Consider the following 144,179-nt stretch of genomic DNA (forward strand, 5'->3'; position numbering starts at 1 on the left):
CAATGCTGTTGAAGCTCAGTACACCGGCAATTGCTAAGCCTGTCACAACCCTAATTAACGAATCCTTGATGTCTGGATACATACCCAAACTCTGGAAAACTGCAAGAGTAGTGCCTATTCATAAAAGTGGGGAGTTAACCTTGGTTTCTAACTATTGCCCTATATCATTGCTCCCAGTATTGTCAAAAATCTTAGAAAAATGCGTCCATATGCATTTATGCGAGTATTACCAACTTTCTAACTATCTGACCCCTGATCAATCAGGTTTTCGCCCAAATCACTCCACTACAACTGCCCGCCTAAAAGTTTGCAACGACATCCAATCTGGCATGGAACAAGGAGACCTAACTGGAGCTATTTTCCTTGATTTTGTAAAGGCCTTTGACACAGTAGACCATGACATACTACTGCTCAAACTAAAAAACTCTGGTATTGCTGATTGTCCGTTAACCTGGTTTCGATCATATGTATTGGATCGATCACAATATGTCTCCATTTCTAACAGTGACTCCCTCCCACTCCCAGTCACGTGTGGTGTTCCCCAAGGTTCCATTCTCGGCCCCATACTATTCACATTATTTATAAATGATCTGCCTAATGTCTGCAAATCCTCAACTGTACACATGTATGCAGATGACACAGTAATCTATGCAAACAATTCCGATCTGCCGCACCTTGAAGCAGTGCTCCAAGACCAGTTCACAGAGGTAGAAAAGTGGATCTCAAAAAACAAACTGTTCCTAAACACTGGCAAAACTGTCACAATGATCTTTGGAACAGGACCTTAATTACACAAATTACAAAATTCCCATCTAAAATCCAATTGCACACTGACTGCAGTCCACTCTTTCAAATACTTGGGTATGTTGTTAGACCCTAATCTATCTTTTGGCCTCCTCATAGAAAAACTTGCATCTTAACTTTATACAAAACTAGGTGCCCTGTACAGAAACAAATCTTGCCTCAGCCCTACAGTAAAGGAAAAGTTTGTACAGCAAATGTTGATGGCTATCATGGATTACGGGGACGTAGTATACGCACCTGCACCGCAAACTCACCTTAATAAACCTTACATTGCATAACTCATTCTGCCGCTTTGTGCTACAATGTAACTACAGGACCCACCATTGTGACATGCTAAAAGAACTAAACTGGCTGACGCTGGAATCCAGACGAACCCTCCATCTTTCCTGCCTTGTGTTTAAGAGCCTTTCTGGGAAGCTCCCACCCTACCTGAGCAGAATGCTCTCCCCAGCTATTCTCACCTCCTATAACCTCCGATCCAGTACCAGCACATTATTTACCTTGCCTCAATACAAAAAGAAAGCAGCTCGATCCTCCTTTTCCTACAGAGCACCACAATTATGGAACAACCTTCCACATACTTTCAAACCTTCCCCAAGCCTAATATCCTTTAAGAGATCCCTCTCTACATATCTCAAAACAGAATGCACCTGTCATGGTTGATTAAATATGTCCTACCAGTGGCATGGAGAGTCCACAAATCCATTCAATTACTAGTGGGAACCAATACCAAAGCTAGAGTCCACAGAATGGAAGGGAGGTATACACAAGAAAGGTGAACCTAAACAGAAGGCACCATTGCTTGAAGAACTTTACTCCCAAAAGAAGCCTCAGCTGAGGCAAAAACATCAAATTTGTAAAATTTGGAAAAAGTATGCAATGATGACCAAGTGGCAGCTTTGCAAATATGATCCACTGAAGCATAATTTTTAAAGGCCAAAGAGGAAGCGGCAGCCCTAGTGGAGTGAGCAGTAATTTTTTCTGGAGGCTGCTGCCAATTGAATAACACTTCTCAACCAGAAGGAGAGAGTACAAGAACTGGCCTTCTGACCCCTCCGTTTACCACAAAACAGAAGATTGCATGCACAACATCCAAACTGTGCAACAACTGCTTCTTCTTAGAGGAAGGGTTAGGACAAAAAGAAAGAACAACAATTTCTTGGTTAATATTGCGTTCTGAAACGAGCCTAGGTAGGAATCCTAATTTAGTACGGAGAACCCCCTTATCCACATGAAGAATAAGATAAGGAGAATTACATTGTAGAGCCAAAAGTTTTGAAACTCTACGGGCAGAGGACATTTCCATCAAAAATAAAAACCTTCCAGGACAATAACTTAATAACAACAGAATGCATAGGCTCAAATGGAGCCTGCTGCAGAACTTTAAGAACTAGATTAAGACTCCAAGGAGGAGCAATTGACCTAAACACAGACCTGATTCTAACCAAAATTACCAGACGCAGAAAAATCGACAGAGAAGAAATCTGACCCTTTAGGTTAATGACTGATAAACCCTTCTCCAGGCCCTCCTGAAGAAAGGACAGAATACAGGGAATTTCACCTGACTACAAGAAAAACCCCTAGATCCGCACCAATGAAGGTATTTACGCCATCCCTTATAATAAATCTTGCGAGTAACAGGCTTACAAGCATGAATCATAGTCTCAATAACCTTCACAGAAAAACCTCATCTAGACAAGACTAAGCGTTCAATCTCCAAGCAGTCAGCTTCAGAGAGACTAACTTCGAATAGAGGAAGGGACCCTGAAGTAGAAGATCCCTCCTCAGAGGGGGAAATGACGATATTTTCGCTAGGTCCGCAAACCAAGTTCTACGAGGCCACACTGGAGCTATTAGAATCATGAAGCCTGCTCCTGTTTGATATGAGCTATCACCCGAGGAAGGGGGGGAACTGGAGGAAACAGATGAATTAGACGGAAATCCCATGGCACTGCCAAGGCAACTACCAGAGGTGCCTGAGGATCTCTTGATCCTGCTCCATATCTCAAGCTTGGCTTTTAGACGAGATGCCATCAGATCCAACTCTGGAACTCCCCATTTGAGGGTTACCAAGAGAAAACTTCCGGATGGAGAGCCCATTCCCCTGGATGAACATCTACCTGCTTAGATAATCCACTTCCCAGTTGTCCACCCCTGGGATATGAATGGCAGAGAGATGACAATTGTGAGACTTTGCCTATTGACGAATGCGAGTCACCTCCTTCATAGCTAACAAGCTCCAAGTTCCTCCTTGGTGGTTGATATACTCCACCGAAGTGATGTTGTCTGATTGAAATCTGATAAACCTAACTAAACTCAGTTGAGGCCAAGCTATTAGAGCATTGTTAATTGCTCTCAATTCTAGGATATTTATAGGGAGCGCAGACTCCTCCAAAGACCCCCAAAACTGTTCCCCAGCCTAACAGGCTGGCATCAGTGGTCACAATCTCCCAAGAAGGTGTCAGGAAGCAAGTGCCCTGAGACAAGTGGACCTGGGAGATCCACCAACACAGAGAAATCCTTGTCTGAGAGTCAAAAACTATCCTCTGAGAGAGATCCAAGTGGTCTTCGTTCCATTGACTGAGCATACATAACTGTAGAGGTCTCAGATGGAAGCGAGCAAATGGAATAATGTCCATGGATGCCACCATGAGACCAATTACTTCCATGCATACTACCACTGATGGACGAACAGAGGACTGAAGAGAATGACAGGCCTCCAGAAGCTTAAATTTTCTGACCTCCGTCAAAAAAAAATCTTCATACCCTGGTATTTGGCACCAAGGAACTTTTCCCTAGAGTTAGCCTCCACCCGTGAGAGCTGAGAATGACTAAAAGAGAATCTGTTTGGGATCTTGCTAACTGAAAAGATGGCGCCTGAACCAAGATATCATCCAGGTAAGGAGGCACCTCAATCGCTAGAGACCTGGCCACAGCCAGAAGAGCCCCTAGAACCTTCATAAAGATTTGAGGACCAGTGGCGTAGCCAAAAGGAAAGGATACAAATCTGAAATGTTGATCCAAAAAAGCGAACCTCAGAAACTTGAAATGTTCCCTGTGGATAGGCACATGAAGATATGCATCCTTTAGGTCTACGGTGGTCATAAATTGACCCTCCTGAACCAGAGGGAGAATAGAACAAATAGTCTCCATTTTAACTGACATAACCTTGAGAAACTTGTATAGAGACTTGAGGTCTAGAAAGGGTCGAAAAGTTTCCTCCTCTATTTGGGAACTACCAAAAGATTTGAATAAAATCCCTGACCCTGTTCTGCTAGAGGAACTGGAATAATTACTCCCAGAAAAGGCAGATCCCTTACGTAGTTAAAGAAGTCCTCTCTCTTTACCAGGTTTACAGATTATCTTGAAAATAGAAATCTGTACCTGGGGGACAAGATTTGAATTCAATCCTGTATCCCTGGAGACTACATCCACTGCCCAAGGATCTGTAATATTGCGAATCCTAGCCTACTGAAAGAAGAAAAGCCTGCCCCCTACCTGATCCAGAACTGGATTGAGGGCGGCGTTAGCGGAAGGCTTTCTGGACTGCTTATCCTTATTCCAGGGCTGGCTAGCTCTCCAAGAAGTCTTGGCTTGCTCAGATTTAGAAAAGGAAGATTTCTGTCCCTTAAAGTTACGAATGGAACGAAAATTAGAAGTCTGATGACCCTTGGGTCTATTCTTCTTATCCTGTGGTAAAAAGACTCATTTTCCAGACCAGGACCAAATAAAGTCTTATCCTTAAAAGGTGGAGACAGAAGCTTGGACTTGGAAGTCACATCCACAGACCAAGACGTTAACCAAAGGGCTCTGCGGGCTAGTATTGCAAAACAAGAAGTCTTCCAGCCTGACAACATGCATACTGTCATCACAGATAAAGGTATTAGCCAACTTTAGAGCATTAATCCTATCTTGGATCTCCTCTATAGTATTCTCCTCTGAAATTAGAACAGACAGTGAGTCACACCAATAAGAAGCTGCACCCTCCAGTCTTTTATCCATATGGTCTCTAAAAGAGGAACTATCCTCAAGAGGAATAGTAGTTCTCTTGGCTAAGGTAAATATAGCATCCTCTACTCTAGGAACAGTGCACCAACAGATCTTGCACTGAATCAGCCACCGGAAACATCTTTAAAAACACAGGAGACTGGTTAAAAGAAACACTCGGCTTCTCCCATTCCTGAGATTTAATGTCAGACATGCGATCTGGAGCAGAAAAACATCCACAGATTTAGGATTTATTAGCCTTCTTTGGAGCCTCTGCATTTGTTTCAGAGTCATCCAAAGTAGCTAACACCTCCTTCAAAAGTAAACAGAGATGCTCCAGTTTAAATCTAAAATTAACCTCCTCAGAATCTACTGTACTAGGAACCGCAGATTCCGAATCAGAGATCTCACTCTCAGAAGCTGCAGAGGAATGATCCTCACTAGATAACTGAGAAAGACTAACAAATTCAGTCTTGGCGGAAACAGAAGCCATAGAAATGTTCTTAGATTTCCTCTTTCTTTTACCAGAACTAGTTAAAGAACTTAGGGCTGCAGAAACTGCAGAAGTCAACTATGCAGCAAAAACCTTTAGGCAAACAAACACTCCCAGAAACTGACTGAGAGGAGCCGCAGGACACTGCATGTGAATCTGTCAAAGGCTGGGACATGTTAGAGGAAGGCTGAGACAACCCCTGCCCTGAACAGCATTATCCTGAGAGAAAAAGAAGGCTAAGATAAGGAATCCTTATTCTTAGATAATAAAACCTGATTAAGGCAAGGGGAACAAAATTGCACAGGAAGAAAAACCTGGGCATCTGCACAAAAAAGACATTTATCAAATGACAGAGAAAGCTTGGGATCGGCATCCATAGTTAAAATAAAATAGCCCTTTATTTTCCTTATACTCTAAATTCTATATAGAAAATTAGAATATTATTATTATTATTATTCTTTATTTATAAAGCGCCGACAGATTCTGCAGCGCTGCCCATGGGTACAATGATAACAGTACAGTGGAGAAACAATACGATAAGACACAAAATTTTACAGACAAATACAGGGGGAATTGAGGGCCCTGTTCCCGTGGGAACTTACAATCTAGAATAAAAAAACTTTAGGCATACATGTTAAATAATTATTCAAACCGGCACCTCTACACCCCAGCCACGCTGGAGAGGATTGGATTCCGGTAACCAGGAGTTCAATCCACACCAGCAGATAAAACAATCTTGTTCAAACCACAAATCCTAGAAAGCTGCAACCATCAGAGAGAAGCGACAGGCAGAAACAAACAGCCGGCTACAAACAAACTGTTCAGCACTCAGGAAGTAACTGAGTGGTCACATGATCGCAAACTCAAAAGTAAGGTGCAGTCCAACAACTTTCTTAAAGAGATATTACCCAAACAAAATAAAATGTAACTTTGTGCATACAAATTCCCATAGCCAAAATCAAAAGCCTTCACATGACAGAACAGTGCCCTGAACTGCTGCCCAATAAATATCCAAACTTTAAAACGGATATTCAGTCCCATAAGGATCCACCTTGTTTACAAACTATCCTTTAAAAAAAACAAAAAAACAAAAAAAACAAGGAACTCCTAAGTGCTGCATTCTTCTCACCTAGAAGGTAAAAGCACTTACCTGTGCATCCGCTGTAGGGCAGGTACAGCAAACAGGTGTGACAGAATCCTCACTGACAGAGACATGTAGATAAAGAAAAAACAGAGTAACCAACCCTAGTTTTCTATATAGGGGTAGTAAAAATGTTGGAAGGTAAACAAAGACCACCTCACCGTCTTACAACTGCTAAAAGCCACCATTACTCTTACTAAAGAGAAGTACATGGACACAGCATAACCCCAATCCTTGCTTGCATGGAAAGGTACCTATCAAAGTATTAACAACTTGATTTCTTCAGACACCTTCTTCGCACATCACCTACAATGTTACGCAGGCAAAGAATGACTGGGGATTGTGGGAGGATACTTGAAGCTTTGCCTCCACCTGGTGGCCAGGAGTTAAATTCCCACTAGTAATTGAATAGATTCATGGACTCTCCATGCCATTGGAAAGAAATAATATTACAAGCACAAACAACTTTAAAGTATAATAGTAACACACCAGAAAAAATAAATAAAATGTGTACTGTTTAACCCCTTAACGACCAAGGACGTGCAGGGTACGTCCTGAAAAAAAAGGCAGTTAACGCCTGAGGACATACCCTGCACGTCCTCGGTCTGGAAAGCAGCTGGAAGCAATCCTGATCACTTCCAGCTGCTTTCCGGTTATTGCAGGATGCAATAACATTTTTCAGCCAACCGGTGCAGAGAGAGCCACTCTGTGGCCCTCTCTGCACCGGAGATCGGTGGCTCTGTTCGTTGGTGGGTGGGAGCCGGCATTGGGAGGCGGGTGGCGATGGCCCTTCTGATCTGGAGGGGGGCGGGATCGTGGGCGGGGATATCCGGGGGCGTGTGCACAGGGAGGGGGGGGCGGGCGCGTGCACAGGGAGGGAGCGGTGGGAACCGTTACACTACAGAAAAAAAGTGTTGAAAAATGAAAAAAAAGGGTAGAAAAATAAACAAATAATTAAAAAAAAAACACATCAGTTAGGTGGTGGGGGTTGGTCTGTGGGGGGGGGGGAGCTACACTACAGAAAAAACGGCCAAAAAATAAAAAAAAACCATATTTTATTACAAACTGGGTACTGGCAGACAGCTGCCAGTACCCAAGATGGCCCCCAATAAGGCAGAGGGGGAGGGTTAGAGAGCGGTTTTGGGGGGATCAGGGAGGTTGGGGGCTAAGGGGGGGATCCTACACAGTAGCATATGTAAAAAAAATTTTTTTTTTTTTAAAACCCTTTTATTTTAGTACTGGCAGACTTTCTGCCAGAACTTAAGATGGCGGGGACAATTGTGGGGTGGGGGAGGGAAGGGAGCTGTTTGGGAGGGATCAGGGGGTGGGATGTGTCAGGTGGGAGGCTGAGCTCTACACTAAAGCTAAAAGCCTAATATCCTTTAAGAGATCCCTCTCTACATATCTCAAAACAGAATGCACCTGTCATGGTTGATTAAATATGTCCTACCAGTGGCATGGAGAGTCCACAAATCCATTCAATTACTAGTGGGAACCAATACCAAAGCTAGAGTCCACAGAATGGAAGGGAGGTATACACAAGAAAGGTGAACCTAAACAGAAGGCACCATTGCTTGAAGAACTTTACTCCCAAAAGAAGCCTCAGCTGAGGCAAAAACATCAAATTTGTAAAATTTGGAAAAAGTATGCAATGATGACCAAGTGGCAGCCTTGCAAATATGATCCACTGAAGCATAATTTTTAAAGGCCAAAGAGGAAGCGGCAGCCCTAGTGGAGTGAGCAGTAATTTTTTCTGGAGGCTGCTGCCAATTGAATAACACTTCTCAACCAGAAGGAGAGAGTACAAGAACTGGCCTTCTGACCCCTCCGTTTACCACAAAACAGAAGATTGCATGCACAACATCCAAACTGTGCAACAACTGCTTCTTCTTAGAGGAAGGGTTAGGACAAAAAGAAAGAACAACAATTTCTTGGTTAATATTGCGTTCTGAAACGAGCCTAGGTAGGAATCCTAATTTAGTACGGAGAACCCCCTTATCCACATGAAGAATAAGATAAGGAGAATTACATTGTAGAGCCAAAAGTTTTGAAACTCTACGGGCAGAGGACATTTCCATCAAAAATAAAAACCTTCCAGGACAATAACTTAATAACAACAGAATGCATAGGCTCAAATGGAGCCTGCTGCAGAACTTTAAGAACTAGATTAAGACTCCAAGGAGGAGCAATTGACCTAAACACAGACCTGATTCTAACCAAAATTACCAGACGCATCTGCAGAAAAATCGACAGAGAAGAAATCTGACCCTTTAGGTTAATGACTGATAAACCCTTCTCCAGGCCCTCCTGAAGAAAGGACAGAATACAGGGAATTTCACCTGACTACAAGAAAAACCCCTAGATCCGCACCAATGAAGGTATTTACGCCATCCCTTATAATAAATCTTGCGAGTAACAGGCTTACAAGCATGAATCATAGTCTCAATAACCTTCACAGAAAAACCTCATCTAGACAAGACTAAGCGTTCAATCTCCAAGCAGTCAGCTTCAGAGAGACTAACTTCGAATAGAGGAAGGGACCCTGAAGTAGAAGATCCCTCCTCAGAGGGGGAAATGACGATATTTTCGCTAGGTCCGCAAACCAAGTTCTACGAGGCCACACTGGAGCTATTAGAATCATGAAGCCTGCTCCTGTTTGATATGAGCTATCACCCGAGGAAGGGGGGGAACTGGAGGAAACAGATGAATTAGACGGAAATCTCATGGCACTGCCAAGGCAACTACCAGAGGTGCCTGAGGATCTCTTGATCCTGCTCCATATCTCAAGCTTGGCTTTTAGACGAGATGCCATCAGATCCAACTCTGGAACTCCCCATTTGAGGGTTACCAAGAGAAAACTTCCGGATGGAGAGCCCATTCCCCTGGATGAACATCTACCTGCTTAGATAATCCACTTCCCAGTTGTCCACCCCTGGGATATGAATGGCAGAGAGATGACAATTGTGAGACTTTGCCCATTGACGAATGCGAGTCACCTCCTTCATAGCTAACAAGCTCCAAGTTCCTCCTTGGTGGTTGATATACTCCACCAAAGTGATGTTGTCTGATTGAAATCTGATAAACCTAACTAAACTCAGTTGAGGCCAAGCTATTAGAGCATTGTTAATTGCTCTCAATTCTAGGATATTTATAGGGAGCGCAGACTCCTCCAAAGACCCCCAAAACTGTTCCCCAGCCTAACAGGCTGGCATCAGTGGTCACAATCTCCCAAGAAGGTCTCAGGAAGCAAGTGCCCTGAGACAAGTGGACCTGGGAGATCCACCAACACAGAGAAATCCTTGTCTGAGAGTCAAAAACTATCCTCTGAGAGAGATCCAAGTGGTCTTCGTTCCATTGACTGAGCATACATAACTGTAGAGGTCTCAGATGGAAGCGAGCAAATGGAATAATGTCCATGGATGCCACCATGAGACCAATTACTTCCATGCATACTACCACTGATGGACGAACAGAGGACTGAAGAGAATGACAGGCCTCCAGAAGCTTAAATTTTCTGACCTCCGTCAAAAAAAAATCTTCATACCCTGGTATTTGGCACCAAGGAACTTTTCCCTAGAGTTAGCCTCCACCCGTGAGAGCTGAGAATGACTAAAAGAGAATCTGTTTGGGATCTTGCTAACTGAAAAGATGGCGCCTGAACCAAGATATCATCCAGGTAAGGAGGCACCTCAATCGCTAGAGACCTGGCCACAGCCAGAAGAGCCCCTAGAACCTTCATAAAGATTTGAGGACCAGTGGCGTAGCCAAAAGGAAAGGATACAAATCTGAAATGTTGATCCAAAAAAGCGAACCTCAGAAACTTGAAATGTTCCCTGTGGATAGGCACATGAAGATATGCATCCTTTAGGTCTACGGTGGTCATAAATTGACCCTCCTGAACCAGAGGGAGAATAGAACAAATAGTCTCCATTTTAACTGACATAACCTTGAGAAACTTGTATAGAGACTTGAGGTCTAGAAAGGGTCGAAAAGTTTCCTCCTCTATTGGGAACTACCAAAAGATTTGAATAAAATCCCTGACCCTGTTCTGCTAGAGGAACTGGAATAATTACTCCCAGAAAAGGCAGATCCCTTACGTAGTTAAAGAAGTCCTCTCTCTTTACCAGGTTTACAGATTATCTTGAAAATAGAAATCTGTACCTGGGGGACAAGATTTGAATTCAATCCTGTATCCCTGGAGACTACATCCACTGCCCAAGGATCTGTAATATTGCGAATCCTAGCCTACTGAAAGAAGAAAAGCCTGCCCCCTACCTGATCCAGAACTGGATTGAGGGCGGCGTTAGCGGAAGGCTTTCTGGACTGCTTATCCTTATTCCAGGGCTGGCTAGCTCTCCAAGAAGTCTTGGCTTGCTCAGATTTAGAAAAGGAAGATTTCTGTCCCTTAAAGTTACGAATGGAACGAAAATTAGAAGTCTGATGACCCTTGGGTCTATTCTTCTTATCCTGTGGTAAAAAGACTCATTTTCCAGACCAGGACCAAATAAAGTCTTATCCTTAAAAGGTGGAGACAGAAGCTTGGACTTGGAAGTCACATCCACAGACCAAGACGTTAACCAAAGGGCTCTGCGGGCTAGTATTGCAAAACAAGAAGTCTTCCAGCCTGACAACATGCATACTGTCATCACAGATAAAGGTATTAGCCAACTTTAGAGCATTAATCCTATCTTGGATCTCCTCTATAGTATTCTCCTCTGAAATTAGAACAGACAGTGAGTCACACCAATAAGAAGCTGCACCCTCCAGTCTTTTATCCATATGGTCTCTAAAAGAGGAACTATCCTCAAGAGGAATAGTAGTTCTCTTGGCTAAGGTAAATATAGCATCCTCTACTCTAGGAACAGTGCACCAACAGATCTTGCACTGAATCAGCCACCGGAAACATCTTTAAAAACACAGGAGACTGGTTAAAAGAAACACTCGGCTTCTCCCATTCCTGAGATTTAATGTCAGACATGCGATCTGGAGCAGAAAAACATCCACAGATTTAGGATTTATTAGCCTTCTTTGGAGCCTCTGCATTTGTTTCAGAGTCATCCAAAGTAGCTAACACCTCCTTCAAAAGTAAACAGAGATGCTCCAGTTTAAATCTAAAATTAACCTCCTCAGAATCTACTGTACTAGGAACCGCAGATTCCGAATCAGAGATCTCACTCTCAGAAGCTGCAGAGGAATGATCCTCACTAGATAACTGAGAAAGACTAACAAATTCAGTCTTGGCGGAAACAGAAGCCATAGAAATGTTCTTAGATTTCCTCTTTCTTTTACCAGAACTAGTTAAAGAACTTAGGGCTGCAGAAACTGCAGAAGTCAACTATGCAGCAAAAACCTTTAGGCAAACAAACACTCCCAGAAACTGACTGAGAGGAGCCGCAGGACACTGCATGTGAATCTGTCAAAGGCTGGGACATGTTAGAGGAAGGCTGAGACAACCCCTGCCCTGAACAGCATTATCCTGAGAGAAAAAGAAGGCTAAGATAAGGAATCCTTATTCTTAGATAATAAAACCTGATTAAGGCAAGGGGAACAAAATTGCACAGGAAGAAAAACCTGGGCATCTGCACAAAAAAGACATTTATCAAATGACAGAGAAAGCTTGGGATCGGCATCCATAGTTAAAATAAAATAGCCCTTTATTTTCCTTATACTCTAAATTCTATATAGAAAATTAGAATATTATTATTATTATTATTCTTTATTTATAAAGCGCCGACAGATTCTGCAGCGCTGCCAATGGGTACAAGGATAACAGTACAGTGGAGAAACAATACGATAAGACACAAAATTTTACAGACAAATACAGGGGGAATTGAGGGCCCTGTTCCCGTGGGAACTTACAATTTAGAATAAAAAAACTTTAGGCATACATGTTAAATAATTATTCAAACCGGCACCTCTACACCCCAGCCACGCTGGAGAGGATTGGATTCCGGTAACCAGGAGTTCAATCCACACCAGCAGATAAAACAATCTTGTTCAAACCACAAATCCTAGAAAGCTGCAACCATCAGAGAGAAGCGACAGGCAGAAACAAACAGCCGGCTACAAACAAACTGTTCAGCACTCAAGAAGTAACTGAGTGGTCACATGATCGCAAACTCAAAAGTAAGGTGCAGTCCAACAACTTTCTTAAAGAGATATTACCCAAACAAAATAAAAGGTAACTTTGTGCATACAAATTCCCATAGCCAAAATCAAAAGCCTTCACATGACAGAACAGTGCCCTGAACTGCTGCCCAATAAATATCCAAACTTTAAAACGGATATTCAGTCCCATAAGGATCCACCTTGTTTACAAACTATCCTTTAAAAAAAACAAAAAAACAAAAAAAACAAGGAACTCCTAAGTGCTGCATTCTTCTCACCTAGAAGGTAAAAGCACTTACCTGTGCATCCGCTGTAGGGCAGGTACAGCAAACAGGTGTGACAGAATCCTCACTGACAGAGACATGTAGATAAAGAAAAAACAGAGTAACCAACCCTAGTTTTCTATATAGGGGTAGTAAAAATGTTGGAAGGTAAACAAAGACCACCTCACCGTCTTACAACTGCTAAAAGCCACCATTACTCTTACTAAAGAGAAGTACATGGACACAGCATAACCCCAATCCTTGCTTGCATGGAAAGGTACCTATCAAAGTATTAACAACTTGATTTCTTCAGACACCTTCTTCGCACATCACCTACAATGTTACGCAGGCAAAGAATGACTGGGGATTGTGGGAGGATACTTGAAGCTTTGCCTCCACCTGGTGGCCAGGAGTTAAATTCCCACTAGTAATTGAATAGATTCATGGACTCTCCATGCCATTGGAAAGAAATAATATTACAAGCACAAACAACTTTAAAGTATAATAGTAACACACCAGAAAAAATAAATAAAATGTGTACTGTTTAACCCCTTAACGACCAAGGACGTGCAGGGTACGTCCTGAAAAAAAAGGCAGTTAACGCCTGAGGACATACCCTGCACGTCCTCGGTCTGGAAAGCAGCTGGAAGCAATCCTGATCACTTCCAGCTGCTTTCCGGTTATTGCAGGATGCAATAACATTTTTCAGCCAACCGGTGCAGAGAGAGCCCTCTCTGCACCGGAGATCGGTGGCTCTGTTCGTTGGTGGGTGGGAGCCGGCATTGGGAGGCGGGTGGCGGCCATCGATGGCCCTTCTGATCTGGAGGGGGGCGGGATCGTGGGCGGGGATATCCGGGGGCGCGCACGGACGTGCACACGTGCACGGGGGGGGGGGGGCGGGCGCGTGCACAGGGAGGGAGCGGTGGGAACCGTTACACTACAGAAAAAAAGTGTTGAAAAATGAAAAAAAAGGGTAGAAAAATAAACAAATAATTAAAAAAAAAACACATCAGTTAGGTGGTGGGGGTTGGTCTGTGGGGGGGGGAGCTACACTACAGAAAAAACGGCCAAAAAATAAAAAAATAACATATTTTATTACAAACTGGGTACTGGCAGACAGCTGCCAGTACCCAAGATGGCCCCCAATAAGGCAGAGGGGGAGGGTTAGAGAGCGGTTTTGGGGGGATCAGGGAGGTTGGGGGCTAAGGGGGGGATCCTACACAGTAGCATATGTAAAAAAAAATTTTTTTTTTTAAAACCCTTTTATTTTAGTACTGGCAGACTTTCTGCCAGAACTTAAGATGGCGGGGACAATTGTGGGGTGGGGGAGGGAAGGGAGCTGTTTTGGAGGGATCAGGGGGTGGGATGTGTCAGGTGGGAGGCTGAGCTCTACACTAAAGCTAAAATTAACCCTGCACGCTCCCTACAAACTCCCTAATTAACCCCTTCACTGCTAGGCATAATACACGTGTGAGGCGCAGCAGCATTTAGCTGCCTTCTAATTACCAGAAAGCAACGCCAAAGTCATATATGTCTGCTATTTCTGAACAAAGGGGATCCCAGAGAAGCATTTACAACCATTTGTGCCATAATTGCACAAGCTGTTTGTAAATGATTTCAGTGAGAAACCTAAAATTGTGAAAAATTTAACGTTTTTTTTAATTTGATCGCATTTGGCGGTGAAATGGTGGCATGAAATATACCAAAATTGGCCTAGATCAATACTTGGGGTTTTCTACTACACTACACTAAAGCTAAAATTAACCCTAAAAGCTCCCTAATTAACCCCTTCACTGCTGGGCATAAAACACGTGTGGTGCACAGTGGCATTTAGCGGCCTTCTAATTACCAAAAAGCAACGCCAAAGCCATATAAGTCTGCTATTTCTGAACAAAGGAAATCCCAGAGAAGCATTTACAACAATTTATGCCATAATTGCATACGTTGTTTGTAAATAATTTCTGTGAGAAACCTAAAGTTTGTGAAAAAGTGAACTTTTTTTTTTATTTGATCGCATTTGGCGGTGAAATGGTGGCATGAAATATACCAAAATGGGCCTAGATCAATACTTTGGGATGTCTACTAAAAAAATATATATACATGTCAAGGGATATTCAGGTATTCCTGACAGATATCAGGGTTCCAATGTAACTAGTGTTCATTTTGAAAAAAAAAAAGTGGTTTGGAAATAGCAAAGTGCTACTTGTATTTATGGCCCTATAACTTGCAAAAAAAGCAAATAACATGTGAACATTGGGTATTTCTAAACTCAGGACAAAATTTAGAAACTATTTAGCATGGTTGTTTTTTGGTGGTCGTAGATGTGTAACAAATTTTTGGGGTCAAAGTTAAAAAAAAGTGTGTTTTTTTCCATTTTTTCCTCATATTTTATAATATTTTTAATAATAAATTATATGATATGATGAAAATAATGGTATCTTTAGAAAGTCCATTTAGTGGCGAGAAAAACGGTATATAATATGTGTGGGTACAGTAAATGAGTAAGAGGAAAATTACATCTAAACACAAACACAGCAGAAATGTAAAAATAGCCTTGGTCCCAAACGAACAGAAAATGGAAAAGTGTTGTGGTCATTAAGGGGTTAAAGTCACATAAAACCCAATTTTTTTCTTTCATGATTCAGATATTGCAAATTATTTTAAACAACTTTCCAATTTACTTCTGTTATCTAATTAGTTTTGTTCTCTTGATATCCTTTGTTGAAAACGATATCTAGATACTTCTGATTGGTGGCTGCACATATATGCCTCATGTTATTGGCTCACCCTATGCACTCAGCTAGCTCCCAGTAGTGCATTGCTGCTTCTTTGACAAAGGATACCAAGAGAATAAAGCAAATTAGATAATAGAAGTATATTGGAAAGTTGTTTAAAATTGTTGTTGTTGTTTAACATAAATCAGTTTTATTCATAAAAGGTAACACATGTTCAGGAAAGTAATAACAAATATAAAATATTTGCAAGTTTATGAAAAAAAGTAAGCATGGTAGGCACCCAAAGTGTACTTTACGCAAGCAGCGAGCCAGCTTTAGTAATATTGCCCACTCCAAAAGCTTTATAGTTTTATCAGGTATTACTCCTTTCTTAAAGGGACAGTTTACCCACAAATTTTCTCCCCTTTAATTTGTTCCAAATTATAAATTTTACATTCTGGAGTGTATTATTTTTTTATTATATATATATATATATATATATATATATATATATATATATATATATATACACACACGTGTAGCTAATTTTTCTTTATTTTGGCATTTGAAACAGCTGATTTAGGCTGTGGTATCCCCACCTTTACTGAAAGTTTCTGGTATTAAGTACAGGCTTTTGTAAACACAGCCAGCAGAAAATAAAATACACTCCCGGTGGGGTGTAGAAGAGATAACTAATTAAATTATAATTTTCAATTGTTCTCTTGAAGTATTGAGCTTTGGTTTACAAACAGATATAAGATATGGAAGCAAGTGTGTGTACACAAAGTGAAAACATAATGAGATCTAATTTTACCTGCAAGCTTAACCCATTATAATAGGCTGTGGTTGCAAAGCAAAAAACCAACAATTTCATATACACAAATAAATTTCTTGTACATTTTATTCTCTGCAGCTGGTAAAATAAGACATTAGAAATAAATTAAGGGAAAAGCAATTTTACAATATACTGTCTCTTTCAATATAAAGATTGGATCATCTACCAATAGCATGTCACAGTTTCTGGGTTAAAGGAATCTTACAATCAGTAAATGTTTTGAATCCAGCATTGTAAAACGGCAGCATACATTTATCATTTATTCAGCCTGCTTTTCCTGTAATCTCCTTCAAATGATGAGGGTGATCACAGTCTTGTGCTTCAGTTTTGGATGATAACGATCTCTAAAATAAATTAGAAAGTTGCTTATAATCGCATGCTCTATCTGAATCACGAAAGAAAAAAATTTGGGTTCAGTGTCCCTTTAAACACCTAACACTAAGCACAATATGAACGCTGTCTACTCAGAATGCTTGGATATGTTGCCTAGCACTCAGCCTGTGCTTATTTGTGATCTTCCCACTATCTGGATATTTACAAGTAGGTTCAATACATACAGACCGCTTTTTTTTTAGATTTAGACCGCTATTAACACAAAACATATCAGCATATCTACAGATTGGGCTTACTTATAGGTTGAGCGTTTTTACATGTCTTAGTACGTGTCTTTTATAATTCTAGCACCTGGGGGAATCTCCTGAATTTACAACGAAGGTAGAATGTTTTGTATAACAACATTTGCTAATCAACTCAATATGATTAACTTTGCTTGACCCCCCATTTCTGAGTTCACTCCATCTTTCCTCAATAAAACAAGACCAAACATTTATGGGGAAGAAAAGGCCGCAGCCTGTTTATTAAACCAATAACATAACTTAAACTTTATCAACATTATAACCTCTCGTTTTAACAATCCACCCAGTGCTTGCTTTTAACCTCTCCATAAGCCCCCACCCCTTTTCAGGGGCGGGGCGTCCACCATCACTTTCCACTCTCTGTTACCGACAGAAGTACCAGCCACTCTCCATCAGGCGTAAGCCTCAATAGATCACAGCAAGCACCCCGCCGAAGCTGCGACAACCATCCTATCCTCTATTTCTGGGGAGGGAGGGCGGGAAAACTTCCCCCTTCCGTGCTGCTCCTAACTCTGCAACTGCCTGACTTCGGCTGGGGAGGAGTATTTAACTCCTCCCATTATCCTCCACCCCCACAGCGGAGCCTACCAACGCTCCCAAAAAGTGGGGGTCAAACAGCCCTCTCTTCATTCGGCCTCCGGGCTATTCTTGACCCCCCATTTCTGAGTTCACTCCATCTTTCCTCAATAAAACAAGACCAAACATTTATGGGGAAGAAAAGGCCGCAGCCTGTTTATTAAACCAATAACATAACTTAAACTTTATCAACATTATAACCTCTCGTTTTAACAATCCACCCAGTGCTTGCTTTTAACCTCTCCATAAGCCCCCACCCCTTTTCAGGGGCGGGGCGTCCACCATCACTTTCCACTCTCTGTTACCGACAGAAGTACCAGCCACTCTCCATCAGGCGTAAGCCTCAATAGATCACAGCAAGCACCCCGCCACCACTCGTCTTCAACGAGTACCGCCACACAGGGCTAAGGCCTTTTCAATCCCCTCCTTAATAGTGAAATTAAATAGGTGCAGACCAACTTCATTCAGGTGAACACCATCCCTCAGGTAGAAACACCTGCCCGATTCCCCTTCAAATTCCACATGTCTAAGGCTCACACCACCCAGTTTCCTCACATATGCACTGACAGTCCTATTCACCTTCCTTCTAGATGCTTCCAACTTCTTAGCGTCCCAAGCTGAACGCCACACTACCCTACTCTCGATCTCTGACCACACTAGAATCAACCCCGGGAACAATGCCAGCAACCTATCAATCCCATTTTTCATACCCCACAGTAAATCTTTCTGGGGCAGGCACCCTAAATCGTTCCCACCCGCATGAATGACCAACACCTGAGGGGGGCCGAACACCCTAGCGTACTCCGACACCTTCCCAACAACCTGAGCCCACTTCATACCACGGACCCCCAACCACCTTACTTGCACCTGTTCCCTGGAGAAACCCAACTGCAACCCATTGTCTTTAACAGCTGCCGCTTTCCTCGCCCAAAATATGTAGGAATGCCCTAAGATCCAGCAAGTCACCAGCCCTGTCAATGAAGAAAAAATTTTTCATTCGTCAATACCCCCCCGGTTGCAACACCAACTCCTGTCTCACATACCCCTTAAATATTTCAGACCTCCATCTGCCAATCCTTCTGATCACCCCCACATCCAGCCCCAATGCTGCTGCCTCCGTCGCTGCCCCGATCCTAAATGAATGCGAACTAAAATCCTCACCTTTCAACCCCAACTCCACTAATGCCTTTCTTACCACCGCCACAAACTGATATGTCGATAAAGGCGTCCCATCCCTATGCACCAACAACGGACCCGATGCCTTTTGTAATACCTCCAAAAATTCTCGGACCGCACCAACCGGGCAGCAACGGCCCCCAATCTCCCCCAACACTACCATGGTACCTTTCCCTTCCTGATCCGTCTTGGACCTCCTAACCCATAACTCAACCGACTTTGCTTTCAACACCACGTCTTGCCTAGCCAAGCCTGTTAGGTCCCGCCGATTTCTCCCCATCAGCTCTGACACCCTAAACGCTCCGAAAAAAGCCAGCACGCAAGCCACCGTAAATAACTTCTCCTCGTAACTCGAGGAACAAATATTCCTTAGCCTCTCGACCACACCCTCCAATACAGCAAATGTCAACGGGCGCCTCCCATCCGTCCGCGCCCTCCTCCTACACAAACCCTTCACCGCCATTCGTACAACAAAATTTTTAGTCAAGTCTACCTGCCCCAACAGTTTGAACAGAAAGGCTAAAGCCGCCATCCTCTTTCGTATCTCCGAGGGCGATAGCCCCTCTCTCCCCCAGCTCCTTACCCACTCCACAAGCGTTCTCACCCATTCCTCCCTAACTCCTTGTCGGTATGCCAGCTCCACCTTATATCTCCACATGTTCCACACTCGGACGTAAGCCCTCCATGTGTTAGGAGCTAACGCCCCTTGTACCAGACTCAATGCTCCTGGCAGCCAAGCTGCCACAGATCCTCCGGGCATTCCCTGCCTTCCGCCTCCGCCCCGGGAGCTGCTTCTCGAAATCGATCCCACTGAAACCGGGATAAAGAGTCAGCAATTACATTCAGGCGCCCCGGGACATGCACCGCTCTCCACGATACATTACACCTCAAGCATTCCAGCACAAATGCCCTTAATAAACGGATCACAGCCGGAGAATTCGCCGTCAGGCGATTAATCGCCCATACTACTCCCAAATTGTCTGAGTGAAAACAAACTCTCTTATCCCTGAGCTGCTCAGGCCAGATTCTCAAAGCAACCACCAGTGGAAACAGCTCCAAAAAAGTCAAATTCTTTGTTAGACCCCATTCGGCCCAGACCTCCGGCCACGCCCCGGCGCACCATTTCCCATCCAAAAATGCCCCAAAACCATGGGCACCCGACGCATCTGTGAATAAGCACAATTGGTCGTCCGACCAACCAGTCTCCTGAATTAGCAGGCGACCATTAAAATCTTCCAAGAAGATTTTCCAAATCCTCAAATCCTCCTTCACATCTGAAGATAATCGGATGTGAAATTTCGGATTGGTCGCTCCCACTGTCGCCAAGGCCAATCTGCGACAAAAAATCCGCCCGATCGGAATAATCCGGCCGGCAAAGTTTAGCTTACCCAACAACGATTGTACTTCCTTGAGTAAGACTTTTCTGCTGCTCAGGACCCCATCAATCACGCCCCGCAAATCCCGGACTTTGTCCTCCGGGAGTCTGCATTCCATTCTGCCTGAGTCAATCTCGATTCCCAGAAAACTCAAGACCGAAACCGGGCCCTCTGATTTGTCCGCTGCCACAGGAATGCCGAATTCCTGGGCCACCTTCCCAAAAACCATCACCAGCTGCTCACATATCCCGGATCCTGCCGGGCCCACAAATAGGAAATCGTCCAAGTAATGCACTACTGAGACTTTCCCCGACCTCTTCTTCACCACCCACTCCACAAATGAGCTGAACCTTTCAAAATATGAACAGGAAATTGAACAGCCCATCGGGAGACAGAGATCCACGTAAAAGTGGTCCTCAAATTTGCACCCCAATAGATGGTGGCACCTTGGGTGTACCGGCAATAACCGGAACGCGGATTCCACATCTGCTTTTGCCAACATGGCACCCCGGCCCGCCTTCCTCACCACCGAGATTGCTTTGTCAAACGAGGCGTACTTCACCGATACCAACTCGGGATCGATGCCATCATTAACTGATACACCCCGCGGATGCGACAAGTGGTGTATCATACGGAATTGCCCCGGTGCCTTCTTCGGCACCACCCCCAACGGTGATACCCTTAGGTCCGGTAATGGCGGGAGCCTAAAAGGGCCCGCCATCCGCCCCAGCTGCACCTCTTTTCCCAACTTCTCCCTCAACACGTCCGGAAATTCCCTTGCTGATTTCAAATTCCCCGCGAAGGACAACCCCTTTTGCTCCCTAAACGGGATTAAAAACCCTGAGCTAAACCCCGTTAGGAGCAATTCCGCATCCCCCGCATGCCCCCGCTCACGGGCGTATGCCTCTAGCCACGGGACCATCCTTCTTATTTTCACCGGCGTCCGCGCCCGGTAAACCCACCTCTCCTGGCCTGGACCCCAATCTGACCTTCCTGAAGCATTTTGCCCCAGAATGGACCCCTCCACATACCGAACACTCGTGCTTGTATTTGCACGAGGCTCCAAACCTACACTGGCCTTCGTTAAACTGAAAGCACAGCCCTTTACGCATGGCTGTCCCAGTTCCCGTGCCGGCTCCGGCACTGCTGCCTGCCTGTCCGAAACTCTGAAAGGAATGAGTCCCCCGCAACGGGGTCATCATCTCTAACCATATCCCCATGTCCCTATCGTCCCATCGCATCTCCGGGCGAACCGCCATTCGCTGTCTGAACCCCTCATCATACTTCCACCACGCCATCCCCCCATATGTCCCAAATGCGCAAGCTATCTCCTCATAGTAGCAGAAAAGAGATGCCCCTTGCTCGGGGAACTTTTCGCAAAACACACTGGCTAATATCCTAAAAGCCCGGGACCAATTCGCAAAGGTCTTGGGCAACTTCCTCCATCTCTTCTTCCTCTCCTCCTCTTCCTTCTTACCTTTCTCCTTCTCATCCTCCTTCACCTCCAAAACATGCTCCAAGGGCAACAGGGAGAATATCTCCACAAATTCCCTCTTCCCTATTTTTTCCCTCAGCTCGCTCGTTAAATGGATCCCCAACGGGCCCACCGAGCATAGGCAAGGCCTCCTGAGTGCCCCTTCCGGCACCCTAACCACTTCCCGTACCGCTGCAGGTGAACCACCTACTACTGTGGCATCACTATTCTGCGCTACTACTCCCGACGTGCCCGTACCCGGGGCCACCCATGCCGATGCCACCGGGACCACCGCTCCACTAGGCTTTTCCAACGTCGCCAATAGCCCCTTCAAACCTGTCACTAACGCTTCTCTCTCACCACTCCCCACCACATTCACTCCTGGTGCACCCCCAGCCGTAACCTCACCTGTAGGCTGCTGCCCCGTCATCGCCATCCGTGCTGCATCCGTCCCTTGGTCTCTCCTCTGTTCTCTCCTTTCGCTTTCCCGTCCTCTGCTGATGTCCAGCCTCCTTCGTGTTGCCTCTCGCCTGGCAGGAGAACGCCCCCTGCCGTTCCTGCTCCTGTCCCGATCCCTTTCCCCCCGTGCCCGGGGTGGCGACCCTGGCCTGCCTCCTCCCTGAGGCCGCCGTATCGGTGATCTCGATCTCCGGCGACCGCCGGACCCTGCTGCCCTGACCTCGGGCGATGAGCCCCGCTCCCTTCTACCTGCAGCACCTACAGACTGTGAAGAAGACATGATCAAAGTACCCCTCTCCCCCCTACTCTCCCCCCCTGCCCCCCGGCCTCCTTCTCCCTGCCTCACCCTTTCTGCACTCCGTTGGGGAGACAACATTTGAAGAAGCTGCACCAGTGTAGACATACCCCCTACCTGGCCAGCCGTTACTGCTCCCGACGACGTCCCCTCCAATGGATCCTCCTCCTCAAAATTCCCACTGGCCTCCAGCTCCAGTGGTGGATCCGTAGTCTCCTCCTGACATTCCCCATGTCCACTCCTCCTGGCCTCTGCAGCCTCCACACCCCTTCTGTCCGCCCCAGCGGGCCCTGTAACCAGAAGAAACAATTAATACCCCCTTTTACCCCCCAACCCCTTCAGTAGCCCCCAGGAACCCACCCCCCGGCCCCAACCTTGTGACCTCCGCCAAGCTGTATAAGCAACCCCCCTTTTCAATCCCTACGGGCAGCCCCACTGCCCTCCCAACCCTCTCTCTGATAAATTAACCCTTTACCCCTACTTGTAGAGGACCCCCCGCCATCCATTGCAACCCCCCCCAGCCGACCCCACCCCTTATTAAGATATACATCTTTCCCCCCTTTATTATTTTTTTTTTTTTTTTTATGTTTATTTTTTTTTTTTTTTTTTTTTTTTTTTGCATGCTTCCCCCTGTCTAAAACCCTTGAAAGCTCCCTCTTGCCTGTAATTACACTACCCTTCACACTCATTATTTTTGCTTCCCCTTACTGCCTACTGCGCATGCCCACCCTTCATCCTTTCCCTTCCTCTCCCATAAAACCCCATCTTGGGGCCCCCAGCCGCCTCCCTATTTCCTTGCCTACCACCTGACTCTATTATCCTGCTACAACTAAGCTACCTGCACCTCTCCCCTCCTCTCAAACTGATCTGCGCTGCACTCCTAACACTCTGATGCCGCTCCCCATACACATTGCTGCTCCCTCAGCCCCCTCCCCCCATCCTAATCTGAGCCTTATCCCGGCTCCATCCCCCCACTCTCGTTTCCATTTTCGCACCTATGCAGGCCCTGTCCTATATCCCCTACCATCCACTTGCCCCCATAGCTTCCTTTTCTTTCATCCCACAAAACCCCTATTACCTTTTAAAAAAACCCTCTCCCCCTTTCTAAACCTGTCCCCCCGACCCCGAGCCTTATCCCGGCTCCCCTCCCCCCGACAATTCCCCACATGAAATTGTTGCGGCCTCTTCTCCGTGCTCATAATGGCCCCCTCTTGCAGCCCACAACTTCGATAGCTCAGCGGCACTCACCTTCTTCCACGCCGCCGTTCCCGCTCCTCAAAGATCTTCTCCTGCCTCTTCCGGCACCCGGCTCCTCCTGACGCCGTACGACACTGACATCAGCCACCGGTGCCGTGCTAGGCCGCGACCCGGCCCCTCCAGCTCCTCGACGTCCTCGACCCGCATCCGACCTTCCAGCAACTTCCTCCGGCCGCCCAGGCCCCGCGCTTCCTCTTCTGGACCTGGCGACGTCGAGCTCCGGACTCAGCCGCTCCGGTGGCCGCGACCTCCTGGCCGGCCGTCCTCTGGTCCTGGTCACCGCCGCCTCCACGCCTGGGACACCGACCGTCACCGCACCTCCGCTCAGCCGCTCCCGGATCCAGTCTTCACCATTCTGCCTGGCGGCCGCCAGCAACTCAGACAACAGGGCTTCCATCCGATCACAGGTAAGAAAAACTTCAAAACTTCCCCCTTCCGTGCTGCTCCTAACTCTGCAACTGCCTGACTTCGGCTGGGGAGGAGTATTTAACTCCTCCCATTATCCTCCACCCCCACAGCGGAGCCTACCAACGCTCCCAAAAAGTGGGGGTCAAACAGCCCTCTCTTCATTCGGCCTCCGGGCTATTCTTTAGCTGTTTTGCTCCTAGTTATTATTTTATGCACTGGGATATCTCATACATAAAGTCTGGTTGCTTATTTTCATGCATATAATCTTTACATAGGGTATTTTCCTATAGACTTTTTTGATGCATAATTTTGTTCATGTTTGATATATAATTAGGATGGTTAACACCATGTTTTATTTCACTTTCAGTTATTCATTTATTCTGTGTACTTTGATACTGAGCACTATATGGTGGGGTGTATACATAGTTGTTTCTTTCCCATTATGTTTATGTTTGCTACTAGGCAACTATGGAGTTGCCATGACAATTTGTCTTTGGTGCAATTTTTGAATTAATTGATGGGTGGGGCTTAGAACATTTAAGTAAAACTGTTTTCATTTACACTTTGTCTGGTCTGAGGAAGGGGTCTGTGAACCCCGAAACGTCACCATTTAATAAATATTAATTTATTTTCTAAATCCAGTGAGTGCAGTCCCTGCTTGGATCTTCTACAATAATTTGATTTTGCACCCTGGTGGAAGACACTTTTGAACTGTGAGTGCAGATACACAGAGGAGGTATGTATGTGTGTATATAGATATTTTTTTATATATTTATATACACATTTTATTTTCTTGTGGATTATTTTGAAATTTATAGCGCATCTATAATAATTTTTAATAATTATTATTAATACTTTTTTACATTTTTATTTAATATTTCAACTTGTAATGCTAAAAAATTACTTCTAGCTGTGTTTACACTCAAGCGGGAGTGCTAAACTGCATGCCACTTGTAATCTAGCCCAAAATGTTTAATTATGCACAATTAAAAAGATGGATTCTACTCCTTGGAATGCAGAACCCTAGCATTCCTACATGCTGCACAGTGATTGGTTGACCATGAGATAGTTAATATCTACAAGTTAATATTTTTCTTTAATTGACTACAGCTAAGGAAGTAAGATAAAAAAACATTCTAGAGGTTTTTAAGGGGTGTGTCCTGGGCATGTAATAATAATGCATGTTTCACTAACAAAATTACAGTTTTAAATGGTTTTAAAACATTTATTTTGTAGGCAGATGTTTTGCAGTGCTGTGAATAATTTCTGATGCTTAAATTAAAAAAAAACTTTAATGTCCCTTTAAATTACAATGCTGGTGTGGCTATTGCCATAGCACATAATGCAGTGTGCAGAACTGGAATTGCATAACATCAACGCTGAAATCCTTCAATGCGATGACAAGATGGAACGTCTTACATTTAACCTGCAAATACATAGCAAAGTTAGAACAGGCTGTACCCAGCTAATCTATATACCACAGATAAGACATTTTAATACCTTACTAAACAAAAATATTAGTATTAACGTCTTATTGCACAGTATGCATTTCATATTGCCAGACAAATTGCTTGTTTAATAAATATTTGGGTAATTAAGAGCAAAATCCTTATGATTCTGTGTTAGGCCATTGCATTCAGCAGCTATGAATGATTATTAAAGTGTTTGTAGGAATGGTGGAATAGTTTTACAAACAGATATAAGATACGGAAGCAAGTGTGTGTACACAAAGTGAAAACATAATGAGATCTAATTTTACCTACATGCTTAACCCATTGTAATAGGCTGTGGTTGTAAAGCACAAAACCAGCAATTTCATATACACAAATAAACCTGAAGATGCAATTTCTCGTACATTTTATACTCTGCAGCTGGTAAAACAAGACATTAGAAATAAATTAAGGGAAAAGCAATTTTACAATATACTGTCTCTTTCAATATAAAGATTGGATCATCTACCAATAGCATGTCACAGTTTCTGTGTTAAAGGAATCTTACAATCAGTAAATGTTTTGAATCCAGCATTGTAAAACGGCAGCATACATTTATAATTTATTCAGCCTGCTTTTCCTGTAATCTCCTTCAAATGTTGAGGGTGATCACAGTCTTGTGCTTCAGTTTTGGATGATAACGATCTCTAAACCTCGGCCGGTACTGTCAGCGTGTTTTTTTTTGATAATCACCATCCCAGAATGCATCTGCCATTAATACCTCTGAAGCTTAAAATGTTAACCTCCCGAAAACAGCATGAAATTGTTATTTGTGTTATTCTACGGATTTCGTAATCGAAAAATGAGCAATTTCACGTATATATAGAGAGTAGATGACAGGATGAGTCTGTGGGGTAGATTTATCATATGTCGAGCGGACATGATTCGCTGTAGAGAATCATGTCCGCCTGACATCGCTAAATTCCGACAGCATACTCTGTCCAGCACTTATCATTGCACAAGCATTTCTTGTGAAATGCTTGTGCAATGCCGCCCCCTGCACATTCGCGGCCTAAAAGGTGTCAGACAAGTTAAGGAGCAGCGATCTTACGACCGCTGCTTCTTAACTTAGGTTTCAGGCGGACCTGAAACCTCGGGCGGACACAGCAGCATCCACTGCTTGTTTAATCCGGCCCTGTATGTTTATGGATTCCTTTCTATAGTGTACTGTGACGCTAATTAGTGACAAGTGTGCGATTAACCTGTCATTCTCTATAACCATAGAGATGTGTAAGTCTTTCTAAACAAGAGCATTATCATAATACTGGGTATGTGTGTTTGTTAGGTATTTGGTTTGGCTACTTTTTTAGTGTAAAAGTGCTTATTATTATTATTTTTTTAACTTTATTTTATCGAGCAGGAAGCGTAAAACCTGTTACATTTGAAAACATTTTGGGGTACTTGGTAATAAAGTGAAAAGTGTTGTCTGGTTTTATACAGTCTTTTTATCTGTGAATTCAATAAGGGAAAATGGCCTCACACGTGGTTTTATGGGGTTTAAGGTAAAAAGACAATTTTCCACATCCCAGACTCTTACAGGTACTTGTGCATTTATATTTTCTTTAGAGCATGTGTGGCAGATGACAACACTTATATTCTGACTACATAAGACATTACATTGGGCCAGATTGCAAGTGGCGCACTATTGTTTGTGCACGAGCGAAGGCTGACGCAAGCTAACTTCAGGACTTTGGATATTGTGACCGTATTCACTTCTACTCCTCCTAGACTTCAATGGAGCACAGAAATGGCAAAAAAAACTAACATTTATTGCTCGCACAATGATAACATTTATTGGTGCTGTAACAACTAACCATTCTTTTATTTTTAAGTACGAAGAAGTGAATCCAAAATGCTGAGAGATCCTGAGATTATTATTACTACTACTAATATCGGGCTGGATTACGAGTGGCACGCAAAATGTTTCGAGAGAGTTGTTTGGGTGCATCCGAATGAGCACTCGTATTGCAAGTTGAAAGTAAATGCAAACATGTAAACAATATCGCAATTTACACTAGAATGATTACTGGGACCTCAGAGCTCTGTTTAAATGTTACACAAGACAAAAAAGTGTTACAAAACACATCAAAAATATATTGGAAATTACAGTTACACTCATAATAACACTATCTGATAAATATACATTACACAGTACAGTTACACTCATAATAATACTATCTGATAAATATACATTAAACAGTACAGTTACACTCATAATAACACTATCTGATAAATATACATTACATAGTACAGTTACACTCATAATAACACTATCTAATAAATATACATTACACAGTACAGTTACACCCATAATAACACTATCTGATAAATATACATTACATAGTACAGTTACACTCATAATAACACTATCTAATAAATATACATTACACAGTATAGTTACACTCATAATAACACCATCTAATAAATATACATTACACAGTACAGTTACATAAATAATAACACTATCTAATAAATATACATTACACAGTACAGTTATACTCATAATAACACCATCTAATAAATATACATTACACAGTACAGTTACACTCATAATAACACCATCTAATAAATATACATTACACAGTACAGTTACATAAATAATAACACTATCTAATAAATATACATTACACAGTACAGTTACACACATAATAACACCATCTAATAAATATACATTACATAATACAGTTACACTCATAATAACACTATCTAATAAATATACATTACATAGTACAGTTACACTCATAATAACATTGTCTAATAAATATACATTACACAGTACAGTTACACTTATAATAACACTATCTAATAAATATACATTACATAGTACAGTTACACTCATAATAACACTATCTAATAAATATACATTACATAGTACAGTTACACTCATAATAACACTATCTAATAAATATACATTACATAGTACAGTTACACTCATAATAACACTATCTAATAAATATACATTACACAGTACAGTTACACACATAATAACACTATCTAATAAATATACATTGCACAGTACAGTTACACACATAATAACACTATCTAATAAATATACACTACATAGTACAGTTACACACATACTAACACTGTCTAATAAATATACATTACACAGTACAGTTACACTCATATTAACACTATCTAATAAATATACATTACATAGTACAGTTACACTCATAATAACACTATCTAATAAATATACATTACACAGTACAGTCACACACATAATAACACTATCTAATAAATATACATTACACAGTACAGTTACACTCATAATAACACTATCTAATAAATATACATTACATAATACAGTTACACTCATAATAACACTATCTAATAAATATACATTACACAGTACAGTTACACTCATAATAACACTATCTAATAAATATACATTACATAGTACAGTTACACTCATAATAACACTATCTAATAAATATACATTACATAGTACAGTTACACTCATAATACCACCATATAATAAATATACATTACACAGTAGAGTTACACTCATAATAACACCATCTAATAAATATACATTACATAGTACAGTTACACTCATAATAACACTATCTAATAAATATACATTACATAGTACAGTTACACTCATAATACCACCATATAATAAATATACATTACACAGTACAGTTACACTCATAATAACACTGTATAATAAATATACATTACATAGTACAGTTACACTCATAATAACACTATCTAATAAATATACATTACACAGTACAGTTACACTCATAATAACACCATCTAATAAATTCACATTACACAGTACAGTTACACTCATAATAACACTAATAAATATACATTACATAGTACAGTTACACTCATAATAACACTATCTAATAAATATACATTACACAGTACAGTTACACTCATAATAACACTATCAAATAAATATACATTACATAGTACAGTTACACTCATAATAACACTATCTAATAAATATACATTACATAGTACAGTGACACTCATAATAACACTATCTAATAAATATACATTACACAGTACAGTTACACTCATAATAACACTATCTAATAAATATACATTACAAAGTACAGTTACACTCATAATAAAACTATCTAATAAATATAAATTACACAGTACAGTTACACTCATAATAACACTATCTAATAAATATACATTACACAGTACAGTTACACACATAATAACACTATCTAATAAATATACATTACATAGTACAGTTACACACATACTAACACTGTCTAATAAATATACATTACACAGTACACTTACACTCATATTAACACTATCTAATAAATATACATTACATAGTACAGTTACACTCATAATAACACTATCTAATAAATATACATTACACAGTACAGTTACACTCATAATAACACTATCTAATAAATATACATTACATAGTACAGTTACACTCATAATAACACTATCTAATAAATATACATTACATAGTACAGTTACACTCATAATAACACCGTCTAATAAATATACATTACATAGTACAGTTACACTCATAATAACACTATCTAATAAATATACATTACATAGTACAGTTACACTCATAATAACACTATCTAATAAATATACATTACATAGTACAGTTACACTCATAATAACACCATATAATAAATATACATTACATAGTACAGTTACACTCATAATAACACTATCTAATAAATATACATTACATAGTACAGTTACACTCATAATAACACTATCTAATAAATATACATTACACAGTACAGTTACACTCATAATAACACCATCTAATAAATTCACATTACACAGTACAGTTACACTCATAATAACACTATCTAATAAATATACATTACACAGTACAGTTACACTCATAATAACACTATCTAATAAATATACATTACACAGTACAGTTACACTCATAATAACACTATCTAATAAATATACATTACACAGTACAGTTACACTCATAATAACACTATCTAATAAATATACATTACACAGTACAGTTACACTCATAATAACACTATCTAATAAATATACATTACACAGTACAGTTACACTCATAATAACACTATCTGATAAAATAATTTAAAAAAAATTGCACAAAAATGTTACAAGGGTTTAAAGATTTGAGGTCTCAGGTGCTAGAAAAAAGGCTACAAAGGGTTTTAACATAGTGATACATACATATACAGTACATGTCTAGATATGTATATTTGTGTGTATATATATATATATATATATATATATATACACATGTCTAGATATTTGTACATATGTATTTATATGTCTATATATTTGTACATATGTATTTATATGTCTATATATTTGTACATATGTATTTATATGTCTAGATATGTATTTTCAGACATATATACACATATAAACACAAATACATAATTATTCACATATAGACGTATATCTAAGTGCATTGGAGCCCTTTGCAGTTAAGTAGCTGAAAACATGTGCAATATTTGTATTTAATAAAGTGTTATACAGTGTATTTACTGTAAATATTTCAGATTCCAATGTTCTGCACATAGCAGAATATGTATGGTTAAATAGATATTCTTATATATATCTATATATCTATCTACTATACTATATATATATGTGGTGAGTGTGTCAGAAAGATATGCTTCTATGCACTGTTAATGTCATGACCAATTCAGGTATAATGCAGAAAGACAATAAAAAATAACTTTTATTTAATTTTAATAAAAAGACAGTAAATATTAATGTAGTTCTGCTGCCCACAATATATTAAAAACACTTCTCCTATGTATTGACTTATGTTAGTCTGTGTGTGAGAGTGTATATATGGTAGTCCAGCGCTAAGATAATCCCTATGCTGTGATCCGAATAGAGGGTCTAACCAGCCCCCAAAAAGAGAGACAATGAAAAAGAATAGTGGATACAGCGCCAAACAGGCTTAGGGGTTGGTATACACACAAAGAGTGGAAATGAAAATAAAATTTAATGAAATTAATAACAATAAAACCTTTACAAAAAGAGGATGTGATATACTAATATAGATTAAAAACGGATACATAAAATATAATTAAGACCAATGTCTAAACTGCGTGATGAATCACTTCTCCCTACATGGGAGAGTAACTGTTTATAGCGCCTTCCCCGCTATTACAGCTGGTGCATATTAGTTTATATAGAGAAACCGCTATAGGTAGTATGCTGTCTATGGCTTGAGACAAAGATATTGCCAGCCACTGTTTGTAATTAAAGGATACCAGATTATTTTTAAATTATCACATTACTAATCTATTATTATACAACGGAGAGCAACATAAAACTAAACACCCCTGACGCAGCATTTCACTAACGCTTCCTCAGAGGTCACCCCCTATAAACAGTGTATCAGTTTATTTAACCCGTTGAAAGTTCAGTATATAGCGCACAGAAGATAAATCAATGTTACAACTTTGTTAAATTGTTTTAAATGACATACGTAATTCAGTATTTAATCATCGTTTCATCTGAGTCTTAGGCCGAATAAGAGACACAGCAGGGTCAGTGTAAATAGACTTACAAGCAGCAAATTATGACTACTGTTTTGAAGCCTGACAATTATCTAGCTCGAGCCAAATATTTATACTAAATGTAAAAACTCTATCCAACTACTTGGAAAATTACAGTAAAAGTATAATTAAATCTACTTCAAATTTTCGTAAAAGCTGCCCGCTATACAGGGAATATAAGCTTACTGACAGCCACTCTCTAGTTATCACCAACGCTCTGAGTGTTATACCATACACTTTATTTGTGTCTATTTCAGCACGCTCAAATACCATTCTGCAAGCAGACATCAAACTTATACTATTTGATTAATACATCTTTATTATAAGTAGACGTCTAACGTTTTAGATAATCTCTGGTTATCGTAGCATAAAATTTAAAGGGGAAATACCTCTAAAATTGGAACAGACTAATATTAAAATTGTACTCTAATATAAATAAGCTTGATTACCAAACACAAGGTAAATAATAAGTACTAAAGTCTCTAATATCTGAAAGAGAACAGCATTTAAGTCTTTTTAGTTATAAATAAGTAACAATATACAACCAGACACTTTATACAGCAAAAAGTTGTTATATAATATGAGATCAAACTCATCAAGATACTCAAAGTAAAAGCTGCATATAACAAAAGGCACGCTAACATTCCCATATATACTGGGCACACTAACACACCGAATTAAAGCATACTGAAGGTAATACCTATGAGCCAGGGTCCCAAGAGAAACAGCCTAGGCATAGCCAAGTACATCACTGTATTCAACATAAAGAACCAACGCTATAATCTAATCTTTTAGGGATTATTAATCCAATTTATGGATAAGAATATATAATCAAAGGTCATTACTCCTGCATATTCTAGCAGACAATCTTCCAGTTGTACTTTACAAACAAACAAAAAATCAGGCTATGATTAACAATAAAGTATAACACACACATACTAATATTTACCCGCATTTGACTAATATTTGACCCCCTAGATACCTGATAACACACAGACTAACATAAGTCAATACATAGGAGAAGTGTTTTTAATATATTGTGGGCAACAGAACTACATTCATATTTGCTGATTTTTTATTAAAATTAAATAAAAGTTATTTTTTATTGTCTTTCTGCATTATACCTGAAATTCATATTCGATATCTGATGTCCATGTTGCAGAAAATGTCTGGCTATAGGCTGATCAGAACCACCTTTTTTATATGCTAGCCTTATTGCAGACTTGTGATTGGCTAGCCGCTCCCTGAAGGTGGTAATCACTTTGCTGCCATAATACATGGAACATAGGCAGATAATAATGTAGATCACATATTCTGATGTGCAAGTAAATATGTGTTCTATTGTCTACAGCTTACTCGTGTGTGGATGATGATAGAACTTCCTTCCCACAATCAAGCTGTTACAAGTAGCGCAGCTACCATGGCAGTAGCATCCAGGTTTGGTTGCTGGTATCCACGTTCGTGGCTGACAACTATGTACTGGATTAGTTTTAACAAGCCAAACCCTCAGGTTCTTTGCCCTTCTATATACCACCCTGGGGGGTGGGCCTTCCTGAAATGGTAAAGTGCTGTCTGAGGCCAATATGTGCCAATTTTTCATGATCACCTTCTTAGCCATTGGTGAAGCTGGAGTATACATGGTAATAAAATTCATCCTGGGAATCACCTGTTTGTTCCTGCGTTCCAGTATTTGGACCTGTGTCAATGTCCATCATCTATCTTGTTTATAATGTGTAATGAGAATGAGGAAGGGTATACCAGTCCAAGATAAGAGGAAAAGTTTTCCTTTTCACAGTTTGTGCTTGCATTTTTTTTTTTTATTAAATCATTTTTATTTTGTTTTTAAACAGGTGTACAGAAATAACAATCCAATAAAAGTTTCTACATACATCAAATACAGTTTAACCGAAATATAGACTGTTGCATCTTGAAACAGGGTGTACAGTGTGTGTGAATTTACCATAAGGTTCTAAACATCAATGGCCCGATCAACAAACCTCAAAACAGTGTACATAATTCTAGACATAATAATGAGTTTTTGTTTTTGCTTTGGTTTGATTTTTATTTTTACCTCTGTTCCCAAATGTATAACATATCTGCAATAAAGTCTTGCTTTCCCATAAAGGTGTAGTATACTTTTTCCAAGGCTAGTACGTGATTCACCTCTCTCTCCCACATCAAGAAATCAGGGGCTTAGTGTTTCTTTCAGAACCTTGGTATCAGACATTTAGCATAGTTGAGCATACACTGAAATATTTTTTTTTGATATATACACAGAATATTTGGTGTGTTATTCAATAAAACTATAGCAGGGGTTAGTGTGACCGATATTCCTAAAGTTGTGTTAATACATTTAGCTATATCATACCAGTAATTTTGTAAAAGAGGGCAAGACCACCAGATATGGGATAGAGTGCCCCTTCCTCCACAATGTCTCCAACACAAGGGAGAGGAGTTTGGGTATATACTGTGAAGACAATGCGGGTCAGATACCACCAAGATAGCAGCTTATAGTTCATCTCTACAATTGCTAATGATTATGATGATGCTTTGGTCTCTGAAAAAATGTGGCTCCATTGGGTGTCTGATATATTGATCTCTAATTCTTTTTTCCCATTTAGATATAAAAGACGTTTTTTTGGAGTGGAAAGAGCCTCTCAGTAGTTTATAAATTATAGAGATGTGGGATCTAGACATGGAGGGGGTAGTGCATAGAGTCTCAAAGGGGGTGAGAGGTCTAGTGAGGGCTGCTTTATGGGGGCTATCAACTATAGCATGCCTTGCTTGTAGATAAGGAAACCAGAACTGGAATGGGGGCCCCAGCAGCTGGGAGAGTTCTGCTTGGGGTGGACTAATCCTTTATTTATGACCATGTGTACTGGAACGTTAGAAGGAGAGCCTGCTACGGTCGGTGTAGGTATACTGCATGATTGCAAAAGTAGAGGATTATGTAGAAGAGGTGTAAAGGGAGATTGTTGGCTCGATATTGTTTTATCGGTGGTCAGAATTTTGTCCCATGTTCGTAGTGTAGCCACAACATAGTAGTTTGTATAAATATTGGATGGTCTAAGCTTGGGTGCAATCCAACACAGATCACCAAGAGTATGGTTTCCTGTTAGGTGAGTTTCAAGTTGTACCCAAGGTTTATTAGGTTGTGCGTGTTTCCATGCAGTGATGCGTGCAATATGTGCTGCGTGATAATAGGCAAGCAGATTTGGGCCACCCAAACCGCCATCCTCTTTGCTGAGATATAAGGTGTGTTTAGATACCCTAGTTCTTTTCTGCGTCCAGACAAAAGACTCAAACAATTTTTGTTGCTTTGTTAAAAACATAGAGGGAAGGTCTAAGGGAAGGACTTGAAATAAATATAGGAATTTAGGAAGGAGAGACATTTTCATTGCGTTAATACGCCCCAGCCAAGAGAGATGTCCCTGTTCTTGCCATGTCTATAGGGTAGTCTGGGTCTGCTCCTGGAGAGGGATATAATTAAGATCAAATAGGTCCGTGTGTTTAGGGGAAATATCTATTCCTAAGTAGCGTATTTTATTAGTAATCTGAAAAGTGGTGTGGATCGTAATGTAGCAGAAGTCATCATCTGTCAGGTTTAACGGCATTAACATGGATTTCTCCATATTAATAGAGAAGTTTGAGACTCTTTTATAGTCATCTAACTCTGTGAGGAGGGCAGGTAGGGAAATAGTCGGGGAGCGGATAGTAAATATAATATCGTCCGCATAAAGTAGACACTTCTGTTGGGCCTCGGCAAAAGTGATGCCCTGCATGCGAGTATTATTTATACTTTCCAACATTCATACAAAGAACTCCAGCATGCACCAACATAGGCTTAAATGGTTTTAAGTATCACTGTTCCTCTGTGATTCAAGCCAAGTGTGTCGCTACCTTTGCATAAGTAGTTATGTGGTACATAGGTAGAAAAGTTTGTATAATCAATATTTATGATGATAATGTATATGAATGCACCACAAACATAAATCCAATTATGTAAAGCACAGGTATAGCTGTTATTTCACTGACACGGAAACGTTACAACTCCATATACAATCAGCATACACTTGATAATTTCCACTGTTGATGTCCCACACCGGTATGTCTACATGTACATATGTCTATGTCATGCAGCCGGTCCTACTCACCGCAGGAAGGGTGGATGTTGTTTAGACCCGTGTCACTCGACTTCCGACTCCTAGTCGCTGTACACACTGGCTCTTCAGCTCGTTAATTGCATGCTGCAGAAGCAGCTATCCCTCAGAGAAAAAGTGTTAGATTGCAAATTCTTCAAGACAGCGATTCCCATACGCTGGTAAGTAGCAAAGTCATTCCAAACAAACAGGTTTGAAGAAATGCAGGCTGCACTTTATGGAGTTTTGCGTAAAAAACAAGATTTTATTTCATCCTTTAAAAAGTTACTTTCAAGCACACTTCATGGTATTCACCCAAGCACACAGGGGTTAGAACTGCTCTCAGACGCGTTTCCTGCTCACACAGAGCACTTCATCAGGGATCCCTGATGAAGTACTCTGTGTGAGCAGGAAACGCGTCGGAGAGCAGTTCTAACCCCTGTGTGCTTGGGTGAATACCATAAAGTGTGCTTGAAAGTAACTCTTTAAAGGATGAAATAAAATCTTGTTTTTTACGCAAAACTCCATAAAGTGCAGCCTGCATTTCTTCTAACCTGTTTGTTTGGAATGACTTTGCGAGGATTATTTTTGACTCTCGTTGCAAAGACCTCCACCACCAGAGCAAAAAGCAGGGGGGAGAGTGGGCATCCCTGACATGTACCATTTCTTATGGGGATTTTTTGAGATAGAGTACTATTGGCGTTAATACTAGCAGATGGGTTATTGTATAGGGCTTGTATGCGGGTGATTAGAGTGTTGGAGAATCCAAACCTCGACAGCACGGCCCAGAGAAAATCCCAATCCACCCTGTCAAAGGCCTTCTCTGCGTCTGTAGAAAGTAGGATTAAGGGGGTCTTGAGGGCATTGGCAGTAAATATGGTTTGCAGAACTCTGATGGTGTTATCCTTGACTTCTCTTTCAGGGATAAAGCCTACTTGATCGGTGTGGATGAGGGTGGGGAGAATTTTATTTAGTCTTATTGCCAGCAGCTTCGCATATAGCTTAATGTCAATGTTTATCAGGGATATTGGGCGATAGTTAGCGACCTGTTCCGCGTCTTTACCAGGTTTTGGTATGAGCAATATTGTGGCTTCTAAAAGGGATTCCAGGAAATGGCCTCCGTTATCTATGGAATTGTACATCAGTAGAAGATGGGGACTTAGTTGAGATTTAAACAGGTGATAGCATTTTGGGGTAAAGCCATTTGGGCCAGGGGCTTTGCCCTGGGGGAGACTTTTTATGGCTACAAGTAGCTCCTGCAAGGAGAACTGGGAGTCTAGGGAAGAGCTTGCCTCCTCTGATAGGGTAGGTAGGTGAGCTTGCTAGAAGTTTTTGTTCCAGTAGCATCTGATATTTTAGCAATGAAGGTCTTATATCTTTTCTTTTTAAGGGAACGGGCTAGGAGGCGGCCGGCTTTGTTGCTTTCAATAAAAAACGTACACCTAGATTACGAGTTTTGTGTTAACAGGGGTGTGGTGCTAATGAGCAGTTTATGCTCACCGCTCACTTGCAGACAGCTCTGGTATTATGGGTTTTTACAAACCCGGCGTTAACCGCAAAAAAGTGAGCGAAGAGCAAAATTTTGCTCCACATCTCACCTCATTGCCAGCGCTGCTTACGTTAGTGGTGAGCAGGTAAAATATGCTCATGCACGATTTCCCCATAGGAATCAATGGGGGAGAGCCTGCAAAAAAGCAGCGTAAAGCTCCTAACGCACCCCCATTGATTCCTATGGGGAAAATACATTTATGTCTACACCTAACACCCTAACATGAACCCCGAGTCTAAACACCCCTAATCTTACACTTATTAACCCCTAATCTGCTGCCCCCAACATCTAAATTATATTATTAACCCCTAATATGCCGCTCCGGACACCGCCACCACCTACATTATACTTATGAACCCCTAATCTGATGCCCCCAATATCGCCAAACCCTACATTATATGTATTAACCCCTAATCTGCCGCCCCCAATGTCGCCGCAACCTAACTACATTTATTAACCCCTAATCTGCCGCACGTCACCACCACTATAATAAACATATTAACCCCTAAACCTAAGTCTAACCCAAACCTAACCCCCCTAACTGAAATATAATTTTAATAAATCTAAATAAAATAACTATCATTAACTAAATTATTCCTATTTAAAACTAAATACCTGTAAAATAAACCCTAAGCTAGCTACAATATAACTAATTGTTACATTGTATCTATCTTAGGGTTTATTTTTATTTTACAGGCAACTTTGTATTTATTTTAACTAGGTACAATAGTTATTAAATAGTTATTAACTATTTAATAACTACCTAGTTAAAATAAAGTCAAATTTACCTGTAAAATAAAACCTAACCTATGTTACAATTACACCTAACACTACACTATAATGAAATTAATTACCTAAACTAAATACAATTAATTACAATTTAAATAAATTATCTAAAGTATGATAAAAAACAAACACTAAATTACAGAAAATAATAAAATAATTACAAGAATTTTAAACTAATTACACCTACTCTAATCCCCCTTACAAAATAAAAAAGCCACCCAAAATAAAAAAAGCCCTACCCTACACTAAATTACAAATAGCCCTTAAAAGGCATTGACCCAAAGTAATCAACTATTTTACCTGAAAAAAAAAGTACAAATAACCCCCCAACATTAAAACTCACCACCCACACAACCAACCCTACTCTAAAACCCACCCAATCCCCCCTTAAAAAAACCTAACACTAACCCCTTGAAGATCACCCTACCTTGAGAAGTCTTCACCCAACCGGGCCAAAGTCCTCCACGAAGCTAGCAGAAGTGATCCTCCAGACGGGCAGAAGTCCTTTAAATGACATCATCCAAGATGGCGTCCCTTCAATTCCGATTGGCTGATAGAATTCTATCAGCCAATCGGAATTAAGGTAGAAAAAATCCTATTGGCTGATGCAATCAGCCAATACGATTGAAGTTCAATCCTGTTGGCTGATCCAATCAGCCAATAGGATTGAGCTGGAATTGTATTGGCTGATTGGATCAGCCAATAGAATGCGAGCTCAATCCTATTGGCTGATTGAAGGGACGCCATCTTGGATGACGTCATTTAAAGGAACCTTCATTCTTCAGTTGGGCGTGGTTTGAAGAGGATGCTCCGTGTCGGATGTCTTGAAGATGGAGCCGCTCCACGCCGGATGGATGAAGATAGAAGATGCCGCCTGGATGAAAATTTCTGCCCGTCTGGAGGACCACTTCTGCCAGCTTCGTGGAGGACTTCGGCCCTGTTGGGTGAAGACTTCTCAAGGTAGGGTGATCTTCAAGGGGTTAGTGTTAGGTTTTTTTAAAGGGGGATTGGGTGGGTTTTAGAGTAGGGTTGGTTGTGTGGGTGGTGGGTTTTAATGTTGGGGGGTATTTGTACTTTTTTTTTACAGGTAAAAGAGCTGATTACTTTGGGGCAATGCCCCGCAAAAGGCCCTTTTAAGAGCTATTTGTAATTTAGTGTAGGGCAGGGCTTTTTTTATTTTGGGAGTTTGTTTTTTATTTTAGTGTTTGTTTTTTATCGTACTTTAGATAATTTATTTAAATTGTAATTATTTGTATTTAGTTTAGGTAATTAATTTCATTATAGTGTAGTGTTAGGTGTAATTGTAACATAGGTTCGGTTTTATTTTACAGGTAAATTTGACTTTATTTAAACTAGGTAGTTATTAAATAGTTAAAAAATATTTAATAACTATTGTACCTAGTTAAAATAAATACAAACTTGCCTGTAAAATAAAAAAAAACCCTTAGGGTTTATTTTATAGGTAAGTATTTAGTTTTAAATAGGAATAATTTAGTTAATTGTAGTATTTTTATTTAGATTTATTAAAATTATATTTCAGTTAGGGGGGTTGGGTTTAGGGTTAGACTTAGGTTTAGAGGTTAATACATTTAATATAGTGTCGGGATGTAGGTAGGTGTCGGCGATGTTAGGGCAGGCAGATTATGGGTTAATAATATTTAACTAGTGTTTGCGATGTGGGAGTGCAGCATTTTAGGGGTTAATATGTTTATTATAGTGGCGGTGATGTCCGGTTCGGCAGATTAGGGGTTAAAAATTTGATTTTAGTGTTTGCAATGTGGGGGGTCTTGGTTTAGGGGTTAATAGGTAGTTTATGGGTGTTAGTGTACTTTTTAGCACTTTAGTTAAGAGTTTTATGCTATGGCGTTTTAGTGTAAAACTCTTAACTACTGACTTTTAAATGCGGTATCAGTCTTGACAGGAGAGGGTCTACCGCTCACTTTTTGGTTAGACTCGTAATACCGGCGCTATGCAAGTCCCATTGAAAATATAGGATACGCAATTGATGTAAGTGGATTTGCGGTATTTCTGAGTCTGGCCAAAAAAGTGAGCGGTACACCTGTACCTGCAAGACTCGCGGGCATTAAAAAGCAGTGTTAGGAGGACCTCTTAAAGCTGCTTTTTTAACCCTAACGCACAACTCGTAATCTAGCCATGTGATTTTTGTGTGAGGGCCCGCAAATGTGCATTTTTAACCAGGTATTGGTTGAGAGCCTCCCTAGCCTGTTGTGATTGTGTTAATAGTTGCAGGGATTGAGGGTTTTGTTTTAGTGCTTTCTTGCTATTTTGAAAGTCTGTTGTTAATGTGCCGCTCTTTGCTTTCGCAGTTTGTGTGTGGCTCATTATCAACCCTCTTATGTAGCATTTATATGCCTCCCAATTATTAATAGCAGAGGTGGAGGAAGGATCATTGAAGGAAAAGAACTCCTCTGTTTTTTCAATGATATCAGTAATGATTAATGGGTCAGAGAAAATTTGGTTGTTAAGTTTCCAATATTGGTGGTATTGAGGTTTAGAAGACCACTTGAACTCACCATACTATGATCGGACCAAGTAGTGTGGTATATTCTGGAGTCAATTAGGGTAGTCAGTGTGTTTTGGTCACAGAAAATATAGTCTAACCAGGTGTAGGAACACTGGGGGTTAGAGAAAAGTGTGAAGTGTGAAGTCTTTTGTCGTGGGATGGGTTATTCTCCATGGCCTAGATTTGGAGTTTGGCGGTAGCCGTGAAAACCAGCGTTAGAGGCTCCTAACGCTGGTTTTAGGCTACCGCCGGTATTTGGAGTCAGTCAAAAAAGGGTCTAACGCTCACTTTTCAGCCACGACTTTTCCATACCGCAGATCCCCTTACATAAATTGCGTATCCTATCTTTTCAATGGGATCTTTCTAACTCCGGTATTTAGAGTCGTGGCTGAAGTGAGCGTTAGAAATCTAACGACAAAACTCCAGCCGCAGAAAAAAGTCAGTAGTTAAGAGCTTTCTGGGCTAACGCCGGTTCATAAAGCTCTTAACTACTGTGCTCTAAAGTACACTAACATCCATAAACTACCTATGTACCCCTAAACTGAGGTCCCCCCACATCGCCGCCACTCAATTAAATTTTTTTAACCCCTAATCTGCCGACCGCCACCTACGTTATACTTATGTACCCCTAATCTGCTGCCCGTAACACCGCCGACCCCTGTATTATATTTATTAACCCCTAATCTGCCCCCCACAACGTCGCCGCCAACTACCTACAATAATTAACCCCTAATCTGCCGACCGCAAAGCGCCGCTACTTAAATTATCCTTATGTACCCCTAATCTGCTGCCCCTAACACCGCCGACCCCTATATTATATTTATTAACCCCTAATCTGCCCCCCACAACGTCGCCTCCACCTGCCTACACTTATTAACCCCTAATCTGCCGAGCGGACCGCACCGCTACTCTATTAAATTTATTAACCCCTAAAGCTAATTCTAACCCTAACCCTAACACCCCCCTAAGTTAAATATAATTTAAATCTAACGAAATAAATTAACTCTTATTAAATAAATGAATCCTATTTAAAGCTAAATACTTACCTGTAAAATAAACCCTAATATAGCTACAATATAACGAATAATTACATTGTAGCTATTTTAGGATTAATATTTATTTTACAGGCAACTTTGTAATTATTTTAACCAGGTACAATAGCTATTAAATAGTTAAGAACTATTTAATAGTTACCTAGTTAAAATAATAACAAAATCGGTGAACCTGGTATGGTGAAGACAAGGTAGGATGAACTTCAGGGGCTTAGTGTTAGGTTTATTTAAGGGGGGTTTGGGTTAGATTAGGGGTATGTGGGTGGTGGGTTGTAATGTTGGGGGGGGGGTATTGTATGTTTTTTTTTACAGGCAAAAGAGCTGAACTTCTTGGGGCATGCCCCGCAAAGGGCCCTGTTCAGGGCTGGTAAGGTAAAAGAGCTTTGAACTTTAGTAATTTAGAATAGGGTAGGGCATTTTTTATTTTGGGGGGCTTTGTTATTTTATTAGGGGGCTTAGAGTAGGTGTAATTAGTTTAAAATTTTCTTATGTTTGTAAATATTTTTTTATTTTTTGTAACTTAGTTCTTTTTTATTTTTTGTACTTTAGTTAGTTTATTTCATTGTAGTTATTTGTAGATATTGTATTTAATTAATTTATTGATAGTGTAGTGTTAGGTTTAATTGTAGGTAATTGTAGGTATTTTATTTAATTAATTTAATGATAGTATAGTGTTAGGTTTAATTGTAACTTAGGTTAGGATTTATTTTACAGGTAAATTTGTAATTATTTTAACTATTTTAGCTATTAAATAGTGCGGGCTACGCCGCAAGACAGTGCAGGGTCAGCTGTGGACTAGGGAGGATAACTGGCTACTACGGGCTGTCAACTATATGGTGTGAGGTACCATCTGCTTAGAAACTTATAATGAGACTCTTGGATTTTCTAATATCATATGCCATTGTCAGGGATTGATTTCGTGACCCAGATCTTGATCCCTACCGTGAATGTAATTTGGGAGCACATTTTGGTCTCTAGGCGATACAAGAATATAGATGGTGGATATTAGATGTCTTGAGGCAAGACACAAAGTTTTTCGTAAGGGGTCAGGGGCCTGTTCGGGGAGGATTTATGTTTTATGGGTGGTAATAAAACATGAGAGTTGGGCAACTCAATACAAGTTTTCGCTGAGAGAAGACATTATGGGGTCGATTTATGAAACAGCGGATGCTGCTTCCGACCCACTCCGCTTCAGTTCTGTCTGAAGTGGAAGTTAAGAAGCAGCGGTCTTAAGACCACTGCTCCTTAACTCGTTGGCCACCTCTGAAGTGGCGACAGCAATCAGTCCGATCAAATACGATCGGGTTGATTGACACCCCCTGCTAGCGGCCGTCCGTGAATCTGCAGGGGGCGGTATTGCACCAGCAGTTTTCAAGTGCTTGCAGAGCAGGGTAAGTTGTGTAGTTAGAGTTGCATCTTTTAAAATGGTTTGCAGAGCAGGGTAAGTTGTGTAGTTAGAGTTGCATAGAGTTTGTTTATCAATTCTGGTTTTAGACCCTGCCAAATATAGGCCTCAATAGCCTTTTGTATCTGAAGGACATATTGGGTGGGGTTTGATAGGGGAAGAGTTTGTAGAATATACAATACTCTGGGGAGGACAGTCATCTTGACTACATTAATCCGTCCTAGCCGCAATAAGGTTTTATTTCTCCATCCTGACAAGTCTCTAATTATGTCATCTCTAATTTGGTACTTGATTTCACTATGTATAAATTTGATAGGGCAAGATTTTTGTAGCCTGGAAAGAGAACGTTGTAATTACAATTTACTCAGATTGAGATGAAATTGGATATGCAACCATAGGTTTCGAAATCTTTAAGAACCTCCGGCAAGGACTCTGTGGTGTTAGTCAGTGTTAGTCCGCCGCTCCCCGACATCGCCACCACTATAATAAAGTTATTAACCCCTAAACCTCTGGCCTCCCACATCGCCGCCACTAAATAAACCTATTAACCCATAAAATTCCGGCCTCCCACATCGTCACTACTAAATAAACCTATTAACCCCTAAACCGCCAGCCCCCCACATCGCAAAACACTATATTAAACTATTACCCCTTAACCTAACACCCCTTAACTTTAAATTAGAATTACAATATAACTATCTTAAAATAAATAAAACCTTACCTGTGAAATAAAAATAAATCTAACATTAAACTATAAATTAACCTAACAGACTGATTTGAACAGCCAATAGGATTTCAGTAGCTCTCATCCTATTGGATGTTTTGAACAGCCAATAGGATTTCAGAAGCTCTCATCCTATTGGCTGATTTGAATTTGAAGAATCAAATCAGCCAATAGGAATGCAAGGTATGCCATTTTGAAGTGGCTTCCTTGCGTTCAACTTCAGTGTGCGGCGGTGATGTATGAAAAGGACGCTCTGCGCAGGATGGGATCAGATTCCAGGATAGCTCTGCTCCACGCTGCCAGGATGAAGATAGAAGACGTCCTCGAGATGGATGAAGGTGTCACTGCCTGGATGAAGTTGGATGTCCGGACTTCAGGAACCGTGAGTAGATTTTCTGGGGTTAGAGTTAGTTTTTTTTTTTTTTTGGGTGAGTTTTATTTTTAGATTTTTATAAAAGAGCTGAATGCCCTTTTAAGGGCAGTTAAAAAGAGCTGAATGCCCTTTTAAGGGTAATGCCCATACAAATGCCCCTTTCATTTATTATTTTTTGTAAGATTAGTGTTTTTTTATTTTTCGTAATTTAGTGTTTATTAGTTTTTGTAATTTTACATTTTTTTATTTTTTTTCGTAGTGTTAGGTTTTTTTAAATTTGTAATTTAGATTTTTTTTAATTGGTAGTATTTTTTTTATTTTATTAGAATAGTAATGTTAGGTTAATTTATAGTTGAATGTTAGGTTTATTTTTATTTCACAGGTACGTTTTTATTTATTTTAAGATAGTTATATTGTAATTTTAATTTAAAGTTAGGGGGTGTTAGGTTTAGGGGTTAATAGTTTAATTTAGTGTTTTGTGATGTGGGGGGGCTAGCGGTTTAAGGGTTTATAGGTTTATTTAGTAGCGGTTATGTGGGGGGCCAGAGGTTTAGGGGTTAATAGTTTTATTTAGTGGCGGCGATGTGGGAGGCCAGAGGTTTAGGGGTTATTAACTTTATTATAGTGTCGGCGATGTAATTTTTTTTCCCCATAGACATCAATGGGGTTGCGTTACGGAGATTTTTCATTCCGCACTTCAGGTGTTAGTTTTATTTCTAGCGCTCTCTCCCCATTGATGTCTGTGGGGGAAAGCGTGCACAAGCACATCAAAGCAGCCCTTGGATTTTGTGCGGAATGGAGCTTAACGCCACCATATCACATTCACAAGGAGGCTTTTCAGTAACTCGTAATGGCAGCGCTATGAAGAGTGAAATAACGCAACTTTTTTGGGGTTAGTTTCGCACCCTGTTTAGCGCAAAACTTGTAATCTAGGTGAATGTTTTATATGGGTTAAAAGGTATATGACAAAGTGTTTGACTGGAAAGGGCAATATATATATATTTACAGTATATATATAGTGTATATATATCTTGGAGCCCTTTCCACTCAAATACATTAAAACATAATAATCATATTTAAAGGACCAGCAAATACAGTCGATTTGGATAATCAACAAATACACAATATAAAGACAACGCAATAGAACTTAGTCTGCTTTTCAAATGAATAGTAGATTTTTTTTTGTGACAAATTTCAAAATGATATCTTTTTCCAATCCTTCTGCATCACGTGACAGCCATTAGCCAATCACAAATGCATACACTTATATTCTGTGTATTCTTGCACATGCTCAGTAGGACCTCATGACTCGAAAGTGTTAGTATAAAAAGATTGCGCACATTTTGTTAATGGACGAAAATTGGAAAGTTGTTAAAATTGCTGCTCTATCTGAATCATGAAAGTTACAATTTTACTTGAGTGTCCTTTTAATAAATTTTAATATTTAATATGTTTTATCGTGTATTTACTGTAAATAGTTTACATTCCAATGTTCTTCACATAGGAGAAAATGATCTTTGCATTTTTAAATATATATTTCTATATATCCAAATTTACCTATACCTGTATATATTCCTATATATAGGTATAGATATACATTTAAAAAAAATGAATTATATATATATATATATATATATATATATATAAAAATAAAAAGAACATTTTCTTCTATGTGAAGAGCAATGGAATGTAAAATATGCATAGCTACCTTTGGGTTGAGTGCACTTGGTCTAACGAGTTGTCAGGTTAGCGTGCAAGTGATGGGAGATTGGTACTGATGGTTTGACCTATGGATGAGACCCACCTCAAACAGCTAAGACTTTTTTAACCTCTCCTCTCAGATTAAAATTGAATAAATGTAACCCATCATTGTTAAGGTCAACACCATTCCCCTGAATACACACCTTCGTGGCTTACCTTCAAACTCAACCTGCCAAATAATCAGGCTTCCCATCCTCTGAACAAACTCACCATTCTACTTAATTTCTTTCTAAAACCATTTAGACGATTAACATCACAGGATGCCTTAAATATCAATCTTGATTCAATCTCTGACCAAACTTTCACAAGCCGTGGAAAAAGCTCATGGAGCCATTCCAAATCCATTTTAATCCTGCTCACCAAGTCCTTCTGTTCCATAAAAGCTAAATTGTTACCCCCAGCATGAATAATCAATATGGAAGGTGGCTTGACCAACCTGGTATATTCCACCACCAACCCTACTACCTGATCCCATCTGAGCCCTCTAACCCTAAAAAGTCAAAAAAGGGCATTAGCTATCCTTTTAAATTTACCTGTAGCAAGCCCTAAACACAGCATTAAGCCTCAAACATTCCAGCACAAACAAATGAAGTAGGCTGACCACTAACACAGAGTTAAAAGATAACCTGTTTGTGGCACAGACCAACCCTTATGTTGTCTGAAAGAAAAGTTACCTTTTAATTCTCCAATTTGGAAGGACAAATTCCGAGAGCTTCTTCCAGAGATAATAATTCTAGAAAATGAAGCTCTTGGTAAGCCCCAGCTCAGCCCAAGTCAAAGGTTAACCCGCTGCACACCACTTACCCTGCAGGTACACTCCAAAACCATAGGCCCCTGATGCACTATAAACAAATGCATGTCAACCTCAAACAGAAGGGGATGCTGAATCATTGTGACTCCATTGAATTCTTTCAAAACCTCAGCCAAAGTCTCAAATCTTCCTTAAAAACCCAGATATATACGATTCCTTCCCACCAGCCGTTACTAGCAAAAATCTGCCTGCTTCCTCAGAAATGACTGATCATCCTTTAATTTCAGCTTCTACTTCACAATGCTTCCTGGATGGTGAAAGCTAATTCATCAATCTTGTCCCTCAGCAACCTACACTCTATCTTTACCAAGTCCAACAGGATACATAAGAAACTCAAGGACATAACTGGACTGCAGTCTTCTCAGATGCCAAAACCTTCAACCAGCTCCATAAAAGTAGAAATTAGTGGAAAAGAAATTGAGGACTCGGTTGGCCCAATGAATAAAAAATCAAGGTAGTGAACAATATAACACACGCCAGACTGCTTCTTAACCACCCATTCTTTGAAGCAGCTGAATTTTTCAAAGATGGCACAAGAAATGAAACATTCCATCGGAAAACAAAGATTGACAAAAAAGAACAACCGAGCAGATGAAGGGAAAAAGGATGAACCCAGAATCAACCTGAAAGCCGACTCAATATTGACTGTAGCCAGCAACTCCCCAGGACCTCCTTGCCATATTAATCTGACCGCCTTATCAAAAGCTGCAAAGTGCACAGATGTTGGCTTGGCATCTTTCTTGGGATAACCACCAATGGTAACATTTTCGAGTTTGGAAAGGAGGTTTAATAAAGGGATCCCCAAAGACACTTCTTTCTCCAACTATCTCCGCATCACCTCCTGCAAATCCCTAGCTGTTTTTAACTTCCAATACATTAGCAAACTTTCTTAACCCACAAAAGGAATTTGAAAAATAGAACTTAAACCGGTAAGAAGCAGCTCAGCATCACTGGACTTCCCCCTTTGCTTACTGTAGAGCTTTAACCAAAGGGGACTCTTTAAGACCTTAACTGAGGTCTTGGCCCTGAGTAACTGACTCCCCTGACATTCCTGCAACCTTACCTTTCCTGAAACACCTCCCCCTGTTCCACTATTATCCCCTACCCAAAAAGGTCTGACTCCCCCTCAATGGCATCATGATCTCCAGCCAGATTCCCATATCTCAGTAATCCCAATGCATCTCAGAGCACACTGCAATCCTCTGAAATAATTGATTGTTATATCGCCACCATGCCATGCCCCATACGTATGATAAGCACTAGCTATTTTGTCAAAAAAAGCAAAACAAGCCCCACCCCCTTTGATCCTGATATTTTTTACTATGAACACCTGCTAGAATGCAAAAGGCCTTAGACCAATTGCTGAATTTCTTGGGCAGCCTCTTCTTTCTTCTTTTTTTTCTATGTTCCCTTTTAACATCCTCCTTTAACTCCATAAACTGAACGATAGACAACAAGATCTCCAGAAATCCTTTCTTCCATATTCACTACTTAACCTTCGCTGTTAACCAAATCCCCCAATGGCCGATCAAGCATTGATTTAACGCCCGCTGGTATTACGAGTCAGGCAGGTACAGGTGTACCGCTAACTATTTTTCCGCGATTTTCGCATACCACAAATCCCCTTACGTCAATTGCGTATCTTATCTTTTTAATGGGATTTTCCTAATGCCGGTATTATTATTGCTTGAAAAAGTGAGCGGTAGACCCTCTCCTGCCCAGATTCCTACCGCATTTAAAAGTCAGTAGTTAAGAGTTTTATGGGCTAACGCCGTAACATAAAACTCTTAACTAAAGTGCTACAAAGTACACTGACACCCATAAACTACCTATTAACCCCTAAACCTAGCCCCCCCCCCCCACATCGCAAACACTTAACTAAAAAGTTTAACCCCTAATCTGCCGACCGGACATCGCCGCCACTTTAATAAATATATTAACCCCTAAACCGCTGCACTCCCGCCTCACAAACACTAGTTACATTTTATTAACCCCCAATCTGCCTGCCCTAACATCGCCAACACCTACCTACATTTATTAACTCCTAATCTGCCACCCCCAACGTCACCGCTACTATATTAAATTTATTAACCCCTAAACCTAAGTCTAACCCTAAGTCTAACCCCCCTAACTTAAATATAATTTAAATAAAACGAAATAAAATTACTATCATTAACTAAATTATTCCTATTTAAAACTAAATACTTACCTGTAAAATAAACCATAAGCTAGCTACAATATAACTAATAGTTACATTCTAGCTAGCTTAGGGTTTATATTTATTTTACAGGCAACTTTGTATTTATTTTAACTAGGTACAATAGTTAATAAATAGTTATTAACTATTTAATAACTACCTAGTTAAAATAAGTACAAATTTACCTGTAAAATAAACCCTAACCTAAGTTACAATTACACTTAACTAAATTACCTACAATTAAATACAATTAAATTAAATAAACTAAAGTACAAAAAAACCCCACACTAAATTACAGAAAAAAAAATATTACAGTTTTTTAAAACTAATTACACCTACTCTAATCTCCCTAATAAAATAAAAAATAATAAAATTCCCTACCCTATACTAAATTACAAATACAGCCAATAGAATTGAGCTTGCATTCTATTGGCTGATTGGAACAGCCAATAGAATGCAAGCTCAATCCTATTGGCTGTATTTGTAATTTAGTATAGGGTAGGGAATTTTATTATTTTGGGGGGCTTTTTTTATTTTATAAGGGGGATTAGAGCAGGTGTAATTAGTTTAAAAAATGTTTAATATTTTTTTTATTTTCTGTAATTTAGTGGGTTTTATTGTACTTTAGTTTATTTAATTTAATTGTATTTAATTGTAGGTAATTTAGTTAATTAATTTAATGATAGTGTAGTGTTAGGTGTAATTATAATTTAGGTTAGGATTTATTTTACAGGTAAATTTGTACTTATTTTAACTACTTAGCTATTAAATAGTTAATAACTATTAAATAACTATTATTCCTAGTTAAAATAAATACAAAGTTGCCTGTAAAATAAATATAAATCCTAAGCTAGCTACAATGTAACTATTAGTTATATTGTAGCTAGCTTAGGGTTTATTTTATAGGTAAGTATTTCGTTTTAAATAGGAATAATGTAGTTAATGATAGTAAATTTATTTAGATGTATTTAAATTATATTTAAGTTAGGGGGGTGTTAGGGTTAGGGTTAGACTTAGGTTTAGAGGTTAATAAATATATTATAGTGGCGGCGACGTTGGCGGCGGTAGATTAGGGTTAATAAATTTAATATAGTTGGGGCGACGTTGGGGGGGGCAGAGTAGGGGTTAATAAATAAAATGTAGGGTTTGGCAATGTTGGGGGCATCAGATTAGGGGTCAATAAGTATAATGTAGGTGGCAGCGGTGTCCGGAGCGGCAGATTAGGGGTTAATAATATAATGTAGGTGGCGACGATGTTTAGGGGTTAATAAGTGTAAGATTAGGGGTGTTTAGACTCAGGATTCATGTTAGGGTGTTAGGTGTAGACATAAAATTCCTTTCCCAATAGGAATCAATGGGGTTGTGTTAAGAGCTGAACGCTGCTTTTTTGCAGGTGTTAGTTTTTTTTTCAGCCAGCTCAGCTCCATTGTTTCCTATGGGGAAATCGTGCACAAGTATGTTTAGCCAGCTCACCGCTACTGTAAGCAGCGCTGGTATTACAGTGAGATGTGGAGCTAAATTTTGCTCAACGCTCACTTTTCTGAGGCTAACGCCGGCTTGAAGAAAACTCGTAATACCAGCGTTGTCTTAAGTGAGCGGTGAGAAAAAAAGGCTCATTAGCCCCGCACACCATTACACACAAAAACTCGTAATCTAGCCGATGGTCTCCTAAGAGCCAGGTCCAGCACCTTAAGTTCACAGACAACTGAGATATTTCCAGCCACAACACCCTGCTCAGTCCCGGCCATCTCTGTCGCTCTCTGACTAGCCACCGATTCCACAGTGCTTTTCCCTGTCAGGTAAACACAAAAATTCACTGCTTCTAAAGCTGGCTTCCCTCCCTTCTGCACACTAACATTTTTCCTGGGTTGAGTCAAGCAACAATACAAAATCCCTCAGGCCTAATTAAGTGGTGAATCCAAATAATAAGAGTATTACAATTACGGTTGTATAATAATACAAGTTGGTACCTTCCATTTAACACTGGATCCTCAAAGTTAAACACACAATTGTCAAGAGTGAATTACTCTCATAAATACAGTGAACTAACCTAATTACCAGCAGACATATATAAGTCTGTCTGATGAACGTTATTTACACACGTGATTAGTTCAGTTTTATTTTCTCACTCACAAGCAATTTTATTGACAATATAGTAACTTTGATGTTAACTCAACAAAGTATCACATATAGATACCGTAAATTCATCGATAATACCACACGTAATATCTCTTGCTACCCTTAGATATTAGTCTGTTATTCACTCCTATGCCAAGCTATATCCACTTGGAGTACTAGTAGCATTATTCTCAGGAGTTATAACTCTCCATCTCCTAGATTTACAAGTGAATTCAGATTGAACATTATATATGCTACAGATCTGTTATCTAACGGACTTTAATAATCTGACCTACTAATTAACTCTAAGTTGTGACATAAGGGAAGCTTAATAGATATACAGCTACTTACTCGCACTTTCATTCATATCTATACCTACTCATATAGTGAGTTATCACTTACATGATCATACTTGCAGTCAATTGGGGATATCCTTGCAGAGTGCCATTAATTTCAATTGATATAATCAATTATACAGCTGCCACAATATATTATTATACTACAGTCGATACTTAAGTGTGTTTTTAAATGTTTTTCCTATTTTAACGTTTGACCCCAATAAAAGTTAATTTTTAATTATATTCAAGTCTTCTTCTTTCCCAATCCATCCTTGGATTATTCAAGTGACAATTATCTGCGATATCTGTTTCGCACATTGGATCAGGGAGTGCTTTCTGTGTGTATTCTTTCTTCTTCTCGCTCAATACTTTTAACACAGCCCCCTGAATTCCCAACTGTGGTGACATAGCTAGGGGGAAGGGATTTTAAATCCGTGAGCTATGTCACCACACCAACACATTCACACCACCAGCCACACCACTCCTCACTTGCTTCAATTGATGTCTATGGTTCCCTCCACTCACTGTCTGCCATCACAGGCCCTTCAGTCTATACCACTTCACTAGCAAGGATCAATCATGCCTGTCCTGATTTGGTGACCTCCTAGCCAATGGTGATCTTGACCACTGAAAATGGCTCCTAATAGCTATATCCCTGGCCAAACATCCCCATGTAGGAAAATTGTGATCCTCTCCACATCTCCTGCTGCTGTGAGGTAAGTGAGATGGAGCCTGCCTTCCAAACCTTCTATCCCTTTCAGGCCTTCTGAGCCACTGCTCCTCTTGCTTCCCACTCGTGGACCTTGGCTGATGAGTAGAGGAGGTAAGATTGCCATGACCAGATTCAGATTCCTTATACACACTCAACCCATTTCTCCCTGACCTACATCTACTCCTACCTCTATCCTGCCCCCTCCTGCCTGACCCTCCGTTCTCCTCACCCCTGTTGGGGGACATGCATAAAAGCTGAGTCAAAGGAGCCAGAACTCTTACCTGGCTTGCCCTCCATGGTCCTGCTGAAGGCTTTTCCACCATTCCCTTATCCAGGTCCCTGTAAGATGCATCTCCTTTGGTAACCTGGCTTTGCGATCAATATATGCAAGGAGCTAGCTTCTCCTTGCACATTTGATCCAGACGGTGCCAACTTTCTAAACATAAAAATTACTCAACTGACCTATCTCTCACCTCAGATTTTCACTGGCAACAGAGGGGTCAATAACACCTCCCTCAAATACATTCCTCCGGGGTTGCCAAGATTCAATAAAGCACATTAGCAAAAATGATATCTTGCTGAAAAAAAAAAACCTCTCTGCAAATTCAATGCTCAAAAATTACAGATTTCAAAGAGAGTTGTACCCACACCTCCTTGGTGCAGCCACTGGCAACATGAGATCTATTGCTATCAATGGAGCCACTTGTATCTCACAAATCATTAAAGAGATATAAAACAGTAAAAACATTCAATGCAAAGAATAGCTGGAAAATAAAATGTTTATGTATTTTTTATAATTACATTAATTTAGTTAAAATATTAAAGACATAGGTGTAGAGGTTTAGTTTCTATAAAGTATTCTGCTTTCTATAAAGTAATGGGTGCCACCATGTTTTAAATAGTTTTCTATTTATTTGTATCTTCTGCTGAGAACATTTAGCAACAGATATAAATCAGGTAATAAAATACAGTTTGTGCAAACAAGGCTGTGTGGAAATTCTGTTAGATAATCTTATGTTCCACACAGCCTTGCTATTATTATTATTATTATTATTATTATTATTATTATTATACTCATACCACCCAACTGTCCCGATTTTCACGGGACAGTACTGATTTTAGGGGTCTGTCCCGCTGTCCCGGGTTGCTAGGCATCTGTCCCGCATTGCCCCATGCATTTAAAAAAATTAAATTCTATTGGGCACATACTCAGAAGCAGTGGAAAAGTAATGGTGTGTGGGTTAAAGGGACAGTCTAGTCAAAATTAAACTTTCATGATTCAGATAGGGCATGCAATTTTAAAAACTTTCCAATTTTCTTCTATTATCTAATTTGCTCAATTCTTTAGATATCCTTTGTTGAAGAAATAGCAATGCACATGTGTGAGCCAATCACACAAGGCCTCTAGGTGCAGCAACCAATCAGCAACTACTGAGCATATCTAGATATGCTTTTCAGCAAGTGATATCAAGAGAATGAAGCAAATTAGATAATAGAAGTAAATTAGAAAGTTGTTTAAAATGACATGCTCTTTCTAAATCATGAAAGAAAAAAATTGGCTTTCATGTCCCTTTAAGCAGGAGTAGGAAGGCTGTATACCCTCTGACCTCAGGTAATGATGACCTCTAACCCCTGGTAGTGATGACGTCTACCCCTGGTGATAATACTAGCATGCTTTCAGTTTCATTCAATGAGCAGTGCTAACACCAGGGTAATGGACAGTGGCAGCCTCAGACTGCCAGCTAATGTGCTTGCCAACCCCAGGACCCCATACAATGAGTTACAGATACCCATATATGATGTAGTGTGTGTGTCTATCTGTATCTATTAGTGTGTATGTGTGTGTATCTGCATGTATAAGTGTAAGGTGTGTAGTGTGTATCTGTGTGTATCTGCATGTATAAATGTAAGCTATGAAGTGTGTATATCTGCATTTATAAGTGTATACTATGTAGTGTGTATGTATCTGCATGTGTAAGTGTATACTGTGTAGTGTGTGTGTGTATATCTGCATGTATAAGTGTATGCTATGTAGTGTGTGTGTGTGTCTGTATGTGTAAGTTAATACTATGTAGTGTGTGTGTGTGTGTGCGTATCTGCATGTATAAGTGTATGCTATGTACTGTGTGTGTATCTGTATGTATAAGTGTATACTATGTAGTGTGTGTGTATCTGCCTGTATAAGTGTATGATATGTAGTGTGTGTCTGCATGTGTAAGTGTATGCAATGTAGTGTGTGTGTGTATGTGCATGTGTAAGTGTATTCTATGTAGTGTGTGTGTATCTGCATGGGTAAGTGTATACTATGTAGTGTGTGTGTGTGTATCTGTAAGTGTATGCTATGTAGTGTGTGTGTGCGTATCTGCATGTATAAGTGTATGCTATGTAGTGTGTGTCTGCATGTGTAAGTGTTTGCAATGCAGTGTGTGTGTATCTGCCTGTATAAGTGTATGATACATAGTGTGTGTCTCCATGTGTAAGTGTATGCAATGTAGTGTGTGTGTATCTGCATGTGTAAGTGTATGATATGTAGTGTGTGTGTATCTGCATGTGTAAGTGTATGCTATGTAGTGTGTGTGTATCTGCATGTGTAAGTATATGCTATGTAGTGTGTTACTATGCATTTTTGCTATTATTAAATGTCCAATTAAGATAAAAAGATTTAGCACTCTCTCTGCAATGGTTAATTAAATACAGATCTCACATAGCTATACCAGTGGTTTGAGCTTGTGTCTGATTTGCTGTCTAAGAGTATTAAAATATATGACTTTATTTAGAATTGTATTTATATTACTTTGGGCTTATGAATTTGTTATGCCCCGTCCCTGCTCCTGTCCACCACATTAAAATTTTTATTTTTGCTGCAGGGTGGGGGGATGGGGTGTCCCTCTTTTGAATTTTGAAATGTTGGGAGGTATGCTTTATTTATAAAGTGCCAACATATCCCGCAGCGCTGTTCATGGGTACAATTCATTTAAATAAAACAATGATACAAAACTTGTAAGAGAGAAGACAACATTTGATAAACAAATACAGGAGGAATTGAGAGTCTGAAATGACAAGGGTCCTTTGTAGCCTAACAAGTATCCATATATCTAGATAATTTACGCACTCCCCAAGCACAAAAACTAAAAGTGTTTTTTTGTTTAAATAAAACAACAAAACTATAATACATTGTAAAATGCCCTATTCAATAAAGTATTTTGTTTTAAGTGGTCAAGTCAATAAATATAATTAACAATTTCATGGAAAATAGTTGTGTCTTACCTCTGTGACACATAGGCTTTTTAGTTTTTCCTAAAATATATGAAACACAAAACACGAAAAACATACATTATTCTGTTTCCTTATGTCAAAAGTAAGGCATAGTTATTTATTATTATTATTTTAATCAACAGCACAAAATGCTAACATTTTAAAGAAGATTGTGATTAAACAGCAGTGAACCCCTTGCTACCAGCAAGGAGTAAGTTTACTGTTTAGCCCAATGTATAGACCATGTTTATACCCTCTTGGCAACCAAAATATTAAATGGGTCACTGATGAGGTGTTTAATGTGTTGTTAAATTAAGCGATAAATCTATCTAATAAATAGATCTATCTAATAAATACATCTATTAAACAATATTGGATTTATTTATAACTTATCCTATTAGATTCCAATAGGACATAATCCCCCCAAATGTATCCGAAATCAACTGCAATATACTTTCATTGAGACCATTCAGTAAAAACCTATTTTTATGTACAGTACATAAACCATCTTGATTTAAAGACTGACGTGTGGTGGGTGTGAACACCAGAGAATAATGTCCGTGTTTAAATGCTGTAACGTTTTAACAGAGGTATATTGTGTATTGTTCAATAGAATTTCTGGGGTTATGTCCCTTTTTAAAATGAATATAGATTGTGAAACAGTTATGTCAGAGTATAACATTTCTTACCAGGGTATTTTTTGGTCCTTTTGTTTCCTACATAGAAAGATAAAAAAATACCAATAAAAAATGCCATCTAAAGTCTATACCCTCTAATACAACAGTGCTAGTTACCTTATGTACAGTATAAAGACCATTTCTTTGTAATCGGTGATCTACTCTACAACCCCTACCTGAAGGGGGTAATTTACTAACTTAAAGGACCACTCAGTGCAGTAGAATTGCATAATTAACAAGTGCATAATAAAAAGACAATGATTTAACACTTACTCTGAATTTAAAATAAGCAGTAGATTTTTTTTTCTGACAAATGTATTTTTTTCTCCCATTTGCCAGCCCCCTGTATCATGTGACAGACATCAGCCAATCACAGACTAGTTTACATATAGCCTGTGAGCTTGTGCACATGCTCAGTACGATCTTGTTCCCCATAAAGTGTGAATATAAAAAGACTGCCAAATTATATAATAGAAGTAAATTGGAAAGTGTCCCTTTAAAGGAAAAAAAAAATCCTTAGCATAACAATTCAACATGAATTGAAATGGGACGTTAATATTTTTACTATAATGAAAAACTCTTAAAGGACCAGTACACACAGTAGATTTGCATAACCAACAAATGCAAGATAACAAAACAATACAATAGCATTTACTAATGAGTAGTAGATTTTTTTCTAACACATTTTAAAGTTATGTATATTTCCAGTCCCCCTGTACCATGTGATAGCAATCAGCCAATCACAAATGCATATACGTATAGTCTGAGTTCTTGCACATGTTCAGTAGGATCTGGTGACTCAAAAATTGTGTAAATATAAAAGACTGTGCACATTTTTTTTAATGGAAGTAAATTGGAAAGTTGTTTAAAATTACATGCTGTATCTGAATCATGAAAATTTAATAAAACCTTAGTGTCCCTTTAACAACTTTTTTGAAATTCTTAACTTAACTTGTTTTTTTCCAGCCATCATCGAATCAGTTTTATCACCCTCTATTTTAACCTGGTATAGCTCTGCTACATTATCATTAAAGGAGAAACTACACCGAATTGTGAGATCTGTGAAAGAAATCATTGGGGGTCAATTTATTTATCTTGAAGACATTTACTCTTTTTAAGGATAAATAAGAGAGTCTGAAATGTTTTATCTGATTCATCTTACCCTGGCTATTGTTTTTTTAATCGTCTATCTTTTTATTAAAGGCCAAGGTTGAGAGTTTAACAAATTCGGGAAAAATGTTTTCTGAATATTTTTTTCCCCAGGCTATTAAAATAGCATACTTCTCTTATTTATTATTGTTATCGGTTATTTGTAGCGTGCCAACAGATTCCGCAGCGCTAATTATTTCACTTTTGGTACGATAAATTAAACCTTAGTCACTGTTTGTGAATATATTTGATGGTTAGATTTGTACACTGCTGATTGTATTAGTTTGTTCATTGTCATCCGATACTTTTACACCATGAAATATTCCTTGTTTATTTTTCTTTTTTTGACGAATAAATGATTCTATTCTAATGTATTGTATTCTATTATAAAAGGTGGGGTGTTATATTCAGGAGAGTTGTAGCTAAGTTTGCTTCAAGATATCATTGCTACCATGAGCATGCTAGAGGGTAAGAGGAGAGGAAGTCCCGTCCCCTGGTTTGTGCACTCATCTAGAATATGATCAGGATATGCATTTGAAGAACACTAATCTTAGCCAACAAGCAACATAAAGGAGCACATGGCCCCTCAATGGATAGCGAACAGTCTCCACTTTCAACTGTCAATTGACCCTTTGGTTACCACATGGTCTGTGTAAACTTATTAGACACAAGTTTTGTAGTATAAAAATATGGGAGGGTTCTTAAACTGTTCTCAGCCAAAAACACTAATGAGGCCGTTTACCTAAAGGAACATAAAATATGCTGTGACTACCAGGTTTCAGTGTAGTGTTGCAATAAGTTAACATACAGGCCCAGTGTGAAAGTGTTTCAAATAGATTAACACCTTGTTTACTCCAATTGTTTTTCAATGGCCAAGCTCCCCCCACCACTTGCCAAATTTAAGGAACCAACCAGACTTGTTACTGAAGTAGACATGGCTTGCCACTGCCATTATCTTTGTAAAACAAGCATCTTATCTTATCACATCTGCTGAGGCCAATTATGGATAGATATGTGGCAGGGTCAGGCTTATGAAGCCTGCACTGTGTACTTCCAATTATCAGAAATGGAAAACTCACAATTGTCAGAGTTAAATTACAGGAAAAGGGGGGGGGGGGATATATAATGAAAGTGTTCTATTCTTTGCTTTTCTTCTTTTTTTTTTACTCTGCATAATTAAACATTTTGTATATATACTGTACAATAGTGAGACCCATAATGCAAAAAAAGTCTCTTCTTTTAAAAAACCCTATAGTAGTCATATGGTTGAAATATCCATGACTACTACCTATTAGCATATTTATTAGGGATATAATTAATTCACTAAAGCTGTGGTGAATGAAAAGATTGGCAAACCTGTTTGATTGTCTTTGGCATGTTAAACATTGTGCAGAAAACAATTTGTATATACATTTAATTTGCAATATTAACCTATTGGAAGATGTCTACATTTAATATACTAACAGTGAGCATTTGCCATTTTAACAACGTCATTTCAACAACTATTCATGAAGTGAGTACTTACTTTGGTACTACCAGTAAGTAAAACACTTGAGCTAAAATGTCTAAGGTTTAGAAAAACAAAATAAAGCAACACTTATAGAGCAATGAGCAGAGACGTAACTAGAAACCACAGGGCCCAGGTGCAAGAATCTAAGAAAAAGTGAATTTGATACATATCTTTTTTTTTTTTTTTTTACATTTAACACAGAAACAAATGTGAATCAGATTACATGTCTACAAAATGAGGTACCTTGTGCCCACAGTCTGTGAGATGGTCTGACCACCCATTACTGTATATACTGACACTGTTTAACCCACGAGTACTGTATATAGTGAGTCCGTGACAGAGTCTGTAATCTGCCAGTGAGATGGCTGGCCTGACCCTACCCGCCCCAGTACTTTATAAAGTGACCACAGTAGTCTGTGACATGGTCCAGCCCCCCGTACTGTATATAGTGGTACTGTATAGACTGACACTGTTTACCCCCCCATGCTTTAGTAACAAGGTCTGTAATTTGCTGGTTCCACAAACATACACACATACATGCATAAATACACACACAGTCACATACATACATACACACACACACACATAAACACCAATGGGTAAAACAGAAACACTAAACCCTGTAGTCAGAGACACTAGTGAAGCATCATGTCACACTCACATGATATGAGTGCAGGCAGTGGCAGGTCAACGTATTTTTTTGTAAAAAAAATTAATGTTTTTTTTTTTAAGCAATTGCGACCTCTGCTCCCCCTGTAGTTTCTCCCCTGGCAGTGAGAGTTGTCATGTGCTGCTCCAGACCCTGGAAGCTAAGGCTCATGTGCTCCCCCTTCTACCTGCAAGTCAGTGCAGTTATATAACACATCTGGTCGCACAGTCTATGATTTGAGGGTGCTGACATTTTAGTAATAAAAGTACTGAATCTAAGCCCAGAAGCAAAGAAATACAACTCCAGCTGAGCACAATTTATCTGTCCTAACTATCACTGGCAACTTTTTTGTGCTCACTTCCGAGTGTAAATACAAAACAATTAAGTAGAGAGCTAGGAAGAGTAGGGGGAAGCAGAAAAAGTTGAACCTAAGTTTATGTAAACTAAATATGCCTATGTTGACATCACCAGAAAATAATATAAATGAGGAGAAGCACTCAAAGCTTGAAAACATATCAGTGCTTGTTCAGTATGACATAAAAGACTGTACCCAGAGATCTGGTCTTAGTTGAGAGTTTCTCTCTTTCTTTTTCATATACAAATTAACATGGTTGTAGTTACTCTAACTCCTTGCTCACATGCTTAGGGGTATACAACAGCACCTGACTGATGAGGCCCAAAAAGTGTGAAATAATTGTTTGTGGTTTGTTCTGTTCCCTTGTTCAGAGGCTAGTGGTCTTTGGTTTCTTTTAAGGTGGGGTCATTCTAATTTACATGATTCTTATGTTCTGTAATAGGCATACAGCTAGATTACGAGTCTTGCGTTAGGCTTAAAAAGCAGCGTTGGCCGGACCCAAAGCTGCTTTTTAACGCCCGCTGGTATTACGAGTCTTGAAGGTACAGGTGTGCCGCTCACTTTTTTGGCCAGACTCGGAAATACCGCAAATCCCCTTACGTCAATTGCGTATCCTATATTTTCAATGGGACTTGCATAGTGCTGGTATTATGAGTCTGACAAAAAGTGAGTGGTGCACCCTCTCCTGTCAAGCCTGGTACCACATTTTAAAGTCAGTAGTTAAGAGTTTTACACTACAACGCCGTAGCATAAAACTCTTAACTAAAGTGCTAAAAAGTACACTAACACCCATAAACTACCTATTAACCCCTAAACCGAGGCCCCCCCACATCGCAAACACTAAAATACATTTTTTAACCCCTAATCTGCCGAACCGGACATCTCCACCACTATAATAAATATATAAAGCCCTAAACCGCTACGATTGGAATTAAGGAAGAAAAAATCCTATTGGCTGATGCAATCAGCCAATAGGATTGAAGTTCAATCCTATTGGCTGATCCAATCAGCCAATAGGATTGAGCTGGCATTCTATTGGCTGTTCCAATCAGCCAATAGAATGCCAGTTCAATCCTATTGGCTGATTGCATCAGCCAATAGGATTTTGTCTACCTTAATTCTGATTGGCTGATAGAATTCTATCAACCAATCGGAATTGAAGGGACGCCATCTTGGATGACGTCATTTAAAGGAACCTTCATTTTGTGTTTAGCCGTCAGAAGAAGAGGATGCTCCGCATCGGATGTCATGAAGATGGACCCGCTCCGCGCCGGATGGATGAAGATAGAAGATGCCGTCTGGATTAAGACTTCTGCCCGTCTGGAGGACCACTTCGTCTGGCTTGGATGAAGACTTCTCCCGGCTTCGTTGAGGACTTCAGCCAGGTTGCGTGAAGACGTCTCCCGGTAAGGTGATCTTCAGGGGATTAGTGTTTGTTTTTTTAAGGGGGGCTTGGGTGGGCTTTAGAGTAGGATTGGTTGGGTGGGTGGTGGGTTTTAATGTTGGGGGGGGGAATTGTAATTTTTTTTCAGGTAAAAGAGCTGATTAATTTGGGGCAATGCCCCCAAAAGGCCCTTTTAAGGGCTATTTGTAATTTAGTGTAGGGTAGGGCTTTTTTATTTTGGGGGGGGCTTTTTTTATTTTGTTAAGGGGATTAGATTAGGTGTAATTAGTTTTAAAATCTTGTAATTTCTTTATTATTTTCTGTAATTTAGTGGGGGGTTTTTGTACTTTAGATAATTTTATTTAATTGTAATCAATTGTATTTAATTTAGGTAATTAATTTAATTGTAGTGTAGTGTTAGGTGTAATTGTAACTTAGGTTAGGGTTTATTTTACAGGTAAATTTGTCTTTATTTTAACTAGGTAGTTATTAAATAGTTAATAACTATTTAATAACTATTGTACTTAGTTAAAATAAATACAAAGTTGCCTGTAAGATAAAAATAAACCCTGAGTTAGCTACAATGTAACTATTAGTTATATTGTAGCTAGCTTACGCCTAGATTTAGAGTTCTGCATTATCCGTCCAAACCAGCGTTAGGGGGTCCTAACGCTGGTTTTTACCTCCCGCTGGTATTTAGAGTCAGTCATTAAAGGGTCTAACGCTCACTTTCCAGTGGTGACTTTTCCATACCGCAGATCCCCTTACGCCAATTGCGTATCCTATCTTTTAAATGGGATCTTTCTAACGCCGGTATTTAGAGTCTTGGCTGAAGTGAGCATTAGAAATCTAACGACAAGACTCCAGTCGCAGAAAAAAGTCAGGAGTTAAGAGCTTTCTGGGCTAACGCCGGTTCATAAAGCTCTTAACTACTGTGCTCTAAAGTACACTAACACCCATAAACTACCTATGTACCCCTAAACCGAGGCCCCCCCACATTGCCGCCACTCTATTAAATTTTTTTAACCCCTAATCTGCCGACCACACACCCCCGCCACCTACATTATCCCTATGTACCCCTAATCTGCTGCCCCTAACACCACCGACCCCTATATTATATTTATTAACCCCTAATCTGCCGCCCCCAATGTCGCCGCCACCTACCTACAATTATTAACCCCTAATCTGCCGGCCGGACCTCACCGCTACTATAACAAATGTATTAACCCCTAAAGCTAAGTCTAACCCTAACACTAACACCCCCCTAAATTAAATATAATTTTATTCTAACGAAATAAAATAATTCTTATTAAATAAATTATTCCTATTTAAAGCTAAATACTTACCTGTAAAATAAACCCTAATATAGCTACAATATAAATAATAATTATATTGTAGCTATTTTAGGATTTATATTTATTTTGCAGGCAACTTTGTATTTATTTTAACCAGGTACAATAGCTATTAAATAGTTAATAACTATTTAATAGCTACCTAGTTAAAATAATTACAAAATTACCTGTAAAATAAATCCTAACCTAAGTTACAATTAAACCTAACACTACACTATCAATAAATTAATTAAATAAACTATCAACAATTATCTACAATTATATCAACTAAACTAAATTACAAAAAAAACAAACACTAAATTACAAAAAATAAAAAAAGCTTACAAGAATTTTAAACTAATTACACCTACTCTAAACCCCCCCAAAAAATAATAAAGCCCCCCAAAATAAAAAAATGCCCTACCCTATTCTAAAATAAAAATTCTAAAGCTCTTTTACCTTACCAGCCCTTAAAAGGGCCTTTTGCGGGGCATGCCCCAAAGAATTCTGCTCTTTTGCCTGTAAAAAAAAAAACATACAATACCCCCCCAACATTACAACCCACCACCCACATACCCCTAATCTAACCCAAACCCCCCTTAAATAAACCTAACACTAAGCCCGTGAATATCTCCCTACCTTGTCTTCACCACGCCGGGTATCACCGATCCATCCAGAAGAGGGTCCGAAGTCTTCATTCTATCCAGCAAGAAGAGCTCCTCCAAAGGGTCCAAAGTCTTCATCCTATCGGGCAAGAAGAGGACATCCGGACCGGCAAACTTCTTCATCCAGGCGTCATCTTCTATCTTCTTCCATCCGGCGCGGAGCAGGACCATCTTCAAGCAGCCGACGCGGAACCATCCTTCTTCACCGACGGACTAACGGCAAATGAAGGTTCCTTTAAGGGACGTCATCCAAGATGGCGTCCCTCGAATTCCAATTAGCTGATAGGATTCTCTCAGCCAATTGGAATTATGGTAGGAAAAATCTGATTGGCTGATTGAATCAGCCAATCAGATTCAAGTTCAATCCGATTGGCTGATCCAATCAGCCAATCAGATTGAGCTTGCATTTTATTGGCTGATCGGAACAGCCAATAGAATGCAAGCTCAATCTGATTGGCTGATTTTTCCTACCTTAATTCCGATTGGCTAATAGAATCCTATCAGCCAATCGGAATTCGAGGGACAGCATCTTGGATGACGTTCCTTAAAGGAACCTTCATTCGTTGTTAGTCCGTCGGTGAAGAAGGATGGCTCCGCGTCGGCTGCTTGAAGATGGCCCCGCTCCGCGCCGGGTGGAAGAAGATAGAAGATGCTGCCTGGATGAAGATGTTTGCCGGTCCGGATGTCCTCTTCTTGCCCGATAGGATGAAGACTTTGGACCCTCTGGAGGAGCTCTTCTTGCCGGATAGGATGAAGACTTCGGACCCTCTTCTGGACGGATCGGTGATACCCGGCGTGGTGAAGACAAGGTAGGGAGATCTTCAGGGGCTTAGTGTTAGGTTTATTTAAGGGGGGTTTGGGTTAGATTAGGGGTATGTGGGTGGTGGGTTGTAATGTTGGGGGGGGGGTATTGTATGTTTTTTTTTACAGGCAAAAGAGCAGAATTCTTTGGGGCATGCCCCGCAAAAGGCCCTTTTAAGGGCTGGTAAGGTAAAAGAGCTTTACAATTTTTATTTTAGAATAGGGTAGGACATTTTTTTATTTTGGGGGGCTTTGTTATTTTTTTAGGGGGCTTAGAGTAGGTGTAATTAGTTTAAAATTCTTGTAAGCTTTTTTTATTTTTTGTAATTTAGTGTTTTTTTGTAATTTAGTGTTTTTTTTTTGTAATTTAGTTTAGTTGATATAATTGTAGATAGTTTATTTAATTAATTTATTGAAAGTGTAGTGTTAGGTTTAATTGTAACTTAGGTTAGGATTTATTTAACAGGTAATTTTGTAATTATTTTAACTAGGTAACTATTAAATAGTTATTAACTATTTAATAGCTATTGTACCTGGTTAAAATAAATACAAAGTTGCCTGTAAAATAAATATAAATCCTAAAATAGCTACAATATAATTATTATTTATATTGTAGCTATATTAGGGTTTATTTTACAGGTAAGTATTTAGCTTTAAATAGGAATAATTTATTTAATAAGAATTATTTTATTTCGAATAAAATTATATTTAATTTAGGGGGGTGTTATTGTTAGGGTTAGACTTAGCTTTAGGGGTTAATACATTTATTATAGTAGCGGTGAGGTCCGGTCGGCAGATTAGGGGTTAATAATTGTAGGTAGGTGGCGGCGACGTTGGGGGCGGCAGATTAGGGGTTAATAAATATAATATAGGGGTCGGCGGTGTTAGGGGCAGCAGATTAGGGGTACATAGGGATAACGTAGGTTGCGGCGGTGTACGGAGCGGCAGATTAGGTGTTAAAAATAATATGCAGGGGTCAGCGATAGCGGGGTTGGCAGATTAGGAGTTAATAAGTGTAAGGTTAGGGGTGTTTAGACTCGGGGTTCATGTTAGGGTGTTAGGTGCAGACATAGGAAGTGTTTCCCCAAAGGAAACAATGGGGCTGTGTTAGGAGCTGAACGCTGCTTTTTTGCAGGTGTTAGGTTTTTTTTCAGCTCAAACTGCCCCATTGTTTCCTATGGGGGAATCGTGCACAAGCACGTTTTTTAAGCTGGCCGCGTCCGTAAGCACCGCTGGTAATGATAGTTGCAGTGGCGGTAAATTATGCTCTACGCTCCATTTTTGGAGCCTAACGCAGCCCTTCTGTGAACTCTAAATACCAGCAGTATTTAAAAGGTGTGGGGGGGAAAAAAGCACGCGTAGCTAACGCACCCCTTTGGCCGCAGAACTCTAAATCTAGCCGTTGGTGTTTATTTTATAGGTAAGTATTTAGTTTTAAATAGGAATTATTTAGTTAATTCTAGTAATTTTATTGAGATTTATTCAAATGATATTTGTTAGGGGGGGTTAGGGTTAGACTTAGGTTTAGGGGTTAATAACTTTATTATAGTGGTGGCGATGTTGGGGGCAGCAGATTAGGGGTTAATAAATGTAGTTAGGTGGGGCGACATTGGGGGCGGCAGATTAGGGGTTAATAAATATAATGTAGGTGTCGGCGATGTTGGGGGCAGCAGATTAGGGGTTCATAAGTATAATGTAGGTGGTGGCGGTGTCCGGAGCGGCAGATTAGGGGTTAATAATATAATGTAGGTGTCGGCGATGTCGGGGATGGCAGATTAGGGGTTAATAAGTGTATGATTAGGGGTGTTTAGACTCAGGGTTCATGTTAGGGTGTTAGGTGTAGACATAACTTTTATTTCCCCATAGAAATCAATGGGGTTGCATTAGGAGCTAAACGCTGCTTTTTTGCAGGTGTTAGGTTTTTTTTCAGCCGGCTCTCCCCCATTGATTCCTATGGGGAAATCGTGCACAAGCACGTTTTAGCAGCTCACCGCTAACGTAAGCAGTGCTGGTATTGAGGTGAGATGTGGAGCTAAATTTTGCTCTACGCTCACTTTTTTGAGGTTAACGCCTGGTTTGTAAAAACCCGTAATACCAGCGAAGTCTGTAAGTGAGCGGTGAGCATAAACTGCTCGTTAGCACCGCACGCCTGTTAACGCAAAACTCCTAATCTAGGCGATAGTGAGCTAATAGAGACTAAACTTTCAACTCTACTGTTCATTTGAAGTACAATTTTTGGCTTTGCTCATTCTCTTTTGAATGTATCTCTCTATTTTCCTTTTGCAATCACCAGAAAACCAGATGGGATCTTATTATGGATACAACTACTTAGTATTTGCAATCTCTGCATGACAGTTTGTTGCTTCCTTGGCCTTGATTAAAACAAATGAAAGGGACTCATTACATTCTTTCAGTCTAGATACAATGACAAGGCATACAAAGTATTAGGCTACACACCTAATATGTATATACTGTTTATTTCCTGCATCAATAAAAATCTGTGGTTTATGATGAATAGGTTTTGCATTTAAAAGTACAATATGAGTCAATGTGCTTTTATGTGATTTGTACATAAATGTATACAATTTGGTGCCCATAAATAATTATTTCTGTTTTTCTTTGGAGCTTATGGTGTTTAATGTATTCAGTTTAGTTTGATAAATATTAATAGATATTTTGTTTACATTTTTAAAAACCCACGTATATGTAAAACTATTTAAACTCACCTGTAAAATAAGCACAATTAAAATAACTGCACATTTGTCCTGTGCTTGTAAGATTATATGCATTTCCTTTGTGTGATTTTTTCTGAAATTGTTCTGTGCCTGGAATTAAAACTTCTTCCTCATTAGGATATATGGAATAGGCTGTAATATTCACCCCAAATCTTGTACTTATATTAAAGAAGGACTTTTCTCCAAATGTTTTAGCTTCATTTCTATTTAGGGAAGATGAAGTAAATCTTCCAAACCTTACAAAATTTGCCACATTAGAAGAAACTTTACTTCCCCTATATGTTTTATATATTTTGGATTTATCTTTCTGGGTCCTAAGCACTTGCAAGGCTCTTGTTAAGTAGAAATGAAATGCCTTGAAATTAAATTTTTTACGATAATTTTCAACAGATTCTCCAGCCTCTGTTAATTTATCATTTAACTGTTTGTGAAAAGGATTCTTTTCGGGATAGTTTTCTGTAAAAGTTACAACAGCTATTCCATAATTATCTTTTAACCCAGCTGGGATCTTTATATTTTTCTGCTTTTTTAACTTGTTCCAGTTTTTTTGGGAATGTTCCCAAACTTCTTTAAAATCTGAATTCTTTTTTTTCTCATCTTGTAGCAACTGATTAGCTTCTCTCTCCATCTCATCCTCACAACCTCTGTACTGGTCATCAAAATGATTGGCACGCATGTTCAGCTCGTATGCCTGACATTTCACCTATGGAAAGATGACAATGAAATGTGTGTTAAATATTTGTTACTCACTTAAAGGATTACTTTCTGTTATAATTTTTAAGCTAAACAACTAACATATTAAAGTTAATAAACATTAATTAAAACCTACTGACCTATATTTTCTCCAAAACGAAGTTTCATAACGTTCTAAAAGTTATATCTTTTATTCGCCGATGATGTCACGTTATCCTGCCCACTATTTTCAGCACTGCGTGTTCAAAATACTTAAACCAATAACTTTGTGTTTAAAGCGCCATTTTGATACCTAGGTATTGTAAACGGATTGGTACAGAGCAAAGGATACCCACAGAGTGGGTTTGGAAAACAATTAAATTTGCAGACAAGATTTCTGATATACGGTAGAGATATGTTAATGAAATGCTATTGATAAAAAGCGTATTTGGGGTAGTTAGTTAGTAACAGGCATAGAAAATATTTACTTACAGTGGCCCTTTAAGATTTGTAAAGAATAGTTGACGCTACACATTTCAAGAATTCATAAACAGAGGAACCAAAAGAGATCTATGATATAATAGTGACCCATTAAATGATGTGCCGATGTTGCCCTGCTGTAAAAAAGGAACGTTGTAGAGTAAAAATAGATCTTTTTATTTTTAAATAAATTTCTTTCATTTTCTTTATGTTTACACCCTGTAAATTGGTTAAAGTCAAAGTTGAGCTGTTGTGCCACTGAAGATGAAGATAACGGTGGTGAAAAGATAAAAAAGAAGAGAAAAGTAAGTAGCACCCTCAATCACTCTTAAATCTCACAATATTTAATCCAAAATGTAATTTTGTTTCTCTCCCCAATGAATTGAGACATATCTGAGTCTGTTCTTAAAGCACAAGTATGTTTATTAAGAATCTCTATTATTGTATTGTGATCTTGATTGTATGTAGTTATACACCTCACATCTGCATCCTGATTGTCTAATATGCCTTTCTGATCATCTTTTGCAGAGAAACCTCAGTACTTAAGTCTTGATCTAAATTCTCTGGCTCTAAGTTTAAATTGCACATGACTGGAAAAATTCCATCTTAGTCTAAGAAATTCACCTTCTGGTAGAGACCTTAATGAAATGATGACCACTACAGAAATGCAAAATGTAATTGGTTGATGTGTATTTATAATATAGATCTGTAATAAGTCTCCCATCTGTGTTTTTTTATTATTTTGACATTCAGAAAATTCACACTTACTAGATCCAAGTTATAAGTCACTCTTAAATTGATGTCATTTTGATTTAATAGATTAATACATTCAAGCAGAGTACCTTTGCCTCTATTCCAAAATATCACAACAGAATCCATGTATCTTAACCACAATAATATATTTTCTGCATACTCTCTATATTTGTCTGAAAACACTTTTTCCCTCTCCCACCACCCCAAGCAGATGTACGCATATGTTGGGGAGCATGATGACCCCACAGCAGTACCTCATATATGTAAGTAAAATGCATAATTGAAAACAAATGGTTGTGTTCCAAGATAAATCTTAATGAATACATTTATGGGTTAAAGTACATTCAACGCCATCCCCAGAAAATATTCAACTGCTAAACATACAGAGATTCAGTTTTACAAGAAACCATTAAAGTTTCTTGCTCCAAATTGACTTAGGGCAAGGTTACAAGTGGCGTGCTAAATAATTAAAATGGAAGTGGAGGGCCCTCTACTGGGCATGTAACAAAATTAAGGGATAACTGAGTTGAAGTCTGGAAGGTACTAGATGTTACATTGTTGCAAGTGGAGGGGCGGGTGTTTCTGCTTACCTTTATAGGTCCTGACTGCAGGGAATCCAGCCCTCTTTTGTTCCTGGTTCCAGACTTCAAGGAAGGATTTTTCTGTGGAGATGGAGCAGGTCAAGAGAAAGTCTGTGCCCCCAAAGCGGTACAGTGAAGTATGGTATGAGAGGAGCTGCAAGAGAAAGTGGATCAGCTTCTGAGGATGTGGTACCCCCTTCCCCAGTTTCAAAAACCAAGGCGGCCCCCAGGGTTCAGAAGAGGCCTACAACCAGGGGGGGGGCTGGGAACTGGAGCCACTGCTGTGAGCTCTGGGTCCCAGGGTCCCTCCTCAAGCACTCAACCCCCGCACCCTGATGCTATTAGGGCTGCTGAGGTTCCGGCCTCTGACTCTGTTAGGCCTGGGCCTTTATTTCTTAGGGGGGGGTCACTGCCCGGGGTTCCCTTAACTCAACCGGATTCCCCCCCTCCCCTTTACCCTAACCTTATCGATTCCCATTCTGATCCCCCTCCTGGGAATATGGGGCAAGCGGGCCATGCTGCGGCCGGGCAAGCGTCCTGGCAGCAGCTCCAGGCCCTTTCACCCGAGGCCTTGGCCTCGGTTCTCTCTATGGTGCAGGCCCTGGTGGGGAACTTTCCCCCTGGTGGTCCGGCCATTGGCTCTGGGGTGCAGGCTGAGCGGCAGGGCGCCCACGTGGTCTGGGATCTCAATGTCCCTGGGCTTGCGTCGGGCCGTAGCCACGCCCCTTCCGGCGCCGCGTCACGCGCATCCTCCCTGAGCGATGTTTCAGACAGGCAGGAGCGCGGTAGAAGCAGAGTGTGCAGCATGCCACACAGCAGCAGTTCACCGCACGGAGGAAGCCCTAGTGAGTTGGGGAGGCTCTGTGCGGATTGGTGGGCACCTGGGGTGGCGGGAGCGCGTGCGAATGTGCGGCCTGTGAGGGCGGCTGGCAAGGCACTGGGTAAAACAGAGGGGTAAAGGGGTAATCCCAGGTCGTGCTGCTCAGGCTAGATCGGGCACCGGGGTCCACAGGGGGATAACTGTGGCTAGGCAAGGGGCTTTACATGGGGATACCGAATACCTTGATGTGGCAGGGACTGCCTCAGGGGGAATATTTGCCAGGGACATTAGTAGGCAGGTAACGCCTGGTATGATTTGTGGGGCTGGCAATGAAAGTGTGAATGTGTCACAGGGACAGATTTCCAGTGGGACTGAAGAGATGATAAGGAGGGCGGTTTCTGCTGCACTGGGGGTGTGTTTGTCTGGGGAGCAGGTGGGGAACCCCTCAGGGGTCCATTCATCCGCAAGGAGTACTCCCCAAAATGTTTTGTTTCCGCAGGGTGTGTCCATGGATACGTCTGTTCCAGCTATGGCTTCTGCATCCAGGCAAGGAGCAGTACCGGTTGCATCTTCATCTCCAGCTGCTGCAGAGGACAGATACCAGCAGTCGCCGGCAGGAGCTGCGCCGCCTTTGGCCCGCAGCGGTGAGTTTCTCTTACACACATCTGCACACATAGGGCTGGGTTCATCCTCTAGTGGGTCTGGATCTGAGAGTGAGGGTGACTTAGGCTTAGTTGGAAAAGGGCAGAAGGAGATGTTTAAGATGATAAAGAAGCTGGTAGCGGCGCAGGTAAAAGGGAAGGTCACTAGAGCGGAGAGTAGTCATGCAGTCCCATTAGCTCAGGACTCTAGCATTGGTTTCCCGGCCATGGGAGCACCCCCGATGTCACGGCATGTGGCGTCGCACGGCGACACTTACTCGTGCTTGGTGCACTCCCTATATGGACACCTGAAATCGAAGGTGGTCAAAAAAGATTCAGGATGGACGCTACGTCAACATCTTTGAACTTTCACCGGAGGCATGTAGGGCTAGGGAACGCGCGGCTGACGGCACGGGGCCAAAAAAGGTCCAGCGGCCGGAGACATTCGAGGAGTGGCACAAATGCTTTAGGGTGTTAGCCACGTGTTATGTAGATAAATGGCCCACTCAGGGTCATAATCTATTTAAATATGAGGATACCATTGACGATATCCGCGCTAGGTTTAAGGAAGGTGCGTGGCGGGAGTACGACATGGCCTTCCGCAGGAAGATGGTGGGTAACCCTCTCCTGCACTTTGGAACCAAGGATATTGACCTGTGGTCCAAACTGGGGCTTGAAGGGGGTGCAGGCAGCACCACTGGGCTGCGGCTAGGAGCCAGCAAAGCGGCGCAGAGGTCAAAGCGCCGGGGCAGGGAATGCTGGAAATTCCAGGATAAACAGTGTGACAGCGGAGCTAGTTGTTCCTTTCGTCACATCTGCAAATTCTGCAATGGACCACATTCAGGGGTGGATTGCGTCAAAAGGAGGGATGCTGGCGCAGACAAGTCGGCATCCAGGGGCGGTCCTGGGTACAAGGGCCCCAACCCCACTTAGGTTGCCAGCCATGGAGCCGTGGCTGGCGCGTTACCCGGACCAGGAGGCGGCTCAACTGCTTAGGTCCGGGTTATGGGAGGGGTTTAGGATTCCGGTGGGGGGCGACGTGGTGGGTTCCGTGGTACACAGGAACCTTAAGTCAGCATATGAATTCCCTGAGGTAGTGCGGGAAAAGCTGAGTAAGGAGCTGGCTTTGGGCAGGGTGGCCGGTCCCTTCAGGGCCAGGCCGCTGCCCGATTTGGTGGTATCCCCATTAGGGGTGGTACCCAAAAAGGACACGGGCAAGTTTCGGCTTATACATCACTTGTCATTTCCGAAAGGGGGGTCGGTGAATGACGCCATCGACCCAGACATGAGCACGGTACACTACCAGTCCTTTGACGATGCTCTAGGTATCGTACGGGGCAAAGGAGCAGGGGCGCTAATGGCGAAACTGGACATAGAGTCAGCGTTTCGTTTGCTGCCCCTGCACCCGTCTGCATTTCGGCTAATGGGCATGAAGGCGGACGGGGCCTTCTATGTGGACAAATGTCTTCCCATGGGGTGCTCGCTATCATGTGCACTGTTCGAATGCTTTAGTTCCTTTCTGCATTGGGTGGTGCAGAGGGCCTCTGGGGGTGGAGCCGTGGCCCACTACCTGGATGACTTCCTGTTGGTAGGTAGGGCAGGTTCGGATGAATGCTCACGCATGATGGTTATCATGCAAGACATGATGGGTAAATTCGGCGTGCCGCTGGCAGAGGATAAGACACAGGGTCCCTGTTCTTGCCTTACTTTTCTTGGTATAGAAATAGATACTGAGGCGGCGGTCTATAGGCTGCCACGGGACAAAGTCGACCGCCTGTTGCTAGGCTGCCACGGGACAAAGTCGACCGCCTGTTGCAGGTGGTTTTGTCCGTGCGTAGTGCTAAGACGATTTCCGTTAAGGAACTTCAGTCCTTGCTGGGACTCCTGAACTTCGCAGGACGAGCTATTCCTATGGGAAGGGTATTCAACAGGAGGCTGGAGGGTCAATTGCAGGGCCCGAAAGGGAAGGCTTCCAGGGTGGAAGTGTCAGCGGAGATGAGGGAGGATCTCTGGGTATGGGAGGAATTTCTAAAGAAATTCAACGGAGTATGCATTTAGCGAGAGGGCCCCATGACCAGTCATTCGCTTCATCTATTCACAGATGCGGTGGGTGGCTTTGGTTATGGGGCTTACTTCGATGGCGAGTGGTGTGCTGCTCCGTGGCCAAGGGATTGGGTTCTGGCGGGTTTAACCAGGAACCTAACGCTCCTGGAACTTTTCCCAATCATTGTGGCGGTCGAGCTCTGGGGATTGAGACTGGCCAATCGGGCGGTGTTTTTTTGGTGCGACAACATGAGTGTTGTCTATGCCATCAACCGGCTTTCCGCATCGTCACCCAGGGTGGTTACGTACCTGCGCCACCTAGTGTTGCGTTGCTTACAGTGGAACGTGCGTTTCATGGCTCGGCACGTGCCGGGGGTTAGGAATGTCATAGCGGATGCTCTGTCCAGATTTCAATGAGATCAGTTTAGGAGGGTGGCGCCAGGGGCCGCGAGAAACGGTCTAAATTGCCCTCCTTTTCTTTGACAGATGGCGGGGGCTGGGAGAGCGTCATCCCCCTAATCAGAGCGTCCTTGGCTCCCAAGACTTGGTGTGCTTATGAGAAACACTGGAGATCGTGGGTTTGCTTCGCCGGGCAACAAGGGTTTGCCGTACATACAGAGACACAGGTACAGGTGCTTGACTGGCTTGCATGGTTACATAGTCAGGGCGTATCCAGACTGTCTGCTCAGAGCAGGCTTTCGGCCGTCGCGTTTTTCAATAAGACGTTCGGCATTGCAGATTATTCCCGGGCATTTCTTGTGAAGCAAGTAATGAAGGGTTGGGGGCGGATGTCCCCGCGCGAAAAAGACCGTAGGGAACCTATTACACCTCTTAGATTGCATGACATGGTGGGTACACTGCAGTCAGTGTGCTCGTCAAGGTTTGAGGCAGCACTGTTTAGGGCGGCCTTCTCGTTTGCCTTGGCTGGGGCTCTGAGGGTCGGTGAAATTGTGGCTTCATCTAAGACGGATAAAATGGGTGGGATCCAATGGGAGCACGTGCGGCCATCGGATGATGGGCTGCTGCTTCTTGTGCCTAGGTCCAAGACGGACCCCGATGGCAAGGGAGCTTGGCTTCTGCTGGGAAAGCATGAATTCCCGGAATGTTGCCCAATTAGGAGTTTCCACGATTATTGCCAGATTAGGCCACAGGGCTTGCGTCAGTTATTTATTCATGAAGACGGATCGGCGTTGTCGTTGTTTCAATTTAAAAGGGTCTTAGCAAAGGCGGCGGCTGCCGTCGGGCTGGATCCTGTGAAAATCACGTCCCATTCCTTTCGGATAGGGGCGGCCACGAGCGCGGCGACTAGCGGTGTATCGGAGTCCGGTATCAAGAAATTAGGGCGCTGGAAGTCGGGTCGTTTTAAATCATATATTCGTCCTTTGGGGGACGAACCCCATTAGGCCGGGTTCCGCTAGTTGAATAGGAAGGGGGCTAAACGGTTGGGGGATGTGTGGTGTATGGAAATATGTAACTGTAGGTCATGCTTGGCTCAGTTTGTATCCTATGTTTTCAGGCAAGAATGCTCCCACGAAACGGGTGTGGATAGTGGGGCATTCCTTCGTGCACTGGGCGTCCATCAGGGCGTCGCAGAGGCCGGACGGGCAGCAATTGGGATTTGCAGCATCCAGAGCTAATGTACGGTGGCTAGGGCGCAGGGGGTTAACTTGGGATGAGTTACCCACCTTGCTTCAGGACGCTCACAGGAGGTGGGGGAAACCTCACATTATTGTGCTGCATTTGGGAGGGAACGACATGGGGTCCGTTCCTGTTTTGGATTTGATTTGGAGGATGGCTTCTGACATACGCTGGCTGGCTGCTTGGCTTCCTGATGTCCAGATTGGTTGGTCCAACGTAGTTGCACAACTGCGTTGGCGGCATATCGTAAATCAGAGGGCAGCGTATAATGTGAGAAAGAAGCTTAATAGGGAGATGGGGCGGACGGTCACGGCGTTAGGTGGTTTTGCCATTAGGCATGACGAGTTGACGGCTGACAACAAGGCTCTCTATCGCCCTGATGGCGTTCACCTTACAGAGGTGGGTCTGGACATTTTTCTAGGGGATATTAGAAAAGCATTGTTAGGGTTTGTTTGAATTATTGTCTAGCAGTTAAAGTTTATTGTTATTGTTTAATATATGGGTTTGAGCTTGTCAGTTGTGGCGGCAAGAGGCGGTTGGCTCTTGTGGCGGTCGGTCAGGGCCCAGAGAGCGGGCAGGGAGAGAGATGAGTGATGTCATGGGATGGGGGAGGTGACACCCACTAGGTGCCGACCTAGGGGTTACTCCCCCCTACGAATCTTAGGCAAATACCTCTTTCAGCTTACAGCTCTCTCTCTCTGCCAATTGGGCGTGGCAATCGTGCCACGCTGCACACACCGTGTAGGGCCCTGGCCGTCTGTTAGTAGGGGTTAATTTAGCTAGTTTATTGCCGCCACCAGCAAAGAACTGTTACAGTTCTCCTATTGAAGGATTTTGTTGCCTAGTTGGCATATTTACATAGGCCTAGTTTTAAAGGCTTATGTGATAATAAATGTGACCGTGACCGGTCTTTTGCCCATTTAACATGTGTCAAGTGTCTTATTTCATCTAATCTATTGTTATATATGGTATTTAAGTTTATTTAAGTTGGGTACAGGTAAGACGTAATAGGAGGTTTATCCCTTATGGAAGTGGAGGCCCTCTACTGGGCATGTAACAAAATTAAGGGATAACTGAGTTGAAGTCTGGAAGGTACTAGATGTTACATTGTTGTCAAGTGGAGGGGCGGGTGTTTCTGCTTACCTTTATAGGTCCTGACTGCAGGGAATCCAGCCCTCTTTTGTTCCTGGTTCCAGACTTCAAGGAAGGTTTTTTCGCTTACCCGACCCTGGAGGAAGATGTGGCGGCTTAGGGTAATGGCTAGGGCTCACCCTGGCTTGGGTAGGTTTAATTGAACTAGCCCATTAAGTCCAGGGGGTAATTTAGTCTTCCACCCGCTTGGAGCGTGTTTTTACGACTCGTTCCGAGGGGGGTCGCCTTACTGGGCTGGTCGTATGCGCCCTAGCTGGCGGTCGGTCAGGGCCCAGAGAGCGGGCAGGGAGAGAGATGAGTGATGTCATGGGATGGGGGAGGTGACACCCACTAGGTGCCGACCTAGGGGTTACTCCCCCCTACGAATCTTAGGCAAATACCTCTTTCAGCTTACAGCTCTCTCTCTCTGCCAATTGGGCGTGGCAATCGTGCCACGCTGCACACACCGTGTAGGGCCCTGGCCGTCTGTTAGTAGGGGTTAATTTAGCTAGTTTATTGCCGCCACCAGCAAAGAACTGTTACAGTTCTCCTATCGAAGGATTTTGTTGCCTAGTTGGCATATTTACATAGGCCTAGTTTTAAAGGCTTATCTGATAATAAATGTGACCATGACTGGTCTTTTGCCCATTTAACATGTGTCAAGTGTCTTATTTCTTCTAATCTATCGTTATATATGGTATTTAAGTTTATTTAAGTTGGGTACAGGTAAGACGTAATAGGAGGTTTATCCCTTATGATATTTACTCTCCACTGTGTAATACCAGCTCTCGCTAATGTGCTGTTGTCAGCAATGTGAATGCTGCGAAGCATTGTGCTCACGAGAGCGCCCTTTCCATAGGCTCCAATGGGAGCCTCGCTCTAATGCCGAGACGGCATCAGAATTAAAGCGCAGGGATGACAGAAAATTTTAATGTATATGTATATGCTTATAAACATATATATTTATGTGTTAATATGTTTATACACACATAATAAAACACACACACACATACACATATATATATATATATATATATATATATATATATATATATATATATATATGTATATAAGCATATACATATACTGTATATTTGCAGTACACAGTTCCCATAAACCTCAAAGTAAAAGCACTTTTCAGTGAATTACCCCATTCCTGCCAACTTTAGACCCAAAATACTGCCAAGTGCAGTTATTTTATTAAAAAATAAAGATGCTGCTATCTTTATTTTTCAATAGAACACACTAGACTATATTTTGGGTGCATTTTGGGCAGCCACTTGAAACGGCTAATTAATTATGGTGTGCCCATAAATTTGCCGGGACATGATAATTTAGCGCTCCATTTGTAATCTAGCCATCAATCTATTCTGTTTAACACATCCATTTTGTCTCGCACATATGATGGCAATAAATTAACTATATACCTAAACCGGGGGAAAGGGGGTGGTGGTTTTTGGTGGTCTTTTGGAAGAAGGTAAGATGTGGCCATCTTTGGATGATCAACTTTAAAAAATTTAACTTCCTTATTCATTATGAAACCATCATTCTTTGCACCTGTTATCAATCTCATAAAATGTTCAAAATATTGAGATTTGGGATTACCCCATAGATGTTTATAACAGGTCGTATCTCCTAATTGTCTCTGGGCCTTTAGCAAGTAGAGTTCTACAGATGTTAGATATGGTTCCTATACCACTGATTTGTATTTTTTTCTTGATTCAAGCAACATAGGTGGTGAGTCAATCAGAAAGCATACGTGTGTATTTATTTAATATAAGGTTAAAACTAGTAAACAAGCCATACTTATATGTACACAAAAAATATGGAAATGTAAATATCTGGCTATGATTGTAATTAAGTGTTTAGGGATTTTATAAATGTCAATTGATAAATTTCAGATTTATTTTTAATATAATTAGCAAGAAAAACATATTCAAAGTCATAGGTCTTAATCATAAATTTTCAGTAAATGATTCATCATGTTTTACTTTGCTGCCTGTTATATGTTGATTTATTGCTTCTCTGTCTCTAAATATTTATGTCAAAACAGAAAAACAGTTTCCACATATTGTAGGAAATATATGTGTGTTCTGGAAAGACAACATTTAACTTATGTTTCTGGCTTAGAAACCGTTCGATAACCGGATTCCTTTCTGTATAAAAAACATTTTTTGGGACTTCTCAAATTCCATGACCATGATTTATAGAAAATAATAATACAAATAATTGGCTTAAAAATAAAAAATAAAAAATATTGCTCAAATTACACTTTTAGGAAAATAGTTCAAGTCATCAGAATGTTAATTTATGATAGCAACTAATAGTGATTGTCCCATACTCACTCAAAAAAAAAAAAAAAAGGTATTTTTCAAAATGCTCCAGACGTAATTGACGTCAGAGTGTGGGTCAAGCAGAATTTGTACACAAAAGCAGTTAACACAAAAATTGTACACTGTGTCCAGGGGCAGAAATAGTATTTTCTACAGGGTTGTTCTTTAATGGCTTTATTGCAGTCCCAAGATTGAGATCTAGATTTATGTATTTAAAACATTACTACCTCTCCAAATAAGTTTACAACTTATTTTTCAGTCACTGTAATCCATAATATAATGACAATGTTTTCTCCAAATCATGTATGTAATTTAAATCATATTTAAATAAAACTAATAGTCTACTCTGCATGCAATGTATAGAGCAACACAAGATAATAATAATAATGTGTATATGATACAGATAATAATAATAATAATAATAATAATAATAATAATAATAATATTAATGTATATAATACAGATAAAAATAACAATGTGTATATGATAAAGATAATAATAATAATATGTATATGATACAGATAATTATAATAAAAATAATAATGTATATAATACAGATAATAATAATAATGTGTATATGATACAGATAATAATAATAATAATAATATTAATAATAATGTATATAATACAGATAAAAATAACAATGTGTATATGATAAAGATAATAATAATAATATGTATATGATACAGATAATTATAATAAAAATAATAATGTATATAATACAGATAATAATAATAATGTGTATATGATACAGATAATAATAATAATAATAATAATAATAATAATGTATATAATACAGATAAAAATAACAATGTGTATATGATAAAGATAATAATAATAATATGTATATGATACAGATAATAATAATAATAATAATAATAATAATAATAATAATAATAATAACAATAATAATGTATATAATACAGATAAAAATAACAATGTGTATATGATAAAGATAATAATAATAATATGTATATAATACAGATAATATATGATACAGATAATAATAATAATAATAATAATAATAATAATAATAATAATATATATAATACAGATAATAATAACAATGTGTATATGATACAGATATTAATACTAATGTGTATATGATACAGATATGTATACGACTAAAAAAGAGAGTTACATTCACACAACTCGTGAATGTCAAAGCATGACAAGGCTGCACTCAGGTTCAAAAGTAAATATTGTTTATTAAACCCCTTGATAAGTCAAAAAAACACCTTGATTAAAAAGCTGCAAAACACATGTAAATAAAAATCCAGGCCTGGAAAAGAATATAACTATTACAAGGAAAGAAACATCAGAGTTTAGCAAGTACCAGAGCACATGAGTGTATAAAACACGCTCTATACCTAAACTCAAACTTATTCTTTAACAACAATATAAAGCAAACCAAACAAGATATGGGAGCATATAACGCTATTATGGCGTTACAATGTTGAAAAGTTCCTTGAACTGTGAATTAGTTGCCAAGATGGAAAGTGAAGCCCGTAGTGTATCAACAAGCTCCACAAGCCAGAATATTAAAGGCCAACTTTTTCCACAGATTTGTAGCTATTGATCTGGGGTTCAGATACCATATCCGTTTATAATGTAAGTTCACGGTTACCAATTTGAGGTCAAAACCGTTCCGTTGCAGGTTTCCAGTGAAATAAGATTGCTCCCATATAGACACAGAGCTTCGCTCACATTAAGCTGCAACTTGAAAGTCAGGATGATCCGGAGAACAGCTTTTGCAGCCTGGATATGATTCACCGGTTTACAGATCACCAAACATTATGCATTTTGCCCCTCCCCCTTTCAGGGCTGGCACTGGGGCTTCATCAGATGCTGGATTGGTGTGGGAAACCAGCCTTTTAAAGTAGCTCCGATTAGCTCCTTTTTCTGTCTCAGTTCCACTCCTTACAGGGTATACCGATAACATAATTAGGGAAGTAGTCATTCCTAAACATTTACTTGCAGCAGATTTATAGGAACATTCATGATATTTTGTATATTTATTACATATTCTCCATAAATAAAACATAATAGTATCGTCATGGCATAAAATCCTAATATTTACATTTATTCCCTATTAGACTAGTCCGTGAACCAATTTAATTTGGAAAAACAATCGGCTAGATTACGAGTCTTGCGTTAGGGTTAAAAAGCAAAGTTGGGACCTCTTTAACGCCCGCTGGTATTACGAGTCTTGCAGGTACATGTGTACCGCTCACTTTTTTGGTGCAACTCTAAAATACTGCAAATCTATTTACGTCAATTGCGTATCCTATATTTTCAATGGGTTTTTCCTAATGTCGGTATTACGAGTCTTCCTAAAAGTGAGCGGTATAGCCTCTCCTGTCAAGACTGGTACCGCATTTAAAAGTCAGTAGTTAAGAGTTTTATGGACTAATGCCGTAACATAAAACTCTTAACTAAAGTGCTAAAAAGTACACTAACACCCATAAACTACCTATTAACCCCTAAACCGAGGCCCCCCCTAACTCGCAAACACTATAATAAATTTCTTAACCCCTAATCTGCCGAACCAAAGATCGCCGCCACTATAATAAATATATTAACCCATAAACCGCCGCCCTACCGCATCGCAGACACTAGTTAAATTTTATTAACCCATAATCTGCCATCCCTAACATCGCCGCCACCTACCTACATTTATTAACGTTGCAACTATATTAAATGTATTAACCCCTAAATCTAACTCTAACCCTAACACCCCCCTAACTTAAATATAATTTTAATAAATCTAAATAAAATTACTATCATTAACTAAATTAATCCTATTTAAAACTAAATACTGTACTTACCTATAAAATAAACCCTAATCTAGCTACAATATAACTAATAGTTACATTGTAGCTAGTTTAGAGTTTATTTTTATTTTACAGGCAACTTTGTATTTATTTTAACTAGGTACAATAGTTATTAAATAGTTATTAACTATTTAATAGCTACCTTGTTAAAATAAACTCAAATTTACCTGTAAAATAAATCCTAACCTAAGTTACAATTTCACCTAACACTACACTATAATTAAATTAATTCCCTAAACTAACTACAATTAAATACAATTATCTAAAGTATGAAACCCCCCCCACTAAATTACAGAAAATAATAAAATAATTGCAAGTTTTTTAAACTAATTACACCTAATCTAACCCCCTAATAAAATAAAAATAAAAACCAAAATAATAAAAAGTCTTACCCTATACTAAATTACAAATAGCCCTTAAAAGGGCCTTTTGCAGGGCATTGCCCCAAAGTAATCAGCTCTTTTACCTGTAAAAAAAAAAATACAATACCCCCCAACATTAAAACCCACCACCCACACACCCAACCCTACTCTAAAACCCACCCAATACCCCCTTAATAAAACCTAACACTAACCCCTTGAAGATCATCCTACCTTGAGAAGTCTTCACCCAACCGGGCCAAAGTCCTCAAGGAAGCCGGGCGAAGTGATCCTCCAGACGGGCAGAAGTCTTCATCCAGGTGGCATCTTCTATCTTCATCCATCCGTTGCGGAGCGACTCCATCTTCAAGACATCCGACGTGGAGCATCCTCTTCAAACGAAGTCCAACTGAAGAATGAGGTTCCTTTAAATGACGTCATCCAAGATGGCATCCCTTGAATTCCGATTGGCTGATAGAATTCTATCAGCCAATCGGAATTAAGGTAGAAAAAATCCTATTGGCTGATGCAATCAGCCAATAGGATTGAGCTCACATTCTATTGGCTGATCCAATCAGCCAATAGAATGCCAGCTCAATCCTATTGGCTGATTGGATCAGCCAATAGGATTGAACTTCAATCCTATTGGCTGATTGCATTAGCCAATAGGATTTTTTCTACCTTAATTCCGATTGGCTGATAGAATTCTATCAGCCAATTGGAATTCAAGGGACGCCATCTTGGATGACGTCATTTAAAGGAACCTCATTCTTCAGTTGGACTTCGTTTGAAGAGGATGCTCCGCGTCGGATGTCTTGAAGATGGAGCTGCTCCGCGCCGGATGAATGAAGATAGAAGATGCCGTCTGGATGAAGACTTCTGCCCGTCTGGAGGACCTCTTCTTCCCGGCTTCGATGAAGACTTCTGCCCGTCTGGAGGACCACTTCGCCCGGCTTCGTTGAGGACTTCGGCCCGGTTGGGTGAAGACTTCTCAAGGTAGGGTGATCTTCAAGGGGTTAGTGTTAGGTTTTATTAAAGGGGGATTGGGTGTGTTATAGAGTAGGGTTGGGTGTGTGGGTGGTGGGTTTTAATGTTGAGGGGGGTATTGTATTTTTTTTACAGGTAAAAGAGCTGATTACTTTGGGGCAATGCCCCGCAAAAGGCCTTTTTAAGGGCTATTTGTAATTTAGTATAGGGTAGGGCTTTTTATTATTTTGGGAGGCTTTTTTATTTTGTTAGGGGGATTAGATTAGGTGTAATTAGTTTAAAAAACTTGTAATTATTTTATTATTTTCTGTAATTTAGTGTTTTTTTTGTACTTTAGATAATATTTTTAAATTGTATTTAATTGTATTTAGTTAAGGTAATTAATTTAATTATAGTGTAGTGTTAGGTGTAATTGTAACTTAGGTCAGGATTTATTTTACAGGTATATTTGTATTTATTTTAGCTAGGTAGCTATTAAATAGTTAATAACTATTTAATAACTATTGTACCTAGTTAAAATAAATACAAAGTTGCCTGTAAAATAAAAATAAACCCTAAGCTAGCTACAATGTAACTATTAGTTATATTGTAGCTATCTTAGGGTTTATTTTATAGGTAAGTATTTAATTTTAAATAGGAATAATTTAGTTAATTATAGTAATTTTATTTAAATTTATTTAAATTAGATTTAAATTACTGGGGTGTTAGGGTTAGACTTAGGTTTAGGGGTTAATAACTTTATTATAGTGGCGGAGATGTTGGGGGCGGCAGATTAGGGGTTAATAAGTGTAGTTAGGTTGCAGCGACATTGGGGGCGGAAGATTAGGGGTTTATAAATATAATGTAGGTTGTGGCGATGTTGGGGGCAGCAGATTAGGGGTCATAACTATAATGTAGGTGGCGGGGTGTCCGGATCGGCAGATTAGGGGTTAATAATTATAATGTAGGTGTCGGCGATGTCGGGGACGGCAGATTAGGGGTTAATAAGTGTAGGATTAGGGGTGTTTAGACTCGGGGTTCATGTTAGGGTGTTAGGTGTAAACGTAAATATTCTTTCCCCATAGGAATCAATGGGGCTGCGTTAGGAGCTGAACGCTGCTTTTTTGCAGGTGTTAGGTTTCTTTTCAGCTGACTCTGCCCCATTGATTCCTATGGGGAAATCGTGCACAAGCACGTTTAGCCAGCTCACCGCTACCGTAAGCAGCGCTGGTATTACAGTGAGATGTGGAGCTAAATTTTGCTCTCCGCTCACTTTTCTGCGGCTAACGCCGGTTTTAACACAACACGTAATACCAGCATTGTCTGCAAGTGAACGGTGAGCAGAAACTGCTCATTAGCACCGCATACCATTACCGACAAAAACGCGTAATCTAGCTGAATGATTTTTCTTAATTAAAGAGATATACACATTTTGAATACCTGATCTTAAAATGTTAATACGACTAAACTAGACACGTCTAGGTATTTCCTAGAAGATTATGCACACAAGCCAACAAATATAACTTATCACATTGACTTATAGAAAGCAGGAATATTCAATTTTTTCATTGAGGCCCGTTGGTGCAGCTGTATGTAGCTTATATATCCAACGGGACTCATGTTGTAACAGTATTCTCTCAACATCCCCACCTCTTCTATGTTGTTTAATATGCTCAATCCCAGTAATCTTTAAGACAGTAAAATCAGAATTGTGACATGTTTCAAAATGTCTAGCTACAGGGCTATCTTCCACTTTACCTTTTATGTCATCTTTGTGTTCTCTCACCCTCTCTTTCAAGTTTGTTTTTCCTACATAATATTTTGGACACGAGCAATGCATCAAATATATTACTCCTGTAGTTGTACAGAGAATCCATTCTCTTATTTCATATTGCTTGCTAGTGCTCGTCCCATATCTATTAGTTTTCTGAATGAATCTGCAGTATATACAGTGACCACAAGGTCTACAGCCAATCCACCTCTGCCTTTCTCCCAACCATGTAGAAGGTACCATTTTTCTAGTAAATTCGCTATGTACAAGTCTGTCTTTAAGGCTAAGAGCCTTATGTGCAGTCATAAGTGGATAGTCCCCTATGTACTCTTTTAAGTCAGTATCTGCTGTTACTATATGCCAATATTTGTTTAGGATATTCCTGATTTGATTCCAGTGTAAATTATACCTTGTTATAAGCTTTATCATCGCTATTACGTTGCCTTTTTTGATATAGCAAATATCGTCTAGGGCTATTTCTAGCTCTAGTCCATGCTCTTTTAACACTGCGTTTGGAATATCCTCTTTTTCCAAAAAACGGTGTGACATTTCAGTGGCTTGAGTTTCAAAATCAGATTTACAAGAGCAATTCCTCTTCAAACGGAGGAACTGACCTACTGGGGTACCTGTTTTAAGGCTATCTGGGTGGTGACTATCTGCATGCAGCAGACTGTTTGTGGCTGTTGGTTTCCTATATACATTAGATTTAATGATGTTCCATTCTTCCAAATCTCCAAATCAAGGAAGTTTGTCTCACAATTGCTTACAGAGCTTTTTAGAAATATTTTATAGCCATTATCCCTATTAAGGGTATCTATGAATGACATTAGTAGATCCCTACTGCCATTCCACAATAACAGCACGTCATCCACATATCGGATCCAGAGTGCCACATGCGCCTCCACCAGGGAATCCAAACCAGAGAACACTTCTCTAGCTTCCCAGGAGCCTAGATGTAAACAGGCAGAGGTGGGGACGCATGTAGCACCCATAGCCGTTCCCTGCATCTGTTTATAGTACCTACTATTAACGATAAAAATGTTGTGTGTAAGCACTAATTCCAGCATAGAGATTACCAAATCGGTATGGGCTTGGAAATCAGACCCCCTCTGCTCTAAAAAGTGCCTTGCAGCTCTTAAGCCAACCTTATGTAGAATCGAGGAGTGCAACGACTCTACATCCAGAGTTAACAGAAGGTTGTCCTCACTGACCTCCAGCCCATCCAACTTCCTCAAAATATCTGATGTATCCTGGACATAGGAGGGAAGGGAGCTCAGGAAAGGTCTCATAAAGCCCTCCATTAGGCCTCCTATGCCCAAGATGATGGGTCTCCCGGGTGTTTTTTTCATATCTTTATGCAATTTGGGAATGCAATAAAATGTGGGGACAATTTGGTGTTTGATACACATGAAATACAATTCTTTCTTAGTTAATAAACCATTTAGTAATGCATCATGAAGTAAAAACTGCAATTTATCACATGATCTATTGAAAGTGTCATGATTGGTTACTTCATACTGATTTTCATTTATCAGCTTTCTAAGAACCTAGCCAACATAATGTGACTCATCCATGATGACCAGGTTTCCACCCTTGTCAGATGATTTAAAAATCAAGCCTTTTTGGCTCAGAAGTTCTGAAAGGGCCTTTCGTTCACCATGACATAAGTTATCATCAACCACACCATCAAAATGAAGCCTTCCTATCTCATTTTAACACATCTACCAAAGGTTTGAACACCTAAAGATCTAACAAAGGTTTGAACACCTAATGATTATGAGAGAGGAGGCAGGTACCTTGATGGTGGCTGCAATTTGGAAATTGTAGGATGAGTATATACTTCAGGGGTAGTATCCTGATCTTCTAACAGGGCTACCAAATTTTTAACAGCTTTTCTATCTTCTCTGTCGATAGCAGGATCTGATAGTAGACCTCTATTCATTTTCTTTTTTAAGACTAATTTTCAAGCAAATAGATTAAGGTCTTTCACAAATTTAAATTTATCGAGCCCTGCTGATGGACAGAAGGATAGACCTTTACTCAGAAGACTAATGTGTGTTAGGGAAAGAGGAAAAGAGGATAGGTTTACCACCTTGGGGCAGAAAGGGGGAGGGGCGAAAAAACATGTAATCTTTGGTGATCTGTAAACCAGTGAATCGTATCCAGGCTGCTAAAGCTGTTCTCCGGATCATCCCAACTTTCAAGTTGCAGCTTATGGTGAGTGAAACTCCATGTCTATATGGGAGCACTCTTATTTTACTGGAAACCTGCAACGGAACGGTTTTGACCTCAAATTGGTAACCGCGAAGGTACTTTATAAAGGGAAATGTTATCTGAACAATAGCTACAAATCTGTGGAAAAAGTTGGCCTTTGATATTCTGGCTTGTGGAGCTTGTTGATACACTATGGGCTTCACTTTCCATCTTGGCAGCTAAGTCACAGTTCAAGGAATTTTGAAACATTGTAACGCCATAATAGCATTATATGCTCCAATATCTTGTTTGGTTTGCTTTATATTGTTGGGAATGAATAAGTTTGAGTTTAGGTATAGAGCGTGTTTTATACACTCATGTGCTCTGGTACTTGCTAAACTTTGATGTTTCTTTCCTTGCAATAGTTATATTCTTTTCCAGGCCTGGATTTTTATTTACATGTGTTTTGCAGCTTTTTAATTAAGGTGTTTTTATCAAGGAACCTGAGTGCAGCCTTGTCATGCTTTGACATTCACGAGTTGTGTGAATGTAACTCTATTTTTTAGTTGTATACATTACAATTGTGACTGCTTGCACCCTTTTTTAGGTTCTAATCTACATACGTTCACTGGCTACCAGAGTGCACACACCCTCTGTCTGTATTGTTATTTATGCAGCTAGTATTTTAACGCTGCTTTCTGTGGTGCACCTGCTAATCAGTGAATGTTTAACTAATTTTTGTCTCCCTTGATATTTTCAAACTAACTACCTATAGTATCGTTATGGCTTTTAAAATTTCAGAGGAAAGATGGAAAAATTATATTAGTGATGCATTTAAAGTGAAGGTTAATTTTCAGCAATGAGTGCCCGGTTTTTAAAAATACTTTTAAAAACAGGGGCACTTTCATTGATAAAAATTTCCATTGCACCAGATTTGTAGAAATACTTAACTTTTACTTCTGCAAAGCCAGATCGATGATCCCCTGCCTTCTTCTTCCTGCTGTACAACCACAGCAATGACGAAACTGGCTTCCTCCAATCACAGCCGGGCATCACGAGATGGACGCTCTGGGGTGCAAGCCATGATTGGAGGAAGCCGGTTTTGTCATTTCTGACGTCAGTACAGAGGAACTGAGGTTGGGATCGGCGATCCGGCTTTGCAGAAGTAAAAGGTAACTATTTCTACAAATCCGGTGCAATGTAAATTTTCATCAATGAAAGTGCCCCTGTTTTTAAAAGTATTTTTAAAAACCGGGCACTCATTGCTGAAAATTGACCTTCACTTTGAAGCTGCAATTGTTATTGATGAACATAATATAGATGAGAAGAGTGAAGATGTGTTTGCTGCCTTCAAATTATACAAACAAAAGTATTTTAAAGAACTGAAATTTAAATGGGAGATAGCTAGTTTGGAAAATTATGTACAAGAAAAATTAATACCAAGGGGCCTTAGAATTAGACAGGACCCGGGTGTTAATTTAAGGGGTATGGATGCTGACAATGAGTTTGTTAAAAAATGGAATGCGATACTGACAAGATGTACAGTAGAGCTTATGGAACTCATGATAGAGGAAGATAAAAATAAATTAGAAGAAACTAAAATTGAAGTCGACAATATATATACCACAGTAAATGTGTTTGCCACTGATCCTGCTTTTGATAAACTTAATAAAGAAGTCCAACGCAATATTGCTAAGTTGCAGAATGAGATTAAGTTTAGAAAAAGAAGGAAATTAATGCGGGATCAGGATGATGTGAAAAAAGGAAAAATGTATGTTTACAAAAACAATGGGGGGACACATAGCTCTTATGACTCAGGGACAGACAACTCAGATGTAGAGCAAGATTCCACACCTAATATCACAAGTGCAGTGAATAACCCATCCCCTTTAGGAGGAAAACAAGGAGGGGAGGGAGACATCAGAGGGGGCGGTGGACCCTCTTCAAACAGGAGCAGAGGTAGTGGGAGATACAGAGGGAACAGAGAATTAAGGATGACAACACAAAATCAGAGGGTATAGATGCATGCTCCAGTGACCAACCTGAGGGAATTTTGGAAGGCCCCAAGGTGGTAAACCTATACTCTTTTCCTCTCTCCCTAACACACATTAGTCTTCTCAGTAAAGGTCTATTCTTCTATCCATCAGCAGGGCTCGATAAATTTGAATTTGTGAAGAAATTTAATCTATTTGCTCGAAAATTAGTCTTAAAAAAAGACAATGAATAGTGGTCTTCGATCGGATCCTGCTATCGACAGAGAAGATAGAAAAGCTGTTAAAAATTTGGTAGCCCTGTTAGAAGATCAGGATACTACCCCTGAAGTATATACTCATCCTACAATTTCCAAATTCCAGCCACCATCAAGGTACCTGCCTCCTCTCACATAATCATTAGGTGTTCAAACCTTTGTTAGATCATTAGGTGTTCAAACCTTTGGTAGATGTGTTAAAATGAGATAGGAAGGCTTCATTTTGATGGTGTGGTTGATGATAACTTATGTCATGGTGAACGAAAGGCCCTTTTAGAACTTCTGAGCCAAAAAGGCTTGATTTTTAAATCCTCTGACAAGGGTGGAAACCTGGTCATCATGGATGAGTCACATTATGTTGGCGAGGTTCTTAGATAGCTGAGAAATAAAAATCAGCAGGAACTAACCAATCAAGACACTTTCAATAGTTCATGTGATACATTGCAGTTTTTACTTCATTAAGCATTGCTAAATGGTTTATTAACTAAGAAAGAATTATATTTCATATGTATCAAACACCCCATTGTCCCCACATTTTATTGCATTCCCAAATTGCATAAAGATATGAAAAAAACACCCAGGAGACCCATTATCTCTGGCATAGGAGGCCCAATGGAGGGAGCCAGTAGATATGTGGATTTCTTTATGAGACCTTTCCTGAGCTCCCTTCCCTCCTATGTCCAGGATACATCTAATGTTTTTAGGAAGTTGGATGGGCATGAGGTCAGTGAGGACACCCTTCTGGTAACTCTGGACGTAGAGTCGTTATACTCCTCGATTCCACATAAGGTTGGCTTAAGGGCTGCAAGGCACTTTTTAGAGCAGAGGGGGTCGGATTTCCAAGCCCATACCGATTTGGTAATCTATATGCTGGAATTAGTGCTTACACACAACATTTTTATCTTTAATAGTAGGTACTATAAACAGCTGCAGGGAACGGCCATGGGTGCTACATGCACCGCCACCTATGCCTGTTTACATCTAGGCTTCTGGGAAGCTGGAGAAGTGTTCACTGTTTTGGATTCCCTGATGGAGGTACATGTGGCACTCTGGATTCGATATGTGGATGACGTGCTGTTATTGTGGAATGGCAGTAGGGATCTACTAATGTCATTCATTGATACCCTTAATAGGGATAATGGCTATACCATCTTTCTAACAAGCTCTGTAAGCAATTGTGAGACAAACTTCCTTGATTTGGTGATTTAGAAGGATGGAACAGACATTAAATCTAAGGTATATAGGAAACCGACATCCACAAACAGTCTGCTGCATGCAGATAGTCACCACCCGGATAGTCTCAAAACAGGTATCCCAGTAGGTCAGTTCCTCCGTTTGAAGAGGAACTGCTCTTGTAAATCTGATTTTGAAACTCAAGCCACTGAAATGTCACACCATTTTTTGGGAAAAGAGGATATTTCAAACGCAGTGTTAAAAGAGCATGGACTAGAGCTAGAGATAGCCCTAGACGTGATTTGCTATATGAAAAAAGGCAACGTAACAGCGATGATAAAGCTTATAACAAGGTATAATTCACACTTGAATCAAATCAGCGATATCCTTAAAAAATATTGGCATATAGTAACAGCAGATACTGACTTAAAAGAGTACATAGGGGACTATCCACTTATGACTGAAGGTAGGGCTCTTAGCCTTAAACACAGACTTGTACATAGCCAATTCACTAGAAAAATGGTACCTGCTACATGGTTGGGAGAAAGGCAGAGTCGGATTGGATTGGATTTGGGATGAGCACTAGCAAGCAATATGAAATAAGATAATGGATTACTTGTACAACTACAAGAGTAATGTATTTGCTGCATTGCTCGTGTCCAAAGTATTATGTAGGAAAAACAAAGAGGGACTTGAAAGACAGGGTGAGAGAACACAAAGATGACATAAAAGGTAAAGTGGAAGATAGCCCTGTAGCTAGACATTTTGAAACATGTCACAATTCTGATTTTACTGTCTTAAAGATTACTGGGATTGAGCATATTAAACAACATAGAAGAGGTGGGGATGTTGAGAGAATACTGTTACAACATGAGTCCCGTTGGATATATAAGCTACATACAGCTGCACCAACGGGCCTCAATGAAAAAATTGAATATTCCTGCTTTCTATAAGTCAATGCGATAAGTTATATTTGTTGGCTTGTGTGCATAATCTTCTAGGAGATACCTAGACTTTTCCAGTTTAGTCATATTAACATTTTAAGATCAGGTATTCAAAATGTGTATATCTCTTTAATTAGGAAAAATCATTGTTTTTCCAATTTAAATTGTTTCACGAACTTGTCTAATAGGGAATAAATGTAAATATTAGGATTTTATGCCATGACGATACTATTATGTTTTATTTATGGAGAATATGTAATAAATATACACAATATTATGAATGTTCCAATAAATACGCTGCAAGTAAATGTTTAGGAATAGTGATGTCGCGAACATAAAAATTTGGGAACACGAACTTCCACAACTGGTCGCGAACCGGGCGAACCACCATAGACTTCAATAGGCAGGCGAATTTTAAAACCCACAGGGACACTTTTTGGCCACAATAGTGATGGAAAAGTTGTTTCAAGGGGACTGACACCTGGACTGTGGCATGCCGGAGGGGGATCCATGGCAAAACTCCCATGGAAAATTACATAGTTGATGCAGAGTCTGGTTTTAATCCATAAAGGGCATAAATCACCTAACATTCCTAAATTGTTTGGAACAACGTGCTTTAAAACATCAGGTATGATATATCGATCAGGTAGTGTAAGGGTTACACCCGCTTCACAGTGCGCAGTGTAGGTGATATATCTGCCCTGTGACCATGCTTTGCAGACCAGGTATCAGTGGTCAGATGGACCCTTGCCCCAACATTGTGTGCCAGACATGCCATTATATGGCTTTGGCGTTGCTTTTTGGTAATTAGAAGGCTGCTAAATGCCACTGCGCACCACACGTGTTTTATGCCCAGCAGTGAAGGGGTTAATTAGGGAGCATGTAGGCAGCTTGTAGAGTTAATTTTAGCTTAAGTGTAGTGTAGTAGACAACCCAAAGTATTGATCTAGGCCCATTTTGGTATATTTCATGCCACCATTTCACCGCCAAATGCGATCAAATAAAAAAAAATTGTTCACTTTTTCACAAACTTTAGGTTTCTCACAGAAATTATTTACAAACAACTTATGCAATTATGGCATAAATGGTTGTAAATGCTTCTCTGGGATCCCCTTTGTTCAGAAATAGCAGACTTATATGGCTTTGGCGTTGCTTTTTGGTAATTAGAAGGCTGCTAAATGCCACTGCGCACCACACGTGTTTTATGCCCAGCAGTGAAGGGGTTAATTAGGGAGCATGTAGGCAGCTTGTAGAGTTAATTTTAGCTTAAGTGTAGTGTAGTAGACAACCCAAAGTATTGATCTAGGCCCATTTTGGTATATTTCATGCCACCATTTCACCGCCAAATGCGATCAAATTTAAAAAAAAACGTAATTTTTTTCGCAATTTTAGGTTTCTCACTGAAATTATTTACAAACAGCTTGTGCAATTATGGCACAAATGGTTGTAAATGCTTCTCTGGGATCCCCTTTGTTCAGAAATAGCAGACATATATGACTTTGGCGTTGCTTTCTGGTAATTAGATGGCCGCTAAATGCTGCTGCGCATCACACGTGTATTATGGCTAGCAGTGAAGGGGTTAATTAGGTAGTTTGTAGGGAGTTTGCATGGTTAATTTTAGCTTTAGTGTAGAGATCAGCCTCCCACCTGACACATCAGACCCCCTGATCCCTCCCAAACAGATATGAGTGGTGGCACTGGGCAAGTGGGCACAGTATACGCTGTGAGCCTGACACACACGCTGGCAGGCAGGCAACTGCAATTAGATTACACAGAAAAAAAAAAAAAAGCAGACTGCTGTTCTAGCCCTAAAAAGGGCTTTTTGGGGTGCTGTCCTTACAGCAGAGATCAGATGAGTCCTTCAGGACTGTAGTGGACACTGAATACACTAGCCTAGCTATCGATTTCCCTATTAAATCAGCAGCAGCTACACTGTCCCTCCTCTCACTAAGAATGCAGCTTCCAAATTAATCTAAAATGGATGCTGTCCAGGAGGTGGGAGGGTCTGGGAGGGAGTGTCTGCTGCTGATTGGCTGTAATGTGTCTTCTGACTGTGAGGTACAGGGTCAAAGTTTTACTCAATGATGACGAATAGGGGGCGGATCGAACATCGCATATGTTCGCCGTCCGCGGCGAACGCGAAAATGCTATGTTCGCCAGGAACTATTCGCGACATCACTATTTAGGAATGACTATTTCCCTAATTATGTTACCGGTATACCCTGTGAGGAGGGGAACTGAAACAGAAAGAGGAGGAGCTAATTGGAGCTACTTTAAAAGATAGTCTCCCACACCAATCCAGAATCTGATGAAGCCCCAATTCCAGCCCAGAAAGGGGGAGGGACGAAATGCATAATGTTTGGTGATCTGTAAACTGGTAAATCATATCCAGGCTGCAAAAGCTGTTCTCCGGATCATCCCGACTTTCAAGTTGCAGAAAATGGTGAGCGAAGCTCCGTGTCTATATGGGAGCAATCTCATTTAGCTGGAAACCTGCAACGGAATGGTTTTGACCTCAAATTGGTAACTGTGAAGGTACTTTATAAATGGATATGTTATCTGAACACTGGATCAATAGCTACAAATCTGTGGAAAAAGTTGGTGTGTATATGATACAGATAATAATAATAATGTGTATATGATACAGATAATAATAATAATAATAATGCATATGATACAGATAATAATAATAATGTGTATATGATACAGATAATAATAATAATAATAATAATGCATATGATACAGATAATAATAATAATGTGTATATGATACAGATAATAATAATAATAATAATAATAATAATAATAATGCATATGATACAGATAATAATAATAATAATGTGTATATGATACAGATAATAATAATAATAATAATATTAATAATAATAATAATGTGTATTTGATACTAATAATAATAATAAATAATAGTGAAGTTAATATGATGCAGATAAGGACTATACCTGGGAGATCTTAGTTGAGAACAGGATACAGAGATAGGTGCTGCAGATAATTATGAGTCTGCTCCTTCCAGTAACCATAGTTGGTTGGTAATTGTTCTGTAAACATAAAAGAAAAACCGTAAGTTAGAAAAATTAGATAAAGATCATTAAAGGGACATGAGAGTCAAAATTAAAGTTCATGATTAGAACATAGGCCATCATGTACTAAGGCATCAAATGTAACACATTGCAGAACACATATTTACCCGCCATACTTAAGGTATTTTGGAAAAAAATCACTTAAGTTTACTAAAAAACCCTCAGAAAAATGTGTCTAATAAGTTGCAAAGACAAGAGGATTTTTAAGAACTTGGAAGCTTTGTTTGACACAAGCTCTGATAATTTTCATGTTTGAGTCACACACCATCTGGACATATAAGGAGTGATAATGCTTGTGGTTTCAATATACCTCTTCCCTTTCTTGTAATGGCTTCACCAAGACATGTGTGCAATCGATAGCTCCAAGAATATTAGGCATGCCAGCTATTCTGTAAAAATTTGACATCACCAAATGCCATACTTTAGGTTTACTTGGAAGGCATGCATAACAAAAAAAATGTTCATAAGTGCGTCAATAATGGTGGCGATATGTCTGGAAAAAGCAGACTGGCTTATGCCAATAACGAATCTTGAAACTGACGGGAAAGGTCATATCACAAAGATATTTAGCTCCACCAGAAATTTTAGCAGTCCAGGTATTGCTCGTTACCTTGCTGTCATGGGCTCCAGTGCGTGACTTATTTCTTCTTACAGTGACAGGATAGATTGCCTATCCAGCCGGAACCTCTGGATGATCTATTGGTCAGTAAGGGCATCTAATCCAATCCTGGGAAGATACATCTTTTGGGCTCTCCTTCTACTTCTTTGAAGTAGCTCAGGTAATTAAGCTTCATCTCTAGTCTGCGTTCAGCTTTTTATCGAAATAAATTGGAAATTAAAAATATGCAGCAGGGTCTCCATGATTGAAAGGTTGACTACCAAGTAAGTTATGTTGAGATCTCTGAGACAAGTTGTCCTTTTATTTAGCAACTACTAGTCAGTCTGTGAAACCCCATTTATTTCCATTGTTTCCAGAAACAAAAAAGTTGGGGATGTTAATTCATGAACTTAACGCAAAAAAATATACACAAATTAGGAAATTGATAAGATTTGATATTTGGCTTACAATGGCATCTCCGTAGAAAAAAGGAGAGCAAATGGACACCCACGGATTTGTTCATTTGCATATTTAATTCAGTGGATTTTAAAATACTTTTTGTTGACGGCTTTGTACATTAGATTTTTGATAGAAATTATTTAATTTGTACTAACACGTCCAAGCTGATTACATTTGTACTAACATATACAAGCTGATTACGTTTGTACTAACTCGTACAAGGTGATTATGTTTGTACTAACACATAAAAGCTGATTATGTTTGTACTAACACATACCAGGGGAGCAATCCGATATAGATCGTAGTTTGCAGCGCAAGCGAGGGAACCTGCACCGCCTGTAGTTTCAGCTCGCAACTCGAGCTATCCAATATACGGTGCCGTCAGATGCTAAAGTGCCGTAAGTCTGATAAACCAGCGATGTCCAGAAATCTGCGTAAGTACAAATTTCTGGAGTCGCCAGTGACTTACGGCACTTTAAAAACTGCCGGCGCCTACAAAACCTGACTAAGTTATAAAATCTCCCGTACTGTCTAACACACCTCCCAAACATAGCCCGACACGTATACCCCTCTATCCGCTATCCCCCCTCTCACTCCTAATAATAAAAAATGTATTAGCCCCTAAACCGCTGATCCCGGACCCCGCCGCACCTACATTAACTACCCCCTAATGTGAGCCCCTTACACCACCGCCATCTACATTATCTACCCCCTAATGTGAGTCCCTTACACCGCCGCCACCTAAATTAACTACCCCCTAATGTGAGCTCCTACCCCGCAGCCAGCTATATTAAAATTATTAACCCTTTATTTAATCCCCCTACACCACCGCCAGCTATATTAAATTAATTAACCCCTAATCTAATCCCCCTATACCACCGCCACCTATATTAAATTAATTAACCCCTAAAATACTAAACTATCCCTACCACTAAAACTAAGTCTAACCCTACAAATAGCCCTGAAAAGGGCTTTTTGTGTGGCATTACCCCAAAGTAAACAGTTCTATTGCCAGCCCTTAAAAGGGCTTTTTGCGGGGCTTTGCCCCAAAGAAATCAGCTCTTTTACCAGCCCTTAAAAGGGCTTTTGGCGGGGCATTGTCACAAAGAAATCAGCTCTTTTGCCTATAATCTAAATCCCCCTACACCGCTGCCACTAATAATAAATGTATTACCCTCTAATCTAATCCCCCTACACCGCCGCCACCTATATTAAATAGATTAACCCCTAATCTGACCCCCCTACACCGCCGCCACCTATATTAACTATATTAACCCTAATTATATTAGGGTTAATATAGTTAATATAGTTATTATATTATATATATATATTAACTATATTAACCCTAATTATATTAGGGTTGATATAGTTAATATCGTTATTATATTATATATATATATATATATATATTGCATACAAAGAGAGAAGCGCTCTACCAGGAACGAACAACAGCTCAGTAGCTTGTTCTATGGTGATTTACCACCCGGAAGCAGCCTCTTTTAGACCAGTGTGCTTTTCAATCAGCCAATCAGATTCAAGTTCAATCCGATTGGCTGATCCAATCAGCCAATCAGATTGAGCTCGCATTCTATTGGCTGTTCCGATCAGCTAATAGAATGCGAGCTCAATCTGATTGGCTGATTGGATCAGCCAATCAGATTGAACTTGAATCTGATTGGCTGATTGAATCAGCCAATCAGATTTTCTTACCTTAATTCCGATTGGCTGATAGAATCCTATCAGCCAATCAGAATTCAAGGGACGCCATCTTGGATGACATCATTTAAAGGAAACTTCATTCGTCGTTCAGTCGTCGGGCCAGATGGATGTTCTGCGTCAGAGGGCTGAAGAAAGAAGATTGAAGATGCCGCTTGGAAGAAAACTTCGCCCCGATGGAGGACCTCTTCTTTGCCGCTTGGATGAAGACATTGCCGAATAGAAGACTTCTTCTTTGCCACTTGGATGAAGACATTGCGGGATGGAAGACTAATTCTTTGCCGCTTGGATGAAGACATCGCCCGGATTGGATGAAGAGTTCGGCCTGGCTGGGTGAAGACGACTCAAGGTAGGGAGATCTTCTGGGGCTTAGTGTTTTTTAAGGGGGGTTTGGGTGGATTTAGAGTAGGAGTATGTGGGTGGTGGATTGTAATGTTGGGGGGTGGTATTGTGTTTTTTTTTTACAGGCAAAAGAGCTGATTTCTTTGGGGCATGCCCCGCAAAAAGCCCTTTTAATGGCTGGTAAGGTAATAGAGCTGTTAACTTTTTTAATTTAGATTAGGGTAGGGAATTTTTTTTATTTTGGGGGACTTTGTTATTTTATTAGGGGGCTTAGAATAGTTGTAATTAGCTTAAAATTCTTGTAATCTTTTTTTATTTTTTGTATTTTAGTTTTTTTTTGTAATTTATTTTAGTTTATTTAATTGTATTTTAGTTTTGATATTTGTAGTTTATTTATTTTATTGATAGTGTAGGTGTATTTGTAACTTAGGTTAGGATTTATTTTAAAGGTAAATTGGTAATTATTTTAACAAGGTAGCTATTAAATAGTTAATAACTATTTAATAGCTATTGTACCTAGTTAAAATAAATACCAAGTTACCTGTAAAATAAATATAAACCCTTAAATAGCTACAATGTAATTATTAATTACATTGTAGCTATCTTAGGATTTATTTTATAGGTAAGTATTTAGATTTAAATTGGAATATTTTAATTAATAATAATAATACTATTAATTAGATTTATTTTAATAAGAATTTATTTAGGGGTGTTAGAGTTAGATAGGGTTATTATACTTAATATATATATAATATAATAACGACATTAACTATATTAACCCTAATATAATTAGGGTTAATATAGTTAATATATATATAATATAATAACTATATTAACTATATTAACCCTAATATAATTAGGGTTAATATAGTTAATATATATATAATATAATAACTATATTAACTATATTAACCCTAATATAATTAGGGTTAATATAGTTAATATATATATATATAATATAATAACGATATTAACTATATCAACCCTAATATAATTAGGGTTAATATAGTTAATATATATAATATAATAACTATATTAACTATATTAACCCTAATATAATTAGGGCTAATATAGTTAATATAGGTGGCGGCGGTATAGGGGGGTCAGATTAGGGGTTAATCTATTTAATATAGGTGGCGGCGGTGTAGGGGGATTAGATTAGGGGGTAATACATTTATTATTAGTGGCGGCGGTGTAGGGGGATTTAGATTACAGGCAAAAGGGCTGATTTCTTTGTGACAATGCCCTGCCAAAAGCCCTTTTAAGGGCTGGTAAAAGAGCTGATTTCTTTGGGGCAAAGCCCCGCAAAAAGCCCTTTTAAGGGCTGGCAATAGAGCTATTTACTTTGGGGTAATGCCATGCAAAAAGCCCTTTTAAGGGCTGGTAATAGAGGTGATTACTTTAGGGGGGATTAGATTAGGGGTTAAAGTATTTAATATAGCTGGCGGCAGTATAGGGGGATTAAATTAGGGGTTAATAATTTTAATATAGCTGGCGGCAGTGTAGGGGGATTAGATTAGGGGTTAATAATTTTAATATAGCTGGCGGCGGTGTAGGGGGATTAGATAGACATTGCGCATGCGTTAGGTGTTAGGTTTTATTTAGCAGTTCGCGGTTGACAGGTAGATAGACATTGCGCATGCGTTAGGTGTTAGGTTTTATTTTGTAGCTAGTTTAGGGAGGTACGGGTCTCCAATAGACAGCGTAAGGCTTACTACGCCTGCATTTTGTGGCGAGGTGAAAATGGAGTAAGATTTAGTCCTTACGCTGTATATTGGATACCAAACTGCGCGGGTTTGGTATACCTGTCTATGGCCCAAAAAACTACGGGCGAAGGCAGAAATATACGAGCGTAACTTCTAGGTTACGCCGTATATAGGATACCAAACCCGCACAAAATTCGTCGGCGCCGGCTTTTGCGGGCGACGCTGCATATAGGATCGGGCCCCAGATGATTGCATTTGTACTAACACATACAAGCTGATAACATTTGTACTACACACATAAGCTGATTACGTTTAGACTAACACATACACGCTGATTACATTTAGACTAACACATACAAGCTGATTATGTTTAGACTAACACATGCAAGCTGATTATGTTTAGACAAACACATACAAGCTGATTATGTTTAGACTAACACATACAAGCTGATTAAGTTTAGACTAACACATAAAATCTGATTATGTTTAGACTAACACATAATGCTGATTACGTTTAGACTAACACATACAAGCTTATTATGTTTAGACTAACACATACAAGCTGATTATGTTTAGACTAACACATACAAGCTGATTATGTTTGGACTAATACATACAATCTGATTATGTTTAGACTAACACATAAAGCTGATTACATATAGACTAACACATACAAGTTGATTACGTTTAGACTAACAAATAAAGCTGATTATGTTTAGACTAACACATACAAGCTGATTACGTTTAGACTAAATTTCAACAATAACAAATGAGGTGCACAGACAGCCGGTGGTAAGTTCCAGTTTCTTTTATTGCAAATAAAAAATCTTTGTCCCAACAAGGGTATAGGATTCACAAGCTGTGCAGCAGTTGGAGATAGCTTCACTTCAGTGACTGATTGCTGACATGTTTCGGCAATTAAGCCCTAATCGTAGCTACAGTCTCAGGTGAGCACCAGTCCTATAAACTGGTTCCTGTTACCTGATTGGTTAAAAGATAATTAAAACCATGCCTGGAGTGAAGCTATATCCAGCCCTTCTCAAATTAGATATAACAGGAAGACATTTGTCCCATATCAAGAATCTATGATATATACATCAAATGTGAATTTTAAACTAAAACAATCAACCATACATGAATGAGAATAAAATAAGCTTAATACTTTTTGAAAGGTGAACCCTGATATAATGTAATCTAAAGTAATCTAAACAAAAAGTCACATCAATGCTTGTTAGAACATTTGTTAATTATAAGGAGATAGTAAATTTTCCAAATTCCTCCTTCTGATTTGTTCAATAAATATGTATAAATACTTTGTTAACCAATACATATGAACCAACAAAGTGAAAACCTGATTCAATGTTGACAAGCCTACAGATTACACACATACCTATATATATACAAAAGATATTTTTTAATGTATAGATATTTTTCTCTCTCGAATCTATACTAAACAGGTATGTGAAGACACAGTGTTGTAGTACGTTTAGACTAACACATAAAGCTGATTACATTTAGACTAACACATACAAGCTGATAATGTTTTGACTAACACATACAATCTGATTATGTTTAGACTAACACATACAAGTTGATTATGATTAGACTAAAACATGCAAGCTGATTATGTTTAGACTAACACATACAATCTGATTATGTTTGGACTAACACATACAAGCTGATTATGTTTAGACTAACACATAAAATCTGATTATGTTTAGACTAACACATAATGCTGATTACATTTAGACTAACACATACAATCTGATTATGTTTAGACTAACACATACAATCTGATTATGTTTAGACTAACACATAAAGCTGATTACATTTAGACTAACACATACAAGTTGATTACGTTTAGACTAACAAATAAAGCTGATTATGTTTAGACTAACACATACAAGCTGATTACGTTTAGACTAACACATTTAGACTAACACATACAAGCTGATTATGTTTTGACTAACACATACAATCTGATTATGTTTAGACTAACACATACAAGTTGATTATGATTAGACTAACACATGCAAGCTGATTATGTTTAGACTAACACATAAAGCTAATTACGTTTAGACTAACACATACATGCTGATTATGTTTAGACTAACACATACAAGTTGATCATGTTTAGACTAACACATAAAGCTGATTATGTTTGGATTAACACATGCAAGCTGATTATGTTTAGACTAACACATACAAGCTGATTATGTTTAGACTAACACATACAATCCCATTATGTTTGGATTAACACATACAAACTGATTATGTTTGGACTAACACATACAAGCTGATTATGTTTAGACTAACACATACAATCATTTTATGTTTGGATTAACACATACACGCTGAATATGTTTAGACTAACACATGCAAGCTGATAATGTTTTAATTAACACATACAATCTGATTATGTTTAGATTAACACATACAAGCTGATTATGTTTAGACTAACACATACAAGCTGATTATGTTTAGACTAACACATATAAGTTGATTACGTTTAGACTAACACATACATGCTGATTATGTTTGGACTAACACATACAAGCTGATTATGTTTAGACTAACACATACAATCTGATTATGTTTGTACTAACACATACAAGCTGATTATGTTTAGACTAACACATACAAGCTGATTATGTTTGGACTAACACATACAAGCTGATTTTGTTTAGACTAACACATACAATCTGATTATGTTTGGATTTACACATACAAGCTGATTATGTTTTGACTAACACATATAAGATGATTATGTTTAGACTAACACATACAAGCTGATTATGTTTGGACTTACACATACAAGCTGATTATGTTTAGACTAACACATACAATATGATTATGTTTGGACTTACACATTCAAGCTGATTATGTTTGGAATAACAGATACAAGCTGATTATGTTTAGACTAACACATACAATCGGATTATATTTGGACTTACACATACAAGCTGATTATGTTTGGACTAACACATACATGCTGATTATGTTTAGACTAACACATACAATCTGATTATACTTGGACTAACACAGTTCAAGCTGATTATGTTTAGACTAACACATGCAATCTGATTATGTTTAGACTAACACATACAAGTTGATTACGTTTAGACTAACACATACATGCTGATTATGTTTAGACTAACACATACAATCTGATTATGTTTGGATTTACACATACAAGCTGATTATGTTTAGACTAACACATACATGCTGATTATGTTTAGACTAACACATACAAGCTGATTATGTTTAGACTAACACATGCAAGCTGATTATGTTTAGACAAACACATACAAGGTGATTATGTTTAGACTAACACATACAAGCTGATTATGTTTAGACTAACACATACAAGCTGATTACGTTTAGACTAACACATGCAAGCTGATTATGTTTAGACTAACAGATGCAAGCTGATTACGTTTAGACTAACACATACAATCTGATTATGTTTAGACTAACACATACAAGTTGATTATGATTAGACTAACACATGCAAGCTGATTATGTTTAGACTAACACATAAAGCTGATTACGTTTAGACTAACACATACATGCGGATTATGTTTAGACTAACACATACAAGCTGATTATGTTTAGACTAACTGTTAGGGGTAATATGAACCTGACGGCAGCCATCTTGTTCCCCGCAGCCATTTTGTAATGATTAGACTTTTATTATACTGGGTTATTATGTAGTGAGAACTATGTGCATGTTATGATAGTTTCCTTAGCTGTTCGGCCTTGTCAATGTACCTTGGCCCTATGCCCAGAATAAGATAGAATAAGATAATGTAAACAAGATGGTTCAGAAACCTTGTTGTCTCCGCAGATGGTAGTTTATTATGACTCTGTAAGTATTGTTATGAGAAACTCATATTCCAGCTTTTCCTTGTATTTTGTTCTGTATAACTGTGTAAAATGACGCGGTCCTAACGTGTCATCCCCTTAACCCTGTATGCTGTTATAAGAAAGGCTTGCACTGTGCAATAAACAGAATTGGCTTTCGATCATAATGCTGCGTGGTCTGAGTCATTCTAAGGGGCCCTTATCAGATAATCTACATATGCCTCAGGTGGTACACTGGCCCCGTGGCTTCGGCCTGACCTGACACTTACCCCCCTGGGGGGACACCTAACAATTTTGGCGTCAGTTTGTGGGATTCGCAGTGAGTAAGTATGAGTGCTTTTACCATGCTTTCCTTCTGTGAATTTGAACCTAAATTTAGTCTGGTAATAGGTGTTGATAATATATGATAAAGGGTTAAAGGGGTTCCTGTGGTTGAAGCACACAGGTTTGCGGAGGTTATAGTCCTGCCGGCAGTTGTGATACCCCTCCAGACAGGTAATCAGTCCTGTGCTGGGACACGACAGGTATTGTGAGTCCTGTCTGTGATAAGCGCGCAAGAAATATATGAATGCCAGTTGACGGAGAGCTTTTAAGATAAGCTCCTCCGGGCAAAGGTGGCAGTGAGTTAGTCTCACGTATGTTAAAGTTTCCCATATTCATTCCCATGATAGAGTTTTGTTACCCACCTGAAGCTCATGTTGATATCTGATGCTTGCTTTGCTTTGTTTTGTTTGTGTTTTTTGATGCTGTGCATAGAAAATATTAAGTGGCTATGCATGTTATTATTGTGGCTATTATTGTGTTGAGAAATGGGATCTGCTTATTGATAAGAATGCACAGAGAAAATTACATGTATAAGGTAAAAGAAAAGAAGAGTTAATAGTTTCTGCAAAAGACAGAAATATTTTTAAAACACTATCAGTGAGTACTGCGGTGTGATAAATAGAGAAATCTCTGTTTTAAAAAATGTAGCAGGCAAAGAAGGGGGGCGACCACTGAGCGCGCACATAGATCAGAAGAAAAAAAAAAAAGAGAGAAAATAAACTGTTACAGCAGCTCCGTTTGTAAGACTTTTTTGTTTGCTTGCAGTAACAAAAATGAAATTTTGTATATTGAGATGCATAATGTGTGATGGTCTGTAGGTTCTCACTGTGGTATGAGTGTAACAGATTTGCTTTAAACCAAAAACAGAATATATTATTTGAAAATGATTGTCTCAAGCCGTGCAAAAATGGCCATTTTGCGGGGTTTCGGAAAAAAAAATACATTTTGGACTTGGTGACAAGGTAATCTAGTGTTTTTTATATATATATATATATGTATGTCGTACGCTATGAAATAGATGCTTTTCTGAGAAAGGAAAAAAGGGAGTGAATCTCTGGTATGCGAGATGAAATGAGCTTGTCTGTATCGTTGTACAAATGTAAAACTGTTTCTTTATGTTTCTCTGCTGGGAAATCAGACGTTTTTAGAGGATATTCGGTAAATGTTATTTTATAGACCTGTATTTTAAAGTCACCAGCATGTTTTAAGTATGTGGTATTCATATGCAGCTTTAGTTTTAAGTGATAATTGTTTTTCGGCATGTAAAGATATTATATTGTTTTAGCAAGTGAAGTAACGGCTTTGAAAGTGGCTTTGAAAGTGCGATGGTGTGTGTGATTTTTTGTCACGCTCTGGTAAATATGAAACTGTTTCTGGTATGATTAATGGGTTAACGTATGTTGTATTTGTAAGGTCTGTGCACGGCGTGGGTGCACACAATGAAATATATTTATAGGCTGTAATTGAACGTTTTTCTAAAAGTGCGTCCATTTTTGTTGCAAGTAAATTAATCTGCAGGTCATGCTACAGTACAGAGGTGAAATTTGTGTGGTAAATCATACAAGCAGCCTAAATTATGTTTGGGATATATATATGTAATTTACGTGATGAATGGTTAGTCCTTAAAGGGACAGTTCACTGTAACAAGGTGTTGCTATTAATGTATTGTCCATGACTTGTTATACAAGCTGCATAGTATAACATATAGGAGAAATTGCATTTGCAAGTTTATTTGTATATATATGGAGTAGCTGGCTTTATGCTTTCAAAACACAGTTGATTGCAATGGGTTGAATTTTACATAATAAGAATATCTCATTATGTTATATTTGTCTGTAAAATCAGAGCTCAGTGCGTAGACGGAGCAATAGAAAATTGTCATTTTCTTATTTAAAGGACCAGTGCAATAACACTGTATTAGTAGTTTGCTAAATATATTTTAAGAGACTTTTCTTTGTATATATTTATTTTAAATCTGCCGTTTAGATAGCAGATATTTCTTTTTGCAGCATAACTTAATTCTCTCTGTGATGCAAACTGAAGTGATAAGTTGTCTACAATTTTAGTGTAGGGATCCGTGAGACTAGCGGACAGAAAAAAAAAAACGAGAAAAAACAGGAGTGAAAATATTTAAAGGGATACAGTCAAACTAATATAACATCTGAGAATTTAAGGGAATATTTACATAAAAGACGATGAGGTTTACTGTAAGCCTCACACTAGTATATTTCACTGTGTTAGCAGTTTCAATTAAAGATTATTTTTGCGTTTGGGTAAAATGTCCCTTTAACTAGCCTGCATCCCACTGTGAGTGCGTTCTTATGCTGCTTATGCTTGCTTAGGCTATTTAATGAATGTCAGTATACATTTTTTATTATAAGGATCATTGGGAATAATTTAAAGGGGAAATTGTATTATTCTTTTGTAGAAAGCTTATTTTTTTGTGTTATATACGGTTGTTATATTTGGCTGGACAACTGCAGAATGGTGAATATCAATTTATACACAATATTAAATCCAATAATTTTGTTGTTGTGGTTAAACTAATTAGCATTTATCAAGTTTTAGTGTGAATTTTATATTTTTAAGCAGTAAACAGTGTTTCTCCTTTAAGTAAAAATGAAAGTTTGAGCTTGCCTCACTATCTTTGAGAAAGACTGATAACACTGTGCATGTTTTGGTTTTCTTTAAAAAAAAAAAAAGAAAGTTCTCTCTTGTGTTTGGCTTTGTCGAGAAAGATTTGTCCTTTACATTTAAAGCGGCAGTACTGGTGTTCTATGTTATAAAAAATGATAACTATAAATTGCTCACTACAAAGAAACAAGTATTTATATTATATTCTGTCACAGAATATAGCTTAAAAATGATAATTTTATTTCTGTGGCTGTCAAACTGTATCTCACAGATAGTTCAGAACTCTTTGTTATTTAAAATAACCCCCACTGCGTTCAATAAATAAATGAGATATTATTTAATGAAGTGATTTCAGTGACACTTTAAATTATATATAGTTATTTGGTTATTAACTAGTCTACCACTATTATTGCAATGACTTTGATTGCTGCTTAACAGCTAAGCCGTGGGCTATAATGTGTCTACAATAAACACCCCTACTTAAGGCGATACGGGACGGCAAACAAATGATGCACAATTTATCTGATTCTACTGCATTTATATAACTTGCTAATTTATCTGATCACAGTTTTAGTTTTATTTATATGGCTTACGTGTATTTTGTCTCTTGGTGTTGTAATGAGATTTATACAGCCTGTGATAAGAGGCAGCCCTCAAAGGCTTAAAAATTAGCATATGAGCCTACCTATGTTTGGTTTAATCTAGGAAGGTTGGTTAAAATTAAAAGTCCTATCTGAATAATGAAATTTTCATTTATCCTAGAATGTCCCTTTAACAGTGGCTACCGTGGTTATCTGATCGTTCCCAGATAAGCGCAATTTTATTTGCATAATCTGCAACTGAAGTTTCTTGGGCATCTGCTGTGATTGTACAGAGTGGATGTTTTTAATTGTTTGTAGTGTTCTGAGAGTGTTGCATTTCAGTGACTGTCAGAATATGTGTTGAATTTTAAGTTAATTGTGGTTGTTTGAAATTTGTGTCAGCAGCTAATGTTTTGTTTTGTGAAAGACAAGAACGATTAGTTTTCACTGTTTGTTTGTTATGTTTTTCTCTTTTGTGACTACGTGTGGAAGCGTGCTGTATGGACAGCATATTGAATTGTGAAGTGTATTTCATTTTGCTTGCTATTGAGAATTGTCTCTGCATGAGTGGAGTGCATGATTTGTCGTTTAGTTTCTTGTTATCTTGTGTTTGCGTGTCACATGAGATGTTTCACGCAAACATGGGGGAAGTATTGATGAGTATTGATGAATATCTTTATGTAATGGGGGTGATTGTTTTTAGGAGGTGAACCTAAAACGTTTTGAATCTCCTTGTACAATGTTATTGTCTAACCACCAGCTGTGCCCTCAATTTCCTTGTCTTACCCCTATGCAGGATGCACTACGTCCCTAGGATTGTCTAGAACTTTCCTTCATCTGGCCACGGAAAAGCATCTACCTTGATGGCCACCCCGGTCGTAGCCTGTACACCCACACCCCACTCCTTTTTTTCCCTCTCTGGTGGATTAGATCTTTTTATTCCAAGTTGTTTTTATTGGTATAATTTCAAAAATACAAAATCCGTTAAGGAATACAAAATACAATTGTCATTGACAAAGTAAAACAATCAGAATGTCAAGTTAAAATAACAGTCTCTCAAGGCTACAGTATTGAGAAAACAAAAACATATGCAAAAAGAAAAACAACTGTCTACCGTGTCATATCAGGGTTTCAAATCAATATTACATAAGAATGTCTGAAAGGATGTACCATCAATTAGTGAAAATTCTCTGTCTATGCGGGTAAGTATGGGAGGGTAAGGGGGAACTCAATAGTGGATGAGTGATTAAAAAGAGTTTTCTGAGGCGATATATTGTGTCCACATATTTTGTGCATTAATATAATGATCCCTAGTGTCCAATCTAAAAGATTTATATTCTTCTAGTTCTATAAGGTCGTTAACTTTATTTTTCCACATTGTGATATTGGGAGGGTCTATGGATTTCCAGTTCTTTGCAATAAGTGCTTTAGCACCATTTGAGAATATGCGAAGTAAAATGACATGGGACTTGGAGGGGAGTTTGATGTGTTTGTTTAGAAGAAATATTAGGGGATCGAAGGGGAGTATGAACTGGAAAATTTTTTCAATCTCACCAAGAAGGGTTCTCCAAAACCAAGTGATGCTGTTGCACCACCACCACATGTGGCCCATACCACTCCCCGCGTGTCCACATCGCCAGAATTTATTCCCAGTTGTAGGGTATAATTTGTATAAACGTCTAGGTGTAAGATACCAATTATGAAGGATTTTATAGTTCATCTCTAGAAGGGCAGCCGATGAAGGGGATGACATAGTATTTATAAATATAGATGATGCTACTTGGGGGAGAATAATGACTCCTAACTCCCTTTCCCATGATTCAATAGCGCCAGGTAAGTACCCCGGAGGAGGTTGAGTTAAAATAGAATAAATTTTAGATAGGGTATGCCTTAAAGGGGTAGGAGATGTAATCAACGTTTCTAGTTTAGTCATAGGTCTAAGCATGTTATTACTGGATTTATGAGTTGTAATATAATTGTGAAGTCTTCTATAGTTAAACCAGTTGGAGGCCCAAGTGAAGTTCCGCTCCTGAAGTGTGGTATGTGGGAGTAAGTGGGGAGGGGTTGGATGAGAGGTAAGGGTTAGTTTTATTCATTTTCCACCACTGTAATAAGGTCTCTCTAGTTATTGGATTGTCTATGTTGTGGATTGTGTTTTCAAAACGGGGGGACCAGCAAACAGAGCTGAGATTCTGGTCTTTATATGGATATTCCTCCAGGTGAACCCACCGCTTTTGAGACCCATGTATCCTCCAGTCGAGGATCCTTTGGATATAAATGGCAGATCTGTACAATTCTAAATTGGGGACCCCCAGACCACCATGTATTCGGGGGGATGTCATTATCTTACTATTAATTCTAGAATGCCTACCTCCCCAAATGAAGGAGCTGAATAGTCTTTGGATATTTGCGAGATATCGGGGTGGAAGAGGGATAGGGAGAGCTTGCAGTACATACAGAAGCCTGGGAAAAGCTGTCATTTTTATCGAGTTGATTCTACCCATCCAAGACAGGTGTCTAGAGTGCCATGAGGAAAGTTCACGTTCTAGAGATATTTTAAGAGGGACGTAATTATAGCGATATGTTGAGTCTAAGTCTTCAGTAAGGTTAATACCTAAATATCTCAATGAGGTTTTGCACCGTCGGAAAGGACAGGTGAGTTCAATTTGTTGGGCAAGTGTGTCTGGCAACGAAATCCCTAGATACTCAGACTTAGACTGATTGATGGTAAAGTTGGTTAGTTTGTGAAAAAGTGTCAATTCATCTAGGAGTATGGGTATTGATTTATCCGGGGATGTGAGGGAAAACAACACGTCGTCTGCAAAGAGGGATAATTTATATGTCTCTCCCCCAACTGATATACCTTTAATGTTTGGGTTTTGTCTGACTCTGGCAGCGAAAGTCTCCAAAAGACATATAAATAGTAAAGGGGACAAAGGGCACCCCTGCCTGGTGCCGTTAGTTATTGGGAAGGGGCGAGATAGAATGCCATTCAGGGAGATTCGGGCACTGGGGTTATTATATAAAGCAAAAATTCTATGGAGCATAAGCTCGCCTAGGCCCATGGATTTCAGTGTGGCCTTAAGGAAGGACCATCTAACTCGATCAAAGGCCTTCTCCGCATCTGTTGACAACCAGACTGCGGGAAGGCCCCGATTTTTAGAGTGGAGAAGTAGATGGAGATTTCGGACTGTGTTGTCCTTAGCCTCCCTAAGTGGGACGAAACCAACCTGGTCTTGATGAATGAGTTGAGGGAGATATTGGTTTAGTCTAATAGCCAACATTTTAGCGAATATTTTTATATCCGCGTTTAGCAGAGAGATTGGCCTATAGTTAGGGATAAGATCTAGGGACTTGTTTGGTTTCGGTATTATTGAGATATGAGCTTGGAGGGATTGGGGGTGAAAGGAGTTATCATTATCAATGTCAGAGAAATGTGATAGGAGGTGGGGACCAAGAATGTCTATAAATTTAGAATAATATGAGTGGCCAAAGCCATCTGGGCCTGGAGCTTTACCGGGCGGGAAGGAGAGGATAGCCTTTCGAAGTTCCTTCAAGGTGAAAGGGGATTCTAAATCTAATTTCTGGTCTTCTGTCAAGGAGGGGAGATGTAGTGAGGCAAGGTAGTCGGTTAAGTCTGAGGGTGAAGGTGGGGTGTGTTTCTTGTCTAAATTATAAAGGTCCTCGTAATAGGATTTGAAATTATCCGCTATGTCGGAAGATGTGGACCATGTTTTGCCTTTATTATCTTTTATACTCATAATATATCCCTTAGAAGACTTGTTTCTTAATAAGCATGCCAGGAGCCTGCCCTGTCTATTTCCTCCCTCGTAAAATCTTCTTCTAAGGAATAGAGCTTTACGTTTGGCCTCTAAGCCTAAAAGAAGGGCCAGCTGCCTCTGCTTATGAGTGATATGTTCGAGTAGTGAATGGGCCTTTGGGTGTCTTTTATGGGTGTCTTGGAGTTTGTCTAGTTCTTCTAGTAGATTACTAAGTGCCAAGGAGTTTTGTTTGGTTATTTTCGCTTTGAGCGCAATTAATTCCCCTCTAATAACGCACTTGTGTGCTTCCCATATTTGGTGGGGGGTGACATCTGGTGTAACATTTAACTGAAAATAGGATTCGATTTTCTCTTGGATGTGTAGTTTGGAAATTGGATCTGTCAGTAATGTTTCATCCAATCTCCAAGTGCGTTCTGGTTTCTGTGAAGTGGGCCAATTTAAAGAGCAACTAACCATAGCATGATCTGACCATGTTATGGGGAAGATGTTAGAGGATTGGACTAAGGTTAAACTAGTGACGTCAATCATGAAATAATCGATACGGGAATAAATTTGGTGGGGGTGGGAGAAAAACGTATAATCTTTGACATTTGGGTGGTGAATTCTCCAGGCATCATGGACATTTAATTTTGAAATATGGGATTTGATTAGTTTTAGCGTCTTTTGGGATATGGATGACGTTCCAGAGGAGCAGTCTAAATCTGGGTTTAAAGCTAAATTGAAATCTCCTCCTATGATCAGGCAACCCCTAGACATTTCAGAAATTATGTTAGAGGTTCTGAGGAAGAACGAGGCGTCTCCAGAGTTTGGGGCATATACATTAGCAATGGTTATGACTTTGTTGAAAAGTCGACCAGTGATTACTACTAGTCTTCCGTCTGTATCTTTAAAAATATTAGTGAGATGGAAAGGAATCTGTTTACGTATCAAAATTCCTACTCCGTTGTGTTTTGTAGTGTGTGATGAAAGGAAGACCTGGCCATATTTCCTAAGGGACTGCATGGGTTCTCTGCCCTTCCTAAAATGAGTCTCTTGGAGGAGAATAATATCGCTTTTAAGTCTATGATAATCCCTCAAAGCATGGGATCTTTTCTGGGGGATGTTTAGCCCTTTAACATTATGGGACAAAAAATTAATAAACCTAGGTTGTACAGCCATATATTATGTATTCAGTGGCGGCTATAGATAAGTAGAGAGCTGGGACACGCGGGGAGTAGCAGTGGATGGATATTAATAAATGTTGCAGAGAGTAAATGTGTGCATTAGTGCATGAGATGGGTAGGACCTTGTAAGTTATCTGTGAGAGTATATGCTGAACAGGAACAGAGAATACTTGGGAGTAAACATAGTGAGATATAAATGAACAGTACAAAAAAACATTTGTATGCATAATTCGACTGGCAATAGGTACAAGTAAACTTTCAGGAACTGTTATGACATTTCTAATATAAACGGATTGCTTAAATATGAGCATATGAAAAAACAAGCATAAATAGAAATTTAAACATTTATGATAACAAATGGTGGACGTGGAGTTTTGACAAGACACCATTCAAGGGGGTGGAATGATGTCGGGGAACCTTTATGGCATTTCTAAGATATATGACCGGGAACTTAGCCTTTTAGTCAAAGTGTAGTTGAACCCAACTGAACAGTTAAACACATTAAACTAGGATAAAAATGAACAAGATTTCGAGAAATTTATACGATACCCTGGGAGCATCAAAACTGAAGTCAGTTCACAGGAGCTTAGAGAAGAAATAGCAACAGCGATTATCACAGTAAGAGATTGATAATCCATTTTCATGTAAGAAAAAGGAGGGTGAGGTAGCGTTGCTAGAATTATCAGGTATCTTCGTCTGGTGGAGGGAGGCCTGTCTTGCGCCTCTTGGGGGCCACCCTAGACCAAGGAATTCTTTGCTCTCTTGAGGTTCCTTCCTCCGGGTGATTCCTCAGAAGTGGGGGGTCTATGACTGTTTCTGGTGGCGGCTCAAAAGAGAGGTTGAGTTTCTTTGAAATGTGGTCTAGGTCCGAAAAACTTTTATATATCACTTGTCCTCCATTATGTGAAATTATAAGACTAAATGGGTATCCCCAGCGGTAACGTATGTTGTTGTCTTGCAGAACCTTAGTTATGAAACGGACCTCTCTCCTACGCTGGATTGTTTGTGGGCAAAGATCTTGAAATATCTGCAAATTGTGATTATGGAATTGGATGACTCTTCTGGTCCTGGCCGCCTGCCACATCTCTTCTTTTACAGTGTATTTCAGGAATTTGAGTACAACATCTCTTGGGGGAGCAGGAGGTCTGCTGGGAGGTCTAAGGGCCCTATGTATTCTCTCAATGTCTTCTGGCAGGAGGTTGGGAGATTGAGGGAGAAGAAATTGAAAAAGTTCTGTGGCATATGTTCTAAGTTGATCTTGTGAGACCTCCTCTGGGATCCCACGTATTCGCAGATTGTTCCTCCGGCCTCGATTCTCGAGGTCTTCTATTTTATCAGATAGATTTTGAAGCATTGAGTCATGTATAGACAATTGGTTAGAGTTTGTGCTGACCATGTTGTTAAGATGGTCCTGGCCCTCCTCAAGGAATTCCATTCTAGAGCCTAATTCGTTAAGGTCCTTCTTTAAATCCTTAATCTCTTCTTTGATAAACTTTTTTAACGATTCTATGTCTGATTTAGAAGGGAGGCCAGCGATCTGGGATTGTATAGACTGTAGAGGGTCCTGTATTGGAACAGGAGTCGTGATAGTGGGTGCTGATTCATGAGAGTGCATAGTCTCTGGTACTGATGAATCGTGTGGTTGAAAGAATGAAGAGACTGATGGCCCCAGCGGTTTATTTTGTTTTTCTAACTTATTGCCTTTTCTGCTGGTCATGGTATGATTGAGGGTGGCCTTGTTGCTGGGTAATGTGGTGAGAGGAATCGTAGGCAAGAGGGGTTATCGTAACCTCCCTTTTCTCACTATGCGTATAGTTGCGGTGGAAAGGAATTATGAAGGGCCAGAAAGCGGGACCTTAGGCCCGAGTATACTGAATTCTAAGTCCCAGAGTAGTCCGTTGTCAGGTAAGGCCCCAGTGGGAGCTCCGGTATGTGCTATTTAAGTTCAGTATCTAAATCTCCGTATATTGTATGTGGGAGCCTTGGAAGCCTCCAGGTTATGTTATTGTAGGTCAGAATAATACCTGTAATCTCACGTGTCGGCCCGGGTGGATCTGGGACCGCGGTACAGCTCTCCGTATCTCAACTCCCTTTTCTGTTCACATGCGGGAGTAAAAGTGTAGTCGCCCACTATAAGCAGGGTGAGCAGGATGGCTGATTCTGTAGGATGAGGCGGCATGATCGAGCAGTGTGATTTTGGTGCTTCTCATAGCATGTGAGGCAAGATGGCGGCTGCGATCTCTGCTCCGGTGCTCTTCTGTTCTAGGTTTAGGTCCATTATGCCCAAAATAGGATACAATTCCAAGGCCAGCTATTTAGAGGGTCATAGTATAGGAGGTTACGGTCAAAGTAGTTTGAAAATGCAAGTTTGTATGCCACAAAAGGCCCGACAGCTCCGGAGCTCAATTACACTGCGTCCATGCTCCAGCACGGCGCAGCTCCGCCTCGGATTAGATCTTTTTATTGTCTTTCGGTGTTAATTTCAGATGCCTAAAATGTTTTATTTTTCTATGTGGTTCTTAACACTATATTTGTATTTGCAGGATGAGAGTATGCAGCTATCTTCAGAGATTGAAAGATACTAACTGAATTATTTTTGAGTTTCCATATTTAGGTCAAATCTGTACAGGCAAAATTCCATAAGTGCACTCTTCAAAAGATTAAAGATTGAAAGCAAGTAAACCTTTAAAGAAAGAAAAGATGAAGATGAAAGACCTTTTGTCAAGCTTGTTTTAACCACCATACTGCAGTAACAGTTGCTGAACTATCTTTGGATCCATTCTTTGCTTTGCATGCTGGTACCAGCCCCAGAACTGGACTCTGGGTAATCCATGACTGTTTCCTCTGATGTGTGTCTTCAGGACATAAAGACTATCCTTCTCTGGACTGTGCCTTACCGCTCGATATGGAGGACCTGTTATGCTGTTACAGGGTCAACCAAGTCAATTAGGGGAGTATTGTTTTAACTCCATTCCTTATATTGCTTGTTTTGTATTCTCTTGTATTTGTTTTATTTTTTATTGATCATTATTTGGTCTAAGAAATCATATGCTTCATTGGTATTAGTGCACATTGTAGTTTATGTGCTTAACAAAGTAACCCTTTAGATAAATGTAACTGTGAACTTCGCAGTATTGTACTCTATTGAATGGCCCACTGAGTATAGAAAATAGGTTTAAGGAAAATGCTGCAACATAGCATAATATTTTAGACCCTTCCCCCTAAGCTAGGAGTTTATATTAAATATACGGAGAAATATTTGTAAAGGGAATAGCATAATTATGGTTTAGAAAACAAATGCATTTTTCCCTTTTATTAATTAGTATGGTATCTGCAAAGTGAATTTGGTCATTCCTGATGTCTGTCAAAGAGAGTAATTCTTACCATAAAGATGTGTTTACCTTTAAAAGAGCTTGTAGTTTTAAATGATGTTCTGTTTGTATGCTTTCCTCATACAGGAGTGTGAGAGAATTTAGGTTGCATAAAATAATTAGTAAACTAGTAGTGTTTATATCAGATGAGATTGTTGAATATTAGGATCATGGTTGGAGAATTATAAACATTATAGATAGCAGCCATCCAGAATAAAGCAACACAAGGTTCTTTTATTTTTTGGAAGTTCAAAGTGACATTTTAAATAAATTCATTTATTTTTATTGACTGTTTTTTTTTTTCATTCTTACTACAGGGCAGGCCTTAGCATAAGTCTTAGCATAACCATTCAGGCCCTTGATGAAGTCTGACAGGTTTTCACTTGCTTAGTATTCATGAAGTATCATTTAAAAGTAGATAGAGAAGTTGTAAATTATTCTCTGAGAAATATCAATGTATTTAGTTTGTATTATATATCAACAATGTTTTGTTTGATTTTAAATGACATAGGATGAAAGTGACATTTTATTTGGACATAATTGTGATTGTATTGCGGTGTGTACTCATCCTGTACTGTTTCTGTTTGCTTCCTAGACTCCCTGTGACTCGAGTGTTTGCTTTCCATGGGTATCCACTGGTTGCCTTGTCTACCCCATGAACAAACCATCAGATTTCCAGTATCTCCCTGCGGAAGAACCGTGGATAAGCACCCCTACTGCAAATGTTGGAGAACTGTATTATAGCAAAGTGTCAAGGTGCAGCGCTCTCAAATGGACAAAGACTGTTCTTAAAGTGATCAGAGGCCACCTAGAGACAGTTGTGCTGTTGCTATGTCATGCTTTACTGTGGAAAAGGAACTGTTGGACATATTGGGGGGTGCTAGCAATACAGGTGGAGAAATAAACAATGCAGCGTTGTTTGGGGGTAGATGGGAGGCTGGTTGGGTCTCTGTGCCGGTAGACTGGTAGTTTTGGGAAGGCTGGAAGATAGATGGAAGGTATTGGAGGGACTGTACCTATATGCAGTGACAATTAGCCTATAAAAGTATATCACGACATAGGAATATTTTTCTCTTTAGTATTCTTATAGAGTCCTGTTACCATAAAATAAGGCTTTACTAATTTTCTATGCCTGTCTATTTTTATGTTATTCTGTTAGAATAAAAGGATGGTATGTTAGGGGTAATATGAACCTGACGGCAGCCATCTTGTTCCCCGCAGCCATTTTGTAATGATTAGACTTTTATTATACTGGGTTATTATGTAGTGAGAACTATGTGCATGTTATGATAGTTTCCTTAGCTGTTCGGCCTTGTCAATGTACCTTGGCCCTACGCCCAGAATAAGATAGAATAAGATAATGTAAACAAGATGGTTCAGAAACCTTGTTGTCTCCGCAGATGGTAGTTTATTATGACTCTGTAAGTATTGTTATGAGAAACTCATATTCCAGCTTTTCCTTGTATTTTGTTCTGTATGACTGTGTAAAATGACGCGGTCCTAACGTGTCATCCCCTTAACCCTGTATGCTGTTATAAGAAAGGCTTGCACTGTGCAATAAACAGAATTGGCTTTCGATCATAATGCTGCGTGGTCATTCTAAGGGGCCCTTATCAGATAATCTACATATGCCTCAGGTGGTACACTGGCCCCGTGGCTTCGGCCTGACCTGACACTTACCCCCCTGGGGACACACCTAACACTAACACATAAAGCTGATTATGTTTGGACTAACACATACAAGCTGATTATGTTTGGACTAACACATACAAGCTGATTATGTTTAGACTAACACATACAATCCCATTATGTTTGGATTAACACATACAAACTGATTATGTTTGGACTAACACATACAAACTGATTATGTTTAGACTAACACATACAATCGTTTTATGTTTGGATTAACACATACACGCTGAATATGTTTAGACTAACACATACAAGCTGATAATGTTTTAACTAACGCATACAATCTGATTATGTTTAGACTAACACATACAAGCTGATTATGTTTAGACTAACACATATAAGTTGATTACGTTTAGACTAACACATACATGCTGATTATGTTTGGACTAACACAAACAAGTTGATTATGTTTAGACTAACACATAGAATCTGATTATGTTTGTACTAACACATACAAGCTGATTATGTTTAGACTAACACATACAAGCTGATTATGTTTGGACTAACACATACAAGCTGATTTTGTTTAGACTAACACATACAATCTGATTATGTTTGGATTTACACATACAAGCTGATTATGTTTTGACTAACACATATAAGATGATTATGTTTGGACTTACACATACAAGCTGATTATGTTTTAGACTAACACATAAAGCTGATTATGTTTAGACTAACACATACAAGTTGATTATTTTTAGACTAACACATAAAGCTGATTATGTTTAGACTAACACATGCAAGCTGATTATGTTTAGACTAACACATGCAAGCTGATTATGTTTAGACTTACACATACAAGCTGATTATGTTTAGACTAACACATGCAAGCGGATTATGTTTAGACTAACACATAGTCTGATTATGTTTAGACTAACAAATGCAAGCTGATTATGTTTAGACTAACACATGCAAGCTGATTATGTTTAGACTTACACATACAAGCTGATTATGTTTAGACTAACACATAAAGCTGATTATGTTTAGACTAACACATGCAAGCTGATTATGTTTAGACTAACACATGCAAGCTGATTATGTTTAGACTTACACATACAAGCTGATTATGTTTAGACTAACACATGCAAGCGGATTATGTTTAGACTAACACATAGTCTGATTATGTTTAGACTAACACATGCAAGCTGATTATGTTTAGACTAACACATGCAAGCTGATTATGTTTAGACTTACACATACAAGCTGATTATGTTTAGACTAACACATACAAGCTGATTACGTTTAGACTAACACCTACAAGCTGATTATGTTTAGACTAACACATGCAAGCTAAATATGTTTAGACTAACACATACAAGCTGATTATGTTTAGACTAACACATACAAGCTGATTATGTTTAGACTAACACATACAAGCTGATTATGTTTAGACTAACACATACAAGCTGATTACGTTTAGACTAACACATGCAAGATGATTATGTTTTGAATAACATATGCAAGCTGATTATGTTTAGACTAACACATACAAGCTGATTACGTTTAGACTAACACATGCAAGATGATTATGTTTAGACTAACATATGCAAGCTGATTATGTTTAGACTAACACATACAAGCTGATTACGTTTAGACTAACACATACAAGCTGATTATGTTTAGACTAACACATACAAACTGATTATGTTTAGACTAACACATACAAGCTGATTACGTTTAGACTAACACATGCAAGATGATTATGTTTAGACTAACACATGCAAGCTGATTACACAAATGCTTCTACGGGCCCTGTAGCTAGTATGACAAACCAGACACCAATATATGATTATGTTGAGACTAACACATGCAAGCGGATTATGTTTAGACTAACACATAGTCTGATTATGTTTAGACTAACACATGCAAGATGATTATGTTTAGACTAACACATGCAAGCTGATTATGTTTAGACTTACACATACAAGCTGATTATGTTTAGACTAACACATAAAGCTGATTATGTTTAGACTAACACATGCAAGTTGATTATGTTTAGACTAACACATGCAAGCTGATTATGTTTAGATTTACACATACAACCTGATTATGTTTAGACTAACACATGCAAGTGGATTATGTTTAGACTAACACATAGTCTGATTATGTTTAGACTAACACATGCAAGCTGATTATGTTTAGACTAACACATGCAAGCTGATTATGTTTAGACTTACACATACAAGCTGATTACGTTTAGACTAACACCTACAAGCTGATTATGTTTAGACTAACACATGCAAGCTAAATATGTTTAGACTAACACATACAAGCTGATTATGTTTAGACTAACACATACAAGCTGATTATGTTTAGACTAACACATGCAAGCTAAATATCTTTAGACTAACACATACAAGCTGATTATGTTTAGACTAACACATACAAGATGATTATGTTTAGACTAACACATACAAGCTGATTACGTTTAGACTAACACATGCAAGATGATTATGTTTAGACTAACATATGCAAACTGATTATGTTTAGACTAACACATACAAGCTGATTACGTTTAGACTAACACATGCAAGATGATTATGTTTAGACTAACATATGCAAGCTGATTATGTTTAGACTAACACATACAAGCTGATTACGTTTAGACTAACACATACAAGCTGATTATGTTTAGACTAACACATACAAGCTGATTACACAACTGCTTCTACGGGCCCTGTAGCTAGTATGACAAACCAGACACCAATATCTGATTATGTTTAGACTAACACATGCAAGCGGATTATGTTTAGACTAACACATAGTCTGATTATGTTTAGACTAACACATGCAAGCTGATTATGTTTAGACTAACACATGCAAGCTGATTATGTTTAGACTTACACATACAAGCTGATTATGTTTAGACTAACACATAAAGCTGATTATGTTTAGACTAACACATGCAAGTTGATTATGTTTAGACTAGCACATGCAAGCTGATTATGTTTAGACTTACACATACAACCTGATTATGTTTAGACTAACACATGCAAGTGGATTATGTTTAGACTAACACATAGTCTGATTATGTTTAGACTAACACATGCAAGCTGATTATGTTTAGACTAACACATGCAAGCTGATTATGTTTAGACTTACACATACAAGCTGATTATGTTTAGACTAACACATACAAGCTGATTACGTTTAGACTAACACCTACAAGCTGATTATGTTTAGACTAACACATACAAGCTGATTATGTTTAGACTAACACATGCAAGCTAAATATCTTTAGACTAACACATACAAGCTGATTATGTTTAGACTAATACATACAAGCTGATTATGTTTAGACTAACACATACAAGCTGATTACGTTTAGACTAACACATGCAAGATGATTATGTTTAGACTAACATATGCAAGCTGATTACACAAATGCTTCTACGGGCCCTGTAGCTAGTATGACAAACCAGACACCAATATCTAAATCTCATCCTCAAAAACATTTTCTTATTTCATACAGTTTGATGTGATGTCATTAAATGGTTGAATCATTAGAAGGGCCACAGGTTTTCCATTTTAAAGGGACACTAACGTTAAAATAAAACTTTCATGATTCAGATAGAGCAGCAGTTTTAAAAGACTTTGCAATTTACTTCCATTATCAAATTGCACTCAATCGTTTTATATACACACTTTATAAGGCATCAGCTCGTACTGAGCATGGGCAAGAGTTCACAGTGTATACATATAAGGCTGTGATTGGCTGATGGCTGTCACATGATACAGGGGTGGCTGGCAAATTAATGGAGATTTATGAATTAAAAAAAAAAAATCAATTGCTTATTTGAAATTTAGGCTAAGTGCTGTTGGATTGTTGTGCTCAGTTACAGCGTATTCACTTCTCGCTACACTACTGATTAGTTGACAAGCGTTATCAGCAAAACGTTATGCATGTACAATCACTGTATTTGTCCAAAATATTTCCAAGTTCTCAAGATAATTAAAACAGCAGCCAATACATCAAAGCTACTGTGTTTGGGGAATATTTAGTGGTCTATTTGGTGAGTAATCAGATGCTGGTGGAGTTTTGGATGCAAAGGGCTAATTTATTAGTCTGTGGATGCTTCTTGGGAGACCTGTGGTTCTGGCCTGATTATGCTACTTTCAATAATGGGAGACAAATGGATAGAGGGTCCTGCCAAGTGTTGCACATGTTGTAAATCAGCTCTCATGAAGGTGATCTACAAAACAGCTGGGCTCGTAGGATTACATGCTAAGGGGGTTCAAGGGGATGACAAAAGGAGGAGAATAAGTAAGATAAGAAAATGTTAGCATATATTGTATGCATCCCTGAACTGTAGAGTCTTTAAGGAGCACTTGAAAGTTTGAAGACTAGGGGAGAGTCTTGTGGAGTGAGGCAGAGAGTTGTCACTCGGTACTCACTCACCCAGGTTGATTGACAAGCCCTTCTCTTCAAGGGCGGAACTACCAGTGGTGTAGCATGTGCGGTGGCACCAGGGCCCAGCTACTGGAGAAGCCCATAGCAGCCAGTGTTTACATAGGTGTGCACAATCTTAATGCAGGGGAGCATTTTATTAGTGCAGGTTGCATGTTCATCTATCTATCTATCCTCAAAATCATTAAACAGAGAAGCATTTATATTATTACTATTACTTACTACTGAGTCACTTATATATCCAAGTGTAAATATACAGCAGTTATATATATATATATATATATATATATATACCTATGTAGATATACAGCACATATATATATATATATATATATATATATATATATATTCCTGTGTACATATATAACACTTATATATATACCTATGTACATATACAGCACTTATATATATTTCTGTGTATATATACAACATATATATATATATATATATATACCTATGGGAGAGAGAGAGCGCAAAAGAGAAGGGGGAGAGAGCAAAAGAGATGGGGGAGAAAGAGCAAAAGAGAGGGGGAGAGAGAGAGAGAAAAAGAGAGGCTGGAGGGAGAGCAAGGAGGGGGACCACTGTACTGCAAAAAATGGCCTGTGTACACAGGCTTTAGGACTAGTTAAAAATAAAATAGAAGATGCTACAATTTTTAATTTTTAAAAAGGCACTACACATTTTTTGAGGGTGAAATTGGGGCACTTTTAAAAAAAATAACCAGAGGTCTGAGCTCTGGTTCATTTTTGGAGCACTAATGGCTACCGCAAGCTTGCGGTAGCAATAACCAGCCACTTGTAATAGCTGGATATTTATCGTGCTCCCGTAAACAGGCAAATTTGCCAGTTTGCGGGCACACAATAAATTAGCTCTCCACTTTTAATCTAGCTCTAATTTTTTGATTCATGGATAAGAATATGTGCATAGTTTGTTATTTCACTACACAATCACTTCATTGGCTAAATCAATACAATAGAAGCACAGACATTAATTCCATACCCAAAGCAATATGATGTGGAGGACAGGGAGAACGCTGATAATTTGACATTTGAATTGTAGAACAAATGTTAGTCTTACACACCGGTTCTTCCATTTAAATATGTAAATATGTAAAATATTAGATAGATGAACATTGAGTCTATGAGAATAATCATTCAAATATAAACATAAGAATATTTAAATGTTATAGTTAAAAATCATAAACAAACAATTGTTACCAGCAATCATTAATATTAACAGATCTGAAAAACTTTTACCCATTACCTAATGATTAGTAAAATGTTGCTTACTAAAAATAATTGTCTGACTGCTCATGTGACAGGATTACGTGTAAGTGCCCATTATACAGTGATAGCTATAAGATAACAAATTTATAGCAGAATTATTTATAAAGTTAATTTGAATACAGGATATCATACTTATATTTATTGTAATGTATAATACATTGTTTGTATACAATATTATACCCATTTTATCTATATTGTGTGAACACCAGCCATGTATTCTTCTTGCTTTTCTTGTACATAATAAGAGCCTGTTCTTTTGATTTCTTGTTACAAAAATGATTCTTACCGGTTTGGAGAAATTCGCTGTCTACTGAATACGCTTCCTGGCTCTATAAGGCTTTCAAGAAGAAGATTCTGGTAAAATCTTTATAAGGGTCACTTCTTTTTAAGACTTTTACAGGAAATGTAAAATTCTTACAACACTCAAGGTACAGAGGTGGGGGGGGGGGAGGGGGTCTTTGTGGTATATGTGTTTACTATAATAGCACAATGGTATCTACATTAATTTATAATGATTAAAAGGACATGAAACCCAAAAATTTTCTTTTATGATTCAGATAGAACATTCAATTTTGAAAAAAATTCCAATTTACTTTGTTTTTCAAATTTGTTTAATTATTTTTGTATACTTTATTGAAGGAGTAGCAATTCACTACTGGGAGCTAGTTGACTACATTGGTAAGCCAGTTATAAGAGGTATATATGTGCAGCTACCAATCAGCAACCAGCTCCAAGCTCCTGAGCCTATGTTAGGATATTCCACAAAGGATTCCAAGAGAATGAAGCAAAAATTGCTTAACATTTCTGCTCTATCTGAATCATGAAAGTTTCATTTTGACTAGACTATTCATTTAAAGGAAGTGGCTTATGGTTTAACACATATGATTCATGTAAAACACATATCGTGATGTCTTACTTTAATGGTTTTGGTGAGAAATTAATTTGAGTATATGAGAATTCACATATAAATTCGGGGATCATATTTATATCTACTTGTCACTGTTATTTTTTACAGATCACAGAGACAATGTTTAGATAAATTGGTCTTTTGTCGCAATTTACTTAGGTATAAAACAGCAATTATAGGATAAATAATTAATGACAGTGCAATAAATTTGTTATAATCCTTAAGTAAATATTTTATGATATCATTTTGTGTTCAAAATTAAATCATGGTTTTCATTTCTAGAATAATAACTTTTCTGATGAATTATCCAGTTATATCAGACCATAACTGATTTGACATTGGAGGGCCCCCTAGTGGGCCTGTAACAAAATTAAGGGATAACTGAATTGAAGTCTGGAGTTTGCTATGTGTGTGTTTGCTACTTTGTTGCAACTGGAGGTGGAGAGTGTGCTTACCTTTATAGGTCCATGTTGCAGTGGTTCCGGCCTCTTTTCCTGCTTCCAGACTTCAAGAGGATTTTGTTCTGTGACGAGGAATTTTTCTTGAAGCCAGCATGGATCGTTTTAGGAGAGCTTCCAGGTGGTACAGAGAGGAGACGGAGGGATCCACAGGGAGAAGAGGGCCTGCAAGGGAAAGCGTGGGAAGTTCAGATAGCAGTGAGGTTGTACCACCAACACCCCAACCCCGCTACCCTGTAGCACACATATCCAGGGTTATCAAAAATGTTGGGAAGGGTGGTGGCACTAGCACTAGTCCACATCCAGTAAGTACAGTGGAGGTGGTTTCTGGGCGTAGCACGGGCATACAAGTTGATACTGCCCCCACATTTCATTCAGGCCTCACACAACCAGTGGCCCAGGTGACCTTACAATCTCAGTCCCCAGGCTTACCTATCCCCCAAGCTGCACACATGCATAGCACACAGCATGCTACTTCCCCCAGCTACCCTTGCTGCCGTTCTGGCCTTGGCCCAGTCCCTGGCAGCTGTCAGCTCTGGCAGAGACTGTAGCTGGGTTGGAGGGCACAGGGTCAAGGGATGAGGCATCGAGCCTAATGGGGCCTGGTTGGGTGACATGCCCCCTCATCTGACATGGGGCACGTATCATCACCGTCAGACGCAGAGAGCAGTGATGATTGTGGCCACATTCATGGGAGGCGGTGGACACAGAGCAGATTACATTCACCTCACGGAGCCCTCAGTAAGTTGGGGAGGCTCCAGGAAGAGGGTAGCCCTCCAGGGGTGAGGGCAGGCCGACAGGAAATAGTGGTGGGGCCTGCAACAAGAGGTCCAGCAAAGAGCTCAGGGCAGGGCGTGGCCAATGTGGGATCCATGAGGAACAATGAATTGCAAATAGCGAGCAGAGTTTCAGGCACAAATGTAGCATTTGGGAGTGTGCAAGATTCTGAAGCTCAATGCAGCAGAGAGTCAGATAGGCTTGAATGATCAATTAGATAGCAGAAATGTGATGAACATGCAGAATGCTGAGAGCGTAATGCACACAAGTATGAGCAGTATGAATGTTAATGAGTCACTGATGGCAGGGAATCGTATTGTTCGTAACCTGAGCAGTTTACAGGTGTTAACTCTTAAATCACAGGTCAGGCTAGCAGCTTTGGTGTGCCTAGCATTAGTGGAGGAGGTGGTGTGATTGTGAACACAGGAACTCAAGGGTCAGGGCCAGCAGGTGCTTGGGGCAGTCATGGGCCCAGTATGAATGTTGGGAATTTGGACTGGCAAAGGTTTGTGGCTGCTGCTATGGGTATGAGCTGGAGCATGGGGCAGGGTCTTGCAGAAGGGATGTGCCCCAATGGAGCCCCATACTCTTCCAGAGTACTCCCCATCTTTCTGTTACTTCACAGGGAGTAATGAATACATCAGCCAGTACACCCATAGGGGAGGAAAGCCATCAAGCAGGTGCCGCAACACAACAGACAGCAGGAATACCAGCTACAGCAGTGGCGGGCCATCTATGTCTGGAACAACAGGGCAGGCAGCCGTGAATGGTGAGTTAATGATCCCTATGCACACACATGCTGATTTGAGCTCATCATCCAGTGGGTCAGACTCAGAGAGTGGAAAGGAACTGGGGCTAGTGGGAAAAGGTCAGCAATTAGTAGTGTATTGTGTTGCAGGTGCAGGGCTTCCAGTATCTAGAAAAGTGGCAGCTCAAGGGGACACCTACCCTTGTCTGGTGCATTCCCTGTATGTACATTTAAATATCCAAAGTTATTAAAAAGATACAGGAAGGGCGGTATGTCAATATCTTTGAACTGTCAGCTGAAGCATACAGGAACAAAGAAAGGGCAGAAGATGGCACTGCCCCCAAGAGAGTCAGGTGGCCAGAGACATACAAAGAGTGTCAAAGGTGCTTTAGGGTTATGGCTACCTGCTATGTGGACTAGTGGCCAGAACAGGGGCATAACCTCTACAAATACGCAGACACAATTGATAGTATACACAAACATTTTAAAGATGACGTTTGACTGTAGTACGATATGGCCATCCACAGAAGGATGATAGGAAATTCTTTACTCCACTTTGGCACACAGGATATGCATCTGCTGTCGAAGCTGGGATCGGAGCGATCCCCCTCACCCCCTGCAAGTACGAAGCTGGGACCTTTGCGCTCCTTTCCTCTCTAAAAGAGGCAGGGCAGGGAGTGTTGAAAGTACCAGGATAAACAGTGTGAAAGGGGAGCAAATTGCTCCTTTCGTCACATCTGTAAATACTGTGGCAGCCCCCACCCTGGAGTGGAATGCACCAGAAGGAAGGAACAAGGATCCGACAAGGCAGGAGCAAGAGGTGAGGCCTGGTAATAAAGGCCCCAACGCCTCTTAAGCCAGATGTTATGATCCCGTGGTTGGCACACTACCCTGACAGGGAAGCTACTGGGGTCCTACGGTCCGGGTTGCTTGAGGGTTTTTGGATTCCAGTACAACATTTTGTTTATAGGGTCCTCGGTTCATCGCAACCTCAAATCTGCATATGAATTCCCTTTGGTGGTACGCGAGAAATTAGCAAAGAAGTGGCTCTAGGGAGGGCAGTGGGACCCTTTCAAGAGCAACCATTCCCAGATTTGGTGGTCTCGCCACTGGGATTGGTTCCCAAAAAAGACACAGGCACATTTAGGTTGATACACCACCTTTCATACCCAAAGGGCGCATCGGTCAATGATGCGATAGACCCAGCTTTTAGCTCGGTAAACTATCAGTCTTTGACGAGGCGGGGGCAGGAAGAAGTGTGCTGTTGGCCAAGCTAGATATAGAATCTGCTTTCAGATTGCTTCCATTGCATCTGTCTGCCTTTAAACTCATGGGTTTGAAAGTTGATGGGGGTACTACGTTGATAGATGCCTACCAATGGGCTGTTCCCTGTCATGTGCTCTGTTGAGTGCTTTAGCTCATTCTAACATTGGGTGGTACAGGAGTCTTTGGAAGAGGGGACGTTGGCCCATTATTTAAATGACTTCATGTTAATAGGAAGAGCAGGTACTTCAGAATGTGATAAGCTAATGAGAACTGTGACTTCTGCGTTTGGAGTACCACTTGTGGAGGACAAAACTCAGGGCCCCTGCACATGTCTAACACTCCTGGGGATTAAGATAGACGCAGTGGCAGCAGAATGTCATCTCCCGCATTAACAGGAGCACTGAGAGTGGGGGAATTGGTGTCTTCAGCTAAAGTGGGAGGAAGGGGAGGCATTCAGCTTGAGCATGTAAGGGCCTCTGAGGATGGGATGCTTTTATTCATTCCACGGTCTCAAACGGATCAAGAAGGAAAAGGTGCTTGGCTTCCTTTATGCAGGCATGAGCTACCAGAGTGCTGCCCGCTAGGTAATGCAGAAAACTACTTAAAGGTCAGGCCGGCAGGGCCAAAGGAACTCTTTGTCCATGAGGATTCCTCTGCATTGTCGGTATTTCAATTAAAAAGGTGCTGTCGTTAGCATCAGCTGCATGTGGGTTAGATACATAGCGGGTTGCCCCACACTCATTTAGGATTGGAGCGGCTACTAGCGCTGTGTCAAAGGGTTCTTCATCTGGGGAAATCAAATTATTAGGGCGTTAGTGATTGGGGCGATATAAACTGTACATTAGGCAATTAAAGACAGATAGTCCTTCCAGGGAGGGCTAAGTTTTTGTTAAAGGGACATTGAACCCAAAATTTTTCTTTCGTGATTCAGTTAGAGCATGCAATTTTAAGCAACTGTCTAATTTACTCCTATTATCAAATTGTCTTCATTCTCTTGGTATGTTTATTTGAAAAGCAAGAATGTAAGTTTAGATGCCGGCCCATTTTTGGTGAACAACCTGGGTTGTCCTTACTGATTGGACAGCACCAATAAACAAGTGCTGTCCATGGTGCAGAATCAAAAATTTGCTGGCTCCTTAGCTAAGATCTCTTAGAACAAAGAAAAATTGATAATAGAAGTAAATTAGAAAGTTGCTTAAAATTGCATGCTCTATCTGAATTATGAAAGAAACTTTGGGTTCAGTGTCCCTTTAAGCTTTATCATGTTTATTGTTGTCCGGTATTGTTGTTTGAAAGTTCCAAGATGAGAGTATATATAGGATGTTGTTCTAGGTAAGGGCTCTTCACCAGTTCACATATGGATTGTAGGGCACTTGTTTATGCATTGGGCCGCGATCAGGGCTCTGCGATCACCGGACGGGCAGCAACTCGGCTTTCCTTCTGCTAAGGCTAGCGTTTGTTGGCTGGGCCACAGGGGCCTAACCTTGAATGAGTTGCTTTCACTTCTGCAAGAAGCTCACAGGAGGTGGGGGTCTTCCTAACATTATAGTCCTACACCTAAGGAGGAAATGATATGGGATCCCTCCCTACATTAGATCTTATAAAACAAATGGTCTCTAATGTCAAATAGCTGTATGCTTGGCTGCCGGGTGTTAGAGTGGGGTGGCCCAATGTGGTCACACGACTGCGTTGGATGTACATGGTTTCACAAAGGGCAGCTTATAATGTGCGCAAAAAAAGTGAACAGGGAGGTGGGAAGAACAGGGGAGGTGGGAAGAACAGTCACGGCCTTGTCAGGATTTATCATTAGGCATGATTGTATTACGGCTGACAAAAAAGCCTTATATCGCCCTGATGGTGTTCACTTGACTTACGAAGGGCTGGATATGTTTCTGTCTTCTTTGAGAAGAGAGCAGTTTTGATTATTATTAAGTTATATAAGGTCAGTTAAGGTTGGCGGCAAAAGTTACACTCAGTTTCCTCTTGCGGCGGTCGATCATGGCCCTGGAGCGAGCAGTTAGAATGAAGAGTGACGGCCTTGAAAACGGGGAGGGGTGATGCCCACTAGGTGCTGGCCTAGGGGTTTCCCTCCTTGACAAATTGCTGGGCAAAGATCTCTAAGCTAACAACCATCTCTCTCTGCTAATGAGCCTGAGCAATCCATGCCACGCTGCAGGTACCGAAAGGGGCCTTGACTATCTGTCGGTTGGGGTTAGTTAGTTTTTAAGTGCCGCCAACAAATTTAGAACTTTTACAAAAAGTTGCCTAATTTATTAAATAGTTGATAAAGTTTGCACTTTAATAAACGTAACTGTGACCGGTCTTTTTCCCAAAACAGTTGTATGTGTTTTATTTATAGTGTTGGTTAAGTTAGTAAACAAAAGGACGTAATAGGAGGTTTGTCCCTTATGAAAGTGGAGGGCCCTCTAGTGGACCTGTAACAAAATTATGGGATAACTGAATTGAAGTCTGGAGTTTACTATGTGTATGTTTGTTACTTTGTTGCAACTGGAGGGGCGGAGAGTGTGCTTACCTTTATAGGTCCATGTTGCAGTGGTTCCAGCCTCTTTTCCCACCCACCCATCCCCTTGGGAAGCAGATGTTGGCGGCAAGGTGGTAATGGTGTCTTATTGGTTAGGTCTATCCCCTGTCGTGAGTAGGTTTAGTTGAACTAGCTCTCTAAGCCAGGTTTTAACTTAGACCTCCACCCTTGCTCAGCGGGTTGAATGGCACGTTGGCAAGGGTCACTCAACTGGGTTGGTGGTTTTATACACTAGCTAGGCTGTCGGTCATGGTCCTGGAGCAAGCAGTCAGAATGAAGAGTGACGGCCTTGAAAATGGGGAGGGGTGATGCCCACTAGGTGCCGGCCTAGGGGTTGCCCTCCTTGACAAATTGCTGGGCAAAGATCTCTAAGCTAACAACCATCTCTCTCTGCTAATGAGCCTGAGCAATCCATGCCACGCTGAAGGTACCGAAAGGGGCCTTGACCATCTGTCGGTAGGGATTAGTTAGTTTTTATGTGCCGCCAATGAATTTACATCTTTTACAAAGTTCAAATTATTGAAAAGTTGCCTAAACTATTAAATAGTTGATAAAGTTTACGTTTTAATAAACGTGACCGCGACTGGTCTTTTTCCCAAAGCAGTTGTATGTGTTTTATTTATAGTGTTGGCTAAGTTAGTAAACAAAATGCCGTAATAGGAGGTTTATCCCTTATGGTTATATATTAATAGATAGGCATAGATAGAACATTACAATTTCACAACCACAGACCCCACCCTATACCTCTCATTCATTTCCTAGGGGCTTACTGGAATAAGTGAACTTGTGGGTGGTGGCTACTGGCATTTTGTGGGCGGGGCTGCAGATAGGATCAAGTCTAGGTTGTAGGTGAGGTTGAGTTGTGTCATGAATGAGCTTTAAGTATGCCCTTCTTTAAAGAGTCCCATGAGAACAAAGCACATTTGATAAGAGATGTAAATTAGCTTTTTTTTCAAAACTGTATTCTCTGTCTGAATCATGAAAGAACATTTTAGGGTTTCATGTCCCTTTAAAGTAATATGCAACAGGCTTTAAAGTAAATAAAGGGACATTAAACACTAAATCAATGCTAGATAGAATGATGCATTCAGAGAAAAGATTAGTCTGAGAATAAGATGTAGATGTAATTTTAAAAGTTTCATTATCTGTTTAAATATTGACAAAATAAGTGTAACATTTTTAGAGTATATAAAACAATGGTGCCATGTTGTAACTTAGGTTACCTTCTCTGCTGTGGCCAATTAAGGACAGTTATAAATAATTCACTAGAGTGTGCAACCAATGACTGTGTGGAATATAACAAAAATATATACGATTTATCATTTTATATTACCATCTGATGGGGCAACTACTGACATCTAGTGGTAAGATTCTGCTTTTCACATTATACCACTATTTCTTAAAAACACATTATGCATTCATTCAGCATTCAGCTCTCTGCATATTATTCTTAAAGATTGAAATCAAATATAAAATGGTTTATGTTAAACCCAGGTGGAATGTTGGCAGCATTAGGTTTAACATTATGTATAAGTTTGGCTAGTTGGATTTTGCATTATTCCTAGTTGATTAAAGGCACATTCCAGCCCGCTACTGATATACACATTGGTACATTTGAATTTGGAATATAAGCATTTATTCAGCACCCGTGCATTGCAAAAATGCTTCTACTAAAACTATCCTTGTTTCAGTGAGAGGACTCATGGACCATACTCAGATATTCTCGGTGACCATTTTGTTGTTTATATTTTCCCCAGAAATGTTACTAAAATAATCAAAATTACAGGCAATATTGGCAGAGGGCAAGGCAGCAAGTATGTTTGAGTATCAGAAAGCAACGTTGTGAAACACCAATTAGATCTATTCTTACTTTAGAATTGGGGCCAGTTTAGTGATTTGGTAATTTGTCTAGTTTACTTTGTGCTCATTATCTAGTCACTCAGCTTATATGCCTTTTAGTAGAAAGAGTCTATACTCAAGATAGAAAAGCCCAGCATTAGCACATTTGGTTTTCTCAATTGCTTGAGTTGAAAATAAATTCCCAAGAGTCCAGAACTGTTAAAGTTGTAGTGATTATATTGTATGCTCTGGCCAGGAAATTCTGTGTGAAAGTTAAAGTGAAAAAAAAAAACACTTAAAAAAAATAAAAAAATAACAAAAACAGTTCAATATGCACTTGTAGATATACATTGTATGTACAGATATATATTGTATGTATAGATATATATTGTATGTACAGATATATATTGTATGTATAGATATATATTGTATGTACAGATATATATTGTATGTATAGATATATATTGTATGTACAGATATATATTGTATGTACAGATATATATTGTATGTATAGATATATATTGTATGTACAGATATATATTGTATGTATAGATATATATTGTATGTACAAATATACATTGTATGTATAGATATATATTGTATGTACAGATATACATTGTATGTACAGATATATATTGTATGTATAGATATATATTGTATGTACAGATATATATTGTATGTATAGATATATATTGTATGTACAGATATATATTGTATGTATAGATACTGTATATATTGTATGTACATATATATATTGTATGTACAGATATATATTGTATGTATAGATATATATTGTATGTATAGATATACATTGTATGTATAGATATATATTGTATGTATAGATATATATTGTATGTACAGATATATATTGTATGTATAGATATATATATTGTATGTATAGAGCTATATATTGTATGTATAGATATATATTGTATGTACAGATATATATTGTATGTATAGATATACATTGTATGTACACATATATATATATTGTATGTACAGATATATATTGTATGTACAGATATATATTATATGTATAGATATACCTTGTATGTACATATATATATATATATATATATATATATATATATGTATTGTATGTATAGATATAAATTGTATGTACAGATATACATTGTATGTACATATATATATATATAGATGAGTTTATGTAGAGAGAATAAATCCTGGAAACAAAAGAAAGACCAGGATAAAAGACAGGGTCTTTTATCCTGGTCTTTCTTTTGTTTCCAGGATTTATTCTCTCTACATAAACTCATCTATTTTACATAAGGGTCTGCACCAAATATTTGATATACTCTAGACCATACCAGTATTAGCCTAGAAGCCAACTGGTTGGTTACTCTTTGTTTCTAAAAAAGCTCATAGCAATTGCGTCCCCTCCGCTATTAAACATATATATATATTGTATGTATAGATATAAATTGTATGTACAGATATACATTGTATGTATATATATATATATATATATATATATATATGTATAGATATAAATTGTATGTACAGATATACATTGTATGTATAGATATATATTGTATGTATAGATATACATTGTATGTATAGATATATATTGTATGTCTAGATATACATTGTATGCACAGATATATATATTGTATGTATAGATATATATTGTATGTACAGATATATATTGTATGTATAGATATATATTGTATGTATAGATATATATTGTATGTACGGATATATATTGTATGAATAGATATACATTGTATGTATAGATATATATTGTATGTACAGATATATATTGTATGTACAGATATATATTATATGTATAGATATACATTGTATGTACATATATATATTGTATGATGTACAGATATACGTATATTGTATGTATAGATATAAATTGTATGTACAGATATACATTGTATGTATAGATATATATTGTATGTATAGATATATACTGTATGTACAGATATATAATGTATGTATAGATAGATATATATTGTATGTACAGATATATATTGTATGTATAGAAATATATATTGTATGTATAGATATATATTGTATGTACAGATATATAATGCATGTATAGATATATATTGTATGTACAGATATATATATTGTATGTATAGAGCTATATATTGTATGTACAGATATATATTGTATGTATAGATATATATTGTATGTACAGATATACATTGTATGTATAGATATATATTGTATGTATAGATATATATTGTATGTAAAGATTATATTGTATGTACAGATATATATTGTATGTATAGATATATATTGTATGTACAGATATATATTGTATGTACAGATATATATTTTATGTATAGATAGACATTGTATGTACATATATATATTGTATGCACAGATATATATTGTATTTATAGATATACATTGTATGTACAGATTTATATTGTATGTATAGATATATATTGTATGTACAGATATATATTGTATGTATAGATATATATTGTATGTACATTTGTATATTGTATGTATAGATATATATTGTATGTATAGATATACATTGTATGTATAGATATATATTGTATGTATAGATATATATTGTATGTACAGATATATATTGTATGTATAGATATATATATTGTATGTATAGAGCTATATATTGTATGTATAGATATATATTGTATGTACAGATATATATTGTATGTATAGATATACATTGTATGTACACATATATATATATTGTATGTACAGATATATATTGTATGTACAGATATATATTATATGTATAGATATACCTTGTATGTACATATATATATATATATATATATATATATATATATATATATATATGTATTGTATGTATAGATATAAATTGTATGTACAGATATACATTGTATGTACATATATATATATATATAGATGAGTTTATGTAGAGAGAATAAATCCTGGAAACAAAAGAAAGACCAGGATAAAAGACCCTGTCTTTTATCCTGGTCTTTCTTTTGTTTCCAGGATTTATTCTCTCTACATAAACTCATCTATTTTACATAAGGGTCTGCACCAAATATTTGATATACTCTAGACCATACCAGTATTAGCCTAGAAGCCAACTGGTTGGTTACTCTTTGTTTCTAAAAAAGCTCATAGCAATTGCGTCCCCTCCGCTATTAAACATATATATATATTGTATGTATAGATATAAATTGTATGTACAGATATACATTGTATGTATATATATATATATATATATATATATATATATATGTATAGATATAAATTGTATGTACAGATATACATTGTATGTATAGATATATATTGTATGTCTAGATATACATTGTATGCACAGATATATATATTGTATGTATAGATATATATTGTATGTACAGATATATATTGTATGTATAGATATATATTGTATGTATAGATATATATTGTATGTACGGATATATATTGTATGAATAGATATACATTGTATGTATAGATATATATTGTATGTACAGATATATATTGTATGTACAGATATATATTATATGTATAGATATACATTGTATGTACATATATATATTGTATGATGTACAGATATACGTATATTGTATGTATAGATATAAATTGTATGTACAGATATACATTGTATGTATAGATATATATTGTATGTATAGATATATACTGTATGTACAGATATATAATGTATGTATAGATAGATATATATTGTATGTACAGATATATATTGTATGTATAGAAATATATATTGTATGTATAGATATATATTGTATGTACAGATATATAATGCATGTATAGATATATATTGTATGTACAGATATATATATTGTATGTATAGAGCTATATATTGTATGTACAGATATATATTGTATGTATAGATATATATTGTATGTACAGATATACATTGTATGTATAGATATATATTGTATGTATAGATATATATTGTATGTAAAGATTATATTGTATGTACAGATATATATTGTATGTATAGATATATATTGTATGTACAGATATATATTGTATGTACAGATATATATTTTATGTATAGATAGACATTGTATGTACATATATATATTGTATGCACAGATATATATTGTATTTATAGATATACATTGTATGTACAGATTTATATTGTATGTATAGATATATATTGTATGTACAGATATATATTGTATGTATAGATATATATTGTATGTACATTTGTATATTGTATGTATAGATATATATTGTATGTATAGATATACATTGTATGTATAGATATACGTACATTGTATGTATAGATATATATTGTATGTACAAATATACATTGTATGTATAGATATATATTGTATGTACAGATATACATTGTATGTATAGATATATATTGTATGTACAGATATATATTGTATGTACAGATATATATTGTATGTATAGAGCTATATATTGTATGTATAGAGCTATATATTGTATGTATAGATATACATTGTATGTACAGATATATATTGTATGTATAGATACATATTGTATATACAGATATATATTTACGTATATTTTTGAAAATAAAAATAACATTTTCTTCTAAGTAAAGAATATAGGAATTTCAATAATTTCTATTTAATAACACATAAAAACAATAAAACTTTTTAATAAATGATATTTTATATTACACTGTATTTGACTCTGAATGGCTTAAAAGTGTGTGTGTATATATATATATATATATATATATATATATATATATATATATATATATATATATATAGCTATGTGTGTATGTATGTATTTTTATGTATGTATGTATGTGTTCATATATATACACATATAAACACATGGATACACATATTTAGGCGTATACACATATATACATACACACATACACATATTTAGACACAAACAGACACATATATATTTATTTTTCAATAATAAATATATATTATTTAATTTGTTTGTATGAGTGTAATACTTTATTTTAATATGTTTTACATGTGTTTTTTGAACCCTTACACTTTACTTCCAGTTCATGCTAAATATTCTAACACTATTTTGGCTTTCGCTTAAGTGCAAGCCATAACTTTCAACTTTTAATATATGCAGTATTTAGTGGCTGCCATATCCATTGAAAGTATAAGGGGCACTAAAAGGATATAGGCCGCACTAAACCTTCTCTGTTAAATCTGATTTACCATGGACTTGTAATATCACTTTGCACTCTAATTTTTACACTGTCAAATGATATTGCTATTGCTGCCCGCGCTTTCATTAGAGCTCCACTTGTAATTTGGGCCATGATCAGTAGGATTGGGGGAATATTGGAATTTTGAAATTCGAATTGTAGAACAAATGTTCCCCTACACACACTAGACACGCTGCCCTTTGAATATTTATATTGAAAGAATCAATTGATTTTCATAGAAGAAAATTTAAGTTTATGAGAATCCCCGTGTGGCCAGCAGTCACTATTTTTAACAGATATGCTGAAATGTTGCGCAGTACCTATTGCTTTGTTAAAAACCACAGACCATAACTGATTTCTCATTAAATAGGATTGTTCTACATGTCTCTTATGTGTCTTTTTATTACTTTGTTCTACCATTCTATTGGCTGTTCCAATCAGCCAATAGAATGCAAGCTCAATCCGAATGGCTGATTGGATCAGCCAATCGGACTGAACTTCAATCTTATTGGCTGATTTAATCAGCAAATCAGATTTTTCCTACCTTAATTCCGATTGGCTGATAGAATCCTATCAGCCAATCGGAATTTGAGGGACGCCATCTTGGATGACGTCCCTTAAAGGAACCGTCATTCATCGTTCAGTCGTCGGTTGAAGAGGATGGCTCCGCGTCGGCTCCTTGGAAGATGGCTCCGCTCCGCTCCGGATGGATGGAGATTGAAGACGCCGCCTGGATGAAGACTTCTGCTGGATGGAAAACCTGTTCTGCGCCACTTGGATGAAGATTTCGGCCCGGTTGGGTGAAGACGGCTCAGGGTAGGGTGATCTTCAGGGGGTTAGTGTTAGTTTTTTTTTAAGAGGGGTTTGGGTGGGTTTTAGAGTAGGGGTATGTGGATGGTGGGTTTTAATGTTGGGGGGGTTGTATTTTTTTTTACAGGTAAAAGAGCTGATTACTTTGGGGCAATGCCCCGCAAAAAGCCATTTTAAGGGCTGGTAAAAGAGCTGGTTACTTTGTAATTTAGAATAGGGTAGGGCATTTTTTTTATTTTGGGGGCTTTATTATTTTATTAGGGGGCTTAGATTAGGTGTAATTAGTTTAAACTTCTTGTAATTCTTTTTTATTTTCTGTAATTTAGTGTTTTTTTTGTACTATAGTTTAGTTTATTTAATTTAATTCAATTTTAGGTAATTGTAATTAAATTATTTAATTAATTAAATGATAGTGCAGTGTTAGGTTTAATTGGAACTTAGGTTAGGATTTATTTTACAGGTAATTTTGTAAGTATTTTAGCTAGGTAGGTATTAAATAGTTAATAACTATTTAATAGCTATTGTACCTAGTTAAATAAATACAAAGTTGCCTGTAAAATAAAAATAAATCCTAAAATAGCTACAATGTAATTATTAGTTATATTGTAGCTATCTTAGGGTTTATTTTACAGGTAAGTATTTAGTTTTAAATAGGATTAATTTAGTTAAAACGAGTAATATTATTTAGATTTATTAAAATAATATTTAAGTTAGGGGGGGTTAGTGTTAGACTTAGGTTTAGGGGTTAATAATTTTAATATAGGTGGCGGCGGTATAGGGGGGCAGGATAGGGGTTAATAACTTTAATATAGGTGGCGGCGGGGTCCGGGAGCGGCGGTTTAGGGGTTAAACAATTTATTTAGTTGCGGCGGGGTTCGGGATCCGCAGGATAGGGGTTAATAAGTTTATGTAGGTGGCGGCGGTATAGGGGGCGGCAGATTAGGTAGGTGACGGCGGGGTCCCAGAGCGGCGGTTTAGGAGTTAACATGTTTATTATATTTGCGGCGGGGTCCGGGAGCGGCGGTTTAGGGGTTAATAAGTTTATTTAGTTGCGGCGGTGTAGGGGGGGGCAGATTAGGGGTGTTTAGACTCGAGGTACATGTTAGGGTGTTAGGTGCAGACATCTCCCATAGGAATCAATGGGATATCGGGCAGCAGCGAACATGAGCTTTCGCTATGGTCAGATTCCCATTGATTCCTATGGGATCCGCCACCTCCAGGGCGGCGGATTGAAATCCAGGTACTCTGGCCCGGAATAGTGGCAAGCGTACCTGGTAGTAGTTTGATAACTACCAAAAGTAGTCAGATTGTACCGAACTTGCGTTCGGAACATCTGGAGTGACGTAACCATCGATCTGTGTCAGACTGAGTCTGGTGGATCGTAGGTTACGTCACTATATTCTACTTTTGCCGGGCTGTAGGGCTTGATAACTAAGGCGAATCAGCCTTGCCACAAATATGCTGCGGAATTCCAGCATTTTTGCGCTTGACGGCTTGATAACTAGAGGCCTTTACCTCTTTAGCTTTGAGTTAAGTTGTTAGGGACTCAATTGCCACCATGTTTAATATATATATATATATATATATATATATATAATTTTTAGTCATTTATAACAATTGGTTTAAAGATGACCTTAAATAAATACAACCACTTTTGGTCTTTTACCTTCCATATTGGTGTCTGTGTTTTATTTGATAAAAATAGGTATCGGGGGTAATGAAGTTATGTTGGTTGAATGTTAATCCTAGACTAAGCATTTATTTCCTTATGTACTTGTATTATTGCAATGTACTGGATATTTTACATGCATTATTGGGACCATTGTATCTATATTTATTGCACACCAGACCTATAAATTGTTGAGTTTTCTGATCTTATGATTTCTATTTATGAAAATTATTTTTACCTGTTAGGAGAGATTACACTGTCTACTGAATATGCTTTTTGGCTGTTTAAGGCTTTGGTTAGACGACAATGATAAAATGTAAAGGTCACTTCTTTTTTAATTGACTTAAAAAGGAAATAAGTCATTGTGGTATATATGGTAACAAAAATAACAGCACAGGGGTCTCTATATTCATTATACAATGAGTAAAGGAAGTGGCTGAGGGTTTAACATTTCTTCCAATGAGTCTTCCAAGACACATATCTGATGACTAAGGAAAAAGTAGAATAAACACTATATGGCACACTTAGATACTATAGGGGGGGGGGGGTGATACTTTATACCAAAACTAATAGAGAGCATGGGGTTAACCGGATTAATAATAAAACTTAACTTTTACTTAAAATTGACATAAAAATGTGAATACACAAACATTTAAAAACAACTAAACAACATATAAGAATGACTGCTCCCTGAGTGTATAAACGTATATTATTAGGTCCCAACCCGGTTGTCACAGAAAAAGAGGCATATCAGCCGATATATACTGGAGGTGGTTTACAAATAGGTAAATCTGTGGGTGCAAAAAATATTGGTTACTGCGCTGTAAAACCCAATTAAGCCTATGAAAAATAAAAGGGCTCCCCAGCCTCTAAGTGATTGTGAAAGTGTGTAAGAAAAATTTGGCCAAAAACCAAAACCAAAAAAATCTTAGATCATAGGCGCTAATGAAAGCTTAAAATAGATTGTGATAAAGTGTACGTGTAAAATAACAAATAATGTGAAATAATAAAAAACAGTGTGGTGTATAAAGCCAAACTTGGCTTGAAAAAGTGATCAAGGAAATATAGTGTGCAGAATCTGCATATATTTAATATTGATAAACAGTAATATGAGAATATTGAGCAATACAAATGTAGAGCAATATAAATGTACAACATATATACAGTGTCATATGCATTGATGAGGCACAGAAACAAAGTGTAGTATACATTGGCAACAATAAGAACAATAAGTTGATACGTTCCAAGTATCGATAAGTCAACACATGTGAACAAATGAACAGTATTAATGGATAAAAAACAGTTAAAACACAATATGAGGCACAATTAAAAACAATATAAAAGAACATATGATATCCAGATGCAATTGGGGTGGATTAACTCGACAAGCCCAACAACAAGTTGTCACAGGATGAGGCTGGAATGAGATAAGGAAAATTTACTTGAAAAAAAACTCAAACCCACTATCAATAACTTAACAAAAAAACAGTTAAGAATTATTAAAGATCTTGAGGACAATAAAAATATTATCATTAAGCCTGCTGACAAGGACGGCGGGATTGTGATCATGGACAGTGTAGACTATTTATTAATGTGTGATAATATTATTTCTGATCAGCAGACATATAAAAAGTTATCTAATGATCCAACTAATAAGTACAAAATAGATTTGACACGAATCTTAGATAAAGCAAGAGAAGAGGGAATTCTAAATTTAAAAGAACAAGAATATCTCTTACCAAAACATCCTAGGATATCTCTCCTTTATTGTTTGCCAAAAATTCATAAAAATTTGTCTAATCCCCCAGGTAGGCCTGTCATTTCGGGGGTCGGTTCTCTAACAGCCAATCTATCAGAATATTTGGATATTTTTTTTGCAGAAATTTGTAAAACAGCTTCCGTCTTTTTTAAAAGATTCTACAGATGTTCTAAATTTAATTAGTGATGTCACGTGGCAGGGTAATTATTTGTTGGCCACCTGCAACGTGACATCTCTTTATACTTGCATTGATCATAAGGATGGATTAAAGGCCATCAATTTCTTTTTAGAACAGGACACATCGTTAAAATATGAGCAAAAATGCTTCATTTTAGAAGCCATTCATTTTATTTTATCTCATAATTTTTTCTTCTATAATGGCAATTTTTACAATCAAGAGAGAGGGACAGCTATGGGCACCAGGTTTGCTCCAAGTTATGCCAATTTATTTATGGGTTATTGGGAACACCTTTTTTTTACAAAATAACCCTCTTGCAGCAAGCCTGGTGACCTATAGACGTTATATCGACGATATTATTATGATTTGGCAGGGAAGTGATTCATCGTTTGATGACTTTGTGACAGATATGAACACCAATCAAGTAAATCTCAAATTCACAAGTGTGAGCAATAGATTCACTATTAATTTTCTAGATTTAGAAATCAATGTAAAAGAGGATAAACTTAGTGCTAGAACATTTTTCAAACAAATCGACGCAAATAGTTATATACATTTCACGAGCTGTCGTCATAGGAAGTGGATAGATAATATCCCGAAAGGGCAGTTTCTGTGCATTCAAAAAAAACTGCACAGATATAAGTGATTTTGACAGTCTCTCAGAATTACTTAACCCCTTAATGACCGCAGCACTTTTCCATTTTCTGTCCGTTTGGGACCAAGGCTATTTTTACATTTTTGCGGTGTTTGTGTTTAGCTGTAATTTTCCTCTTACTCATTTACTGTACCCACACATATTATATACCGTTTTTCTCGCCATTAAATGGACTTTCAAAAGATACCATTATTTTCATCATATCTTATAATTTACTATAAAAAAATTATAAAATATGAGGAAAAATTGAAAAAAAAAACACTTTTTCTAACTTTGACCCCCAAAATCTGTTACACATCTACAACCACCAAAAAACACCCATGCTAAATAGTTTCTAAATTTTGTCCTGAGTTTAGAAATACCCAATGTTTACATCTTCTTTGCTTTTTTGTAAGTTATAGGGCAATAAATACAAGTAGCACTTTGCTATTTGCAAACCACTTTTTTTTCAAAATTAGCGCTAGTTACATTAGAACACTAATATCTTTCAGGAATCCCTGAATATCCATTGACATGTATATATTTTTTTTTAGTAGACAACCCAAAGTATTGATCTAGGCCAATTTTGGTATATTTCATGCCACCATTTCACCACCAAATGCGATCAAATAAAAAAAAATCGTTCACTTTTTCACAATTTTTTTCACAAACTTTAGGTTTCTCACTGAAATTATTTACAAATAGTTTGTGCAATTATGGCACAAATGGTTGTAAATTCTTCTCTGTGATCCCCTTTGTTCAGAAATAGGAGACTTATATGGCTCTGGTGTTGCTTTTTGGTAATTAGAATGCCACTAAATGCCACTGCGCACCACACGTGTATTATGCCCAGCAGTGAAGGGGTTAATTAGGGAGCATGTAGGGAGCTTGTAGGGTTAATTTTAGCTTTAGTGTAGTGTAGTAGACAACCCCAAGTATTGATCTAGGCACATTTTGGTATATTTCATGCCACCATTTCACCGCCAAATGCGATCAAATTAAAAAAAACGTAAAATTTTTCACAATTTTAGGTTTCTCACTGAAATCATTTACAAACAGCTTGTGCAGTTATGGCACAAATGGTTGTAAATGCTTCTCTGGGATCCCCTTTGTTCAGAAATAGCAGACATATATGGCTTTGGCGTTGCTTTTTGGTATTTAGAAGGCCGCTAAATGCCGCTGCGCATCACACGTGTATTATGGCTAGCAGTGAAGGGGTTAATTAGGTAGCTTGTAGGGAGCTTGCAGGGTTAATATTAGATTTAGTGTAGAGCTCAGCCTCCCACCTGAAACATCAGACCCCCTGATCCCTCCCAAACAGCTCTCTTCCCTCCCCCACCCCACAATTGTCCCCGCCATCTTAAGTACTGGCAGAAAGTCTGCCAGTACTAAAATAAAAGCTATATATATATTTTTTTTAATGATTTTTTTAAGCATATTTACATATGCTGCTGTGTACTATCCCCCCTTAGCCCCCAACCTCACTGACCCCCCCCCCAAACAGCTCTATCCCCTCCCACTCTAACTTAATGGGCGCCATCTTGGGTACTGGCAGCTGTCTGCCAGTACCCAGTTTAGAAGAAAAAATTGTTTGTTTTTTTAATTTGTTGAAAGTTTCTGTATTGTAGCTTCCCCACACACAAACCAACCCCCCCACCCCTCCACGATCGCTTTTTGTGCTTTTGCACAAACAAGATTAGGCAGGTTTTATTAAAATATTTTCCGTAGTGTAGCGGTTCCCACCCGCTCCCGCCCCGTGCACGCGCCCGCCCGCCACCCTCCGTGCACGCGCGCGCGCCCGTGCGCGCCCCCGACGGTCCCGCCCCCGATCCCGCCCCCCTTGACGTCACGCGGCACACCGATGGCCGCCCACCCGCCTCCCAATTCGGCTCCCACCCACCAACGATACCGGCCATCGATGTCCGGTGCAGAGAGGGCCACAGAGTGGCTCTCTCTGCATCGGATGGCCATGTGAGGTTATTGCAGGATGCCTCCATATCGAGGCATCACTGCAATAACCGGAAAGCAGCTGGAAGCGAGCAGGATCACTTCCAGCTGCTTTCCACACCGAGGACGTGCAGGGTACGTCCTCAGGCGTTAACTGCCTTTTTTTTGAGGACGTACCCTGCACGTCCTCGGTCATTAAGGGGTCAAACAAAATTTTTTGGCTATTGGTTATAATGAAACCAATATCGAAAAAACAATGAAAGAATTGAGAGCAATTGACAGAATCTCTCTGCTGACTACAAAAGACAAAAAATTAACTACTAAGGGATACTGTTTTTATTCCATTTATTACAAATTACAGTCAAAATAAATACCTATTAGAAAAAATTCTAAATCAACATTGGAAATTATTAAGGAATGACGAACTATTAGGACCCCTATTGCCGCTAAAACCACAAGTAATGTATAAAAAGGCCCCCAATTTAAAATCCATTCTGGCGCCCACTAAAAATAAAAATCAAAAATCAAAATTAAATACCCAATTAGATATTGAAGGTAATAATCTGCAAGGTTTTTTTCCCTGTCTTACTTGCAAATCCTGTGAACATTCCACCAAAAAGAAAGAGTTTAGATCAAATGTGACTGGTAAAACATATAAAATTAACGAGTTGATTAGATGTTCAGACAGTTATGTGATTTATATTATTTAATGTAATTGTGGTATACAGTACGTAGGTGAGACCACTAGGCCCCTACGTACTCACATTAGGGAACACATCTGGTCCATAGAGAATTTTAACCCTAAAAGTAATAAATATCTCCCAATTCCTAAACATTTTGGATTATGCAATAAGGGTAATCTTGATCATTTTTCCTTTGTAGGTATTGAAAAGGTTAAAAAGAAATGGAGGGGAGGAAATGTTCAGAGTGATTTATTAAAAAGAGAGAGCAAATGGATTTTTGACTTAAAAACTTTACAGCCCAAGGGTCTGAATTTACATTTCGACATTGGCTGTTATCTAAATGATTAGTCTATTTATTATTTATTATTTTTTATAAATTATATTATTCTGGATTAATTATTAAATTAATATTTATATATTTATATTTTTATTTAGTATTCACAGTGGTTATCAATTATTCTTTTGGAGAATTATATCATATATACATCCTTTATTGTATTTTCTTCTATATATATGTACTTTATATATATTTTTATATATATTTAATCATTTTTATATGTTATATGAATTTTGTAACATTTGAAATATTCACATCAAACCTTTTTTACTTTTTTCCCTTTCACTTCTTAATTTATCTTGGAGAATGTTGCGGATCTGCATGAATTTAATTTAATTTAATCACATATTCAAAATAAGTTGTTATATGTTTTTTTTATTTTAGGTCTGCAATTTGTGCATTTATGTAATATGCTCTATGTGGTTTAAGTATGAAGTATTTTTTGTCATCAAGTATCACTGACATTGTCGTAATGATTGTCGATGTCTTTGTTAGCTTTTCCGTTCCCCAATCTCTATTAGTTTAAGTGGACCAGTTACGCCCACATTTTCTAGCCAATCAGGTTGCTATATTAGCTTTAAATAGTCAGCAGCTCAGTATAGCGGGAGCTTGATAAAGACCCATTACGGGTTGAAACGCTTTGCTCTATTCCCTTGAAGTGTTTTGTCCCTCCAGGGCCTCCGTAGAGACTGACTTCAGCTCACCATCGGCAAAGAAAAAGCGATTTGGACGAATATCTCGCTCCTATTCCATCGCCATATTGGAATGCCGTATTCAAGGGGGTGTTGTCATTATCGGAGGATTCACCAGAGAGAGGAGATCCACACGCCTTGACACCGGCTCCAGTGTAAGTAAAAGTGAAAACCTTTATTTGGTGCCTTTTCTGCCGTCTGATCCGGTTCC

At 38.7% G+C, this 144,179-nt stretch overlaps 1 protein-coding gene and 1 long non-coding RNA gene across 3 annotated transcripts; one reads left to right on the top strand and one right to left on the bottom strand.

Moving 5' to 3' along the window:
• Window positions 1-24,668: 24,668 nt before the first annotated feature.
• LOC128652163 (uncharacterized) lies at window positions 24,669-34,130 on the top strand. 2 transcript variants are annotated; one of them, XR_008401286.1, is made up of 2 exons: window positions 24,669-24,737; window positions 33,358-34,130. It is a non-coding gene; the product is annotated as an uncharacterized LOC128652163 (long non-coding RNA). The 2 variants fall into 2 exon arrangements; XR_008401287.1 differs by having other exon boundaries at window positions 24,677-24,737; window positions 33,857-34,130.
• Window positions 34,131-53,100: 18,970 nt separating this feature from the next.
• Window positions 53,101-69,970, bottom strand: LOC128652709 (ecto-ADP-ribosyltransferase 5-like). Its single transcript, XM_053705641.1, has 5 exons — window positions 69,956-69,970; window positions 66,998-67,709; window positions 56,440-56,466; window positions 55,763-55,792; window positions 53,101-53,204 (listed from the first exon to the last, which is right to left on the bottom strand). The coding sequence occupies exons 1-5, from the start codon at window positions 69,968-69,970 to the stop codon at window positions 53,101-53,103; spliced, it is 888 nt and encodes a 295-aa protein (XP_053561616.1).
• Window positions 69,971-144,179: the final 74,209 nt, after the last annotated feature.

Source organism: Bombina bombina, chromosome 3 (genome assembly GCF_027579735.1).
Source record: "Bombina bombina isolate aBomBom1 chromosome 3, aBomBom1.pri, whole genome shotgun sequence".
In the NCBI taxonomy this organism is placed as follows: domain Eukaryota; kingdom Metazoa; phylum Chordata; class Amphibia; order Anura; family Bombinatoridae; genus Bombina; species Bombina bombina.

Excerpts from the sequence above, each read along its gene's own strand:
- LOC128652709 (XM_053705641.1), bottom strand. Across the intron at positions 56,467-66,997 it reads TAATTGTGCTTATTTTACAG|GAAACAAAAGGACCAAAAAA; the intron begins GTGAGTTTAAAT and ends CTTTCTATGTAG. Across the intron at positions 55,793-56,439 it reads AAGGACCAAAAAATACCCTG|GAAAAACTAAAAAGCCTATG; the intron begins GTAAGAAATGTT and ends CATATATTTTAG.